The following is a 144,179-nucleotide window of genomic DNA, read 5'->3' as shown; positions in this document are numbered from 1 at the left end:
TAAATGTCCATAAAATTCATGTTTGCCATTTTTTTCCCCCGGAAATTGATAATTTTTTCCCCTGGAAAATATGCAGGATCTCTTGCCAGGTATGGAGAAGGTAAACACAGTTTCCCTGTTTCTTCCTTACTGATATTTCAGACTTGTGGACAGAGCAAGGGAAGGAGAAGCTGGGACGAATTGATAGAGTAGCATTGACATATGTCCACTGCTGCTGCTAAGTCGCTTCAGTCATGTCCAACTCTGTGCGACCCCATAGACGGCAGCCCACCAGGCTCGCCATCCCTGGGATTCTCCAGGCAAGAACACTGGAGTGGGTTGCCATTTCCTTCTCCAATGCATGAAAGTGAAAGGTGAAAGTGAAGTCGCTCAGTCGTTTGACTCTTAGCGACCCCATGGACTGCAGCCTACCTACCAGGCTCCTCCGTCCATGGGATTTTCCAGGCAAGAGTACTGGAGTGGGGTGCCATTGCCTTCTCGGGACATATATATACTACCATGTGTAAAATAGATAGCTAGTGGGAATTCGCTGTATGACAAAGGGAGCTCTAATCTGGTGCTCTGTGATAACCTAGAGGGGAGGGGTGGAGTGGGAGGCGGGACGGAGGTTCAAGAGGGAGGGAACAAATGTATACTTATGACTGATTCATATTGATGTATAGCAGAAACCAACACAATACTGTAAAGCAATTATCTTCCAAATTAAAAAAAAAGAAAACCAAGAAATGCAGAGCCCTATAAGTAGAGATGTCAGATTTAGCAATAATAGCAAAACCAAACAAACAAACAGGATATCTAGTTAAATTTAAATTTCAGATAAGAATGGATAACTCGTTTTGCTATAAGCATGTCCCATGCAGTATCTGAGACATCTTTTACACTAAAATTATTTGTTGTTTTTCTGAAATTCAAATTTAACTGGGCATCCTACAGTTTACCTGGCAAATCTATCTGACTGACAAAGATTTAAAGTAGAAAAAAAAAAATTACCTAATTGTGCCCAACTTTGTGAATTCAAATTAAGAGCAGAATCTGGCTCATAAACCATCTTCCACGTGAAGTCCCATGAAGAAAGTCATAACCGTAGGCTTGTCAGGGCTTCCTTAGGTGGTATCCTTCAGCTCAGCCTGTGTGAGAAGTGGACGGGAAGTCAGGGGCCTGGTCAGCAATGCATGAAAGAGTTCAGTGTGGGGATTATTGTAACAGACTTATGCTGCATGATACAGCAGATGGCAAAGGCTATCTCCTGATTGTTCTCTTGAAGCTAGAATATTCTAAGCCTATAGAAGTATTTCATACTTTTCATAATCTCTACCATCCTCATGCTACAAATACACACACAAACACCCCAAGCTCATTTAGTACGCACAAGAACTTTTTTTTCATATCTTCAATTAAAGTAAGAAAATACATATTGTCTTGCTAGGAACTGTCAATTTTTGTCTTTTCCTTACTTTTGCTTCATGAGTCACTCGACACCTTCAAAAGGTAAATTACACTATGTTTTTGCCTAGATACTTCCAGCTCTAAAGGACCTATTACAAACCCAGACTTCCAAATAAAATCAGTGTGCTATTGTTAAAAGAGCATTCTGAATTTTCAGTACAAAATGGCAAATGGATACCACACCCATAACTTCTGATTTAAACATCCACGAAGACAAAGAATAAAACATTCAGCACCACCAGCAGCCCAAGACCAAGAAACAAATGAACTTATATCTGGGGAATGAGACAAAAGAGCTAATTTTAAAAATTTTGCTCAACTTTTTGAGTCCGCTAGACATCTTCCGAGAAAAGCTATCTGTGTTTCTCTCTCTGTCTGCCACATTGATTGTCTGCTTTAACCAGGGACCAAGAAACTAGGCAGCTGTTCTCCATCTCATCTGTGTAAACCTGTGGAAAAGGAAGGACACTGCTCTTTTAAAATCTCAAGATCCCATGGACAGCTTTCTACACCCAGAGATCTAATCTCAGAAGGCAATGGGGTAGTGGGTACCACCAGTGCATTCTGAGACTTGACCTTGATCAGGCTGAGCTTGGCGTGGCATATTAGGGATGATTTTAAATAGAACTTAGAAAACAACCTAGTCAAAAGATGAGCGGAAGATCTAAACAGACATTTTTCCAAAGAAGACATACAGATGGTCAAGAGGCACATGAAAAGATGCTCAGCATTACCAATTGTTAGAGAAATGAAAAGCAAAACTACAGTAAGATATCATCTCACTCCAGTCTGAATGCCCATCAGCAAAAACAATTCTACAAACAGTAGGGAGCACCCTGGTGGCCCAGTGGTTAGGATTCTGGACTTTGACTGTCATGACCTGAGTTCAATCCCCGATCAAGGAACTGAGATCCCACAAGCCATGTGGTGCAGCCAAAAAAAAAAAAAAAAAAAAGTCTACAAACAATAAATGCTGGAGAGGGTATGGAGAGAGGGGAACCTTCCTACACCGTTGGTGGGAATGAAAATCAGTACAGTCACTATGGAGAACAGTATGGAGTTTTCTCAAAACACTAAGAACAGAGCTACCATATGATCCAGCAATCCCACTCCTGGGCATATATCTCAAGAAAACCATAATCTGAAAAGATGTATGTACCTCAATATTCATTGCAACACTATTCGTAATAGCCAAGACATGGAAGCAACCTAAAGTCCATCAGCAGATGGATGAAGATGTGGCACATATATATAATGGATTGTTACTCCACCACAAAACAAAAAACAACCCAAATAATACCATTTGCAGTAACATGGATGAACCTAGAGACTGTCATACCGAGTGAAGTAAGTCAGACAGAGAAAGAGGAATATTAAATGATACCACTTTTCTGTGGAATCTAAAACATTATACAGATGAACTTATTTACAAAACAGAAGTAGAGTCATGGATGTAGAAAATAAATTTATGGTCACCAAGGGGGAAATCAGGGGGAGGGATAAACTGGGAGATATTGGGACTGACATATACACACTACTATGTATAAAATAGATCACTAATAAAAACTACTGTACAGCCTGGGGAACTCTACTCAATACTCTGTAATGAACTCTATGGGAAAAGAATCTAAAAAAGAGTGGATCTATGTATATATGTAACTAATTCACTTTGCTGTACAGCAGAAACTAATGCAACATTGTAAATCAACTATATTCTGATAAAAATTAATTTTAAAAAACAACTTAGAAAGATTTCCAAACAAACATGCAAAAATACACAATGCAGACAAATCTGTGGTGCTGTCAAAATCCGAATTGTTAATCAGATTAATTCCAAATACTCTTTCGCATCTTCTGAGTCTGTTTCTTAGGAAACTCTGGCCTTATCTTGACTGTTTCCGACAAATGTTTTCATCTATAATCTTATCTTGTACTATTGGTGGATACAAAGGTGATTCTTGCAAATTTAGAGTTGATTTTTTCATTTCATTCATTTGGCCTCTAAGAGAAAGAGCTTCAGTGAAATGTGAGATTTCTCTCCTTTTGACAGAACTCTGCATGTCAAAGTGGAATCAAACTTTTGACCCCAGAATCAGAAAGCGAGGGCAGATGGTAACCAGCTCCGTCCCCGGCAGCTTATGAAAAACAGCTTCTTCTTTGCATTGCTTTTGGGAGGTAGGGCATCAAAGAGGAAGTTAAGTGGACTCCCGGACAAACGAGTGTGGTGGGATGGAGGCCTCGAGGGGCATTTGGTGTTCATTAGTGGGCATTCGGTAGCTGCTTTGTCATTTTTCTTGTTTGTCATAAAAAATAAATAGAGTTTAATAGATGATCTAACCTAACAGGTTTTGGCAACAAAGTGGACTGTGTCCCGTTATGAGCTTGATGTGTGTAATTTAAAGTAAGATGGAACATAAAACCATTTCCAGCATGCACGGGGTGGGTGAGTGACATAGATTTAAGTCCTGATTGTGCAGAAATGAAAACCAGCGCTGTCTTGGATGGGGTATTAAATCATGAATCCTCTTTTATGGAGTTTGTGCTGTAAACAGCATTTTTCAGAATAATTAACCCTGTCATTTTTGACTTAAAAGTTTGTTTTTAAAAATTGGAGTGTTTTATGTAGAAGGCAGAAGCTTAAGTGCCTTAATAGATTGCACGGAGGCCAGAAGAAATTCAAAGGGCAGTTCCTGTTAACTCATGGGTCAGAAGTACCATCTCTTAGCAGAAATGAAGACAGCTCAGCCCACCCAGGGGGAATCATGCGTTTGGTGAGAAAGAGCTGGGCCTGGGGACCTGGGCCTCTTGCCTGGCCAGGCGGTGAGGTGAGCGGCCAGGCCTGCAAGAGCCATGCCTTTAGCAGGACACATTGGATAATCGTCTCCTTTTCCACCGAACAGCATCAGGAACGGATTAACCTCTGTGGTGACTTGGGGGGGTCTTATCAGTGAGCTGCTCAGATTTTCCGCCTGGTGGGTGAAGCGACCCGATCATAGTCACCCCCGGGGGATTTTCCTTGAGATCTATTTCTTGATTTGTTCTCAGATTTGTGGCATACACTCGGTTTTCTTTGTTCTCAAAATACGGAAATTCTCTCCTGGCAAGCTAAAGAAGCCGGTGCTTAGCTGTGTCTCCGAAGCCCCTGAAATTCTCCCCAAGACCAGGACTCAGAAGAGCCTTCCGCTTCTGTCTCCCCAACTTCGTCCTCCGGTCACACATGGAGAGGCCCTTCCTCCTCCTCTGTCTTAAGAAAACCTCCAGGTGATAAATGCCTAGTCAATAATACATCTGGACAATGTTTATAAATGCGCCGTTTTTAAAAAATTTTTTTACCAAAGTGTAGTTGTTTTACAATGTTGTGTTCGTTTCTGCTGTACAATAAACTAAATCAGCTATAAGTATACATATATTCCCTCTTTTTTTGGATTCCCTTCCCATTTAGGTCACCACAGGTTTTCATTTGTTGTTGTTCAGTCACTAAATTGTGTCTGATTCTTTGCAACCCTATGGACTGCCCCATACCAGCCTCCCCTGTCCTCCACTATCTCTCAGAGTTTGCTCAAAATCATGTCCATTGAGGCCACGATGCTATCTAACCATCTCATTCTCTATCATCCTCTTCTTTTCCTGCCCTCAATCTTTCCCAGCATCAGGGTCTTTTCCAAAGAGTTGGCTCTTTGCATCAGGTGGCCAAAGTATTAGAGCTTCAGCTTCAGCATCAGTCCTTCCAATGAATATTCAGGGTTGATCTCCTTTAGGATTGACTGGTTTGATCTCCTTGCAGTCCAAGGAACTTTCAAGAGTCTTCTCCAGCTCCATAATTTAAAAGAATCAATTCTTCAGTGCTCAACCTTGTTCATGGTCCAACTCTCACATCCATACATGAGTACTGGAAAAACCACAGCTTTGACTAGGTTCTCATTAGTTATCTATTTTATACATAGTATCAATAGTGTATATATGTCAATCCCAATCTTCCAGTTCATTCCACCTCCTTCTTTCCCCCCTTGGTGTTCATATGTTTGTTCTTAAAAACAAGAAACAAACAAACAAAGTCAACTAGACCTTCAGAATTCATTCAAAATTCTTTTAAAACACACCTTACATAAAACTTTGTCTTAAAAAGAAATGCCTTGTGTTAGTGTTGATGCAAATATCCTCAAGGTCTTGCAAGAAGAGGTATAGCTAGCCAGGCTCATTTGTGCATCAGATCAAAAGGTTGGATGACAGGCTGAAGGGTCCCAAAGGGAGGGGCAATCTTGAAAAATGGGGCACCAACATCCCTCTCTTGAGGACTGTGTTTGGGAAACTTCTAATGGCATTTTTTCCCTTTCAGTTCCGTGATTCTGTCCTGCTTACCTTTCCACATCATATTACCCAGTCAAGCCCAAGCATTCACAAAATTTATTTCATTGGGTGTTTATGAATATGACCAGTATTTACTCTCTTACAAATGGTCTCTTATGGAATGGAGAGTTTTTCTTGGGAGTTCAGTGAGCCAGCAAGAAAAATCAATATTTGCGCAGAAAAAAAAAAAGGCATACATACAAACACTGACCAAACAGCAATATTCACTCTTCCAAAGAAAACTCAGAGGACAAAAATTAGGAAAGTTCGTCCAGGGCCATCCTCCCAAGCCACTCAGACAACCAGGGGTATCTCTTATCTGACCTGTTGATTGAGTATAAATAGATTTCACTCAAACCGGGGCTCTGTAACCCCTAGAAGGTTGGGAAAGGGCCGGAGGTGGGAGGGATGTTCAAGAGGGAGGGGACATATGTATACTTATGGCTGATTCATGCTGATGTTTGGCAGAAATCAAACCATTATTGTAAAGCAATTGTCCTTCAATTAAAAATAAATACTAAACATAAAAATAGGTTTTGTCCTTTCTATACAATCTTAACACATTCCTGTGACAGAGACAGTTGTTCTTATTTTATAGGTGAGGCAACCATGGTTTGAGAGGTAGTCATTCGTCCAAGGTCTCATGGCCAGTGAGGGGCAGGGCTGGGACTTCTGCTCAGACCCAGGGCAGCCCCTCACTTTCTACTGCAGTAGGGAAGAAGCTAAATGGTTATTGTTGGTTAGTTGCTAAGTCACATCAGACTCATTTGAGACCCACTGGACTGTAACCCTCCAGGCTCTTCTGTCCATAGGATTTTTTTCCGGGCAAGAATACTGAAGTGGATTGCCATTTCCTTCTTCAAAGAATCTTTCCGACCCAGAGATTGAGCCCGGTCTCCTGCACTGGCAGATGGGTTCTTTACCACTGAGCCACCTACCTGGGAAGCCCTTAATGCATATTAAATTACTCAACTCTGCCACTGTATCATGAGAGCAGCCATATGCAATGGCACACACATGATTGTGACTGTGTTCCAATAAAACTTTATTTACAAAATAAAAGGGCTGCTTATGTGTAGTTTAAAAGACAACTGTAAATATGTTTTAGGATCTAAAGGAGGAAGACCATCTGTCCTCTTTCCTTTTTCTATCAGAGTTGTAAGCTTTTTATTTCTGTTGGAAGAACAGAAAATCTGATGGGGAATAGAGAAAAAGCCAACAGCCCAGCCCTGGGTGGCCAGGACTCCACCATACAGGCAGAGGTACCAAGCACAGAGGCGGGTTCCCTTCTGCCCCTCTGTTCTCCCGTCACTGTGAAAGTCACTCAGCCATGTCTGACTCTTTGTGACCCCTTGGAAGAGTCCGTGGAATTCTCCAGGCCAGAATACTGGAGTGGGTAGCCTTTCCCTTCTCCAGGGGATCTTCCCAGCCCAGGTCTCCCACATTGCAAGCGGATTCTTTACCAGCTGAGCCACCACTAGAGGGACTGAATTACAGGCCTTTGGACAATGTTTTTGATGCTGAGCTGGTGCAGTGACTCCAGCACGATCCTAGCCTCACACCATCTCCCTGTCCCACCCTCTAGGTCATCACAGAGCACTGAGCTGTGATCCCTGTGCTATACAACAGGTTCCTGCTAGCGATCCACTTTACCCGTGGTAGTGTATATATGTCAGACCTACTCTCCCAATTCATTCCACCCTCCCCCTCCCCGAGGCTTCCAGGGTGGTTCAGACAATAAAGAATCTGCCTGCAATGTAGGAGACCTGGGGTTGATTCCTGGATTGAGGAGATCCCCTAGAGAAGTGAAAGGCAACCCACTCCAGTTTTCTTGCTTGGAGAATTCCATGAACAGAGGAGCCTGGTGGGCTACAGTCCATGGGGTTTGCAAAGAAACAGACACAACTTAGGGACTGTACAACAACAATAAGACATGGAGTGCATCGTTATGGCAGGGGATTGGCACTGGCCTGCTGAAGTGAAGCCTCGATTTGTTCCTCGTTTCCAGCTATGAGGGTCTCCAACACTCTTCCCAGAAAATCATTGACAAAAATTTCTCTTCATTTCTGTTTCATCTGTGATCCGCAGCATGCGAGCTGGAGTGATCAGTTACATGGGTGAGGCTCAAAAAGGCAATTGAGCCGACCGGGGTGTCTGAATTCCTCCGGGATTCCTTCAGGAGCTCAAAGGTTGCAGGCAGAAATAATAACTAAATGCTCTCTAGGCCCCTCAGCCCCGTGGCGTTTTTCCATCCTAGCTGGGTAATTTGCCAAAGTAAACTCTGGTGGATGAATGGGGCCTCTCCCCGTCACCCGTCACTTTCCCTGCAGCTTTAGCTCATAATGTAATTGTCAGACAGATCACAGAGATCCAGCTCCTCAAAAGAAGAAGTACTCCATAACTGAGTCCAGGATTGGCCTGTATTGTTCCAGTTGCACAGTATGTATTGTGTGTGTGCTCTGTCGCTCAGTAATGTCCGACTCTCTGCAAGAGAGTAATAGCCCAGTGGGCTCCTCTGTCTATGGAACTTTCCAGGCAAGGATACTGGAGTGGGTTGTCATTTCCTTCTCCAGGGGATCTTCCTGACTCAGGGATCGAACTGGTATCTCTTGTGTCCTGCATTGGCAGGCGGGTTCTTTATTACTACCACCACCTGGCTAATACAACCCAACACAGAGCAGTCTTCTCATTCCTATCATGGCATGGGCCTGATATTCCACATGGCTTCCAGTTTCCATGAAGCACTGACTGTGTTTTTTCAATCTTACTAAGGGTTGGAGGGTTGCACAGAAAGGAGTTTCTACCTTTGCTGACTTTTGCTTAATAAACTGATGTGATGCTGTGTAGAACTCTAAAGAGAAGAGAGCTGTCTCTTCTAAATCTTTCTGGAGGAAATTGTTCCCCAGATTCCAATGATACCCAAAAAAATTGCCTAATTAGACCCAAATGGAAATAGCCTCCTGAGCGTTTGCCATTTGATTTTGCTTCCAAAAATCAATGATGTTGCACATGGCATCTCCTGCCTCTGTGGTTATTATGGCTTCCAAGAAGTTCTTCAGTGTTTGGTTATGAGTTCCTTGATGTTTATAATAACCTGCTTCTTGAATGTTTTGTCAACAAAACATTGTCTGGGTTTTGAATCTAGAGAATGGGGGTTTTATCAGGCTGAAATCTCCCCAGACAGTCTAATGAAAAACCTTTCCCACCAAATCAAATTTGCCAGATGATTGACTCTATTATTTAAATTCCGTGTGGCTTTTGATACATGAGGAAGGGTGCTCCAAGAAACATAAACTTATGATTATTGTATCAGATTTGAATATCCTTGTGCTGAGCAGACGCTGGCTGTTTTCCATCTATTTCCATAACTGCATTTAAAAGGCATTAAGTGTTGTGATCGTGGGTGATTTTTGTTTGGCTCTCGTCATCAACTCGATATATAGTGTTATAAATTTCAAAAATACGTTTTATAGTGTTGCATTTGGGGACGAGAAAGTTATTGTTTGACGTGAGACTCACGGAAAGGATGATGTCGTGTTAATGATAACGACCTTTCGAAATGTTCCGCCTTCAAGAACATTCCCATCCAAAGCTGTATGTTTGTCATCTCTCTCTCTCGGCTTGCATCCTTGTTTTAGGAAAGCCATGCATTCGTCTCTGTGACTGTTACGGTCACTGGTCTCATTTTCTCTGAGACTGTCTCATACTCATTTAGAATTGACGAAGCCCAGGAGGTGGAATGACACAGTGTTCAGTCTCCCTTTCTTAGCCAGTTTGCTGGGGCTTCCATGACCTGCTAGGTGAAAACTCCTTTAATCTTGGGCTCTGAGTAGAAATTCCTGGGTTGGGCTATGAGACTCTGTATCTTCATTATACAGAAACACCAAATAGAGCTTGAAGTCTTCAAGCCTTTCCACTGTGGTGCCAATCAGTTCTGTGGAAAGGATAGGGGACCTAGGACAGTTGTGTTTTACTAAGGAAGCAACAGACACAGTGCAAAAAGCCCTAATTCCCCTCCACCCAAACCTCAAAAGACCCACAGAAATGGAAACATGCTTTTTTCCCTCTCAGCTCTATATCTAGAATCCACACTTAAAAAACTCACCAAGAATGATTCTTTTAATTTTTGGTGGGAATGTGAAATGGTGTAGCCACTTTGATAAACATATGGAGGTTCCTAAAAAGCTTAAACATAGAACTACCATATGATCCAGCCATCCCACCTCTGGGTGTTCATCCAGAGGAAACAAAAAGCAGTAACTAAAAAAGACATATGCTCCCCTATGTTCACTGCAAGGTTATTTTTGTTTTGTTTTAAAATTTGTTTATTTTAATTGGAGAATGATTACTTTACAATATTGTGGTGGTTTTTGTCATACATCAACATGAATCGGCCATGGCTGCACACACGTGTCCCCCCCATCCCTGCAATGGTATTTACACTAGCCAAGAGAGAGAAGCAACCTAAGTGCAAACCATCTTTTAAGAATTTCTTTTTTTTTCTGGAGTTTGGAAACAGAATTCAAAAAAATGTGTTTCCGTAAGTAAGCGATAAGTTCTTCAGAGAGTCCTGAGTTAAATTTGAGTCCACCCCACATCCAGAACCTCAATCTTTAGGATCAATAGAATCTGATTTCAGAGTGTGCTCAGTCACCCAGTCGTATGTGACTCTTTTGCGACCCCACAGACTGTAACCCACCAGGCTCCTCTTTCCATGGGATTCTCCAGGCAAGAATATTGGAGTGGGTTGCCATTTCCTCCCCCAAAGGATCTTCCTGACCCAGGGAACACATTCACATCTCCTGCATTGGCAGGTGGATTCTTTACTACTGAGCCACCTGGGACACCCCTTTGAATTCAGAAGGTAATATTTAATTGATGCTGAATCTCGGATTCTTATTCTGTGTATCTGTCATGTTTCTCCCTTGAATGTGGTAAAAACCTCTTAGGAGCTGGGATCAGGTCTTTTCTTTGGGTTCATACATCCCTGATACTCAGGGTGGTGGTGCCTGGTATGGGATTGACACTCGGTGAGTAACTGTTGGAGTGAATAAGCATGTAGCCTGGGGGACTGACTATTAATGGCTTAGCAGAGTCACAAATACTCAAGTTTAGGGGCTTGTGAGGAAGACAGAAATGTCAAGCCTAAGTGCATCAGGTCACCCCTGCTCTTTCTAGGTGTGTCAATACCAGGGTTTGGCAGCAGAGCATTGTCAGTCATTGAGGTCAGGGAGTCAGCAAGTGCACACTTGAAGGGCTGCTTGGTATTAATACAAAGGCAGCTACTTGTAATGAAGGAGCTGCAAGCAGCCAAACAGAACAAACTGAAAAATTTCACAAAACCAACAAACAAAACCATGTTCATCCAGCCATTCCCTCCAGGCAGATTCCAGTTTCAGCTCTGGTAAGACTCCTTATATTCTAGCTTGAATTCACTGCTCCCTGACCTCTCAAATGGATGATTAAAATTAGACAAATGTCTAATATTTCTTAATATGTGCACATTCTCCTGCCTGTTTAGTTGGATGCACGCATGCGAAGTTGTTTCAGTCGTGTCTGACTCTTTGCAACCCTATGGACTGTAGCCCTCCAGGCTCCTCTGTTCCTGGGATTCTCCAGGCAAGAATCCCGGAGTGGGTTGCCATGCCCTCCTCCAGGGATCTTCCTGACCCAGGTGGCAAAGAGTTGGACATAGCTTAGCAACTGAACAACAACAACACATATTATGTACTAGATTAATTACTTAAGAAAGAATCCCTCCCTATTCAGGAGTATATCAGAAGGATTATCCACCATCACCAAGTGGGACTTATTCCAGGAATGCAGTGCTTCTTGGTCCACATTGGTTCCCTCCCTCAGATCCAGTGGGCCCACCCCATGCTCTTCTCCCCTCAAGAATACCCAGCAGAAAGGACAACTTAGAACAGACATCCTTTGATTCAGCTATTTATATCACCTCATATGAGAGACTCCAGCCATTCCAAGGGCTTTTCGTCCTATTTCCAACATGCCCTTTCTCTTAGACCACAATAACCCCAGCTTGTTATTTGTCTTTCAAAGGCCTTGGGAGAACCTATTTGATAGCCTCAAGTTTCACAGAGAGTCTTATTTTATTTTTAATTGGAGGATAATTACTTTACAATAATGTAATGCTTTCTGCCATACATCAACATGAATCAGCCACAGGTATACATACGTTCCCTCCCTCTTAAACTTCCCTCCCACCTCCCTCTCCATCCCACCCCTCTAGGTTGTCACCAGGGGGTGTTTTAATTTCAGTCTCTGCATCTTAGGATGCATTGGCGAGGAAAAAATTTCATCACTTCCATTTTCTTCACTTTATCCAACTAGTAAGCTTCCCAGGTGCCGTTAGTGGTAAAGAACCCGCCTGCCAATGCAGGAGACATAAGAGACATGGCCCACAAAGCTAAAGCAAAGCAAAACTGTGCACTCAGCAATGAGCAGAACGCCTGGGAGGAAATGATGACCTTCTTGAGTCCTGCATTTGCAACCCACGTAATACAAAGTGAGAATTTCACAAAACAAGATGACTCCCAATACAGGTATATAAAACTCATCTCCCAGAAAACAATGTTCCACTTTTTTTGTCTGAAGTTTAAGAAAATGCCATAAAACATCATCTGATCAAGGCCCCCGCAGTACCTGTGGCTGACACATACTTGCTATTATCATTTGGTTGAACCATTTCTCCTATCCCACAGAGCAGAGAGCAAACAGCTGGTTAGCCCTTAAATGAACATGATGGTATAAGAATGATGTTTCGTGTGCACCCAAGGAGGTCTCACCGGATAAATAAAAGGTTGCTTATTTATTTATGATGCAAAAAATCCATTGTGCATTCAGCGAAAAGAAGCATCAATTATTTATTCAGAACTCCTGTCTCCAAGAACAACTTTTTGTGTTCATGAGGCATGACTGCTTTTATTCCTCTAAAACATGCAATTTTCTTTCTGACGGTGGTAGATGTTACTCTCAGAAAGCACGTGGCAATTTGGCAACTTGTGCATTTGATAAAGGATTTCTAGCTGGTCATACCCTTTCTATCCGATTCCCCCCATTGCCCTCAGACACCCCGAAGTCATGAACAGATGCATAGAGTTCATTCATTCATTCACTAGCAACCTTGTTTCTTCTCCCTCCCCCTGAGACAGACCTACCACATCACTAAATCATTAATTAAACTCTGGGGTCAAATATCTTCTCATGCATCTCTACTTACCCTAACCCTAGTGAGGGCATGATTAAAGTGACATCATTTCTCAAAGGCATTAAAAAAAATTCCTTGGAATTGTATTATTTGTTTTTGCGTGTGTGGCCAGTTGTGTCTGACTCTTTGCAACCCCAGAGACTGTAGCCCACCAGGCTCCTCTGCCCATGGAATTTTCCAGGCAAGAATACTGGAGTGAGCTGCCTTTTCCTACTCCAAGCTACACATATACATACACATATATCCTTGTTTTTGGATTTCCTTCCCATTCAGGTCACCGCAGAGCACTGAGTAGAGTTCCCTGTGCTATATAGTAGGTTCTCATTAGTTATCTCTTTTATACATAGTATCAACACTGTATATGCGTCAATTCCAGTCCCCCAGTTCACTCCACCACCACCCCTTCTCCCTTGGCATCTGCGTATTTGTTTTCTATGTCTTTATCTCTATTTCTTCTTTGCAAATAAGATCATGTTTACCATTTTCTAGATTCCACATAGATGTGTTATGAAACCTAATAAAGCAAACAGCAAAAATCAAGTTGAACTCTGTAAAAAATAGGTGAAACACTCATATTCCACTACACCTGAATTTTACTTGATGGTGTTTTGTTCATCTTTATATTCCTGTCACCTATGCCTAGAGCAGTGGTAACATAGTTGTAATAACTGTTGAATAAAAAACCCACAGAATTTATCTCTGCTATTTCCCCACTCATGCTCTAGCACCTCCTAGTAGCCAGGGACTTCAAGCTTCCTTCTGGTATTTTCTACAACCTTAACATTTACACCCAAATTAGGATTCTCACCACTCAAATTCATTCCTGGTTCTCATGTAAAAGCCACATTAAAATGCTTATTCTATTGGCACCCATTATTCCAGCTACCAGAAATCTGATTAAACTCATCAAAGGGGAAACTGAATCTCCACAGAAGTCATTCTGCTGTTTTTCCCTAGCAGAACATTTTAGATGAGTAATTCTCTTTTCCTCGGCTTCAGTTTTCTCACCCAGATTACCTGGTTTATAATGTCTACTTTACATTCAAGGTATTTTCAGAGAAATGAGTTCAGACAACCATCTCACGCTCATGTTTGGCTGTGTCTAACTCTGCGACCCCATGGACTGTAGCCCGCCAGGCTCCTCTGTCCATGGGGATTCTCCAGGCAAGAATCCTGGAGGGGTTGCCATTTCATTCTCCCATTAGAGGAGAGAAAGGAGGTTCGAGCCAGGTTAGGAGTGGCGCGGCTCCGCTCTCCCCACCTGGTCCTTGGGCAGGTCGGCAGGATGACAGCTGCAGGGGGGCTGGAGAAGTACAGCCGTGACATCTGTGTCTGTCTTCCCTGTGGAGCTTGGGGGGATTAAAACCCCTTTCTCTGATGCTCTAGGGGAGAAATGGCCGTGATGGGTGTCTCGAGGACTCAGAGTACTTAGGCTCAAGAAGGGCAACAGAGGGTGGGTGAATATTTGCCTTGCACACCACCCCCTGACCAGAGAAACACAGAAAAGGCTAACTGGGAGCTAAACAGGTGTGTATGAAGAGACCTTTGTCTGTGGCAGGAAGGATGAAGCAACAGACTGGATGGTCAAGTAACTGTAGAAAATGACGGGACAAGGAAGGAAAACCCAGTGAATGCTGGCTCTACTGAGGACCAGACACTCCATCCCCCAACACACACACACACACACACACACACACACACACACACACCCTGCCTGGGCACTTGGCAAGACACTGAAACACAGCACTATGGGAATTGAAAGATCCTAAAATTTACACACTCAAGAACTTATTTCTTGAGTTTCTATACATAGTTTTAAGTTCCTGGGGATAGAAAAAATAAAACAGTAGCATAGGATCTTAAAAGAGAAAAGAAGATTAGCTGGAGAAAACAAGATATCTGAAAAGGTGAGTTTGTGGCCTGAGATGAGTATCATTCCTCAGGGATCTCAAGGGTAGGGCAGGAGTCGGGAACCACAAAGAGAGAAACGTTGATGTTTTGCTGTGGTTTCTTAGCCCAATGGCCTGCCTTTGCCAGTGTGATGTACAGTACTGCTTCACCTCTCCTGGATGGGCATCCACAACCAAATTTCTGGTAGTTTAAACAGAGCAGAGGATGGATAGCATCACCGACTTGATGGTCATGAGTTTGAGCAACCTCCAGGAGTTGGTGATGGACAGGGAGGCCTGGAATGCTGCAGTCCATGGAGTCGCAAAGTTGGACACGACTGAGCTACTGAACTGAACTGAACCTCACAGCAAGGAAGAAGAAGCGTCTTGATAGGTGACTCAGGATGGAAGCAGAAGCCAGGGGACTAAATCAGCTTTCTCTCAGCCCTAGACTCTTCTTTTGGGGGATTAAAATAAATTATTGGAGTATAGTTGATTTGCAACATTGTGTTACTTTCAGGTTTATAGCAAAGTGAATCAGTTATCTATATACATATATCCTCTTTTTTCAGCTTCTTTTTCCATAGAGGCCATTACAGATCATTGAGTGCAGTGTCTTCTGCTATACAGTAGGTCCTTACTAGTTACCTATTTTATATATGGGGCTTCCCTGGAGGCTCAGTAAAGAATCTACCTGCAATGCAGGAGATGCAGGACACGCAGGTTCAATCCCTGGGTCAGGAAGATCCCCTTGAGAAGGAAATGACAACCCACTCCAGTATTCTTGCTTGGAGCATTCCATGGACAGGGGAGACTGGTGGGCTACAGACCATGGGGTCGCAAAGAGTCAGACACAACTGAGCAACTAACACACATACATCTTATATATAGTAGTATGTATATGTCAATCCAAATCTCCCAATTTATCCTTCCTCCTACCTTACCCCCAGTAACAATAAATTTGTTTTCTACATCTGTGACTCTCTGTTTTGTAAATCTGTTCATTTGTACCATTTTATTTTTAGATTCCACATATAAGTGACATCGTATTTTGTCTTTCTGTGTCTGACTTACTTTAGCCAGTATGACAGTCTCTAGGTCTGTCAGTGTTGCTACAAATGGCAGGATTTCATTCTTTTATATTCTCTTGATCTTGCCACTTTGGTACATGCTTACTCTCTTGGAGCTTGTGCATTGGTTCTTCCAAATAGACTCAACTCCTGGCCCTGATGTCCAGACACCTTCCAAGTGCCCAACCTCTCACTATGAGAAACCACATCGCCCCTAGTTTCTAAGTCCCTGGATCCCAGAGGCTGATGGAATAGAGCCAACTCTGTTTTGATGGAAACCATATGTTTGTAACTTCACGTCAGTGTCAGATGGCAAGACTCAGAGTAGAAGCTCTGGCTTCTTGTTCCAAGGGGTGGCTGCTTGCCTTAGGCTAGTAAAGATCCGTCTACAGTTTGCTGGAATAAGCCAGTGTCCCCAAACTCCACACAAAAAGCCCTTTGGCTGGACATGCATTCGCTCTTGGTTCTTCCAGACAAGGAGTCAAAATAGCCATCTCAGATTTGAAGCATCGTGTCGCCCACCCGACATGACTCCCTGCAGAGACGTGGTTCACCTAGGAGGCAGTGAGGACAAATCCCAGCTTTGTTCCACAGGGTGGTGGAAAGTACGAGTCACCGAACTCGAAAGTCACCCTAGTGCCTGCTGCTGATTATAAACAAAGAGGAGAGCCTGAGATGGGCAGAGTCCAGGGCCAGGACCACCCTCTTGGGACTAAGCTCAGGGCCGGGGGGGTGGGGCACAAAGACTCCTATTGTTTACACTGGGGTCGTGTGATGCCCTCTCAGGAAGCCCCCTTCACAAACTGAGTTGCCTCTGCCAGCCCTTAGAGACCTGGGGAATACACTTGCCCGGCCTTTGGTCTGCATGTTTAGACTCATGCCACACCAAATTTCATCTGGGAGGAAAAGCTGTTTCAGATGACCATGAATAGCAGCTTTCATCAGCTGTCACTCCCCATTAGGGCCGGCATGATGTGGAAATGTACAAGAGGCTGGGGTGGAAGCAGCTCCTTCTATCCTAAGCATTCATTGACTTCATTTGAACTGTGGTGCTGGAGAAGACTCTTGAGAGTCCCTTGGACAGCGAGGAGATCAAACCAGTCAATCCTAAAGGAAATCAACCCTGAATATTCATTGGAAGCTGAATATTGAGGCTGAAGCTGAAGCTCTAAAACACTGGCCACCTGATGTGAAGAGCCTACTCACTGGAAAAGACCCCAGTGCTGGGAAAAGATTGAAGGCAAAAGAAGGGGGCAGCTGAGTATAAGATGGTTAGAGAGCATCACGAATTCAATGGACATGAATCTGAACAAACTCCAGGAGACAGTAGAGGACGGAGGAGCCTGACGTGCTGCAATCCATGGGGTCAAAAAAAGTCAGACAGGACTTAGAAACAAAAAAACAACAAAATCATTTAAAAAGTTTAACAGTCCATTTGACTTTTCCCCCTCATCTTGCTTAGCTTCATCTGACTCTGGGGCAGAAAAAATGTGGTACCATAAGACCAGACCCGGGTGGAACTAAGATGCTGATCAAGATGATTTTGGGGCTCCATTCAGTGTTCTTTCCCTTGGAGAAGTCAGCTTCAAGCCTCAGCTTCCTCATATGGACTTGGCCTCGCAGAGATAGGATACAGTTTCTGTTTTAGGAGAAATGAGATAATACCCCTATGGGCAGGTATCCTGTCTTATATTTGTCTTTAGGAGTACAGATGGACTTGCTTCAGTGGAAATTGGTAAACTAGCTCTCTCAGGAAAAAAAGAAAAGAAATGCCATATATGTAGTGTTTGCTAATTTCCACAGTGTAAATACTCACATCATGGTTGAGTTCAAGATACCAACATTGTAACCGAAGGTGGGGTCTGACTGCTTGCCCCTCAAAAGCCAATAAAAAAGACCAGGTGGATGGAAAGGAGAATTTGCTTTATTTTGGATGCTGGCAACAGGAGGGGGTGAGGAGGGGAGGGTGGACTCCTGTGCAAAGATCATCTCCCCCATCCCTAACAATCAGAGGGCAAGATCAACATCAAAAGAATATATTAAAAAAGAGAGAGAGATTGTCAGGTGTCAGTCAGAAGAGGCTCACTGAAGGACTCAGAGAAGGGTAGTAGCTAAAGTCATGGAGTGATTGAAGAAAAGATTATGAAAAAAAGCATTTCAACAGGGTCATGAAAGGGTCAGAGTGTGATGACCTGCAGAGAAATTAGGAGGAAGGAGAACAAGAGTAGAATATTCCAAAAGGATGAGCCAGACACATGGATTGTCAGATGGGTAGCACGAAAGGAAGAAAGGAATCACAAAAAATAGCATCTGAAAAAAAATCCAGACCAATTATGGGAAGACAAATTGTGGATTAATAAAATTTTTTGAACAAGAAGTTTCTAGAACATTACTGTAGTGGTAGGGTGAAGTCAGGGACATAAAAGAAACAGGATCCTTTTCGTTGATCTGTCCCTGGACATCAAACCAGTCAATCCTAAAAGAAATAAACCCTGAATACTCACTGGAAGGACTGATGCTGAAGCTGAAGCTCCAATACTTTGGCCACCTGATGCCAACAGCCAACACATTATAAAAGACCTTGATGCTGGGAAAGACTGAGGGCAGGAGGAGAAGAGGGTGAAAGAGGATGAGATGGTTGGATGGCACCATTGACTCAATGGACATGAGCTTGAGCAAACTCCAGGAGATAGTAAAGGACAGGGAAGCCTGGAGTGCTACAGTCCATGGGGTCACAAAGAGTTGAACATGACTGAGCAACTGAACAACTCTCCAGAAACAATCTGACATTGAAACTTCTGACCAGGATGCTGTGTGCATTAAAAGATGACAGTGGATGTAACATCTGGCATGGATGAAAAGGATACAGGAGTTGTACAATGCTAGCCCTGGAGATCGGTTGACTTGGCCCAGACAGCCTGCCAGCACCCCGATACTTGCCACGGAGAAAGGTGGTCCCCACAGCTATGTGAATGAGGGATGAACAACCAGAGAAAGAGGAGACAATAGGATTCACTCATGAAACTTTCTTGGTGGTTTTCTTTACAAAAGTGTGGTCTCTAGGGGACTTCCCAGGTGGTCCAATGGTTAAGACTTCTAATGCAGGAAGTGTAGGTTCGATCCCTGGTCACGGAGCTAAGATCCTACATGCCTCTTGGACAAAAAACCAAAACATAAAACAGAAGCAGTGTTGTAAAAAATTCAATGAAGGCTTTTAAAATGGTCTACATTAAAAACATTTTTTTTTTAAGTTCTTTAAAAATGGTCCGTATCAAAGCATGCATGCTCAGTCATGTCCTACTCTTTATGACCCCATGGACGGTGGCCTGCCAAGCTCCTCTGTCCATGGGATTCTCCAGGCAAGAAGACTGGAGTGAGTTGCCATTTCCTCCTCCAGGGGATCTTCCCAGACCAGGGATAGAACCCTCATCTCCTGCATTGGCAGCTGGGTTCTTTACCACTGAGCCGCCAGGAAAGCTTGACTGTAGCCTACTACGCTCCTCTGAGAGACACAGACCAAAAGGCTCTGACAATGGCCTTCATTATCTTCATCCAGAAAATGTGATAGAAACCCCTGACCCTTTTTTTCTGCCTCAAGGCTACACCTTCGCCCACTAAAAGGGCATTTATGGCCAAGCCTGTGAGGAAAACATGGCTTTTCTTAGTCGCTCTTGAACATAATGAAGCAGAGGAGAAAAGGCAGGCCTTTGGATTACTAGCTTCACCGGTGGCTAATGAATCAAGCGCTGCATCCCAGGATACACGGGTATTAATGAGCAGTACGTGCAGGATTTATGGGGGCATATGGCGGTGAGAAGGGACTCGGCTATGAACTGTTCCACTGAAGTGGGGGTGCTGCGTGCCCAGTGGGGCAGTCGGGTGCCAAGGAACAGATGTCTTCCTGCCCTGGTTACTCACCTGGGTACTGTAATGAAGGAGGTCCTGGCTGACAAGTTCCTCCAACACTTTTAAAACCACATTTCCTGTGAAAGTCTCTTGGAGGAGAAGTAAAAGTTAACGGAAAGCACAGTAAGGGGCCAGGATCAGGTTGCCTGGGGGAAATATATTCGAATTCACTCAAGACTATAGACCCCACTGATGTAGCTATTCTGACATGTTGTGATAAACTTAGAGGGAGTTTTTCACTTCTTTCACATGCCTTGTCCCTATAGCAGGGGTGAGTTTCCCCCGAGCCCACACAAGAGAGGCCCCCCAGACCTCACTAGGAGGGGAACTGTTTGGTCCTGAGTGATGTGAATATCAGTGACAGTTGATATTTATCAAGTACCCATCACTCACCAAGCCCTGCTCTCAGAACCTGATGCACACAACTTTATAGAATCTTTACAACGATTCTCAGGATCTGATGTCATTGATACCTCCATTAACATAGGAAAGAGAAGCAAATTAAAAGCACCATCATCTGACTCTGCACTCTTTGGAAACCCAGATATCTCTGGGCTCTTGTATTCCAGATGCAGGTCTGGGGAGCTGAAATGTGATGAAGCTGAACATACTATCAAAGACGTCTCATACTATTTGAGACCCCAGGGATCTTGTCCATCTTTCTTTCTAAGCCTCAGTTTCCCATTTGATCCCTTGAGTTCATGCCCTGAGGTCTACAACAGGGATGCAGATAGAGTCATCATGTGCAGCAGCTTTGGCCACTTGGTAGTAGGTTCTCTAAGCATGTGCCTGGGGAGGATTTTCCAGGGATTCAGGGTTTGATACATCATTGCATTATGAATGGCGAATGGCATCTTCTGTGAGTGTGGGAGGCAGTGGACAACACAGGGGAGCCAGGTAACGTCCATCCCCTGCAGTGGTGCCATTGGACCTCCACTGACCCCTCAGTAGGGACCTGAAACGATAAACCGGCTCATTAACTTTGGTGCTCTGAGATGCTGCTCTGTGGCGGCACTGTGCTGTCTCACACCCTCACATCACCAGCAATAATCCCATCCATCCTGGGAGGCGTGGGTCAGACACTGCTGCCCTGAGAGATGGTCCACAGTGATGAGGCTGGAGACTCAGAGAAGAGTTTCGCCAAATACTGGCCCTCAGTCAGAATTAATTTACTTGAATCTCCATGTAAAATAAGACAGACTGTCCCATAAGTAAGCGCCAGTGAATGCCAGCAACAGACGCTGTATTGTATGAAATGGGTGCCATTTGTTACATACAATATAAAAAACAAACAAAATCTATTTTATTTTAAACAGAAATAACATGGAACAGAAAGTGGCCAACAAAGTACATAAAAACAGATGTTTTAAACTCTTTAAATCTTTATCACAGAAGACATACACATTTCATGTTACTAGAAAGAGAAAACCTGGTATAGTGATGCAACTTAATAAATATACTTAAAATGGAATTTTCCAGTTTTAAGCTTAATTTTTTTTTTTTTTTTTTTTTTTTTTTTTTTGCCATTTCCAGCAGCATTCAGGATCTTAGTTCCCTGGCCAGGGATCAAACTCGTGCCCCCTGTAGTGGAAAGGTAGACTCCTAACCACTGGACCATCAAGGAAGTCCCTTAAGCTTAAATTTTCAATTTATTATTATTGCCTATAATATTCTTTTTTGTAACTTTATCACATCAAATTTACACTTAATACATTAAATGTAATTAAGACATTCAACATTAGTGTCTAGTTTAAATTACTAGAGTAGATAAGTTAAAGAATTAAGAAAATTCTCAGAGAAACATTTTGAATAAAAGACCTCAGCAGCTTTGTAAGAACTAATCAAAAATTATGGACTGAAAACAGAAGAAAAACTATATTTGCTCAGAGGAAAAGAAAAGGTCAGTTGTCTCAGATGAGGCAAAATTTGCAATACTGAAAAGAAAATTCAAAGCACATAAAAGCTACCTTTTTGATGATTTAGTCATAGAAAAATATTTTTAAGGATCTTTGAAACGCTTTTTTTTCTTTGTTAATGGTCATCAAATACAACCAAACAACTTGGAACTTCAAATAGAGTGCCCTCTTAATATAGCATATATGTAAATATAATTTCTACTTCAACAAATATGAGAAAATAAATTACACCGAACCAACATCCACTACCAATGGTCTCCTTTCAGTTGCCCTTGCAATCCAGGGGGAAGAAAGTAAATAAACACGTGCCATCGGCTTTAATGAAACCCAACCATCAAGGCAAACGATGAATTTGCTTGTTTTTTTGAACCTTGATACATTTGCAAAAAGCCCTAGGAAGCCTAGACATACCCTTGAAAAATTACAACTTTTTATTTCAGAAAAGGCAGAGAAGCTAAAACTCTTTAACCAATTTGATAGATATATAAAATGCTAATAGTTCTAGTCTGTAAAGCTGGGAGCCTTGTAAAGTTTTATTTCATAGCACAGAAGTCCTATTTCATGGTAAATATCTTCATTTTATAGAAGTGCTACTAAAGAACATTTGTGTCATGTTGAGGTTTTGCAATTGTAATCATGAATTAATTCCATGACCTCAAAACAGTCTGATAAATACAACGTCTCAGTTTGATTAACCTAGTTTATATTTGGAGAGGTTGAACAATACCCTTGTCAGTATATGAGTTATCTTCTCTCATCAGGCTTTTTTCCCCTAAAGTTAAAAAATCAATATATTTTAAACTTGCAAACCATTGTCTTTCTTCCTCTCCTTTTTTTTTCCCCTTTTGACCACACTGTGCAGTAAGTAGGATCTTAGCTCCCTGACCAGGGATCAAACCAGAGATCCCTGCATTAAAAGTGCAAAGTCTTAACCACTGGACCCCCAGGTAAGTCCCTTCCTCTTCTAATAAAAACAGGAAATGTGAACTTATATTGTCTCCATACTTGATGATTACAGAAGTGGGGTGTGGTGTACACTGGTATTAACATTAAGTCTGCTCGATCCCTGTACCACTGACAAGAATTCTTAAAATAAAGACAATACTCTGCCACGTGGTTGCAAAGGTCTTAGAGAGGATGTGCCTTTGAACTCAGGGGCTCCGAGGAATAGTCTGTGATGAACATGGAAAGATCCACCTTCGGGAGTCCTGATGAAAAAAAAAGTTAATATTTGGCATCAAAAGGCTTGAACAAACTTTAACGTGGACACAATTAAAATAAAATGGTTCACCGAGCCATCCTATTTTCAAGTTTGACAAAAACAAGTGTTTATCTTTATTGAGAGCTTATGGGAACATTTAAGACCATCTCACCTACTCTCTGCGGAGAAGGCAATGGCACCCCACTCCAGTACTCTTGCCTGGAAAATCCCATGGATGGAGGAGCCTGGTAGGCTGCAGTCCATGGGGTCGCTAAGAGTCGGTCATGACTGAGTGACTTCACTTTCACTTTTCACTTTCATGCATGGAGAAGGAAATGGCAACCCACTCCAGTATTCTTGCCTGGAGAATCCCAGGGACAGAGGAGCTTGGTGGGCTGCCGTCTATGGGGTCGCACAGAGTCGGACACAACTGAAGCGACTTAGCAGCAGCAGCACCTACTCTTTGAGGAGCCAGGTGAGCCTCTAAGAACTTTAAGGATTTATGGAAAGTCACAAGAGAGAATGGGGCCATGAGGGCATAGGGGCTGCTCCTTGTGGCTTCTGACAGCCCTTCTCTGGCGAGACCCACGGGTCCCTCCACCATGTAACTCTGAGGGTTTGCTTCCTGTTGGATAATTTAGAGTCAGCAAGTCTAGGTAGACTCCCCGCTGCCCATGATTTGTTTCTGCAAAATAGGGGGTTGTGACTGTGGACTCTCAAACACGAACTCCATCAGTGGGTTTATGCTACTCCTCTCTCCTTCCATCTCTGCTTCAAGAACTTTAGGATTCAGAAGTTTCCAGTGTGTGTTTGAGCAGTCTTCTAATTTCAGGGTGAAATAATCTTAAAATGGAGAGCGGTTATCCCAAGTTGCATAATCTGTGCGGAGAGGCCAGGAAATGCATAGGAAGATAGGGATATACCTGTGTAAAATTATTCATACAAACGGTCATGTCCTAAAAGATAGAGAGGGAGTCTGTAAGGCTTCTAAACAATAGCTACTAGAAACGCTGAAACTTACATCGTATTTGCTATGTGCCAGGCACTGGGCTTCCCTGGTGGCTCAGATAGTAAAGAATCCACATGCAATGCGGGAGACCTGAGTTCAATCCCTGGTTTAGGAAGACCCCCTGGAGAAGGGAATGGCAACCCACTCCAGCATTCTTGCCTGAAGAATTCCATGGGCGAAAGAGCCTGGTGGGCTACAGTCCATGGGGTCGCAAAGAATCAGACACGACTGAGTGACTGGTCACACACGCACTATGAGGGGCCAGGAGGAGCCAAACTTACAGAGACAGAGAGTAGGACAGAGGCTACCTGGATGAGGGAGGGGAGGTGGGGAGTTATTGTTTAGAGTTTTAGGTTTAGAGTTTCTGTCTGGGAGGATGAATTTCTGGAGATGGATGGTGGTGATGGCTGCCCAACAGCATTATGAATATGTTTAATGACACCAGATTATACACTTCATGGTTTAAGACAGTAGATTTTAAGTGTATTGTTTCAAAGAATTTTTTTAAAGATCCTTTTTTAAAAAGAGAGTTCCAAAGATCCCTTGGAAACTAGGTAAATTCCCACAAATTCAAGCCAATTGGATTTAACTATTAAAACCTTAGATGTCAGGACATGAAATAATAGAAATTGTCTTTTCGGGTCACTCGATTGTGATCTTCGGGCAAGCACTGGACTCAGAAGGCATTTGTATGGCTACGCAAGAGGCAAAAAGCAGTGTCCTCATTTCTAAAAGGTTATCAATGGTGATTCTCTCAGTTGTAAAGGATTCACAGAGTGAGGTTCTGTTTCTTTCTTTCTCGAGCAGGCAATGGATGGTGCAGTTGGTAGAAAAAGTCAGAGTAAAAAAATCCACAGAAAATAGCATATGTCAGTGGAAAAACATGGTCTGTCTGGACCAGATCAAAGTGATGATGGAGGCAATGATTAACACAAGAATGAATAAGTTTCTTCATAGCTATATTTTACTGTTCAAGGTGGGAGGTAGTCTGTAAATTAAAGGCCAAAAATGGATGGATTAAGAGAGTCTCAGTTTAGAAACTGTTATTAAGGACTTTTTTTTAACAGAATTTTTTTTTCCAGAATCCAGAAAAGATATGGCCGTAGAGTCAAGGATTGAGAACACCAGGGCAGCAGAAAAAATAGGAAGCAACTCACAGTTCAAGGGTAGTCGTGGCTCCTCTGACATTGACACATGTGGCCAAGCAAGAGAGGAAGGGAATGTCTGGTGGCCCAGCTAGCACTGATTCTTATTAATAAAAGCAAATTTCAGTCACAATTTTTAAAAAATGTTTGGTGAGTTGGACAAATGATTGAACAGATATAGAAACTGTATTTTATTTTTATTATTTTTTGACAGTGCTGCGCAGCATGTGGGATCTAAGTTCCCTAGCCAGGGATTGAACCCATGCCCCTTGCAGTGGTAGCCCAGAGTTTTAACCCCTGGACTTCCAAGAAGTCCAATTGGTGACAGTTTTCAGTGGACTATGGCAAATAGTTAAAGTGATGGAAATGATAATCATTTTAAGAGACAGAAGAAAAATCGTTGTGACAGCCCCAGCCAGAAAACGCTTCCAGACATTTCAGTTGGAATGAACTTGACAGTACAGTTTATCCTGTGCATTTAAAAAGAAAATGAGAAAAATTGAGGTTTAGTGGTACTGAATGATTCATGCAAGGTTTCATCCTTTCTGGTCAAATCAAGACTATTCACAAAATTATCCACAAGACCTGGGGTTTCATCATGAAGGCACAGAAAGAGCTGATGAATTGGAACATCATTTTAAAAAGAAGAGAGAGAGAAAGAAGATAGGGTTAAGAAAATGGATAGATTGGACAAGCCATGGATTCCTTTCATGGTCTATTTAAGAAGGACGTGTTCCCTAGAGAAGGAAACGGCAACCCACTCCAGTATTCTTGCCTGGGAAACCCCGTGGACAGAGGAGCCTGGTGGGGTAAGTAAATCTAATGAATGTAATGAAGTGTTTGGTAAATCTAATGAATGTATAATCCTATTATTTATCAGCATGGCTATATCCCTGACCTGAAGCAATGAATGGGGAAAAATTTAAATAATGTAGGAAATGAGAAGGACTGGTTAGAAAGGTGACAAAGAGTCAGACAAAGGTGGGCAGCACAGTTTTAGACACATAGCAGACATCATGGTGACAATATTGGAAAAAAAGGTGGTGGTAGTGGTTTAGTCATGCGATCATGTCTGACTCTTTGCGACCCCATGGACTGTAGCCCACCAGGCTCCTCTTGCCATGGAATTTTCCAGGCAGGAATACTGAAGCGGGTTGCTATCTCCTTCTCCAGGGGATCTTCCTGACCTAGGAATTGAACCCTGAGTCTCCTGCATTGCAGACAGATTTGTTATTGATCCACCAGGGAAGCCCAGGGGACAATAAAAATGATGATGATAAAGCTGGAGAAACTAGAGCTAGAGTCAATTAAATAATGAAGCTGTCATTGGAACAAACTGGCCTGAAAAAGCAGGGAAGAGACTGATGAGAGAGCTAAGGACACATGCTGAAGGACTGATGAGGGAGACGGACTCTGGACATTTTGATCACGTGGGAGATTTCCAACTTGAGTTAGGAGACAGGATGAGGCTGGTCAAAAGAGATCTGCTTCCAATTTTTCTGTGTATTCATTATATATGGCTCAGGGTAGTCGAGTTTACCATTCTGTTGATACAGAACTTTTTATTAATGGCTTCATCAAATAGCAGGGGCCAAACAGTCTGAAGAGGAGCTCATTATTTATGGCTGGGTGGAAGAAGAGCTGGATGTGTTGAGTACAGAATCATTTTACAGTTGAAAGCCGAGGCTGCTTGCTGCTTTTGCATCTTTGTGGATAAGAAGGGATAAGAAAACTGCATCCTCAAGAAAGGTTTCAATGCCAGATGCTTGGATACTGGAGGGAAGGGTGTTTTTCTCTGAAGAGAAATTTTCCTAAAATGAAAAGTGTTACTCAGTCGTGTCTGACTCTTTGCACCCTGCCAGGCTCCTCAGTCCATGTGATTCTCCAGGCAAGAATACTGGAATGGGTTGCCATGCCTACCTCCAGGAGATCTTCCCGACCCAGGTATCGAACCCATGTCTCCTGCATTGCAAGCAGATTCTTTACTGTCTGAGCCACCATGGAAGCCCAAAATGAAAAGACACATCCTAATAAAAGGTGAAGAAGATCAAAGAAGGCAGAATCAAGGCCAAGTTTGGAAATAAAAAATAACATATGACTTTGGGGCCAGGTGGTTACCAAAAGCGAAAAGTAACAGTTAAGAGTCTCAGTGAAAAGAAAGGAATGAATCTAAAAAAAAATAAGGATGCAAGATGACTTTTGGTATAGGATTAAATACAATAAAATGTTGAGGGGTAAGAGGTCACCTAGAAGAGAAATGATATGGAAGCAAGAAGGGGGGGGGTGCAGAAAAGGGTGCAAAGATATTTGTAAGTTATTCAGTTGATGGGACATGTAGAGTTTGTTGGAAATGCTGAAGAACTACAACAGACCAAACTTTTTTTTTTTTTAATTTAGAAATGAAAGAAACTATTCAGGCCTAACTACAGTATAAACATGCTTTGAATCATTCTATATAAAGGTAAGTTATTATTATTCTAGAATATTTACTGGGACTCTTTGTGACAAAGAACAACTGATCTGAGCTTTAAAGGGTAAGATCAAGTGGTCTGAAATAAGAACTAGGTTTGGCTCTAGAGGTATCAGTTGATGGTAACTCATCAAGAACTCTTGTTCCCTCTGAAAAGCTGCAGTGAAATAACTGTCAAGTTTTCTCACTTCCTACTGTTCCCTGGTTGACCAGCTGTTGCAGGCTTGAAATAAAGAAATCCGAGCTTAGATAAGGATTTGTGGGAAAACAGGTGGGAGAAACATGCCTCTGCCCAGACCAGAGGCAGACGACCTTTCAGGAGTGGAATGCCAAGTCGCTGACCTTGGCCCTTCAGGTCAAGGATGAAGGGCGGGGCCCTGGAGGCCTGGGAAGTGTCCTTCGGAGAACACTTCCAGCTCCAGTCAAAGGCGTGCCCCCAACTTCCACCTCCGTTTCATCCATCTTCCTGTGGGCCCTGTTTTTCCTAATGTAAATACCATTGGGGAAATTGAAACCCATCTGACCTTCGTCTCTCCTGGTGTCTGTATCAGATAAACAGACTATTTTCCCTAGAGCTGAAGTTGAGAGCAGCTGCCTTACTTAGGTGGACTGCAAGTATCTGAAGTGTGGAGTGGACAGCATGTAGCGCAATGCCTGTGAAGAGCGGGGAGAACTTAGACCAGTAGGTGAAGCCCATGTGGACACCAGGGATCCGTGGACACAGGTAGGTGAAGGCGGAGAGATGGCACTTGGAAAGTGGAAGAGAGCAGGGGGCTTGGAGGTAGGTGGGGAAAATCTACATCACTTCTCTATGCAATGAAAAGAAGCCCCCAAGGATGATAAATACTCGGTTTATTATAAGAAACATGTGGACCATGGTTTAACAATGTGTGGACTAGACAGTAACCTTGACGCCTCTGAGGAATTAGAAAGCCAGAAATCTAGCTTCATTACATACCAGCCAGCCAGAGCTAGCAAAGGATGCCGTTTCATCCTGTCTGACCCTTCGTACCTAAGAGATCAGATCCAGGATGATGGGAATGAAAAGGGCTCAGAGCAGAACGCATGATCCTTCTTTCTTATTACCTTTTGACAGTGAAATTAGGAGAGTTAAGATATTGAGCATATAGCTATTAAAAGAACACAGCCAACAGTTGGCAATTTAACTGGAAAATTAGGGTTATAGCCTGAAACATACTCACTAAATATCTTAAATGTCCCACAATGGATTCCTATATTAGAAGTGATTTCTATTTTTAGCTGTATTTCCTCCTGACATAATAAAAATCCATTATTTTATTACTCTGTATTTGAGGTTGCACTGCTTTATAATTTTCCCAAATTCACTTTTTTTTAAGTTTTAAAGGTTCCAAAATTTCATGATGTGACAAACAGGTTTGTGCTTTTCCTATCCATGGTTCTCACCTGTGTAGCTGCGACTCTGAATGCAAATCTGTTTTCACATTGATGAAGATATTTCAAGGACCATAAACTCCACGTAACACTGATGCTTCTTGATGTTTGGGTTTTGAAAGTCCTATTATTCCTCAGCGATTATCGGCTGCAACATGAGCATAGATGGGGGTTTTATTTCTATGATAAGACATATATATTTTTTTTAAGATTTTTTTCTGATGTGGACCATTCTTTAAAGTCTTTATTGAATTTGCTACAATATTGCTTGTTTTATGTTTTGGCTTTTTGGCCACGAGGCATGTGGGATCTTAGCTCCCCGATTAGGGATTGAACCTGAATCCCCTACATTGGAAGATGAATTCTTTTTTAAAAAATTATTTTATTTTTTATTTATTTGGCTGCACTGTTTGCTAGCTGTGGTGCTCAGGCTTAGTTGCCCTGTGGTATGTGCAATCTTACTTCTCCCCACCAAGTATTGAATCATGTCCCCTGCATTGGAAGGTGGATTCTTAACTATTGGATCACCACGGAAGTCCCAGAAGGTGAATTCTTGACCAATGGACTGCCAGGGAAGTTCCTACACTAACTCTTTCAGTGGACTGAAAAACTCCATATTTTCCTAATTTGGGGAGCCATACCTTCTCTTTGATTCTATGGTGATCACATCAAAGACCTGGTAGAAAATGTAACAGTATGAACTCATCTTCCTTTGCTATTACTCATCCACTAGGGGTCAATTATAAACCACCGCAGGTCCATCTGAATTTAGCTGATTAACAGAACCTAGGCACTTACCTCTATCTCCTGACACTTGGTTGCATCAGATGACAAGAAATACTGTCAAGGCCCTCTCAAGGAGGAGGACTGAAGCTGTAAGACTTGAACTTGAGAAATACTCTAGAAATGTTTAATGATATTTTTTCATGTGAAGCTGTTTCCACTTCTCAGAAACGCAGCCATCCGTTTGTTACAAGCTGTTTCTGTGTCTCAGTTGTAAAAACTCAGCTCAGCAGTGTTTCTCTTTAGTACTTCTCTTAACAAAGCACACCCTTAAACTCTGATCTGCTTACTTTATGGAGTCATTTATAGAGTGAGAGAAAGAAATGTTTTCAAGAGAAAACCTAGAGTGCTGAGTGAAAGAATTACCAGTCAAGCATTAATTAGAATCTGTCTTTTTAGACCTGGTTTGGACACACACCAGCCGTAACTGGTTTACTTCTTCAGCTGGGAACCACAGCATCATTGGACATTTTGGGTGTGATGATTCATTTTGGGTGTGATGATTCTTTGTGATGAAGGCTCTCATGTACATTATTAGATATTCGGCAGCATCCCTGGCACTGATTCACTAGGAGTACCCTATACCCTACCATGCTTATTTAGAACCCCGAAATATCTCCAGACATCACTTGGGATGAAAAATTGCTGTTTTTTGAGAACCACTGTCTTCAAACTTAGTTTTCTCATCTGTACAGTGACTGAATGTGAGTGGAAATAGGTGTTGATTTAAGGAGAAAAGATGCCTTTAAGGGTAATCTGCTACATTCATATAAACTATTATATTATTGCTTTACAGGCAGATTTTATTTATTCACATATTAAATGCTGCTTATCTTCATAGGTATCAGATTTGACAGGTCTCAGCTGACAGGATGGAAGTGTTTGGAAGAAACGTATCCTCTTTACCAGCCAGCTTTCCTAGTGGTTCAGATGGTAAAGTATCTGCCTGCAATGCGGGAGACCTGGGTTCAATCCCTGGGTCGGGAAGATTCCCTGGAGAAGGAAATGGCAACCCACTCCAATACGCTCGCCTGGAAAATTCCATGGACGGAGGAGCCTGGTAGGCTGTAGTCCATGAGGTCGTTAAGAGTCAGACACGACTGAGCAACTTCACTTTCACTTATCCTCTTTACAACTGCAAAAATCAAGTTAATTGATAGACACATCAGTGTTTTAAACCCCTGCACAACCAGCAGAAGAAAGGATTCAAGTGCCAAATGGGGATTTAATCCTGATCACTGTCACGGTTTACTCTAACTTTGAGGATCTTTGAAAATAAGATAATTGGAGTGGGATTAATACTCCAGGAATAATAAATATCCATTCTCTAGAAGCTTATTGATCTCTAGTCAATAGACTAAAATTTATTTCTCTTAGAATTTCTTACTAATCAGAAGAATTTATACACTGTAGGCATGGCCTCAAAAGCAAATGATTCAGAATGACGCTACAGACCTCTGGTTGTTCTCTACATCTGAGAGGAGAGCAGGAGGTCAGTGGACATGATTGTGGAGCAGACAGCTTGGAGGAAGGGTGACTAAGAGGCTCAAATCAAGAGCACAGCCTATTTCTTATGTGATGTAGCCAAATGGACAAAAGAAATCTGAGTCCAAGTCCACACACAGCAAGGGGAAATATCACATAAAGGCAGAAATGGAAAATTCCTATTCTGGGGTACACTGACCTGAGATATTCATACACTTGGTTAGGATAAAGAACTTCTACCATTCTTATGAAATCTTAGAAGGTTTTCCTGGAATGCTCTGTAGTCATCCATTTAAAAAGTCACACGAGAAAACAAACAAAAAAAAATCTACATGCAAAAAGAAGTTCTTTGCACTCAATTCTGTTCTTTTATTATTTCTTAACACAAAAAGATGAAGGCTGCTGAATACAATTGTTAGATGTGCTTGTTTCCTTGTGCGAGCCACCTTTGGGTGAGGCCAAGCAAATGCTTATGAGAGAATCAGAAGCACAGACATAAGAGAAAAGATGAAAAGAGTGTAAAATGCATTTCTTGTTGCTGGTAGTGATGATTCAAGTAGGAAAAAAAACCAGGCTGTAGCGTCAGGAAGTTGAGGGTGCAGAAGGGAAGGAGATCAGCTGGGAAAGGGGACCTGGATTTGGGGTCTACTTAACCCCCATAAAAGAGAATTAATAAATAAATCCAGAGATTTAAAGCAAGAATAGGATACCTAGAAACTTGTTTTTTTTTTTCCTTCATTTTAATCCCGTGTTAGACTTCTCAAGAAATACATAATTCACTCAATAATAGCATCTCTGTCAAATGCACAATAAAACTTCATATTTTAAAACAACGTTACGTTCTTTTGATTGACAAAACTGAGAAGAAAAAAGAATACTGTTTTAGAATACTGGAGTGTCTGGTCCTTTATGTTTTAGCAGACATGGAAAACTTCCATGAGATTGGAGACATTTTCCTCTTGGGTTTAAACCTGTAATAAAATGTTGCTGACAGACTAATTATAAATGTTTTATATAGTTTGTGCATATGTGCTCTTCTCTAAACCAATTTAATTCCCATTAATGCTAATCTGGTTAATGCCCACTCAGAGAGGAAAGGAACACTCTTAATAAACTATTGATTTATTTGAGCTATTTAAATGGGGAACAGGCAGAAACAGATGGGAGAATAGAAAAAAAAAAATCACTGTTTTACCCATATCTGCAGTTCTTAGAGTATTTTCCAAATATTAATGAATATTATATTATAATTGGTATAAAGAGGAAATGGGAAAAAATAAAGTGGACAAAGTGACAGCCCTCCCTCCACCCATAAAAAACTGAGGGCCTTGTAAATAAGATGATTTTTTTTTTTTTTAGTACTAGCGCCAAGGTTAGAAATAAGATGTTATAAACAGAGGCAGACTTTGTTAAAAAAGAGATTAAAAACTGAGGTTGATATTTGCAAACTCTTACTGAAGTGGGTTTTTAAGAAAAAAAAAATAAGGTAATCAAAACAAGAATAGGTAAATTCTGCCCCTACCACAGCTTGTCCTGCTCCTAGTGTGAGTAGCCACCTTGTTCTCCATGCAACAATCCAGTAATTCCCCTCACTTCAATTCAGTCGGGATTTCCACCTCTTGGGGTGCTTTAGCAAGCCAAGACTGCCTCTTAAAAGTCATTGTGTCCAGGACAGAGTAGTTTCCTTGAGCACAACTGTGTAAGATGTTTGAGCGCCATAAGCCTTGCCTAGAACTCAAAAGCAACAGGAAACCCTCCCCAAACTAGCCAAACATTTCTAAAGGCTGTCTGTGCCTTTCCCATTCTCCCTGGGAAGAGTGGCACAAAGCAGGGAATAAGTGGAAGATGGAGTTTTGTCAAAGGTCCACCATCTGGCGGTAAGATACATCACTTAACCTCCCTGATACTCAATTTCTTTATCTGTAAAATGGGGATAATAGCCTTCCTGTTCTGTTGTTAAATCACAGCTGAGTATAAGGATCAAGAAAGATGTAGTTGAAAACACTGTGATATCCGAGAAGTGATGGGTAACCGTACAGAATTATTAATCGGGAAAAGGTTTAAGAAAAAGTGGCACAAGAACAAAAGTAAAGGGAGAAAAACATCAGGAGAGATATCAATTTTATCTGGGCTGTGTTAAAAAAGAGAGTGAGCTATACTCTCAGGGATTTCTTCAAAGTTTTAATGGTAACTGACACTCATACTTCATAACGGTGAACGCAAAACATAAAATAAAGATGGAAAATGGAGATTCGTGCAGATTTCTTTTTTTTTTTTTCTTGAAACCTTTGCGGTTGGTTGTTCATGCCAGTGAGGGTGGAGAGGAGAACAATCTCTTTAACATTCATGAAAAAAAAATACTGAAACAAATATCGGCAGCGCAAATATTAAACTGCTTCTTCTCTACCGATTGGTAAAAAAATATATTATCTTCTGATATTTTCTTTTTTCTTTTTAAATTATAAGTTCATCCGTCCCAGCCGAAGTCGTGGCCCGTCATCTGGTAGAACTTGCGGTTGAAGGGCCGGTAGAAATCCCGCAGCTGCCGCAGCACCTGCGCGTCGATCTCGGGGTGGGGTCTGCCCTTGGTCTTGCCCAGGCAGTGGGGGCGGCCGCTGCCCTCCGCCTTCTTGAGGCAGGGGAAGCCCTTGGTCTGGTTGAAGTAGAAGTGCTTGTCTGAGATGATGCGCTTGAGGCCCAGGAAGTCCTGCACGCGGCCCAGCTCGCCGGCCGGGTCGCGCACCAGGCGCTCGCCGCTCACGAAGAGCATCTGGCGGGCGGGGAAGTGGCGCAGCCAGCGCTCCAGGTGCTCGGCGTACAGGCCGATCTGGATGGCGCTCCATGAGCGGTCCACCAGGCCCGCCGAGCGGTTCCGGAAGGCCAGGCTCTCGAAGCTGGGGATGTCGGGCCGCTTGGAGAGCGTCTGCGTGTAGTCCGACACGGCCCGGGTCACCGGGTCCCGCACCACCACCAGGAGCTTGGTGTCCTTGGACATGGCCGAGATGCGCGCGGGCGCCTCGCGCGTCACGAAGTAGCTGGGAGTCTTCTCCATGGTGATCTGGCCGTCCAGGGTCCTCGGCATCAGGTCCCTGCGCAGAGCAAACAGACCAGGGCGGGTCAGAGGTCACAGCTCTTTGGCCACACGTCTCCAAGTCAACACTTTTAAAATATTGATTGTTAATGGGAGGTTAATTGCTATACAATGTTGTGTAAATTCCTAGTGTACAACAACGTGAATCAGCTATAGGTATACACATACCCCCTCCCTCCCACCCGCCCCTTCATCGCACCCGTCCCCCCATCCCACCCCTCTAGGTCATCACAGAGCATCAGGCTGCAATGTCAACACTTTTAATCCTGGCACCATCTAATTACAGTTGTAGAAACATGAAAAAATGCAAGCCGTATTTCAGAGCTGAGAGATACAGGAACGTCCCTCTGAAGCTTGGAGATGAGATATTCTCTATCCACCTAAGATGTGAAGGCACCTTAGTTTAGAGGAGAAGGAGTAGGATTCGGCATTCTCTGAGATCCTCTCCTGGTGTCACCTCTCCCTTATTTTCTGCCGTATCCAGCTTTTAGAGGGCCCTGAACATCTGACATGAGAATCTCAGGTCCCTGAGTGGAGCAGAAAGGCACATTAGAGCCAGGAGCCTGAGTGCCTTCCCCTAATGGACTCTGTGAGCTTCTTTCTAGGAGAGCAAAAGTCTTATGCACCCAGCCAGGTGGCCTGAGTTGAGGTACCAATCGCTCCCCTTACTAGGTATGTGACTGTGACCTCGGAGAAGCTGCACAGACACTCTGCACCCCTAGTTGCTCACGGATGTACTTTATGGGAAATAATAATACTATTTTGACCTCCTATGGTTGTTGTGATGTTGTATAATATTAAAGGTATTAATATACCTTGATAGCTTACAAAAGTGCCTGGCACAAAATAAGTGCAATGTAATTTTTTTATAATCATCAACCCACAAGGCGGTAAGAAAATAACCTTGATCAAATTCTTTTAGGTGAATTAGAATATTGTAATAAACACAATTATACAGCAGTGAGATGGTGTTAAAATACCCTGAGCCCTTTTTGTGGCTTTCTTGTAAACAAATAAATTATAATCAACATAATATCATTGTGTAGCACACAAAATATTTCTCTTTATAATTCCTGAACTTTCCTATAACAAACAAGACATCAAATAATTCATCTTTTATCATCTAATAATTTGAAATGCCACCATTACAATAGTTTAAATATTGTGGTCCCTCTCTCTGTTGGCCCAACTGTCATGTTAAGTTACTATCGTGTTATGGTAATATATTTTCATGTACATCAAAGTAAATTCTGACTCTGTTGTTCAAAATATTCTTGATGATTCTTGTCTGTTTATTCTTCCTGACAAATGTTAGAATCACTTGTCATGTGGGGGGAAAAAAAAATTCCTGTTGGAGTCCTGTTGGAGAGATTGCTACCTAGTTCAAGCATGAGAAAGGATGGCTTTCAGAGCCAGTCCAAAAGTACAAGCAGGTGAAATAAAACCTATGTATTTTTCCAAAAGTGTACTGCCATTAAAGCCACTATTTATCATAGATTTGAAATATGTATCTGTATGTAGTTGTTTAGTGACTAAGTCATGTCCAGCTCTTTTGTGACCCCATGGACTGTAGCCCACCAGGCTCCTCTGTCCAGGGGATTTTCCAGGCAAGAATCCTGGATCCCTGGGATCTTCCTAACCCAGGGATTGAACCCAAGTCTTGTGTCTCATGCACTGGCAGGCAGGTTCTTTTCCACTAGCGCCACCTGGGAAGCCCCAAGTCATCTAATACTGGTGCTTTTAGGGGTTGAGGATAAGAAAGGGACTAGAATCTTCAAATACATTTACAGTTTCTCCTGTGGTTATTGTTTTTTTTATAATGATCTGCTTCATCTTCAGTGAATTTTGTCAGTTAATATTTTTCTAAAAATCACCCAGTTGAGTAGTTGAAGTTTTATGCCCTATCTCAACTATAATTTTGTGGAGTTTTTTTCCTGCCTTTCTTTCTAGTTTGGTAGATGACTTTTCAAATTTACTTATTTGCATTTTACTTTTTTAATAACATTTATTCTTTTTCTATTCATGCTTTGCTCTTCCAATTTAATTAACTGAATGTTTAGTTCATTTATTATAATTTCTCTCATCTCAAGTAATAAAAACATTTTGAAGTTATTGTTTTCCCTTTAAGTACAGACTTGGTCAAATTCCCCAAACTTCAACAGGTACTGTTGGTCATTTGCATAATTTCACAAATATTTAGTAATTGCACTTGATACTTTTTCTTTTTGGTCCAGGCATTAGGATTGATTTTACTTTTATTAAATTCTGATGGTTAAAAAAAAAAAAATTCTGATGGTTGACTTGCTGGTTTCATTCATAATTATTAATTTCTATTTCACCTTTGTAGTAAAAAATGCACTGTGTGTTACATGTGTCTGCTTTTGTTTGATTTCCTATAATTTTATTCCTCCTGTGTATTTGCTAATTGTATATTATGAAAAATTTCAAATATACCCCAAAGTAGAGAGTACCATAACATACATCTCACGTAACTTACATCCAACTTCAAAAAGCAACTGACTGCCAATTTCATTTCCTTCCTAACCCTCTATGTCAACTCCCCCATCACCCTAAATGAATTACTTTGATGTTTGTCTCAGACATCATGTCAATTGCTTCACAAACAATCTGTTGCCATGTGCATTTATACCTGGCACAAATTCTTCAACATTCGTGGCAATAAGCCACTGATGCTGGCTTAGTTTAATGATACAGATCTCCTCACAATTTGCTTTCTTTGATATTTTAGTCAGCTTATCTTTAATTTTCTTTTGGAGGAGAAATGATAGATATCTGATTCCTCTTGCTTTTTTCCTTGTTGATTTAAGAAATCTGCAATTCCTTTTTCAGAACTTTTAACTGTGCCCCCATCCCCCATTTCTTAGACATAGCTGAAGGTCTGGGTAAGAAAAAGCAAAGACCAGGGAGGTCTGTGTTGACACAAGGGAGACACAGACAGTCGACTGCCTGTGTAATGCTGAGGCCACACAAAATCCAGATTTTGTCACTGTATACGTGTGTATGCATACATATTCACAGTGACAAAATCTGTGGATTCGTTACATATATACACACATGTATGGGCTTCCCTCAAGAGTCAGCAGTAAAGAATCTGCCTGTAATGCAGGAGACTTGGGTTCAACCCCTGGGTCAGGAAGATCCCCTGGAGAGGGGAAGGGCAACCCACTCCAGTATTCTCGCCTGGGAAAGCCCATGGACAGAAGAGAATGGAGGGGTACAGTCCATAGGGTCACAAAAGAGTTGGACAGGACTTAACAACTAAACAACAACAACAACAGCACACACACACACACACACACACACATATATATATATCCCCTTCATGGAACTGAGAAGTCGGCTAGACCAAACTACTTTGGAAGCTAAGTTACACTTTTATAAGATGAGCCAGGAGATCTATACAGAAACTGTTGGACTATCTCAGGGAAGAAAATTGGATCAAATGTGTGAAAAAGTTCTGGACTGTAAAAAAGCACACATCAGACACCACTGAAATGATGAGGAGTATTCCAAGATTTTTTTTAAAGAGTCAGCATTCTTGCCTCCTTTCCTATCATCTCTGACTTTTAACCACTCGACCTCGTATTTTGCCAGTAGGATAGAGATAACACCCTTCAGATGGGAGCTGCTGGTGGGCAATCTCAGTCTTCCTGCCCTCCGGCCCTGGGGAGAAGTAGACTCCCCAGCGGCCTGTCAGCAGAGATTAAAGTCATAGATTGTGCCAGCCCAGAGGTAATATTACCCATATCCCTGAAAAAAAGAAATGCTATTTTAAATTATCTTGATAGGGTAGGAAAAAGAGCTATCCAAAGTAGGAGGAGTTTGAAGAGGAAACAGTTAAAATAGGATTTCAGAGGAAAAACACATTAATTACTGTCATCTTCAGGATGAGGAAAGTGGATGGGATGGGGAGTCCAAGTGAACTAGGGGCTGACTGCTACCTACTTTCTTCATAAAGGAAGAAATGCAAGTGCAAGTAAATCCTTGATGAGGCTTATATTGCAGAGAATTGTTGCTTTGTAAAAGGACTCATCTCAGTTCAGTTCAGTCGCTCAGTTGTGTCCGACTCTTTGCGACCCCATGAATCACAGCACGCCAGGCCTCCCTGTCCATCACCAACTCCCGGAGTTCACTCAGACTCACATCCATCGAGTCAGTGATGCCATCCAGCCATTTCATCCTCTGTCGTCCCCTTCTCCTCCTGCCCCCAATCCCTCCCAGCATCAGAGTCTTTTCCAGTGAGTCAACTCTTCGCATGAGGTGGCCAAAGTACTGGAGTTTTAGCCTTAGCATCATTCCTTCTGAAGAAATCCCAGGGCTGATCTCCTTCAGAATGGACTGGTTGGATCTCCTTGCGGTCCAAGGGACTCTCAAGAGTCTTCTCCAACACCACAGTTCAAAAGCATCAATTCTTCCGCGCTCAGCTTTCCTCACAGTCCAACTCTCACATCTATACATGACCACTGGAAAAACCATAGTCTTGACTAGATGGACCTTTGTTGGCAAAGTAATGTCTCTGCTTTTCAATATGCTATCTAGGTTGGTCATAACTTTTCTTCCAAGGAGTAAGCGTCTTTTAATTTCATGGCTGCAGTCACGACTCATCTCAGACTTCTTTAAATAGCCATCTCCCTTTTAAATTCTTAGATTCGTTTTCTTATTCCAACTTGAATTTTAATGCTCAGAAAAGAGCTCCTTTATCACACAAAACAAAGTGCACATATATGTTGGAATATAGTATTTCAAAGTGTTTAGGCGAATTTAGACATCTCCCTTCCTTACCCGAGTGAAGCATGTACTATGACTGTTCTGTATAAGGGCTCAGCCTGGGACACACATTGGAAGGGCCACCCGAGCACGATGAGAGCTTCTTGGAAACACTGGGCAAGTGAGGGGAGCAGAGAGGTGAGTGCAATGAGAAGACTTGTGGGGTTGTCTAAGGACCAGACAAGCTGGGGTGCAGGGTGAGAAATTCCAGTGAACAATGAACAGGGTGGGTCCTAGGACGCCTTAGTTTCCAGGCAAACAGGATTGGCTGTTCCACTCACTTTGCAGGAGTGAAAATAATTTGGAGACATTTTATAGTAGACATGGGTAGGATAAAAGGGTAGAAACTAGAATTATAAAGAAAAATTAGAGATGCTTATTTGTTTTCTCCTGAAGATGTCAAGGAGAAGAAGGAGTTTCACAAGAAGAAGGAGTTTCACAAGAAGAAGGAGTTTCACAAGAAGAAGGAGTTTCACAAGCAAATGAAGGATTATTACCAGGTGTGTGGCACATTTTTGGTCTTTGTCCCCAGAGAAAAAAAGAATTCACCATAGCCAAAGAGTAGACGCAACGCAAGTGTCCACAGAAGGCTGAGTGGGCAGACAAAACATGATCTAGCCATACTGTGGAGTATTACACAGCCTTTAAAAGGGAACAGAATACTGTATTGGTGTTTTTCTTTCTGGCTTACTTCACTCTGTATAATAGGCTCCAGTTTCATCCACCTCATTAGAACTGATTCAAATGTATTCTTTTTAACGGCTGAGTAATACTCCATTGTGTATATTTACCACAGCTTTCTTATCCATTCATCTGCTGATGGACATCTAGGTTGCTTCCATGTCCTGGCTATTATAAACAGTGCTGCGATGCACATTGGGGTACACGTGTCTCTTTCCCTTCTGGTTTCCTCAGGAAACATGTAAAATATCATGTATGAAACGAGTTGCCAGTCCAGGTTCGATGCACAATACTGGATCCTTGGGGCTGGTGCACTGGGACGACCCAGAGGGATGGTGTGGGGAGGGAGGCGGGAGGAGGGTTCAGGATGGGGAACACATGTATACCTGTGGCGGATTCATTTTGATATTTGGCAAAACTAATACAATTATGTAAAGTTTAAAAAATAAAATAAAATTTAAAAAATAAATAAATAAAAATAAATAAAATAAAAAAAATAAATAAAAGGGAACAGAATTCTGACACCCGCTGCAGCATGGATGGGCCCTGAGGCCTGTATGCTGAGTGAAATAAGCCAGGCTCAGAAGGATACAGACTGTGATCCCACTTGTATGAGGTCCCTAGAGGAGCTGAATTCACAGAGACAAAGTAGAATAGTGATTGCCAGGGCTGGGGGCTGGGGAGGGGGAGTTTGTATTTGATGGCGATTTTAGTTTTGCAAGATGAAAATAGTTTAGGAGAGTGATCACTTAGCAATGTAAATGTACTTACTGCTACTGACCTGGGAAATGGTCAGTTAAAATGGTCAGTTAAAAATGGCTAAGATGGCAAATGTTAAGTCTATTTTATCCTGATTTCTTTAGAAAAAGAACTCACCCAGAAGACAAAGACATCAAATTGTATCAACAGAAATGAATTAGCCAGCCAGTTACAAAAACGTATACACTAGATGATTTCTCCTATAAAAAGCTCAAAAACTGGCAAAACCCACCTCTAGTGTTAGATGTCAGCTCAGCTGTTGCCTTTGGTGGGGGCAGGATTAGTGACTGAAAGAGGCCACAGGGGCTTCTGGAACGTCAGGAATATCCCAGTGCAGGATCTGGGTGCTGGTGACATGAGTGTATCCACCCTGTGAAACCTCACTGAGTCAGATCCTAGGATCTGAGTCCTTTCCTGAACGGTGTTATACTTCAATAAAAACTTATAGCACATATAAAAATAAATGGACCAATTTTCTACAATTCTCCAAGGAACACATGGATATCAAGAAGGGCATGTGCGAGACTTCCTTGGTGGCTCAGTGGTAAAGAATCTGCCTGCAAATGCAGATGACAAGGGTTCAGTCCCTGGCCCGGGAAGATCCCTCATGCCACAGAGAAGCGAAGCTCGTTGCACCACAACTACTGCGGCCTGTTCCCTGGAGCCGGTGCTCCACAATAAGAGAAGCCACTGCAATGAGAAGTCCACGCATTGCAACTAGAGAGTAGCCCCTGCTCGCTGCAACTAGAGAAAAGCCCGTGCAGCAGTGAAGGCCCAGCACAGCCAAAAATAGGTAAATAACTTATAAAAAAGGGCATTTGCTAAAGCAACTACATCTCCAATTTGTGGAAGTTTAGTAAATAAAGGGACAAGGTTTGAGCTCCCATCTCTAGGAACCAGTGGTCCTCCCAGGGACCCCTTGCCCCTCACCCCGGGTAAGTTATCACAACAGGAGCTGCCTGGCCTCTGTCCCAAATGAGATTCTCCCAGCACTTATAAGCGCCTCTCGGAGTTCACAGTGTCATGGAGGATGTGTCTCTACTGTGTGGACACAAGCACAGAGATAGCTGAAGAATGTGGTATGCTTGCAAAACATTTATCAATGGTTTTCTCCTGTAAGATAAGCTAGACATTATGCTCCCAGCTTTTCAGAGGAAGAAGCTGAGATTTAGGCAGGAAAAGCAGCAGGTCCAAGCTACCATGGTTGTCTATGGGAGGTGATGGATGGTCCTCCCAGTGCCTGTGGCCAGGTTATCCCTGTCGCACAGGATGAGAGAAAAGTCAGCAGACAAGAGCGATGGGAAAAGGACATGCAGAAGATGGCTTGGATGGAGCCAGTTTGATGGATGCAGACCCCGATAACGTGAGAAAGTTACCCCATAGGGTGGCTGTGAAGAGGCTGAAAGGCCCAAATTGAAGACAGATGAAGGAATTTGTCTGTTTGAAACAGAGGAGCTGCGTGAAATTAGACTGAAAAGGGGAGGGTGTGATTAACGTCAGTAAGAGATTAAATCTGAGTCAGCATACAAGTCAGGATGGATCAGAAAAGCCCTGCAGATAGTTAGATATATCTGGGGAGGCTCTTCCAGTGTGATCCCAGCTTGAGGAGCTGAAGACCTGGGTTAGGGGCTGATAGTGAGGAAGAAAAAGGTGGTGAGAAAGGGAGGAATACTGATGGGAGGCGGACACAGGGGGCCACACAACTGATTTATGGAGTGAACAGAGGAAACGTTTTCAAAGAAGATCCCAAAGTTTTACAGGTGGAAAATGATAAAAACTTTACTTTAAAAAAGCCCCCCAAACAGATTGCAAAACAAAAATGCAGTTGTACTGCATAGCAAAAGAAACTCTGCTCAATGTTATGTGGCCTCCTGGATGGGAGGGATTGGGGGAGAATGCATGTGTATGGATGGCTGAGTCCCTTTGAGGGTCACTTGAAACTGTCACAATATTGTTTGTTAATTGGCTATACCAAAAAAAAGTTAAAAAAAATAAGACCATTGCTACACTCCTTATTTTTCTTTAAAAAATAACTAATGGAAGAAATACATCACTTAATTTATATGATGAATAAATAGAAGATACTAAAGAATCTTTCACATGAGGAGAAAAAAAAGATTTCTGCCTAAGAATGCTAATGGAGACAAAAGACAACACATGATTGCTTTTATCCTAAAACATGGCTCAGATGGATCATACCTCTCCATGAAGAAAATGGAGTTTCATAGGAAACTCAAAACTGGGAATAGAAGTGTGGATTCAGCTTGGATTCTGATGTTAAAAGCTATGTGACCTTAAGTGGGTCACTTAAGTTCTCTCAGCCTTGGTTTCTTCATCAGCAAAATACGACCACTGTCTCCCATGTCTCAGAGGCCACCCCAGCTCTAAGGTTCCATATATGTTCAGGGCTTTAACTCATTAGTAACCTGTTAGGTTGAAAGTTCCGCCTAGCCTCACACTTGCTGATCTCTTCTGATGTGTGACTACCAATCAAATAAAAAGATTTTTGCAGATTATTAAGCAGGGCAACTTGGCACCAACAGAATTGATTTAAGAATCAATGAGGTTGAAAAGAATGCAGCTCCAGTAACAGACACCAAGGCAAAGTGTTGAGGCTGGTTCAGATGAAGGCTGTCTTGGCATCTCCCTGGTGCCTGGAGGCAGCAGAAAGACCAACTAGTCCATCCACCAGCTGAGTAATCTTGCTGCCTTCAGGAAGGCAGGGACAAAGGAGACCCAACTCTGTATCTGCTTTTTCCTTTTTTTTTTTTTTTAAGGCCGTACCATGCAGCATGTGGAATCTTAGTTCCCTGACCAGGGACCAAACCCTGGGAACCAGGGAAGTCCCGAAGGAGACCCATCTCTGCACCACTCATCCTCTGTGGCCAAAACATCAAAACAAGATGTCACTGCTAGAAAGTGAAATCTACAGAAAAGGACAGTCAGGAATTACCAATAACAGACCAATAACAGGCACAGGACAGTCACGAATTCAATTCCAAGTGTCTTAGGAAGAACATGATGAAGACAGAAGCAAAGGAACCCATACTTAGCATTTACCATAGACCGAGATCTGATACATTCTTTCCTACATCTCACAACAGTGAAAAGCTAGAATTACTGGCGTAATTTCTCAGAGGAGGAAATGGGCTCAGAGAGGTAACACGAGTTGTCCAAAGACAGACAGTAATGAGTGAAAGGGACAGAATGAAAATCTAGGTCCATTCTGCCCCAAAGCACACGCTCCTTCCACCTTCCTGGACCTGGGCAGGGGTCTGTTGGCAGATGGCAGATCCATCGCTGACCTTCTGTCACAATGAGGGAATATTATAGGCGCTGCTTCCCTGTCCACCTCAAGAGCGTGAATCATTCTGTCTGGAATCTTGCAAACAGGTCGCAGACACTGCCTGTTTTTCAAAGGCTTTCTTCTGTAGGGGAAGGACCTGAGTTGTAAGGCAAAGGTAATTTACCTTGAGAAATAAATAAATCTGGCCCATGTACACATACATTTTTTTTTTCTCTTTTAGTCTCTGCAGCCAAACAGAACTGTGTGTCTGTTTCTGGAAACCTCCGGCAGCAGGAAATTCTAGGGAAAACATGCTCTTTTCATGGCCATGGAATGAAGGTGGTTCCCAGGGGGGGCCCCGATGGCGTGAGCCGGGAGCAGAGGAAGCAGGGTAACCCCCGTGCCGCCGGGCCTGCGTCCCCTGGGCCAAGGGCAGCTATGGCAATATTTCTTTTCCCGCTGGCGTTATGTGGGACCTCCACTCCAAACGTGCCTTCTGAAGCTGGAAAGAAAACTCCCTTTTGCTGATTTTTTTGAGTTGGCTTCTGTAGGAAAGGAAGATGTATGGTTTTGGAACCGGCTCCCACACTGACCGAATCTCGATGTGCAAATCTGATAAGCAAACTGTCGTCAAGATAGCCAAGCATCAGACTTAAAGGCAGATACATTTCCCAGTGCCCTGAAAGCCAGTATTCCTTCTAAACATCTGAACAGTCAAGTAAAGAGACAGAAAGAGATAGTTCTCATTCTCCACGGGCTTATGGACAAAGGAAACTAGCTTATTTCAAGAAAGCAACACAATGTTCCTTGGCACTGCAGGGGAGGAGAACGAAGTCAAGGATTCTTGGTTGATAATGTGGGGGAGCCTCATGAAAGGGCAGAAAATACATCTGGATCCAGGTCATGGAGAAGGGCAGTCCTGAAGGGGAAGAGGCAAGGGTTATCTGGGATCATAAATTCAGTCCATAATCCTTGATGTCTGTGTGGGATCTCAGAGTTTCCCAAGCAATTCTATAATTTTTCTCATCTATGGACTCTTAGGAAATACAAAAATAGACCAGTATCTTACAAGGCTCATTGCTCCACCCCCTTATTTTCTCCTTCTAAGTTTACTTCATTGGGAAACTCACGTGTTCATAAGATTGAAAATATCCTTTCTAACCTCGTTTACAGCATCCCAAACTCTGTTTTATTTTTATTTCTTTTTAAAGGTTTTTTTTTTTAATGTGATCCATTTTTAATGTCTTTATTGAATGTTACAACATTGCTCCTGTTTTACGTTTTGGTTTTTTGGCCGCGAGGCATGTGGGACCTCAGCTAGCAGACCAGGGATCGAACTCACACTCCTGCATTGGAAGATGAAGTCTTAACCACTGGACAACAGGGAAGTCCCCCAAACTGTTTTAAAACGGTGTCTGGCTCTTGGGAACTGAGGTACCTCTCCCAAAGTCCTCTCAAAATATCAAAGAATACCCAGAAAGAAAGCCCTAACCCCATTAAAAGCTAGACTTAACAGACCACCTAATAATAGTGGTAGAATCTATAAAGACAACCAGAGTCTAAGAGAGGACCTGGGAAAAGATAGGGACTTTCCATCTGTCCACAGTGGATCTATCTCTGGACATCTGGTGTTTCTTTATGCATCAAGCTAGGGAGAGATGATCATTATTCTGTCCAGGTCACAGGTTTCAACACTAAGGGAGACAGTGAAGGAAGGGAAGCCTGGCATGCTGTAGTCCATGGGGTCACAAGGAGTTGGACACGATTTAGTGACTGAAAAACAGAAATGTCTTCATGTTTCTAAATCTAGTTATAAAAAATAACACTAGAAAACAGTATTGGAGTTGGAGTTATTGAAAAGAACTGACTCACTGGAAAAGACCCTGATGCTGGGAAAGATTGAAGGTGGGAGGAGAAAGAGTGACAGAGGATGAGATGGTTGGATGGCATCACTGACTCGATGGACATGAGTTTGAGCAAGCTCTGGGAGTTGGTGATGGACAGGGAAGCCTGGTGTGCTGCAGTCCATGGGGTCACAAAGAGTTGGACACGACTGAGCAACTGAACTGAACTGAGCTGATAGAAAACAGAGATAAACTGAAATTAAATTAGGATCTAGAGCCTAAATAATATTTATAGACTCTTAGAAGTTTGTGTGTGTGAGAGAAAGACAGATTACAGAAAGACAGAGAGATCAAGAATAAGCTGAAGAAAGTCAGATAAAGACAAATACAATTTGATATCACTTATACGTGGACTCTAAAAAAATGATGAACTTATTTATAAACAGAAGCATACTCACAGACATAGAAAACAAACTTATGGCTGCTAAAGGGGAAAGGTTGGGGGAAGAGGGATAAATTAGGTGTTTGGGAGTAACATACAACGCCTACTATATATAAAATAGATAATCAGCAAGGACCTACTGTCGCGCACAGGGAACTATACTCAATATTCTGTAATAACCTACATGGGAAAAGAATTTGAAAATGAATAGATATATGTATATGAGTCATTTTGTTGTACACCTGAAATGAACACAATATTGTAAATCAGCTATACTCAGAGTGCGTGCTCAGTTGCATCAGTCATGTCCAACTCTTTGCAACCCTTTGGACTATAACCCAGGGGGAACATGCCTGCAAGAAGAGAGTCAAAATACAATTTCTCCAAATGGATGGACAGCAAGGTCCTGCTGTACAGCACAGGGACTGTATTCAGTGCCCCATGATAAACCATAATGGAAAAGAATACATGTATGTATAACTGAGTCACTCTGCTGGATAGCAGAAATTAGTACAACATTGTGAATCAACTATACATCAATACAGACTTTTAGATATATACACATGCATTTGTCTATCTTAGCCCTGAAGCATACTAACTTGCTTCAGTTGTGTCCGACTCTTTGGGACCCTCTGGACTGTAGCCCACCAGGCTCCTCTGTCCATGGGATTCTCCAGGCAAGAATACTAGAGTGGGCTGCCATGCCCTCCTCCAGGGGATCTTCCTCATCCAGGGATTGAACCCGGGTCTCCTGCGTCTCCTGCATTGTAGGCGGATTCTTTACCTCTTGAATCACCAGGGAAGCCCCCAACCATATTCCAATATACAGTAAAAACAAACAAACAAAAAAAGAGCTGGAGAAAAGGAAGTAGGTAGACTGCACTCTTGTGGGGGCAGCATCACTGAGGGATAACTGGAGGGAGTCTCAAAGCAACCCCCGACCCAGCCTCGAGATTTCACAGAGGCAGGAACCTTTGAAAAAACTCAAAGCTAGATGGACCCAAGGCTTGGCTTAGACCCTGCTCACCTGAGCCCTGGTTCACTGTTGTCTCCATGATTCAAAATTCTTCTCAAATTCTAGAAAGACAGCGAGCTCTGGGTTTGACCATGCTGAGGTTTCAACTCCCTAAACAATAAAGTTCATCCCTGCAGAGGAAATTCCCTTGTGGTCCTTTTGAGGCAGGAATGATGCATTAAACACGAGCCTCGATGAAAGGAAGGGCTGTTCTTCATCCTATCTGGTACTTTTAACCATGAACCATGTTCCAAGATCAACCATCCAGAGGAGACATGGAATTCCTCATGGGGCGGGCAGGGCCGGGGCTGAGGGTGGGGGCAGCTCTCCTAGCTCTGCAGCCACAGCCAGGGCCCAGCCATGGCCAGAGCCATGCACACCCCCAGTTCAGCTCATTTTGGCTCCAGACAGGCTTTTATAAATGACTGGTCTGAGGGCTGTCAGCTTCTGTGCGGCTGCAGACAGATCCTCTCATCAGCCTGGAATTATCAGCCCTTCGCATACGTGCCACTACAGATAACACAAGAAATGTGCTTTCGTGGCTTGAAATTGACGATCTAAGGACAGTAGAGCAGCCGAGACACGTGGGGGCAGGATAAGAAAAACCTTGACATTTTAGAAAGCCTCTTTGTTACATTTGGATAAGGATGCATTTTTTTGTTGTTGTTGGTTTTGGTTTCCTTGATTTCTGTTTGTTAGGTTCTGGGCACAGAGTGGGTGCTCAGCAATATGCCTACAAAGTTTATTTATTTATTTGTATGTATTTTTGGCTGCTCTGGGTCTTCATTGCTGTGCGTGGGCTTTTTCTCTAGTTGTGGTGAGCAGGCTTCTCACTGCAACGACGTCTCTTGTTGCGGAGCACTAGGGCGCTCGGACTTCAGTAGTCACAGCACATGGGCTCAGTAGTTGTGGCGTGTGGGCTCTCGAGCACAGGTTCAGTAGTCACGGCACATGGGCTTAGTTACTCCTTGGCATGTGGGCTCTTTCCAGACCAGGGATTGAACCTGTGTTTCCTCCATTGGCAGGCAGATTCTTTACCACTGAGCCACACCATAGAAAGCTCTGCCTTTAAAGTTCAAAGCAGGAAAAATCAACGTGAAGCTGTGATTTTTCAGGGTCTGGGGCCCTGGCCTCCCTGGATGTTCTTTCTAAAATGTGCCATCAGGACCTGCCATCAGCTTCCCTGGGTTTGAGCTACAAAAAATGACCTATGTTCTGTCTCACCAAGAGAACTTCCAAAATAATCTCACTCTGGTGAGATGAGATCAATCTCCAAAATCATGGTATCATTGTGAAGTGAGGCAAATGGACAAAACTAAGTTCGGGAGAGCGATCAGTGAGGGTCCACAGATCCACTCCATTGACAAGGTTGCCACCTGTGCAGCCCCGGAGGAGAAAATCATGGCTGCAACAGGGACCAGGCAGCCTGAGGGTCAAATCCAGCTATTTGTCTCAGTAGTGTATAGTGAACACAGAGCCAGGTCCTTTGCTTACGGAGAGTCTGTGGCTGATTCTGAACTTGGACGGCAGGTCGAATACTTGTGACAGAGACCAGATGGCCTGCAGAGTCTAAACTATTTATGATCTTGACCTTTTCAGAAAATGTCTGCCGACCCCTGCTTTAGGTCATTATTGCCACCAGAACAAAATTATCATAAAAATCTTGACGGTAATGTAATTAGTATTTTGCTGAAATGAAGCATGAGAAATGAATTGTACTGCGGAAGATGTAATTGCTCGTGATGTGTGTGTGTTTCCATTCATTACTCACCCACACATCGCTGGTCCATCCATAGATCTAACTGAGGAATAACAATTAAATCGAGTTACCTCTGGTATTTTGCCTAAACTTTCAGACACATAAAAACAATAGATTTAAGCATCATTGTTTTTTGTTTTGTTGTTATTAAGCAGTATTTCAAATTCAAATATTTCTTCTATCAAAATAGAAGAACAGAATATATTTTGTTTAACCGTTTATTAGCTTGGTTTATCACTTTGGAAATGTTTAGACACATGGGATGTTTAGATGCGTGAATAGTTCTGTCCAGGGACCTGTTAAGCACACCAAGAGGATGTACCAGGCCTCAGAGAGGTCAGCACAGAGAAAAGAGGCAGACAGACAAAGCTTTGACTCCGAACAAGCCTGAGGGTCCCCAAGAACTGGACTTTCGAAATGAAGCGACTCACAGGGAGGCTCTCCATGGCAGAGATGCTGCAGGTGTGCTGGCACCACCTTTGTGTGATGGAGCAGGAAGGAATCTCTCTCCTATCAGTTCAGGGAAACAAACCACCGCAGGTTGCAGGGTGTGATCCCAGAGAAAAACAGCAGCTTTTCAAAAGACTTTTTTTTTTTTTTGGACTGCACTGGGTCTTAGTTGCAGCATTCAGGTTCTTTAGTTTGGGGATGTGGGAGCTACTTCCCTGACCAGGGATCAAATCTGGGCCTCCTGCCGTGGGAGCACGGAGTCTCAGCCACTGGACTGTCAGGGAAGTCCCCAAGGCCTTTTTTAAAAACTAAATTAAAAAAAAAAATTTAATGTACACATTGAAAAGGTTCATTGTAGAAAACTTGGTTTAGAGAAGCCCCAAATTCTTCTACATTCAGATGTAGTATCTTGAAGTCTATCCATCCAAGGCTATTTTATGCAATTCTTTGTAACACTTGTGAAATGAGATCATTATGTATGTAAACCATTCTGAACTGCTTTTGTGCACTTAGAAATAGCAAATTCCTGACCTTAAATACACACTGACTTAATTTAAATGACCGTGTAGTATGCTATGATATGAACCGCCACGAAGCGTTCAGCCAAGTCCTTACTGTTGGCTACTTAGGTTGTTTCCAAAGTTAAACATTTCATTCATGTTTGATTATTTCCTTTAAGTAGAAGGGAAGGTGTGTATATTTTAAAGGTTTTTGAATCATATGGCAAACTGGTCTTCTATGAAAATATTTAAACTTTATCTCTGAATTTTAATATATTATTTCAGATATCTCAGTTCTACTTCAATATATGAAAGTATGTCTTCTAATGCATTCATTTATACTGTGTATTATGAATATTGCATAATTAATGCCAATAAATTTATGGAAATAATTTTTAAATGTTTAATACTTATGTTTTAAGCCAGTAAACATTTTCCCAGACATTTATTAGGAATGCTATTTCTAAAGACATTTCCTGGTTATGTATTTTGGTCTATTATTTTCTACTGAGATGCCTTTTTCTTAGATTTTATTTCCTTTATATTGACATAAGGAGTCTTTCAAAACACCATCTGATGTCAGGAAATCACACTGACATTCTTGCCATCTTCCCATTTCAAACACATGCAATTCACTGCACATGTTCAATAACTATTTGTTAAGTGAATGAACAAGTAAGGATCTGTTGAATTATTATTGTACGGTTACCTTTAGTTTTGACCCCAAGTGTAAGATTTTTATTTTTCAAACCTTTGTCAAGTGTCCACTTGGGTCAAGCACCCCACCAGAAAACGGAACAATGAGAATCAGAAAGACAGCAGCCCTGTTCTCAAAGAGCTTACCCTCTTGACAGAAAGACAGAAGAGCAAAGGGGTTTGGGACAATGACTGTAATAGGAGTGCTTAGATGTTCAGCGAAGGACCGGATCTGCCTAAGGGACTTAGAGAAGGCTTCACAAACACAGTGGTGCCTCCGTGCAGACTGGAATAACAGTACAGTTGCACACACTATGAACCTGAGACCCTGCAGGGTGGGGGTGAAGGCGATCATCAGTGATGTTACATGCAGATTCACTTTTTCATGGGTTTCACTAGAGCTTATCGGTCAAGGGGACCGAGAAGCAGGATTTTAGAAGAAACAGGGTTTGAAGCATGGAGGCGCAGAAGGTGGTGACACGTTCAGGGAATTACAAGTGGCTCAGTCTTGCTGGAGGATAAAACAGGAGGGATTCCATAGGTTCAGTGTACTGAAACATCAGTGTCAGTACAGAAAACTTTATGCAAATGTGTGTCTATGGCAGCATCATCCCCAAATTCCCAAAACAGGAAACAGTTTATATGCCCATCATTAGGGGACTGGGTAAAAACTGCATATGCTATCCAAAAAACACTGTGCAAGGGTAAAAAGATGTAACTGTATCTGTTTCAAATGAAGAAAGATCTTCAGTGTCCTATAAGCCATAAAATGATAGGATATTTTCTCATATGTGTAAAAACAGATGATAAAAAAACACTCGTGTGTTAAAGGATGTTTCAGTCATTATTGGTCTGAGTGTGTTGATGGCCCCAATTCTTGGTCCCTGTCATTCTCCTCGCCAATTGCCATGACTTTTACAGCTTTTTCATCATGAACATGGAATCTATTTTCCCATGACTGGATACTGAGTTCAGCCATGTGGCTTGCTTTGGTCAATGAGCATTAACATTGTATAGTTACAACATTATACAATGTATAATGTTGTATAGTTATTTCAAGAAGAGGTTTGAAAAACCTCCTGCATATTCCACTCATTTGTCTGGCCACCACTGTGAGGTCATATCTGGACGAGCCTTCTGGAGGGTGGACAATAAACGGAACAAAGTTCAGTCACCCAATTATCCCAGCTAAGCCTACCCGAGACCAGCCTTCAGCCAGCTGATTCCCCAGTCATGTGGGTAGACCCTGGCAAGATCAAGACAGCCATCTGGTCTACTCACAGCTGACCACAGACACGTGGACATGTGAGCAAGGCCAGCTGCAATCTCAGGCCAGCCCAGATCAGAAGAACCCTGCAGCCTTGTCAAATAAGCATCCATATGTCTCTGAGGTCTTGTGGTAATGTTATGAAACATGATTTTAGCCATAATAACTGACATGATGTACTGGTATATAATATGGGCTTACCAAAAATCTGGACAGCTCACCAAACTATTAACAGGTTAGTGAGTGGAATTACTGATCAACTTCCATGTCCCAACACTGAAAGTATTGCTGTACCCTCTAAGAAATAGAATTGCTCCTTGTGTTTTGACTCATCTTCTTTAACTTATTCATTCTTAAAATAATTTTATTTATTTATGGCTGTGCTGTGTCTTCATTGCTACAAGGGCTCTTCTCCAGACTAGGGGCCACACTCTAGTTCCAGGGCAAGGGCTTCTCATTGTGGTGACTTCTCTTGTTGTGAAGCACAAGCTCTAAGGCGTGCAGGCTTCAGTAGCTGTGGCTCCCGGACTCTAGAGCGCAGACTCAGTAGTTATGACGCATGGGCATGGTTGCTCCGCAGCATGTGGGATCTTTCCAGCCCAAGGATAGAACCCATGTCTCCTGCATTAGCAGATGGATTCTTTATCACCGAGCCACCAGAGAAGCCCTAACTCAGTCCTAAAATGCCAAAAGCAGAGTAAATAAGAAAAGAGATCCTAATCCCAGATGTCTTAAAATGAAGTCTACACAGTTACAACACTGGTTTGGTTTGCAAAATGTTCTGAATGACCAGCATCGGTGCCTGTCTGCAACACTGATGGTCTGGACACGAGTGAAGGAGCCACTTAACCTTTATTTTAGCCTATTTTTTGGTAAAGATGTGTGTGGCTCCTGTTGGGGTTGGGTAAGGCCATCAAGAGAATGCTTGTGTCTCCTAGGAATGGGAAAAGCCATGATGAGAAACTGTTAGAGCTACCCAAGATGCTGCACACATGAGCAAACAAGCTGAAGGCGCTCGGTATGATGAAGCTGATGATGTGATGGTGATGCGATGAGTTTATTTTTAGCCACAGAAATGGCCAACAGCTATATGATCTCGCAGTCAATCCTAAAGGAAATCAATCCTGAATATTCATTGGAAGGACTGATGCTAAAGCTGAAGCTCCAATACTCTGGCCACCAGATGTGAAGACCAGACTCATTGGAAAAAGACCCTGATGCTGGGAAAGACTGAAGCAAAAGGAGAAGGGGACGACAGAGGATGAGATGGTTAGATAGCATCATCAACTCAACGGACAGGAATCTGAGCAAACTCCAGGATGTAGTGAAGGACAGAGGAGCGTGGCGTGCTGCAGTCCATGGGGTCACAAAGAGTCAGATATGACTTAGCGATTGAACAACAATAATATGATATCTCAAACTCCTTGAGCTTTCAGATGATGAAAATAAGAGATCTTTTGTAAACACCTAGATACTGATGTATATAGTTATTTCATTCCCTTCATGCTGACTGTCTGGGAGAAGATATTGTTATTGTTTAATCTTCATCAAGTCTAGAAAAAGAGCAAGTCACTAGAAATTCATTGATTGGGCTGGACTGTTCTTCCTATTAAGCTTCAACAAATACTGTTAACTGCCTTCAAGGCATTTACAATAACCATAAAATCCAAAGTGTCAGAAGACCATCCCCTGGTATGAGGCACAGAACTTAGAGGTGGTTGGATGGAAAAATACTGTGGAAATGGGTCAAGTTTGGGACTAGAAACATCTGGTTCCATTTCCTAATAATTATGTGACCCATAAGTGTCTTAATTTCTTGGTGTCTCAGCTTCCTCTTTCATTTAATGGGAATAATGAAATAACCCCATTATAAAAATCAAATTCAGTCACTTACTGTCATCTCCCTACTTCTGCCTTCAAAATGCTAAGAAGCCTGCAAAGGATCTATGAAGAACTGCCTAGCATACCATTGTTGTTGGCACTCTCCATAGTTCTTCTTTTTTTTTTCTTTTTTTTAAATTTATTTATTTTAATTAGAGGCTAATTACTTTACAATATTGTATTGGTTTTGCCATACATCAACAAAAATCCGCCACGGGTGTACACATGTTCCCAATCCTGAACCCCCCTCCCACCTCCCTCCCCATACCATCCCTCTGGGTCATCCCAGTGCACTAGCCCCAAGCATCCTGTATCCTGCATCAAACCTGGACTGGCAATTCATTTCTTATATGATATTATCAAAAGTTCTGACTTGTTATTAAGTCCCCTTTCCCTGGTATGCTTTTAATTTCTAATTCAGCTTGGGTGAAGATGTAAAGAAATTATTCTAACAGGACAGTTCTGTTATCAACCAATTCTCTTCAATCCATAGTAAGTTCAAGGAGAAACAAAGCTTTACATAAGACACCAGTCCAACCATGCATTTAAATATTACAAAAGCCTGGCTGGGAGACACAAAATAATTTGCCCAACACTGGTGGCATTAGTGGTAAAGAACATACTTGCCAACGCAGGAGACATAAGAGATGTAGGTTCGACCCCTGGGTTGGGAAGATCCTCCAGAGGAGGGCATGGCAATCCACTCCTGTATTCTTGCCTAGAGAATCCCCATGGATGGAGGAGCCTGGAGGGCTATGTCCATATGGCCGCAAAAAGTCTGACACAACTGAAGTGACTGAGCACTACTAATTAAACAGGATAAAACAATCCAGGATCCTACGCTCTGAGCCAGAGCAACCTCTAAAATACTTCCTAACCAGTGCACATCTATAGAACCAACCCATAGTGATTACAGCTAACAATGCTGGGGACTTCCCTGGTAGTTCAGTGGCTAAGACTCCAAGCTCCCAAGGCAGGGGGCCTGGGTTTGATCCCTGGGTCAGGGAACTAGATCCCACATGCCACAATGAAGATCTAAAATCCCAAGTGCCACCACTGAGGCCTGGAGCAGCCAAAATAAACAAACATGAATGCTCAAGAATAGGCAACATATTTCCATTTAGATAAATAAAATGCATCACTTATTCATAGGAAAACTAGAACCACATTCCTCTAGGCTGAGTTTGCTGACAGCTTGGTGAGGCCATCTCACACTTGCCACCCAAAAGCAACATCATATGCTCCCTTCCAAATTCTCCATCACTTTCATGCACTCTGCTCAACTCTTCCAGTCCCACTGGCATCTTTTCTTCCTACTCAGGAGCAGAGGGCACACCTCCCAGGCCTGGGCTTTGGCATTTCCAGTCACAACCACCTCCTTTTTGGCCGAGTGGGTCTGCAGACTCTATTCTAAGTCTCTCCACTTCGTGTTCTGCTTTCAGAGTCTTTGCTAATCGCTCTTCTCTTTTGAGGGGCACACAACAGCCCTTGCTTCCTTGCCCCAGTAGGCAGGATATTCTCTGCTTTCAGATGTCTCAGCCCTTCAAATACAGTCTTGATCTTGGGAAAAGAAGTAATTAGCCTGATGGGGAGGAAACTACCATTTCAGCAGTTTTCTCCCTCCTGGGTTTTCAAGTAATAGAAGTCCAAGCCGGTCAGAATGAAGTCGAGGGCTTTTGGGTCTCAAAGCCCCACTAAGCTCCAATGGCCACAACTGGCACTCAGAGCTCATTAGTTCCAACCCGACCCTGCTAATCGCCCCGCATGCTGAATCAGCCTCTGTGGACACTGGGAGGAGTGTTCATTAGAGCTGTAACCTCCAACTGGCCTTGGAGACCTAAGTCTTACTAGTTGACACACACTTGAAGAAAGAGGATGCCACGCACTAAAGGAAGGAAAAATGAGACTAGCCAGAAAGACAAAACTTGTCCTTATTATTCCTCTTGGAAGAAACTTGGTGTGTTATTAGCAGCAGTGTTCCCCCTTCTTGGTAACCCTGGCAGAGAAGTGCTTTTAGATCTGTGGACACACCCCTTCAGAGAGGGGTTCCTCAACCTTGGCACTATGGGTATTTCAGGACGGATTATCCTTTGTAGTGGGCGACCCTGTGTTTTGTAGGATGTGAGCAGGTGACTTGAAGTCCCCAAACAATTGCAGCCAATAAGCCTCTACCCACTAGATGCCAGAACCATCTCACCAGGCCCCTGGGGCATGACAACAACCAAACATGTCTCCAGACAAGTGTCCTCTGGGAAGCAAACTCATCCCTGGTTGGGAAGCACTGCTTTAGAAAACTGCCACCTGCACCTAAAAGAATAGACTACGATAAAACACAAGATAAGAATTTATTAGACAGCTTCACATAAGAGAAAGCATTCTTTTTTTTTTTTGAAAAGCACTTATTTTACTTTTTATTTATTTATTTTTTGGCCATGCTGCACGGCACGGGCGGTCTTAGCTCCCGTGCTCAGATGCTAAGTCATGTGCAGCTCTTAGCGACCCCATGGACTGTAGCCCTCCAGGCTCCTCTGTCCATGGAATTCTCCAGGCAAGACTACTGGAGTGGGTTGCCATTTCCTTCTCCAGGGGATCTTCCTGACCCAGGGATCAAACCCATGTCTCCTGCATTGGCAGACAGATTCTTTACCACTGAGCCACCAGGAAAGCCCAAACTGAAATAGACATCTGAAATGAGCTAGAAATGCTGAATGTTTGAAAATGGATGAGAGGTAGGTCAAGACAGGAACTGGAGTCAAGAGGTAAAGTCAAAAGTGAGCTGTTACACAAGTGAGGAGGTTCATAGGGAGAAAGGAGGAACTAGGTCTCAAGGGTTCAGCACTGAAGACTCTAGAATAAGGCAAAAGATCAAGAGAAGTTTTATCCATTTTCCTCCAATACTTGTTCCTTTCTAGGAAAAAAGTGATGTTAAGATCTGGCCGTGTAGTTGTGCAGAAAATGGGTGGAATAAAGAAAAGACAAAGAACCTGGTTAGTTTCTTGAGAAGGAAACAGGATCAGGTGGTTGAGTCTAGGATGCTAACAATTGATGGAACAAAGCAGGGAAGGAGAAGGCTGGTGTTGATGAACAACAAAACAGGGGATGGAAAAAACTACCTTTTAAAAAGTGGTCCTGACCAACAATGTCAAAAATCAAATGCTGCAAAGATGTGAGTGAGGATGGTGAAGGTTGGTGATTCTGACAACACGGTGGGCCCTTGCTGCCCAAGTAGAGAATGCCCGCCCCCCCTGCCAATTTCCCAAGGTGAGGCGGGCTTTTTCAGTGCCTTGGATAATGATTACAAAGGACTGTGCTTTTCAGGAAAGGTCTGGACACCTTTCCCCACCTCTTGTGATGCTGGGCAAGATGAAAACAGTTGCCTGACAGCCCCACAATCACAAGGGTGAACAATCCATACACTTACAGCCATCCTGGAGCCAGACAACCTTCCTGATTTCCACTTTCTTTGTATGTTTTCTTATTTCGCTGATATATTTTACCGTATTTATTCTCATTGTTTTATTTGCATTTTGCTCATTTTCTGATTTTTGAATCTGAATATTGATTTCATTCTTTGCTAATTGATATGAAAACACGTGAGGACTTGGATTCACCCTTTGTGTATCACTGACTGAACAAGTACGACAGGTATTAAGTTTACACTGTTTGTCCCTTTTCTAAATGGCCTTTTCCTGCTGATTTGACTTCCTCTTTCATTCAGGGATTCAGGAAAATGGTTTTTGAATCTTGTAGTGGTTTCATTCATTTTATTTGCCCTTTTACTATTACTTTCTCCTTGTGATCAAACTGTGAGTTTAACCTTAAATGTTTCAGGAAAATTATTATCCTTCTGTGGCCAAGCAGATAAACATTTATCAATGTTTCGCAGCCTTTTGAAAAGATGGCCTATTTTCTGTTTGTGCGATATGTAGCCTTCTAACGCCTAACACACTCTGCTTCTGGCTGAAAGCTTCACTGTTCTGGGGACTGGGGCCCCCTCCCCATGGACTTCCTTCCCCACGTCCCCAAAACAACCTGCCCCAGTTCCACTCCTCAAGCCCCAAGAGCTGTAAGGAGAGAGTGCAGACTGGACAGCCTGGGTCTGCACTCACCTACCACTGCTCACGTCCATCCTTTCCAACTGCTTCCCCCCCCCCCTTTTCTGCCTGGGCTTTATAAAAACACAAAACAGAGACTTTGTGTGTCCACAAAACAATACTTCAGGGGAAGGGGAGGGAGGGAACGGGGCATGAAAAATAGAATGCTCGAGGGGCACAGAGTTGATTTTGCCTGATTATACTTGGTAAATTCCCCCTAATTGATCTGTTTAATTATTGATGTGGAAAGTGTTTGCTTTGAGAGAATTGAGTCATCAAGGGCCCTCAGGACCAAGGAGACAGACATCACCTGCTATGGGGTTGGCAGTCAGGGCAAGACCGTCACCCCAGAGCACAGCGGATCTCGCAGGAGGGGAGGAAGGGCTGGTGCCCACGGCCAGCGTGTAGAGCTCTCCGCAAGTGCGTCTAAGACCCCAGAGCCCAGCAGCTCCCAGGAAGAGTAAGTGATACCCAGGACAGCTAGCAGACATTCCTGTGATGAACTCCCATTCTGCCACCGATCTTCCTTCTTTAAGAAACAAAACTTTGTGCTCAGACTCCCAACTCTTGCCGCAACTCATCTGCCTTTGTGGATTCACCTCCCCTTATTGTCTGCAATTGTTTGGGGACTTCAAGTCACAAAAGCCTAATATTTAAAGTGTCAATGCATTTTTCTGTAAAGGTGTCATTGAACCACTGGGCCAAGTGCTGATATCACAAATAATTCCCTCATTTTCTTCCCTGACATCCATCAGCATTCATTCTCTTGGCTCCTGGGGAAAGGTAGTGCCTCCTGGCGGGGTGGGAGGGGTGGTGAGATGGCTGGAAAAATGGATACTTGAATGTTATTGAAATGGAACAAGAATGGGAATGGTTGGATTGATCCAGCAGATTCTGATTTGAGAGTCAATTCAGAATGGATCCTAGAATGAAGGAAATCATAAAATAGTTTCTCTGCCTCCTTGTCTGTAAAATGTAGAGGCTCAAATTCCTTCTAGTTTTAACATGCTGGGTAGTCAGGTCAAAGAATAAAAAAACTGACTAGGGCTGCCCTGGGGATCAGTGGTGAAGAATCCGCCTGCCAGATTTGATCACTGATCCAGGAAGATCCCACATGCTGTGAAGCAAGTACATCTGTGTGCTACGATTACTGCGCCTGTGCCCTAGAGCCAGGGAGCCGCAACTACTGAAGCCCAGGCACCCTAGAGCCTGGTACTGCCCAACAAGAGAAGCCACTGCAGTGAGGAGCCTGTGTACCGCACCTAGAGCGTAGCCCTCACTCACTGCAACTAGAGAAAAGACCACGCAGCAGTGAAGACCCAGCACAGCCACAAACAAAGGAATAAAATTATATTAAAAAAAAACTCTGATCAGCAGCAAAAAGCATGGAAGGCTCAGAGATGAGTTAATACTGATCCCCCTTCATGAAAGGACCTGCAGCCTGGCTGTGTGACCAGCAGAAAGGTCCCAGCTGTTGGAGCCCACAGGGTTCATCCCAGTGGGAAGCACAGACTTTGCTCCGGGCAGCTCTTGGTCAGTGACTGGACAAAGTAGTGACACAGAAGCTTAGCCCAAATTGGTAAGCCTCTGATGAGCGATCTTGGCTATGGGTTGACCACTGAGGCTGGCAGAGACTGTCTGGTCTACACTGGGTCTGCCCAATCCAGGTTCTTTCCCTCTTCTTCCACAGGCAGCCTCTTTCCAAGTCATCTTTTATACATCTAACTCCTCTTCAGGATCCACCTACGGGAAAACCCCAAGAATAATGGGGGATGAGATGTAACAATATGGCATAAAACTCAGGAAAGGATGTGGTGAATCCAACCATGTGGGGAAACATGGTCATGAAGGAAGTGGCATCTGAGGTTTCCTCTGAAGAATGGGCTTTCCAGGTGGCGCTGGAAGCGTCTTCCCAGGCGCTTCCCATCTGCCAATGCAAGAGACTTAAGAGACGAGGGTTCAATCCCTGAGTTGGGAAGATCCCCTGGAGGAGGGTATGACAACCCACTTCTGTATTCTTGCCAGGAAAATCCCATAGACAGAGGACCCTGGCGGGCTACGGTCCATAGGGTCGTAAAGAGTCGGACATGACTGAAGTGACTTAGCACATCTGAAGAATGAGTGGGGGGTTTAGTGGGTAGAAAAAGAAGAAACTCAGCATTTCCAGCAGAGAAATGGGTGAAAAGGCACGTGATATAAAAATGCAGATGTGGGACCAAGGGCGGTGTGTGTGAACGGAGTATTCCACAACTGCAGCGGTGGAGGCAGGACGGGGCACTGGAAACATAAAGCTGGAAAATACAGGATCCCAGATATACCACCGTCACAGAAACCCTGTAGGTACAGTCCTGTTAAAATGAAGCAGGACTCTATGATCCTTGCCCCCAGTGTCCTCAGCCTGCCTTTAGTCTGTGAAAATACTTTAGCCAAAGAATAAGTTTAATCAGCGGTGAGAACATACAGAAACAAAGGAAAACAGTCAAAGGAGACCAAATAATAATAGTTTGTCATTAAACAAAGCCAGGGACATTTAGTTCCCCCTCAAGGGTTGTAGACAGTGTTCTGAGCCATATCCTGTGAGCTGTCTTATAGACACTGAAGACTCCACCAGGTAGGAGAAGTCACCTACATGATGACCAGACTGTAGCCACGACATAGGCTAGGCTAAGTCACTTCAGTCGTGTCCGACTCTGTGTGACCCCATAGACAGCAGCCCACCAAGCTCCCCCATCCCTGGGATTCTCCAGGCAAGAACACTGGAGTGGGTTGCCATTTCCTTCTCCAATGCATGAAAGTGAAAAGTGAAAGTGAAGTCGCTCAGTCATGTCCGACCCCCAGCGACCCCATGGACTGCAGCCCTCCAGGCTCCTCCATCCATGGGATTCTCCAGGCAAGAGTACTGGAGTGGGGTGCCATTGCCTTAAGCTGCCACAATTCCAAGAACTGACCTCAAAGAAATGGAAACAAACCGATCCTGCAACTGAAGACTAACTGTATTTAAAACAATCAAGATGACACTGGTCAGACCACTGACCAATTTCAAGATGACTGTCAGAGCTGACTGTGCTGTTTCTGCATGTAGCCCCTCCCTCAGCCTATAAAAGCTCTTGCCCACCAGTTGGGGGTGGGGTGGGGAATTGGCCTTTGGACCGGTGTATGCCCTTCCCCACAGGTTGCCAGCATCCAAAATAAAGCAAACTTTCCTTTCCACCAGGGGCTTCCCAGGTGGCACTAGTGATAAAGAATTCACCTGCCAATTCAGGAGACACAAGAAATGTGGGTTTGATCCCTGGATCGGGAAGATCCCCCAGAGAAGGTAATGGCAACCCACTCCAGTATTCCTGCCTGGAGAATCCCATGGGCAGAGGAGCTTGAGGGGCTACAATCCATGGGGTCACAAAGAATCGGGCACAACTGAGCATGCACACACACACTCCTTCCCACCAGCCTGGCCTCTTTATTTGTTTTCAGTGGTGAGCAGCTGGCCCCCACTTTCAGTAACACTATTGGTTTGTAGGCTATGGAAATGGTAACTCTGGGAGAATAAGCTACCCAAAGCAATAAAATATAGAAAGTTCCATAGCACAGTACTCCTGACAGCCCTAAAAAAAAAGGCATTTTACTTCTATGTAGGTGGTTTCCTTGGACGAATACCACCTGCTATTTGTCAGGGAGAAAATGAATTACTTGTCCCACGTTACTGCAAAATCAATCATATCATAACACCAATCTATCATGTAAAATTCAGCCTCCAGGCTCATGTTTTCAGGAAAGAAACTGGCAGTTAATACTCCCATCCCCATTTACTTATTCAGAAGAAAAAAAAAAAAAAGATCTGCCCATTGAGATCCAAAATAACTTCCTTAAGACTGCTATCAAATTCTAACAATGAAGTTCATCCATCCTGACAAAGTTTTCATTTTATAAATTACAATTTGTTTCAATAAAAAACAAAGCAGCAGACGTCCCTGGTGGCACAGTGGATAAGAACCCACCTGCCAATGCAGGGGACACAGGAAGATCCCACATGCCATGGGCAACTAAAGCCCATGAGCTACAACTACTGAGCCCCTGTGAGCTGCAGCTACTGAAGCCCACATGCCCTGAGCCTGTGCTCTGCAACAAGAGAAGCCACAACGACGAGAAGGCCAAGCTCTACAACAAAGAGTAGCCCCCACTCGCCGCAACTAGACAAAGCCCATGCAGCAACGAAGACCCGGTGCAACCAAAAATAAATAATTTAAAAAAAAACCACGAAACAGCACTTCCCAAACTTCATTTGCGAAAACCCAAGAAACACACAGTCCTTTGGGTTTTCGTTGTCGCAAGGGAAACACTGTGCATGACAAATTTCACTTACTTTTCACAGCAAATCCTAGAAACGTAACCCTTAAAAGTCCACCACGAAAGTCCATTTAAGTTGGTTGAATCCATTTCCCACTCATATTTGACCACAAGATCCTCCTGCCCTCATAACACCCACAAACACTAGAGAAGTACCATTACAGGGAATATATTTGGCTGGCAGACTTCAAGGGTTTCAAAAGCCTTTCCTATCGGAATGTGATGGTAGCAAACCAAACCATTGCTTTCACAAAATTCCATCTTTCATTTTTGAATTTGGTGCCTTTGGACTCAAGGATAAAGTTAAATAGGCTTCATTCTCAGCTAGGTATGTGGAGGGTCCTTCCAACTGGTCATGGTGTGGAAAGTCCAGGGAATGGTGGAGCCAGGAAATATTATATTTAGTATTTGTAGGGTCGAAAGAAAAGCTCCAAGCTGGAAGCACACATTGAAGGTATAATAAATTTCAGGCCTATGGTTTGTTGAGTTGCCAAGCAATCATCTATTGAATGAACTTTCTATTTTGCAAAACTAAGGAATGTTTGTATAGAGCTGTCTTGGTGTCTGTGACCCCATGGCAGTATTCCTGTGTCCATCTGAAGTTTTAGGGATGTGATCAAAATGGCACATTACTAAAAAAAAATGATGCAAATCCATCCCACACAGCTAGAGAAAATGTAAGCCAGTTCATTCTCAGCTAGGTATGTGGAGGGTCCTTCCAACTGGTCATGGTGTGGAAAGTCCAGGGAATGGTGGAGCCAGGAAATATTATATTTAGTATTTGTAGGGTCGAAAGAAAAGCTCCAAGCTGGAAGCACACATTGAAGGTATAATAAATTTCAGGCCTATGGTTTGTTGAGTTGCCAAGCAATCATCAATTGAATGAACTTTCTATTTTGCAAAACTAAGGAATGTTTGTATAGAGCTGTCTTGGTGTCTGTGACCCCATGGCAGTATTCCTGTGTCCATCTGAAGTTTTAGGGATGTGATCAAAATGGCACATTACTAAAAAAAAATGATGCAAATCCATCCCACACAGCTAGAGAAAATGTAAGCCAGTGAGTCATGCATTCAAATTTGGCTGAATACAGCGCTAAAAGCTCTTTGGAAATGTGTTAGGGATGCCCTACTAAGTGATATGCTTACTAATTTGATGCTTTCAAATTGTGGTGTTGGAGAAGCCTCTTGAGAGTCCCCTGGACTGCAAGGAGGTCAAACCAGTTAATCCTAAAGGCAATAAACACTGGATATTCACTGGAAAGACTGACATTGAAGCTGAAGCTCCAACACTTTGGTCACCTGATTCGAAGAGCTGACTCCTTGGAAGAGACTGATGCTGGGAAAGATTGAAAGCAGGAGGAGAGGGGGATAAAAGAGGATGAGATGGTTAGATAGCATCACTGACATGAATCTGAGCAAACTCCAGGAGATGGTGAAGGACAGGGGAGCCTGGCATGCTGAAGTCCATGGGGTCACAAAGACTGAGCAACCGAACAACAGCAGCTAAGTGAGAGAGAAGGTTAAGCAGGTGGGTTCTGGACATCCACCCTCCCTCATTCAGTCAGCACAGGTTTGATCACAGAGTAAGAGCTGCCATAGTTTTGTACAAACATCTGAAAACAGAGCTGTAATCTATCTGTCATTAGGAAAAGGGACATGACCAGGGGAAGAAATATCCTCCTTCTCATTGCTCTAAATAGATGCAACATGAAGTTCCCAGGGGATTCTCCTGGTTAGGTCCGATGTCTCTGGTCATTTTAAATGTAAAGGATGTTTACCAATGAGTGGGCCAAAAACGATGGCTTTATGAGGTCACGGGTCAAATGACAAAAATCACAATAATAATAAAATAATTCACATACACTATCTCTAAGGCTTCCACCTTTCTGGAGGGTAAAACTGAAGTGCAGAGAGACTCAACAACTTGTCCCAAGTTACCCAAAGGGTAAGAGGGAGTGTTGGGACTTAAAGCCAAGAAGGGAATTGCTATTACAAAGTCATACTAAGTAATTCTAAAAACCCTAAGTACAGCAACTTCCATTAGCAATCTATGTTACATATGGTAATATATACGTTTCAATGCTACTCTCTCAATTCGTCCCACCCTCTTCTTCACTCTCGGGGTCCACAAGCCTGTTCTCTACATCTGCGTCTCTATTTTGCCCCACAAATAGGTTCATCAATACAATTTTTCTAGATTCCATGTATGTGTGTTAATATTCGATATTTGTTTTTCTCTTTCTGACTTACTTCACTTTGTATAAAAGGCCCCATGTTCATCCACCTCACTAGAACTGACTCAAATTCACTCCTTTTTGTGGCTGAGTAATATTCCATTGTGTATATGTACCACAACTTCTTTATCCATTCATCTGTTGACAGACTTCTAGCAATTATCCTCCAACTGAAAATAAATTGAAAAAACAGAAAAAAAAAACAACCCAAAAACCTAGGTAACACGTGTTCAGATACAGGACAAAGCAGATCAATTCCAATAAAACTCAAGGTGAGTTTGCTTTGCAAAACTTGGAGGAAACTGCTACCAACCAAAATTTAAACAGTGCTTCAAAAAGCTTATATCCTCGAATGGCTTTCTCTACATAATCTTCCCAATGGCTACAGTCAGCATCATGCATAGTTACTGCATGTGGAAACATGTTTAAAATTTTGTAAATGTGACTTTTCATTTTGTTGGCGTCACACGCAAGAATGAGGTGGGCATGACCTCTCTTCTATCTGGTGATTTTACAGCATTGAGTCAAGTCCTTCTCTCCCACCCCAAACCTCTTTGAAGAAGGGTGGCGAGTGCATGCTCACTCTAGTCTGCCCAGAAATGACCTCACTGACTTCATAGTTTGATAAACATAATCAAGACCCATTTCCATTTGATCTGCTCAAGCATCTATTCCCAAGGTCACCTTAGTGATATCCAGAATTCAAGAGACTCCATCTACTTCCCTGGATGTCTTGGTCCATTCAAACACTTAAAGAGAAAAGCATAAAAAGGTATCTGTGTACTTTTTACCATGGCTTCTCTCCAGAGTACATTCAAGGTGAAGACCCATGGATTGAGTTTGTTCAAAGAACAGTCAATTCCTTAGACATGCTTATTAGTAAATGCTCACCTTCAACATCTAGAACCCTTTTCAATGTTCAACCAATTTTTGTCATTGGTGCAATTCCTGGGTGACCAGCTGCTCCTAAACATGATATAACCTCTCATCAGAACAAGGAATTTGCAAATGGCAGCTGCGTACATGGGAGGTGGCTCAGAGGTGCTGATCTTACCACATCCCAATATCTGAGACAGAAAAAATTAAAAAGGTTTGATTCCCTTAAAATGTTTCAGGCAGGAAAGACTGCCTTGAATGTTATAAACTTGAATAGAAAAAAAAATGTTCATTTCTTCTGTCCCACCCACCCCCCTACTCTGTTCCCAGCATCTTTGTCTGAATGAGTCTCAAAAAAAGTGTAAATCTTGGCCCAGACTAAGCAAATCACCTTAAAAAGGAAGGTTGGAGAACTGTTTATTATTTGAAATGTCTCTCCCTAGACCTTATTTTTGATAAATTGGCTTCAGCTCCATTACTTCATGATATATCTCCCTTGACATTTAATTATACTTACTCCAAACACATTAAGCGAATCAGTCTGAACAGCTTCTTATTAATATGCAAATTTCTCCTTTGAAAACCCATGAATCTGTGAAAAATCTCTTTAGGCTTCCATTAAACCCACTCAGGAAGTTGTATACCTCACACAGACACTCGCTTCATTCACTGACTCAATGATTCAGCATTTACTAATTGTCTGAGTTAACCATTCTGGCCACATCAAGGGGAGGGGGTGGGGAAAGGACAGGGAACCAAATGGGATTCAGAAGCTGAACACTTAAAAGATGAATGATCAGAAGGCCAGGCCTGAATTAGTGGCTGTAATTAGAGTTGAAACTCAAGCTTCTTTGCAAACACAATCGGCCAGATGAGTTGAGATGGCCACTCTGTGCCAGAGTATCCCAGTCCACCAGTTAGCGACTTCTCTGGCCATTGCTCTCAAGACTGGAGTGGGGCAGCTGAAGGTGGGCTCCTGCACGCAGAGGGAATCTTCTTGCCCACACAAGTATTCTCTGTACACGTGTTCACTTACAATCGCATTTGCAAAAGACCTGGCTGTCCTGTAACAGGGGGCAGGGACCCAGATGGACTCTCCTAGCTCCCAGAGGAGCAAGATGAAGACTGAGAGGGACCACATGGAAGTTCGGACTTCAAATTGGCAAATATGTGGTCCTGAGGCTGTTGGGGGTCAGAGGTAAGTTCCAGAAGAAGCTACTATTCTCAAAATCAGGACAAGAAGGCTACACTTCAGGAGCAAGCAGAAATCCTGGTGGGAGGGAGCTTCCAGGAGGATCCAGAACCCGAGGGCTCAGAATGGAAGACTAACAGAGTGGAGATCAAGGCAGAAAAGGAACCTGGAGACGCAGAGTTTGGGAGAGAATTCAGGAATTTTCTCTGCTTACAGGACACTTAAGATGGGGAAAGGCCACCACCCTCCATTGTCCTCAGACGAAAGCGTGGGATTTGGGACGTCTAGGCAGAAGATGATAAGAACATCAAAAAGCGGCATGCTGGAATCAGTTTCTGGTGGTTTTACAATCTTGGTGGCTTCGACTATTTCTAAGAAATATTTGCAATGAGTAAACAATACAGTGACATCCTGGTTTTGACTCAGGATGAAAAGGGAGAAAACATAACCCGCTATTTTCATGACATCTGCAAGGGCCACTTTGTAACTATGTCAACACGCGTCTTCGTTCCTGTAAACGCCTGATTTTCAGAATTCAAAGATGATGTATTTAAGATACTTGGAATGAGCAGGAGTCATGAATGATCAGTTCTGTCATAAGACACTCCTTAAAGATGGGATGCATTCCATTGCCCTTCTGACCCTTCACCTGAACAGGTGGACTCTCAACCATGCAGTCTATTTTTGTTATTCCAGGCACTTTACAGCCTCCTTTGACACCTGAATTAGTGAATACTGAACCATGCTGTTATACTGGGTTCCCATGAGTCTCTGATCACAAAATTCCCTTCAGTTGATCAGTATATCATCTTGTCTTATGTGTGTTTCTGTTTAAATACATCTCATTTAATATATCCTGTTGATTCATTAACACTGAACTTGCAGCTAATCACACCCTAACTCAGTCCTGAACAAAGCTTATCTAACACACTGATTTTCTCCATAGAGCATATCACAGGCTTCCCATGCTCAGGAACACCAAATAGCACTTCAGTCCCTTCCCCACCGCCCCCTCCCCAGCTATGGCTAAAGCTGCCAAACATATCAGTTGGTTAAACCATATCATTAAACCAATCAGTTGGTTTAAGGCATGAAAACAGAACCCTCCATATGAGAAGAAGCTTCTTGCCTAAAAGTCACAGAGTCAGGATGGGCTTTGTGGACATCAGTTCCGCAGTCTCTCAGGGTCCATGTTCAGAAGGGCTCCACCCTCCTTTCAGTGCTCTGCTGTTACAACCAAAATTTCATAATAATTTGTTAACAAGGATTCCTCCATTTTCACTCTGTGTCATGCCCCATAAAGGACACACCTGGTCCTGCATGGAGATAATTAATGACTGAGGGAGGACCCACCCCAGATCCCTGGTCCAGTGCTTCTCACATCTGCATGTAGTGACCCCACCTGTGAGGGACAGCTCACCTATGCAGACCTGTGGCACATCAACTTTGTGCCCCAAGAACCCATCCACCCATCCACCCACACATCCATCCATCCATCCACCCACCCACCCATCCATTCACCTATCCATACAACCATCCACCCACACATCCATCCATCCACCCACCCACCTACCCATCCATCCATCCACCCACCCACCCATCCATCCATCCATCCACCCACCCATCCATCCATCCACTCATCCACCCATCCATCCATCCACCCCTCCATCCATTTATCCACCCTTCCATCCATCCACTCATCCACCCATCCATCCATTCACCCCTCCATCCATTTATCCACCCTTCCATCCATGCATTCACCCTTCCATCCATCCACCCTTCCATCCATGCATCCACCCTTCCATCCATGCATCCACCCATCCATCCACCCATCCATCATCCACTCATCCACCCATCTACCATCCATCCATCCATCCACCCACCCATCCATCCATGCATCTAATCATTCATCTGCCTATCCACCCAACTATCCATCCACCCATTCATGCATCTGCCTCTCTTCTCACCCATCCATCCATTTATCTACCCATCCACACATCCATCCACAGAGGGTGGGTGGGCTGTGAGTCGATCTCTCTGCACTGCTCGATTTGAACACACTGGAATCACAGGCTCTGCTCTGCACAGATCTGGTTTAACTTTATGACAGGAATGAGCTAACAGACAGGCAGGTTAGGGACACAATCATTTCCTGGATAAACAGCATGGCCTTGGCCCATACGGCTGCATCAGTGGCATATTTTATGCATATGTATTTTTATAAAGTAGCTAGAGAAATAAAGCGACCCTATATCATCTAAGAACAACAATCTGACTTTCTGTTTGGCCGGCTGCCCTGTAGTCCTTCCCTCCACAGCTCCTGAAGCAGTCCCCCGCCTGTCCCTGCTACTTTGCACAAAGGTGAATAAATCAACGTAAAACTCTTACTATCTTATTTTCTCTCTACTCCCCCCAGTTGTGTCCTCCCCGTCTTGAATGCTTTGAGAAAATTAATGCCCATGTCTCTGGCAAATGTATTGCACCTATAATTCAGCTTTAAAACCAGCACACCAGCAGTGGCCAAACCTTGGGGAGAAGGTTCATTTTTCACACGAGTAATTGAATCCTTCCCTTCAATTTCCTTTCAAGTATTAAAGACAACCGATGCCTCGCTGAAAAAACCTTATAAAATTTCCACCAGATACTTGTCAACTGAGGGTAGAGATGCCTCTTTTACAGGACAGGGATGAGGGGAGTGGGGAGAAGAGACTGGGAAAGCACGCCCTGGGGTTCACAGGTAGAAGGTTATTCCAAGGTAGTGAAAATAATAAGGATCTTTTATTTCATCAGCCTCCACTTTATGCCGTCAATATTTCAATAACATGAAAATCCGGACATCAGTGTTTTCTTAGGCAACAATCTCACTGAATTTAACTGAGTTTTCAATGAATGCAATAAACATTCTTTAGCAGATTGCTTTGCCCTAACACTTTTTAAAAAAGTGTTTTCTATCAAGAAATATCTATTTTTTTGTTAAGTGCCATATTTGTGTATTTTAAGTGACACATCAATTTTACAGTATTTTTCTACCCAACAGAAATGACATGTCTTATCCCTTAATTGTCAGACATCCAGCAGCTCACTGTGGTACTGCACAGCTCAGTTACCCTTGTGTTTACAAGGGCAATCCCACCATTTTTTCCAAAAATGTTTTACCATTCCCTGAAATGGCTCAGTGGTTCACTCCCAGTCATTCAGATTACCCAGAGTAGCCCAGGTCCTCCAGCCCCCAATCCGGCCCCATTCTGGGGGAAGGGAAGTCCTGCAGGGTCCACCACTGAGAGGTCCCTGATGTTTTGTTTTGTTTTTTTTCACTTTTCTTCACCAAGAAGTCTGGGCAGCATCCAAAGATACAAAAGCAGAAGAGCCTCTCAGGAGGAAGGAAAAGTGCCAGGGAAAATTCTACCAAACCAAATCCATCAGAAACCTCTAGGCCTATTGTCTCAGTTATCTACTGCTATTTAATGAAGTGCTCATGATGTAATGCTGAAAGCAATACAAAGCATTTTGTATTTTAGGAAGAGCTTGTCTAAGCGGTTCTTCTGCTCCATGTGATGTCAGTTGGACTCATGTAGCTTTATTCCAGAGAAAACAATGGCACCCCACTCCAGTACTCTTGCCTGGAAAATCCCATGGACGGAGGAGCCTGGTAGGCTGCAGTCCAAGGGGTCGCTGGGAGTCAGACACAACTGAGCGACTTCACTTTCACTTTTCACTTTCATGCATTGGAGAAGGAAATGGCAACCCACTCCACTGTTCTTGCCTGGAGAATCCCAGGGACGGGGGAGCCTGGTGGGCTGCCGTCTATGTGATGGCACAGAGTCAGACACGACTGAAGTGACTTAGCACTTAGCTTTATTCATCTTGGATCTCAGCTGGGGCTAGAGTAACAACATAGCTTCCCGTACAACATCATAAGTACGGGTCCTCAGCTGAGGGGGCTAAAGAGCTGGACCGGCTGACCTCCTTCTCCAGAGGGTGGGCCTTCTTGCACTGTGGGTCAGAGTGCCAAGGGAGCAAAAGCAGAAGCTGTCAGGTCTCCACATGGATAACTAAGTCTGGAACTGGCACCTCTGCCTTGTGTGACCTGCAAGTCACACAACCAGCTCAGATCCAAGGGAGAAGAACTTATAGGATTATCAGATTCCACCTTTCAGTGGGAGAAAGGGATGCTCATATATGGATGGGAGGAACTGTTGGTGGCCATTGTTGGACACAATCCCAGATTATCACCCAGTGTTCCTCTAAACTGAGGTCCTAGCTCAGAGGAAGGTACTAAAGATCAGTGGGGAGATTTGTGGTCAGTCATTCTCAATCATTTCACTTCACAGGTTAGACCTGTTGCTGAAGAGCATCTTTTTCCTTAAACAACACTGCAGATTTGCTATTACTGAGTCATTTCAAATTTGTTTGGGTTACAGATCAGTCCTATCACCAGAAGTCAAGTTGTGGATAAAGCAGGAAATTTGTACAGTGGAATCAGATCATGGGCAATTCTCAACTACTCAATAATCACGCTCAAAGAGAATGAAACATATAATGTTTTTATGCTGCCCTGTTTGGTTCAAAAGAAACCTTGGCTTCCAACAACGCAGAAAAAGGAATCTCTTTTTAGTTTTTTTACCATACCCCAATACAAAATATTTTTGGTGTTAAAAAAGTTAAAATTAAAACAAACAAACAAACAAAGAATCTCTTGGCAAAATTTCCAGGAACAAAAATAATATATGGGCTTCCATGGGTCTAAAAGATTCTTAGAGATCATTTGGGCTGTAGTTTAGTGATATTAAAAGCTCACCATGAACCATGGAAGATGAGATACCATCTTATACGTTTCAAAACAAAGTCACCACAGAACTACAAAGAAAGGGTACCTGCCCTGCCACCCAGGCTTAGATGAGTAAGCCCTAATTCCCTCCATGGAAACATTTTAGACTTGCAAGTCCAGGTTGATAGACTTTTGAGTTCCAGCAAAAATCAGTTCCTTGAGATACATCTCTAGTATAGATGACATGCAGTTTTATACAAAGAAAGAAAATGTTCTCTTTTTCATTTCTGATGGACTCTGATTACAAAGCTTTTCTAATTGATCAAAATATTCTCAAGCAACAATCTATACTGTGCTAGTGTTATTGGTGTCTCTAGCTTCTTGACACTGGGCAAGATGCTTTTCCATTCTCTGAGCTCCAATGAATGGATTCAGCAGTGCTCATCAAAGGAATGTTTTATGTCCAGTTAAAAGAAGTGAACATCATTGTCATCAACGCTTATTCTTATAAAAGGCCTTACAGGTTACAAAGCACTTTTATGCAACAATCTCATTTGATTTCAATTTCTAGGGTCCTTTCCATCTTCGACACTGTAGATGTGATGGATTAAAAAACGCATGGTCAATTGATAAAATATACCTTGTTTCAGCAGTTTGCTTTAAACAGCCAAAGAGTTTTAAAAGCTCCTGCAGTGGGGAAAATCTGATTCCTTTCATCTCTACATTTGTGTTGGACGACCACATATCATTTTCAAAATATTTTTCAAAACTTAAGGAGAGGTGTGATTTACTATTTAATGATCAGCTTCCACTCACACATGCTCTGTGGTTCATCAGGAGAAAATCACTGTAGAATAAGAACCTCCTAGAGAAAATGCATTCAATTTATCTTCTTAGAAGATCTTGGCATTTATTTCCATTGGGGGCTACCCAAAAGAGGGAAATGGAAAGGGGGGAGGGTCTCTGAGACTCACATCCTTCTTTAAGCACAGCAACTTTCCTTTCACCAGCTTTGCTCCATTTTGCCTCAGTGTAAAATTTCAGTTGAACCGAGAGTTCTAAGGTCACCAAATATTTGAAATCTACTGCTTAAAGAAACACATGTGGATTTGTAAATCTTGCTAAATCTACTTGTATATTGTGATACAATTCTCCTTACTGATGGTGTAAAAGTTCGCTTTGTTTTTTTTTTTTTTTACTGAAATCTATGATATGAACTATTCAGACTGACCCTGAATATCCCCGAAGGCCTCCTTTATACTTCTACCCTGTGGTTTGAATGAGTGTTGAATGGATGCCAGACATTTCCTATCTCTGTGCTAAAGAGCCCAAGACTACAAAAGAAGTCAAGCCAGGGAAAAAAAGAAAAAAAGACCCAGCCATAAAGTTTGAAAGAATCCTCAGATGTTAATTCTGGCCCAAGTGCCAGAGTGATTCACTGGTGAGAGCTGCTGAGTAATCGTACTTTAGACTTCTTAATCCGTGTTCTATTAATGGATTTTAGCCACAGCTCAAAAGGTTAGGAATTAAAGACCAGATTTCCACCTCTTCTTACTAAATTATTCTAACCTCATCCTTGGTAATTCATCACTGTCTCAACTCACTCTTGGTATACATGTTGGGAATGGAAGAGCTAGTTTGTATAATTACCCTCTCCACCTTCCCAAACATATTATAAGAAATTCAGGCCTGAGTCCAGTTTCTTCGAGACTGGAGGGGCCAACTCTTCCAATTTTACATCCTGTGCTACAGAACAGCACCAGTTCCAAGAGACTCATGCTCCTTGAGAACTCTCCTCCTTTAGTGGAATCATAAGCTTGATTAGTTTCACCATTGATTTAGGTTGAGTCTTCAAGCATCATGGTGGGGTGGCCCTCTGTTGGCTGTTGACATAGTTCTCATTGGGTAGACACAAGTTCTGAAGGTTATTCCAATAAGGAAGATGCATGTCAGGTCTTTTTGCATCTGTGCAAAGTGCTGGTTTTCTCTAGTTTTTTGTATGTATAATAAAGCATGGCTGAAGAAATGAAAGCCTTGATCTAACGGTATCTGTTACGGGATCAATGTCTCTTTAAAATCCATGTGTTGAAGCTTTAAACCCCAAAGTGTCTGTATTCAGAGAAGGTTAAATGAAGTCACAAGAGTGAGCCTTAATCTAATAGGACTCATGTCCTTATAAGACAAAACCGAGACACCTGGGATGCTCCTGCACAGAGGAGAGGTCATGTGAGGACACAGTCAGATGGTGGCCGTCTGTAAGCCAGGCAGCGAGGTCCTGCTGCTATCTTGATGTTGGACTTGCAGCCTTCAGGACTGTGAGAAAATAAACTCCTTCCTGCTGTTTAAGCCACCCAGTCTGTGATCTTCTACTACAGCAGCCCTAGCAAACAAACTGTTTGTTGTTGTCATTTAGTTGATAAATCGTGCCCGACTCTTTGTAACCCCATGGACTCTAGCACACCAGGGATTTCCCAGGCAGGAATACTGGAGTGGGTTGCCATTTCCTCCTCCAGGGGATCTTCCTGACCCAGGGATCGAACCCATGTCTGATGCATAGGCATGTGGATTCTTTACCGCTGAGCCATCTGGCTGGGGGGCAGCAAGGCGGGAGGGTTCCCAGAGGCGTGGGTTCAATCTCTGGGTTGGGAAGATCCCCTGGAGGAGGGCACAGCAACCCACTCCAGTATTCTTGCCTAGAGAATCTCCATGGACAGAGGAGCCTGGCGGGCTACAGTCCACGGCGTCGTAGAGTCGGACATGACTGAAGCACACACAGAGCCACCTGAGAAGCCCTAGCAAACTGATACAGAACCATCAAACCTTAAGATCTGGAATCATCAGAAAGAAGATTATTTCCAGGAGACATTAGGTCTTGATCTGAGGGGCTAGGACACGGAAAATCTAATTTTTTTTTTCATTTTTTTTTCTCTGCGTTCCTAGGAGGAAATCTAGAATCTGCTAGAACTATAAAGATAAAGATTTGGGTTCAATTACTAAAAAGATGTTTTAATGGTTAAAGTTACTCAAAAGAAGAATGAGCTCTACACAAAGGGAAATGAGATCCCTTCACAAAAATAACCATTTGTCAGGATTTTGAAGCATCATGTAGAATGTTGGACTGCTATGAGTCTAAGATGACTTTAAGTGATAAGAATAGGACTCAGAAGACCTCTCATCAAAGATGACTGTTAACCAGATCATGATCTTGGCAAGTTGCATGGCATCTCTTAATCTCAGCTTCCAAAAAAATTTTACATGTAGTCTTTCTTTTTAAAAAATGTTTATTTATTTGGCTGCAACAGGTCTTAGTTGTGGCATGTGGATCTAGTTCCCTGACCAGGGATTGAACACAGGCCCCCTGCATCGGCACCACGGTGCCTTAGTCACTGGAAAACCAGGGAAGTCCCCCAAAATCTTTTTTTAAAGCAGGTATAATTCTTGTGAAAATCAAGACTATTATTGAAGCATTATATGAATGAAAACTAATCATCACCATCAACATGTTGTTTATGTCATCAAATGAAATGCCATCCTAACCCTAAACCCTAAACCCTAACCCTAACTCTAACCCATATATAAACATAGGCATACCTCATCATAGGGGATACAAGAAACATGGGTTCGATCCCTGAGTCAGGAAAATCCCCTGGAGTAGGAAATAGTAACTTACTCTAGTATCATTGCCTGGAAAATTCCACGGAGAGAGGAGCCTGGTGGGCTATACAGTCCATGGGATCATAGAGTTGGACATGACTGAATATGCATGCATTTTATTACACCTGGGAGGCTTCATCGCCCTTGCATTTTTTACAAATTGAAGGTTTGCGGCCACTCTTCCTTGAGCAAACCTAGTGGCATCCTTTTTCCAACAGCATTTGCTCGCTTCATGTTTCTGTGTTACATTTTGGTAATCTCCATGCTATTTCCAACATTTTGATTATTATTATATTTTTAGGGTGATCTGTGACCAGTGATCTTTGATGTTAGAATTACAAAAAGATGATCATTTGCTGAAGGCTCGGAGAATGATGAGCACTTTTAGCAACAAAGTATTTTTTAATTAAAGCATGCACACTAATTTTTAGACATAATGTTATTGGGCACTTAATAGACCACAGTGTAAACATCATTTTTATATACCAAAAAACCCACATGACTTGCTTTATTGCAATATTCTTTATCTTGGTGATCTGGAACCAAACCTGCAGTATCTCTGAAGTATGCTTATGTCAGCATCACCCAGAACATCCAGCACAAAAAGTATCAGATGAATCTTAAAGAGTGTCTTTAAGATGATACTCATCTCTTAAAGATGAGTATCTCTTTAAGAAGATATTCATCTCTTAAAGATAAATCCTAAAGAGTATCAGATGAATCTTCATGTCCTGCCTGCGTGTTTATACAGCTGACCCTGAACGACATGGGCTTCAATTGTGTGGATTCGCAGGGAGTTTTTTTCAATTAATATTATGCAATACTCAGCTGGTTGAATCCATGGATGTGGAGACAAGGATACGGAAGGCTGAGATGGGACTTGAGCGTCTTCAGATTTGGTACCCACAGAGGGTCCTGGAATTAATCCCCCCTGGATACCAATGGATGAATGTTTTTATTCCTTGTTCTAGGTTTGCTTTAAAAACATAAACAAGTGTTTATTGAAAAGGCAGTCATCTAAACTCCTTGACAAACCAAACCCTGAAACCTTGCATGACACGAGAAGAAAAAGCAGAGGGGAAGTAGGACAGAGGGTTCTATTTCCCCTAGGTGTAACGGGATCTGTCTAAGCTGTAGGCACACAGAAACAAACATCAGTCCTTCGTGATTAGGTCTGGGACGACCTTTGTAACTGCGGCAAAACTGCCTTTGCCATGAGTCACCCTTTGGAGGAAAGGGCTGTCTGCCCGGAAGCAGAGCTGCTGTCTCCCCTGCTTCCATCCATCATTTCTCTGGCACAGCCCCAGCCTCTTCACTGGCTCCGCTTGGCTCATGTTGCCGTGGAGAAGAGATGTCAGGAGACTCTGACTCAGGTGAGCGATAAGGAGCAGATGGTGCCTCCATCACTCCAGCCCTTCAGCACACCCTGCTCCTCAGAACACGAGTAATTATTATAAATGGGTGGATGATCGGAGAGCAAAGATGCGGGTTTTCCAAGGGGACCTGCAAAGCCTCATCTTCTGAAAGGAAATGCAGCCGCAGAGGCGGGCAACACAAAGGAACCCTGATTGGATATTGTTGTTTAACAAGAAGCTCCCTCTGCGGGTTGTTGTCTTAATCTGATTAATGAAATGAGGATGCTAGCAAGGGGGTCAGCTTGCTACATCTTGTGGCAGACCAGGTTGGGCAATTCCACCCTGAGCACCAATTCTCGGCACTCTTGTCAGATAATTGTTTATGATGAGATGAATGCATGTGGCCATGTCGGGCGAAGGAGACTGATGGATGGGTTGTTAATGATGGAAATAATCAGTTTGGTAATAGCCGGCTCCCGTGTTTGTCAAGTGCCAGTGGGAGGATTAACATCCCTGAGACCCGGCGTCTTTATCTCCAGGCTGGAGTCTGACAACTGCCCAAGATCACCCATGAATAAACACCGTGCCTTCCCCAGACATCATTAAACTGCCCATGCAGATATGCCTACATCACGCTGATATCTTAATGACACCAGAGAGTGTCCAGGTAATGAGACCAGGGGACAATGAATGAATGGAGACATGGACCCTGTGCTGGCTCCAGGGAGCACTTTCCCCAGTAACCCACCCCATGGCTTGCTTATCATCACGGCGGAGCTTTCATTTCTGGATTTTTCTCTCCCCTTGGTTTGCCGTCATGACCTGAGAAAGCTTTTCTTCCTCCTCTCGACTTGAGGGCTAAGCATCTCTCTTAACAGAAAAGGTTTTCATGTTTTCTGTCCCACTCCACTGGCCCCATTTCCGTGGCTGAGTGGTCTCTGAAATATGCCAACCTGTGCTCAGGAGACGGAAGAATGTGGATCCTGGATCTGGGGTGGCATCACCTTGTCCGTGAGGTCATGGAAGAGACCTCCGTACTGGAAGGGACTGCCTCCAGCTTGGTCTGCATCACCCAGGGCATCCAGCCCAGTAACTTAAAAAGTATCAGATGGATTGTTATTTCCAGCCTCTTATCGATTTTAGGGGGTGCTTTTGTATGGGATCCCCTGTGTGTACTTCTCTGCTTTGTTTCCACCAGTCCTTCCACTCACTCTTGTGTCATAAAATTAGATGATTAGATGGCATCACTAACTCAATGGGCATGAATCTGAGCAAACTCTGGGAGGTGGTGGAGGACAGAGAAGCCTGGTGTGCTGCAGTCCATGGGTTTGCAAAGAGTTGGACACAACTTTGCAATTGAACAACAGCTATACAGACTCTCTCCTTGAAGCTGGGATATAGGTTTTTCCATCTTGTCTCATTCCTTTATCATCACCGGGGGGGAAAAAATGGATCTGCCTCCCTACTTTCTTCCTGCCAGCTCCATGTCACTCTTCTCAGCTTTCATCATTCTGCAGACAATTTCCCCACTGACTTCCCTATGGAAACTGGACCTCCTCTTCAGTTCCTCTCTTTAAGTCCTCCCTTTACTGACCATTCATGGGCTTACGTTCCTCATCCGAAAAATAAAGAGTTTGCATGAGATCATCATTTTCAAACTGCATTCTCTGAACAATTAACCTTTCTAGCACAGGGCCATGTAAGGATGTGCAATAAATAAGTGTTGAATAAATGAAAATACATGTGTATGAAAACATGGATTTCATAGACAGATAAGTTCAGAGAGAGTTGAGATACATGTGTTTAATGTTAAGGACTTTTAGACCCTGTGATGTTCTAAAAAGTACTATGAAGCTCCAAGACCCCATGGTATGCAACTTTTAGTGAACACCCCGCTGTGGAACTCGTGTTTTCCAGGTTGCCTAGGAACCTCACGGAACATACACCAGACTCTGAGATGACCAAACACTGTTATTCTCTGACCTAGTAAATCATACGACCTTGTCTTTTACACAGAAACCTGCCCTCCACTCCCATCCATGTCAGGGGAAGAGAAGAAGCCTTCATCTCAAGCCCTTTCCTCAGCATCTCAAGCCCTTTCCTCAAGCCCTATGCCTCACCTTTTAACATCTCGCTATTTAATAATACTAACAAGTCCAAGTCTCACTGTCTTCAATGACCCTGTCCCTGTATTGCTCTTATATACTGTCACAATCGGTTCAGGCTCCTGTAACTCAATAACATAGATGGAGTGGCTTGAACAACAAACGTTCTTTTCTCACAGTCTGGAGGCCGTGAGGTCTAAAATCAAGGCGGTAGGGGAGAAGAAAAGCTCGCCCATGAAACCCCCCTCCCTGCATTACACCAGGGGATACAAGATCTCAGGGGCTTCCCTAGTGGCCCAGACCGTAAAGAATCTGCCTGCAGTGTGGTAGACTCGGGTTCGATCCCTGGGTTGGGAAGATCCCCTGGAGAAGGGCACGCAACCCACTCCAGTATTCTTGCCTGGAGAATCTCATGGACAGAGGAGCCTGGCAGGCTACAGTACATAGGGTTGCAAAAGAGTCAGACGTGACTTAGCAACTAAAACAACAAACAACAAATATTATACATGAAAGCTGTTAAGAGAGTCAATCCTAAGTGAAAGGTTGGTTTCGGTTTAGGGAGAAATTCAAACTGAGGGATTTATTCACGACCCGGGAAAGATGACTGAGATACTTTCCTCCGGTGTAAAATTTCAAGGGCACCAAAAATTCAGTCATCAGAATAAATAAGATGTTTATGCAGTATTTTCAGAAATAAGAATTGATGCAAAAATATCGATCACAAACAAAGGAGCAATCTTTTAAATAAAGGCAAGGTCACCATTTATTTGCTCCGGCAGCATGCTCAGGTTCCCCTGACAGGCTTCCAGCTTCTACCGAGCACACAGCACTGCTGCTGCTGCTGCTCAATCGCTCAGTCGTGTCCGACTCTGTGCGACCCCACAGACGGCAGCCCACCAGGCTCCCCCGTCCCTGGGATTCTCCAGGCAAGAACACTGCAGTGGGGTTGCCGTTTCCTTCTCCACTGAACGGTCCTAAAGCCCAGCTTGGATCTCACCTCTGCACTGTTCTAAGGACCACATGCCTGTGCGTTCAGTCTCTTCAGCTGTGTCCAACTCTTTGTGACCCTGTGGACTGTAGCTCCCCCAGGCTCCTCTGTCCATGGAATTCTCTAGCAAGAATACTGGAGTGGGAAGCCATTCCCTTCTCCAGGGGATCATCCATCTCATCCTCTTTTTGTCCAGCTGACAGACACTTACTGTCTTGATTTAGACCTGAGTTGATGGCTACCTGGCTGGCAATTGCTGATTTTAGTTTCAAACACTGTAATTTTCCCTTGGCTGACCATGGTACTTATCATCTAAGTGCCAAGGTATGTCAGGGCAAAATATGGTTGTGACGCTGATCAATACAACCTCCCTGTGAAGGTGTGAATCCTCAAGGCATGGGAAAAGTAGACGTGGGGAGCGCGGAAGGGGGTTCTTTCTACCTCTTCTTAGGTGGCTAGCTTTAGCTCTGTCAACTCATTTGTAAATGTATTTATAAAAAAGAGTCCCCATCTGTACTGAAATGTGTTTGTCTCCAAAACTCTGCCTACTGGCTGGGGAGAGAGTGATCCACCCAACTCCAGGATCAGGACCATTCGGTACTGCATTCATTACTAACTTTTCATGGTGGTCTGGGGGCGGGTGGGGTGGGGGCTGGGTGGGGGGAACTTCTCAAATGCAAATTAAAGCAAAGAAAAAAGTGAAAGTGTTAGTTGCTCAGTCCTACCCAACTCTTTGCAACCGCATTAACTGTAACCCGTAAGGCTTGTCTGTCCGTGGGATTCCCTAGGCAACAGTGGGTAGCCATTGCCTTCTCCAGGGGATCTTCCTGATCCGGTGATTGAACTCGCCTTTCCTGCAGTGAAGGCTGCTTCTTTACCATTTGAACCATCAGATAAAGAAAAGTATGGCTAAAACCTTCTCTCTTCCAGCCATATCTGAGCCCTTGAACTTGAGAAGGGGAAATGCTGCTGATTGGGCTAAACAGCTTCCTGCACCTAATCTTTCTGAAACAAGCTAAAAATCAGAAACTTGAGTAACATGTGAAGGCCTGAGCCTCGGTCCTGCCCGGAGCAGATTTGCCACTCAACAGAAAGTCTTAGAAACAAAGCAAAGCAAAATAAACAACAAGAAAACACCAAAGAATAAGCCTATGATCTGTCAAATGGATGAGATGTCTCATCTATGAGACAGAAAGACCCCCAACTCTCGTTACTTTATGGAGAAGGTTCTTTTTCCTTTGAATCTCTGATTTTCCTTGGGGTCTCCAGCTCCCATATTTCTGTACCCTTGTCTTGTGTCTAATTTTCCTGTGGAATTCTGTCAGGAATTTTTATAGGGAAATTATTAAATCATCCCTTGCTCTGAAGTTCCTATCTGTAAGGGTTTCCAAAGGAATAAGATTCCTCCTGGGTATCATTTTAAGGAAAATCTGATAACAATGTGGGTGGTTAGGCCAAGACGGTGACAACTTTAAAAGGAAGTACCTGAAAGCGTGCATATTAAAAAGCAGAGACACCACTTTGGTGACAAAGGTCCATCTAGCCAAAGCTATGGTTTTTCCAGTAGTCATGTATGGACGTGAGAGTTGGACCATAAAGAAGGCTGAGCATTGAAGAATTGATGCTTTTGAACTGTGGTGCTGGAAAAGACTCTTGAGAGTCCCTTGAATGGCAAAGAGATCAAACCAGTCAATCCTAAAGGAAATCAATCCTGAATATTCATTGGAAGGACTGACGCTGAAGCTGAAGCTCCAATACTTTGGCCACCTGATGCAAAAAGCTGACTCATTAGAAAAGACCCTGATCTGGGAAATACTGAAGGCAAAGGGAAAAGAGGGAAGACGGAGGATGAGATAGTTGGATGTCATCACTAACTCAGTGGACAGGAGTTTGAGCAAACTCCCGGAGATGGTGAAGGACAGGGAAGCCTGGCGTGCTGCAGTCCTTGGGGCGGCAAAAAATCACACACGACTTAGCAACTGAGCAACAATAACAACTTGAAAGGGTAAGGGAACGAGGTTAGGAATGATGAACGTAAAAAGAGATATTTTTTTGAGAAATCAACACTATTTCATATTGTGCCTGGGAAAAAAACGCTAAAGCATTCAGAAAAGACAAAAGATACTCTGACCAGAGTATCAGTATCAGCTGACCAGAGGCACCTCAGATAAGAAAAATCTTCTTTTCTGAAGCAAGGAGTACTTCTTGATTGCCTTGAGAAGTGGCCTTTGGTTCCCCTGGGACTTCTGCTTCCTGGTTTTTCACGATCAAGTAAATTTAAAATCCTTTTTTTTCCCCTTCCCATGGGGCAGAGTCAACTCATGAGCAAGCATCACTGTGGCCCAAAGGCCAGCCCTGTGAACAAGAGGTCCATGTGTTGTCTACTGAGTGGCCAGTCTGTACACCAGGCAGGACAGAGGCTTGGAGTTTCACAGGTCCAGCTGCAAAGGCCACAGCCTGAGTCCAGCAGTCTGAGCAGCCTGGAGCCTTCGCTGACTACAGGCAAGTAGCAGGGAAATTCACAGTACTCAAAGAGGTAATTGCCAGTTATTGCTCTACTGATTCCAATTTTAGTAGTAAATGAGCAATGTATAATGTATCAGGCTTATTAAAAAATAAAAATGAGAAATAAAAGTGCTCCAAGGGGAACGGCAAACCCGCCAAGTTTTCCCAGACTCAGCCATGACCAGAGCGGCCGTCTGAGCACTCAAGGTTCATGTGTGTGTCCAGGGCTGCGGTCACCCGCCGGGCACTCGGGTCACTGCACGGCCCTGACCAGTGCATGGCCTTCTTTACCCAGTGCTGGTGACTCAGAAATTGTCATGTCCAAGCCCTCATTAGAAGCAAATTCGTGAGAAGCATGCTTAGCCTTCCTCCAAAAGAGAGAGAAGGCAAAGGTTTCGTTTCTTAAGCAGGAAGATAAGAAGTTCATCGAGGTTTCCCTCATCTGCCGGGGTAGGTGGCGGGAAAGACACTATCCCTGGAACAGATGTCACCTCCTGCCAGCATCTGTCCACCCTCAGCTCCTCTCTGCCTTCTTATTTGGATTAAACTACGTGATCTGTTTGTAAGTGAACTCCTTGTAGGCAAACCGCCATCATTCTAACCTATCCTGCACCCTCACCTTGCTGAATCGTTCTTCCTGAATTCCCCTTAAGACCATTCCAGGTACCTGGCTTCTTAGCAAATAATAAACCAACCCTTCAGCCCAGAAGTGACAGCTGTCCCCCTACCTCTCCTGGGCTGTCACCCACTCCTCCCCAGCTTGCCACCCACATTCCTGCTGATCCGAAACACCTGGCACCCTGAGGGCTCCACTTCTCTGTGTAGAGCCCGCTGTCTGCATGCAGTTCTCCCCTCCCCAGCCACTCTGCTCCAGGGGCCTTCCCCAAACCCCTGCTCTTGTAAACCGACCCCAGGGTTCCTACAGTGTTAGACTAAGAATTGCCAATGGAGATGGACGATCCACCCTTGTTCAGAGGGCTGTCATATTAAACATTAAATATCCATTTCACATACACAGATTCAGGTTGGCAACAGAGAGAGAGGATGCCCTGAAATACTACAGGGAATTTGTCCTGATATTCTGGAGGGGGGCTTCCTGAGAAAGTAAGGAGGGATGCTGTGCCTCTGCAGTCTCCTCAGGGGTCCCCCTCCCCTGGGGGACCCTCGGGGTGGAAGCTCGTCACCCTGCAGCAATCCAGACCCAATCAAAGGGTTTCCCAGGGGAGTATTTGAGTCTCTAAGAACTTGCCTTACATGTGGAGTTCAAGACCTCATATTCAGGGGGCTTCTTGGTAGTCCAGGGGTTGAGAATCTGCCTTGCAATGCAGGGGACACAGTTTTGCTCCCTGGTCCCAGAAGATCCCATATGCTTTGGGGCAACTAAGCCCAAGCACCACGACTACCGAGCCAGTGTGTCACATCAACTAATACTCGATGCAGCCAAATAAATAAATGAATACATTTGTAAAAAATGGATCTCACATTCAAACAAGACACAATCCATCTATGATATAAAGGTGGCCCTTTTGAGTGAAATCATGAAAATTAGAAAGATTATACTCAGCAGAAAGTGCCAGGACAATCTTAACTATGTGAAATAAAGCGCCTTCTGTACCTTAAACCACACACGAAAGGAAATTCCAGATGGGAAAAGACCTAAGTGTGCACAGGAAGATACTCTATTTTCTATAAGAACCTGGAAACAGAGCTGCACCTGCAGTAACTCCTGGAGCAGGATTTTCTAAGTATAAAAGCAAAGGAGCCCATCATGAAGGTAAAAAATAGCTCTGACGTCGTTAAAATCGCTCCCTCTCACATCCTTCATCCAGGCTTAGACAAAATGACAGAAGGAGGATAAAGATCTGGAAACCTTGCTCAGCACTGAAAAACAGTGAAGGGTGGCCTCGGCCTTCAGCTCCAGGGTACTTCTGCAGCCAGGGCGCAAGTGGAATCACGTGAAGGGTGGGTACCGAAGGCCGTGACACTTGGGCACTTTCCTAAGTGAAGTGCAGGTATGAGCAGTGAGTAGTGGCTTCCTTGGAGGAAATCCTCAACTCTCCCTAGAAGGAGAGAGGGTGAGACAGCAAGGAGAAATCACAGAATAAGCACAGACTTGCTCAGAAACTCAATGGCAACAGGGCTTACACTCCGCAGAACCCTCAGGACAGCGGAAATTTCCCTGAAAGAGCATGTAGAGGCAGAGGAAGTAGGTCAGACAGAGTCACGTCACCTACTTTAGAGACGACTAGGCCAAACTGAATGAAAACAGACAAAATCAGCAAACTCCCAAGAAGCTAAAGCCCGTGCAGAAAGCAGCCATGGAGACCAGCAGGTTCACAGAAACAAACGGGTCAGAGGACAGGCTGGAAATGTTTTTCTGGTGGGTCCTGTGAGATGCCACCTCTTCCCTCCACCTCCCAGCTGCGGAATAACTTAATTAGACTGGATTTTTCATTAACTGGACCTCCTGTTTATGTGGGGTGAATCACACACCCTATTTTTCGAGCAAATTAAAGGCCTGAATAAAACCTTGAATGTTCAAGTATGAGTCAACAGATAACAACAGACATCAGTTCTAGAAAGAGAAGCCACAAAATTAAAGGAACAAAGCCTTAAATAGAAAGGAACAGCCGAGGTACATTTTGAAGAGGAAAAAAAAAGATTTAAAGTAAACAAACAAAACTTGAAGAAAGTTTTAAGTGCTATCTGCCCCCTATGCTCACCAAACTTAAATGTAGACTTTACAGAAATGGATAAATTGTGAAATACTAAGGATAAAGACAGGCTAAGAAAGAGCAAGTTGATAAAAGAGTTGCCGTATGATTCAACAATCCCATTCCTGGGCATATATATCCAGACTAAACCCTAATTCAATAAGATACACACACCCCAGTGTTCACAGCATCACTATTCACAATAGCCAAGACATGGAAGCAACCTAAGTGTCCACTGACGGGTGGATAAAGAAGATGTGATACATATATACAATGGAATATTCAGTTCAGTTCAGTTGCTCAGTTGTGTCCGACTCTTTGTGACCCCATGGACTGCAGCACGCCAGGCTTCCCTGTCCATCACCAACTCCTGGAGCTTGCTCAAACTCATGTCCATTGAGTCAGTGATGCCATCCAACCATCTCATCCTCTGTCGTCCCCTTCTCATCCTGCCTTCAATCTTTCCCAGCATCTGGGTCTTTTCCAATGAGTCAGTTCTACACATCAGGTGGCCAAAGTATTGCAGTTTCAGCTTCAGCAACAGTCCGTCCAATGAATATTCAGGACTTATTTCCTTTAGGACTGACTAGTTTGATCTTCTTGCAGTCCAAGGGACTCTCAAGAGTCTGCTCCAACATCACAGTTCAAAAGCATCAATTCTTCGGCACTCAGCTTTCTTCCTAGTCCAAATCTCACATCCATACATGACTACTGGAAAAACCATAGCTTTGACTAGAAGGACCTTTGTCAGCCAAGTAATGTCTCTGCTTTTTAATATGCTGTCTAGGTTTGTCATAGCTTTTCTTCCAAGGAGTAAATGAATAATGGAATATTACTAAGCCATAAAAAGAATAAAATAATGCCATTTGCAGCAACATGGATCTACCTAGAGATTATCATACTAAATGAAGTAGATCAAAGACAAATCTTCTCATTTAAGAGAAGGTTTTTAAAAAATTGGAAAGACTCAAAATGCTGAAAATATTAAAGGACTACAGTGACTATACGGATAAATGGGAATAACATGTTCAAATATCCTATAGAAATTTTAAAAAAACTGGGCAGTTATTTATAGTATAAAGAGGTAATAAAAATAAAAATATGCAAGTGAATGATTTAAAAAAACAATTCAGGATGGTGGTTGCCTCAAGGGAGAGCGGGAGAGGCTGGAATCCAACAGGGACTCAGGGAGACTTGCGTTAACTTATATGACCAGCTTATGTCTTTGAAAACATCTATATCCTTCTGTACCTATGTCTGCCGCAAATATGGCAAAATGTCAGGTCTGGTACATGAGAAATTATCTGTATTATTTTTATGCTTGATGTATTGTATCTTTTAAAAATAGCTGGATAAAGGAGACACCAGAGAATAAAAGTCTTCAACATCAGACAAGCTAAATACTGAAGTCTAGTAACTGTCACAAAAATATTTACACAATGCCAAGATCAAAAATAGCACTTGAAAAAAATGACAAGGTTACTGCAAAGTAATTAGGGCTTTCCCAATGCCTCAGCAGGTAAAGAATCCAGCTGCAATGCAGGAGACACAGGAGATGGGGGTTCAATCCCTGGTCCGCGAAGATCCCCTGGAGGAGGAAATGGTAACCCATTCCAGTATTCTTGCTTAGAGAATTCCATGAACAGATGGGCCTGGCGGGCTACAGTCCGTAGGATCACAAAGGGGTAGGACACGACTGAGTGACTAAACAACAATAAAACAACTGCAGGAAAACTCTTTCCAATGTTTTCTCCTTTTAACTGAAAGAGACACCAAAGTTAGGGGAATTAAAGTGGCATTCCTCATGTTTGTGGGCTGAGAACAGGTTGGTAAAATTCGAACAAATTCCAGCAGATCATGCAAGAAATCACAAAACCTTAAATGCTTATAGCCCAAGAGGATGTGGGTGTAGAAGAGGCACAAAAGACCAGAAACAAATGTCTCCATCACCCTCATTTCTGGTCCTAACACATCTAAGCAGGGCTGGCCCCCACCCTGCATGCACATGGTCCCAGAAGCTTTGGCCTCCACCTGGGACCACTCAGACAGGAGTCTCTGCAGGAGACCCAGAGCATCAGTATTACCAGCTCCCCATGTGGCTCCAGAAAGCAGCCAGCATGGGGACCCAGTGCCCTGGGTGGAAGGCAGCCCAGACTCAGGCTGCAGCTGAGTATTCTGGTCTACTGCCGAGAGTCAGGGAGTTTCTTGTCTCAGGAGGTGATGCTGGTCTGCACTTCTCTCTCCCTGCTGCTGATGTTCTCCCAAGCCTTCTTCACAAGGAGTTGCCAGACCAGGAGCATCCCTAAAGGCACTGGCCACAGACCCCCCCAGGGCTGGAGGCACCGGGGAATTCTAGCGGGAGATGGGCCCAACCGCAAACAGCAGCCCTTTTGTGCACTGAAGCACCCACAATGTTGTGTATTTTGCCAGCACAGAGATCCCGATCAGGAGTGACCAGGAGAGGCTCTGGTGCTGCTCTCAGCCACCAGCAGCTTCTTTGGAGGGTAAGCTCTTTGCGTTGACAGGGTTCACACTGCACCAGGAGCCGGCAGGAGAAACACACCCACAGCTTCCAAAGCCTGCTGCAAATTCAACCCTACGGACAGCTAACTCCTCCAGCAAAGCCCAGCCTGTCAAAAAAAAAAAACAACGGGGACCAGTGATGGGACTGGCCCCTGCCCCGTCTCCTCCACCAGGGCCTTCCTGCGCAGTCCTGTGTGGACCGGACCAGCAGTGTCTTTGGCTCTGTGTCCAGGGGAGGGGGAGCTGCAGCCTGCAGCCTCACATGTGCCAGAAGATGAGTCAGACACAGATTTGGCCCAGAGGAGTCCAGGGTGACTCGCTCCGACAGATTCATCTGCCTCCGACAGACAGATGGACAGGCCCCAGCCCCTTCTGTGAGCACTGTTACATCCTGTCACCAGCGCAGCGGCCGGGCACTCACGGACAAACAGCGGGCGAGGCCAGTAACCCTATCCTATTCCTGACATTGCCGCCCCCTCCCACCCACTCTGATCTCCTTACATCCTGGGATTGAATGGCCCTATAAAAATGTCCAGCGTGAAAGACAGATTCAAAAACTGGAGAAACACTATCCGGATGGAGGTCCTTTAACACCCTCCCCCCAGGCCCCTCCGTACCTAACCCCAGCCCCCACCCCCAGCCGGGCAGAGAATTTATGGGCTGTAAGTCCTGTTTTTCTACGTTGATGGAAATCGCTGGCAAACATTTCCACCAGGGCCCAGCTCCATCCGTAGAGTCAAATATCAAGGCACCCAGCTGAGCTCCAGGAGGCAGGGTTTATGAAGCCAGCCGACGTGCCCTGTGACCGTAAACCATCTTATATTTACTATGACAGGACCGTATTCGAGTTCATAAAAAAGATGAGTTTTCTCTAACTTCGGGTGCCTGGAAGGCCCGAGCTTCTTTTACAAGGGGATTGTGTATCAGGAGTGGATACAGAGCCTGAGGAGCTGAATCGGCCAGCTGTTGTTTGCTCACTTTGCTGGGATAACGGAATCGAGTCAACCCAACAGGGGCTCTCAACCAGGTTCCTCAGGTTCTCAGGGCTGCATTGAAGGTGGGAAAAATACCTATGCCTGGGATGCACACTGCAGACGGAAGGCAGCGGGGAGGGAACCCATTGTCCCCAAACTAGTTCCAACACGCCTCCCTCTGGGGATACTGCTGTCATTGTTGTTCAGTCACTAAGCCGAGTCCGCCTCTTTGCAACCCCATGGACTGCAGCATGCCAGGCTTCCCTGTCCTTTACCATCTCCTGGAGTTTGCTTAAACTCATGTCCATTGAGTTGGTGATGCCATCCAACCATCACATCCTCTGTCACTCCTTTCTCCTCCTGCCCTCAATCTTTCCCAGCATCAGAGTCTTTTCTGGGGATGGATGGACCCCACTTGGAAAGCAAATGATGAGCCCTTCAGACACGCCACCCAAAACTTGAGGACGGTTAGATCACAGGTCATCTGTTCAGGGGGACAACCATTTTGAAAGACACAAAAGTTGGAGCCCAGGGAAGTGGAGGGCTTAGAAGGGCCGTATGCTACAGAAGAGGACGGCGAATTCTCCGCTCTTGGAGGCACCTGAGGGGTCCGCGTGCTGGCCGGTACCCACATCCTGTTAAGACTGAGATGCACAAGGACGTTACGTCAGCTGGAATCAGGGCAACTGGAGGAGGATCTGTGTGGGTAATCTAGGAGTCGGAATCTGGACAAACTAAGTAAAGGTCACAGATGTCCAGCCATTCTGCTGCTCCAGTACAGGCTGGCTAGGGGAGGGATGCTGGGGGCATTTGGCTTCAGCAGTTAGACAATCTAGGGGATGGTATAATTGGACAGCAAGAAGATCAAACCAGTCCATCCTAAAGGAAATCATCCCTGAATATTCATTGGAAGGACTGATGCTGAAGCTGAAGCTCCAATACCTTGGCCACCTGATGCGAAGAGCCGACTCATTGGAAAAGACACGGGTCCCCCACGTTCAAGTGAGGGCTCAGTTCTCTTTCTGGCTGTGGAAATGTGACCTCAAAGAGCATGGCTGGAGCGCCTTTGTGTCTTGACTATATGTTTCTGAGCTCTTTAGATGCTTTTCATCAACTATGAGAGGGCAATTTAAAAATCACAAAACTCCCTGTTTGGGAAAATGAATTCTGAGGGACTTCTCGGGAAATAAGCAATTTTTAGAAGATGTCTGCTCTCTTGGACCTCGGCTGCAACATTTCAGCCTCCAGCTAACCCTGCTGGCTTTGGACCGGGCCCCACAATCTGAACTGGCTCTGGCCAATATATCCTGTTACTGTTTGTTCTGAATTCAGAGTTTCTGTGTACCGACAGACTCCCTCAGTTTGTCTCAAGTCTGAAGTCAAGGGGAGATTGTGTCCGCAGCCAAGGACCTCTGTGTAGTCCTAAATGGTGGGTTTTTTCCCTCCAATTTCAGAGCTTTTTGCTGTACTTGTGGTGTATAGTTACTTGTTGTTGTTTAGTCACTAGGTCGTGTCTGACTCTTTGCGACCCCATAGACTGCAGCACGCCAGGCTTCCCTGTCCTTCACCACCTCCCAGAGCTTGCTCAAACTCACGTCCATTGAGTCAGTGATGCCATCCAACCATCTCAACCTGTTGTCCCCTTCTCCTCCTGCCTTCAATCTTTCCCAGCATCAGGGTCTTTTCCAATGAGTCGGCTCTTCACATCAGGTGGCCAAAGTATTGGAGCTTCAGCTTCAGCATCAGTCCTTCCAATGAATATTCAGGGATGATTTCCTTTAGGATGGACTGGTTTGATCTTCTTGCTGTCCAATTATACCATCCCCTAGATTGTCTAACTGCTGAATATATTGTGCAATGACAAATACATTGCACCCTTAAAGCTGTCCATTTTATCTTCCTTTTAAAAATGTGAACGTGTAGCAGGCAGATACTTCAGCTCCTTCTTAGTGAAGATGAAATGTTAATAAAACAGTAAACCCATTTTAAAAAGTCACAAAATCGTAATTATTAGCACTGATGCTGGGCACAGAGTTTTTGTTAATTAATTATTAATGAATGGCCCAAGATACTCTTATACAATGAAACATTTGGTCCCCCTGACCAAAATCAGCATCACCACTGCTCTGTAGGAAACTAAAAAGTTCAGCATTGATTTTAGGAAACTTTTCATGTTAATCCAAGAAAAGCCATTCTTCCATCAGCAGCACCTCAGGACATGTGTTAATGATAATTTTTCTACACTCTGATCTTTATTCAGTCTGTGCACAGCAACATGTATTTTTAATGCCTTGGTGTAGAAAACAGAAGTATGGAGGACGTTTGAAAGGAGTAGAAATTTTCTCCAAAGATCCAGGTTCTTTGTGATGGAGGCTTCCCTTTCTGAGAAACTTATCCAATCTGAGAATCTTTTAATGTCTGAGTTTAATCCATTTCCATTTAGCTTGATAAATTATACATTAGGACTTGTTTTATCCCATCTTATCTGCTGCTTTCTAGATTCTATGTCTATTTGTATGTTTTACTGTTCCTATTCTTTGGGGTGGGGCGGGGTTGGCTCATTTTTTTTTTTTTTTTTACTTCCTTTAGGTTGATTGAGTTTATTACGTATTTTATTTTACTTTCCTCCAGTTTGAAGTTATTCTTTCAGTGGTTACATGTAAATGGTTTGCCTGATGAGTAATTTAAGAAAATCAAAAGTGAACATTACTGTCAACACTGCCCCCACTTCACCTCTTAGTCTCATTAATAATCCAACCCATTTATTACTTTTATTGTTTCATTTAAATGCATTAGCATGTTTACCCAATTCTTGGCTCCACAGGGCTTTTATTTTTACTACATCATGCTTTCCTTAAGGATTCAGTCTTTCTTGATAAAATATGTCATTTATTAGTTGTTTCAGCAAAAATCTGTGTGTAGTTAACTCTATCTGAAAGTTCTTCATGTTCTGTTCTTTAGACATCTTATTAAATGTACCTTGGACCTAGCAAGTCTATTCTCTGTGGCTATAAACCATCCTCTTCCAGTCCCCCATCCTGTTATCTCTTCGGTAATTTCATCAAATCTCTAAGTTATCTATATGTTCTGGCTGTTTGGCTCTTGTGTTTGGTAAACCTATCAGATTGATCCTTTGGTTATTACTGTTTGTTTCCTCTGTTTTAATCTGCAGCTTAGCCTAGCCACTGAGTCTTTTTCAACTCCAGTGTTCCTCCCACATTCCCTTTGGTCCTTTCCCAAATCTTTTTCTGCTGTCACACTTTTTCATTGTAATGTTTACATATTTTAAAACTTCTTTAATAATTTAAAACAAGCTGTAAGCACCTTTCAGAGTGTTATATCTATGAGGTCTGCCTGGGGTTTGCCAGATTTCCTGTCTTTCATTCATGGTTGACTTCTTTTCTCAAGTGGCTGAAATTGCTAATGGTGTCCACACCCTCTCCTGTGGTCGGCCTCTTGGGAACCAAGTTGTAGAAAATCCAGAGCAGTTTTTTTTCCCCCTGCTCAAGACACCAGGGGTCTCAACAGTCCTAGGACCAGGTCTCGTGTCGGCTTCTCAGTGTATACTTCTCAAATTCACAGGAAGTATAAGCTCAGACCACATGCCAACATACAGACCTGCGGTTTGCATTTTTTTGTGGGTGATTTTTTTTTCTTTTCCCCAAACCCCTTTTGAGAAGGCAAGGTTCTCTGCCACATTTTTCTGAGCCTGGGAGGTGAGCCATGAGGTCAAAGAGCAGGAGGTTTGTCAAGGCATTGGGCAGAAGTAGGGGTCACTACATTGTCTCTCCTGGCAAATGCAGGCCGCATCCCAGAACCCCCACCTTCTGGCTGCAGGTCCCCGTCCCGGGCAATCGCCCTGGGCACCACAGCCTCAGTCTGCACTGCCCGGCAGGCGGGAATTCCCAGTCTCTGGACTCAGGCTGGGTGCACGTGTTTTTGTTGTGTGCTTAGTCGCTCAGTCGTGTCTGATGCTTTTCGACCCCATGGACTGCAGCCTGCCAGGCTCCTCGATCCACGGGGACTCTCCAGGCAAGAATTCTGGAGTGGGTTGCCATGCTCTCCTCCAGGGGATCTTCCCAACCCAGGGATCAAACCCAGGTCTCCCACACTGTAGGCAGATTCTTTACTGTCTGAGCCATTGTGGTGGTTGTTATATTTTCGGCAACATTCCTGTGTGTTTATTGTTAAAGGGCAGAGGGTAGGCCGAAAGGAAAGCATGTCTTTTCCCATCTTGGCTCGTCCCCTGCAAGTGTTTCTGAAATAATTACAGGCTGTTTTTATGAGACTATATTGGTCCCACATCTCATGAGTGAAGTCAAGCGTATGTCAGCACACAGCACAGAAGTCCCCCAAAGCAGACTCCTTGAAATGCCATCATGTACACAAAGCCTGATGATCGCTTTGACTCTAGACTGAATCTGATGAGTCACCACTCCTGTTCCTGCCAGCTCATCCCATTCTCCTCTTTCTGTACAACCAGCCATGATCTATACTTTATATTCCAGCTCAAATTTTTTAAACTTTTGATTTTATATGGGAGTATAACTGATTAACAATGTTGCGATAGTTGCAAGTAGACAGCAAAGGAACTCAGCCATTAGATATACATGTACCCATTCTCTCCCAAACTACCCTCCCATCCAGGCTGCCACCTAACACTGAGCAGAGTTCCCTGTGCAATACAGCAGGTCCTTGCTGCTTATCCATTTTAAATACAGCAGTGTGTACATGTGCATCACAAACTCCCTAACTATCCCTTCCCCCCAGCAACCATAAGTTCATTCTCTAAGTCTGTGAGCTTATTTCTGCTTTATAAGTAAGTTTATTTGTATCATTCCTTTTTAGATTGCACATATAAGGGATGTCGTGCGATATTTCTCCTTCTCCATCTGACTTACTTGACCAGTCAAGATTTTTAAGATGTTCATTTCATACAACTAGCAACTTCTGAAATTTTAATGCAGGAAACTAGACTGGAAGTAAAATTCTGATGTACATCCAATCCCCTGGGGTAAAAAAGGCAAAACAGAACTTCCAAAGAGCATACTCAAGACTCTCAAGGATGCCTGCCCTTGCCACCTGGCTGGTATCCACATTCTCTGCTCTAAAATCCTAAATCGGGTCTTGGCCATCTCCCACTCCTCCCACCTTCCTGCTCACAGAAGCTGGGACCTGGGAATTCTATTCCGGGCACTGCTAATCCCTCCTTGAAAGTGGCACAGCACAGAAGACAGGAGCTAGTGGGTTAACCTAACGGTTAATCTAACCTCTCTAAGTCTCTCAACAGCTCCAACGTGATAAAACCTTCCAGAATTATTGACAGTCAAATATTCTCAACACATTTGCGAGACTCCAGCTGTTAGCCAGGGATGCAAAGTAAACAAGTGCTCGTAGGCTGCAGAAGGTATAAATCAGCAGTCAGGGCTACTAGCAGGCAAAGGAGGTTCATTTCTGGGATGTTCCAGTCTCTCCCCAAGAAGACTGATGGCTTCCCTCTTCCACTGGCTACTACAAAAGTCACTTCTTGCATTTTGTCCTAAGATGATGAGAACAACAGATGCATAGTCCTAATACACTTTTTCACGATAAAGGTAGGAAGTCCCCTACATGTATGAATGAGTTCCATTCTGAGGGTATGTTTTGAAGTCCAATTTGTTTGTAAGTCCAAACAAGTCAGCCTAGGTACCAAACTAACACAATTGGCTATATAATACTGTACTCTATTAGGTTTACGACATGTGTGTGTGTTAATCACCCAGCTGTGTCCAACTCTTTGTGGCTCCATGGACTATAGCCTACCAGGCTCCTCTGTCCATGGAATTCTCCAGGCAAGAACACTGGTGTGGGTTGCCATTTCCTCCTTCAGGGGATTTTCCTGACCCAGGTATTGAACCCAAGTCTCCTGCATTGCAGGCACATTCTTTACTGTCTGGTCACCAGGGAAGCTCTGGTTTATAATACTTCTCACACAAATAATACATTAAAAATGAACAAAATCTAAAACATTTTTACCGTACTTTGAAAAGGACAGCAGCAGCAGCTACATCACTGCTGCTTTTATGCTTGCTTCTGTTTGGGGAGATTTCTTGGGAAGTTCGCTTCTGTTGGGAAGTCTGGGACAGCCTGGGCTTGAAGTGAAGATCCCGCACTGCTGTACTCCACACAGCGCAGCACAGCAGAGGACGCACAAGCACACCACTTGTAGAGGGCGCATGCACGTGACAACGTGCTCCAGACACATCAGCAAACTGATACGACTGGACATGGAGACGCACCTCCCCGTCTTTAAAAGCCCACAACTTGAAGCTTCCCCTGCAGGGGACTTACTGTCTAAACAATTTTGGAAACAGGAAGAGAAATCATCACTGGTACCTAATTTCAGCATGCTAGCATTTGGAGAAGGCAGTGGCACCCCACTCCAGTACTATTGCCCGGAAAATCTCATGGATGGAGGAACCTGGTAGGCTGCAGTCCATGGGGTCGCTAAGAGTCAGACACAACTGAGTGACTTCACTTTCTCTTTCCACTTTCATGCATTGGAGAAGGAAATGGCAACCCACTCCAGTGTTCTTGCCTGGAGAATCCCATGGACGGAGAAGCCTGGTAGGCTGCAGTCCACGGGGTCGCACAGAGTCAGACACGACTGAAGCGACTTAGCAGCAGCAGCATTTAATGCATCTTCTTTCAATCTTTTTTTTTTTTTTTTGCCCTACTTTTATTTCAGTATCATGTGTGCTGTGCTAAGTTGCTTCAGGCACGTCTGACTCTTTGTGATCCGGTGGGCCGTAGCCCTCCAGGCTTCTTTGTCCATGGGATTCTCCAGGCCAAGAATACTGGAGTGGGTTGCCAAGCCCTCCTCCGTCAGTATTGCAAACTGTTATTTAAAATCATTTTACCCCATGTACTTTTCATGTATTTACAGGAGTTTGGGATTCCCAAGTATCTCATTTTTAAAAAAAAAAATCACAACAACCCTCTAACTCGAGCCAGGTAAAAATTCTTGGCCCTGTTTTACAGAGAAGGAAAGGATGACACAGGCATTTGATGGTGAGTTGCTCAGCAGCACAAAGAGGCAAGAGAAGCTCATTGTCATCCAAAGTCTCTCCTCAGATGTCTGCAAACCCAGGGAGCTCAGGGTCCGTGACTTCAGCCCACACAAGCTCACGGGTCTTGAGAACAAGAGCCACAGCTGGAGTTAACGGGAGAAGGCGGGGGCTGGGGGTGGCCTGGAGGACCAGCGTCAGTAGTCTAACTAGCGTGTGCCTCCCAGAGCAATAAAGCCAGTGTTCTGGTGAGTTGTATGGTCCTCAGGGGAATTCCAAAAGAAAAAAATCCCGCCCGCATACTCTGTGTGGTGGCAACCTTGGAATGTCTATAGTGAGATGGCTTTGATGACCTTGGCTCACGTGGATCTACAGATCCTGTGCCGTTTCTAATCCAGTCTCCTTAGTTTTATCTTTTACACTCTGCAACTGATGCATTATTTTAGTATAAGCACTTCTCTATGAAACTGCAGGGAGAAAACCTCCCTCAGAGGGCATCCAAGATGGTGCTGGGTACCATCCAAGATGGTGCTGGGTACCAATATGCCAACTCCAATGGTTTCAGTGACTAACTGCCAAAACTACCCCAACTTTCCCAGAGCCCCGTGGAGTCTGAGGAGAGTCGCTGTGCCCTGAGGGATTGTGAAAACAAAAGAGAATCCACAGTTGTCAGAAAAAAATGTGATAAAACAAGCAGTGGGAACTTCCTGGCAGCCCAGTGGTTAAGACTTTGCCTTCTAATGCAGGGGGCACACGTTAGATCCTTGGTTGGGGAACTAAGACCCAGCATGCCACATGGTGTGGTCAAAAATTTTTTTTAATTACTAGAAATATAAAAAAATGTTAAAAATAGACTCTAGGTAGTGAGTGGAGAAGGCAATGGCACCCCACTCCAGTACTCTTGCCTGGAAAATCCCATGGACGGAAGAGCCTGGTAGGCTGCAGTCCATGGGGTCGCTAAGAGTCAGGCACGACTGAGCGACTTCACTTTCACTTTTCACTTTCATGCATTGGAGAAGGAAATGGCAACCCACTCCAGTGTTCTTGCCTGGAGAATCCCAGGGACGGGGGAGCCTGGTGGGCTACCGTCTACTGGTCGCACAGGGTCGGACACGACTGAAATGACTTAGCAGGTAGTGAGTAGATGTACACTTACTATAAAATCCTTTTAACTTTATACTGAAATGTTTCATAACAAAATGCTATTCTGAAAATCAGTCTTCTCCTAAGTCATAGAGGGATAGATGTTTTTCATCTGCCTTCATCTCCCTTCTCCTCAACCTTTACCATTTCTTTCTTACCTCTATGAATTCCTTGAGAACATGTCTCTAAAGATGTCTCCAAATATGTTCAGAAAACACTGAGTCGAACCCAGTTTTTAAGAAAACAAAACTGAGGTCCTAACAAGGGGAATGGACTTGTCCCAGGTCATCACCTGAAGGGTTCAGGAGCAGGTCTCCCAGGGGATGGACAGCTGGACCTCTGTCTCGAGGGTGTAACTTGAAAGGACCAGACAACACTCCTGGACACTTTAGAAGGAGATTTAAAAGAAGCCAGGATGCTAAGAACAAGGTAGGAGCCAGCAGAGGCAACGAGAGAGCAGTTTTGAGCATCTGATCCTGCAGATGCAGGGCTCATGTCTTCTTGTTCAGATGGAATTTTCTCTCTGTGTTTGAGAATCCTGGAAACAGAGAAACTTGATCACATTTCTACCTGTACAACACTGCCAGGAGTATAAATTCACACCATCATTTTGGAAATCAATTTAGCAATATGTATCAAATATTCACAGCCTTTGACCTTATGATTCTACTTCTCAGAGTTCATGCCAAACAAGTTGGATTCAATATAACAAAAAGCTCTACAAAGATATCCATCAAAGTACTGTGTAAAATAGCCCTCAAATTAAAAAGTGATTAACTGGGCTTTCCCAATGACTCAGTGGGTAAAGAACCCACTTGCAACACAGGAGACATGAGTTTGACCCCTGGGCTGGGAAGATTCCCTGGAAGAGGAAATGGCAACTCACTCCAGTATTCTTGCCTGGGAAATCCCATGGACAGAAGAGCCTGACAGGCTACAGTCCAGGGGGTCGCAAAAAAGTTGGATACGACAGAGCAGCAGAACAGAAGCAAAAAGTGATTAAAGGCTAAGTGATTAAATGATAAGTAAATTATGACATATTCTTAAAAGAGGACTTAGAAGTCATTACAACATTTATCAAAGGTCTAACAATGTAGCTAGAAAATGTTTATATTAAATTTCTAAATGATAAAACTCCTAACAAATTGTACATATGCCCTGAATCTAATTAGACCAACAAAATTTTAAAAATATGTGATACACAGTAAGATGCCTGAGAAAAAAATACATCAGATTGGTACAAAGCTTGTCTGTGCCGCATTTGCTACATTTTCTGTGATGCTATATAATCAGCTGTGCTGTAACTCACGGTACACATTCCCAAATCCCTCACTATAGACAATCATAACATAAAAAGCACAGAGCTTATGTGGAAAATGGAATAAGGGTACAACACTCTCGAACTTTATCAGGAGCACACTTTTTTGAAAGGTAGGAACCTAACAATAAGGGTAGCACAGTTTTCACACCTGAACTGGTTAAGAAATTCATAGATACAACAATAAATATGACACTTGACCTTGAAAAAGCCCTGATGTTTTCCATGGAAGTAGGCATTGGGAAGATTGCAGCTTGGGAGTTATTGTAAAGTGTTGAAGGAAGGTTGTCAAAAATGCGACAGAAAGTTGTTGACCAGACATGGATGAATGTGAGTCAAAACTGGAGCTGAGATGAGGTGGCTGGTGGACAGGTAAGGCATGTATCTGCATGTGTGTGTAGACTCATGTAGACTTACACGACTCAGTTCAGCTGAGTGCAGTTTTCTGCGTTCCTCTAGTGTTTCTTTCAGGCTTCCACAGTGGCTCAGTGGAAAAGAACCCACCCACAATGCAGGAGATGGGGGTTTGATCCCTGGTCTGGGAAGATCCCCTGGAGAAGGAAAGGGCAACCTATGTGGCTCGGTGGTAAAGAACTTGCCTGCCAATGCAAGAGACACAGGTTCGATCCCTGAGTCAGGACGATCCACTGGAGTTGGAACTGGCAACCCACTCCAGTATTCTTGCCTAGAAAACACGGACAGAGGAGCCCACGGGCTACAGTTCATGGGGTCGCAGAGTCGGACACGACTAAGAGACTGAGCACACACAAACGTTATCAGTTTTTTAAGATATATCAGGAGATGATTTGTTGACCAGAGTAGCTATGGAGCCGTTTTAATATTAATAAACTTTGGTCTATCAGATAAGTATTGGGCCAAATGACTCGGAAGGTCATTTCCAATGCTAATATGAGATTTTACGATCATGTACGTATTTCTTAATAATTGATTTTGGGATAAGTACAAACAAGTTCAGTTTCTAGGGAGAGCTTGAGTACAAACTCTGTGAAATTCAAACAGGAATTAAATACAATAAAAGTAAATTCAGTCACACTATTCTGAGCCTAAATTTTTCAAGTTTTCAAAAAAAATATTTACAACATATTTTTTATTTAGTTGCAGCTGTGTCTAATAAAGCTGCAACTGTGCCTTATTTTCATCCTTTTTACATGATCAGGTGCTGTTAAACAGTCTGCATTATTTTTCTGTGATTATAGATTCCTCTTTAATTAATGTCTCAGCATTTCGGTGCCGACAGAATACACCCACAGACTCAGATCTGCGAACGATACGGAAACCAACTTGAAATTTTCCCCTGATTTTCAACTTACCTTGACTTAAGAAAACAGACACATACACACGAAAAGGCCTTTCCTGGGAAACAGTCTGTCCTGAGGGACACTTCCCCTTCTGATGGATGTGGTAAACGGGGAAATGACTTGTTTGGCAAAGTATAGGACATCATTACTCAAGTCTGAGTTCAACAGTTCAGATCTGTAAGGCCTTAGGGAGGAACGAAAAGTACTTTCTTTACGGAAAATGATTTTGCCCACGCTTTCAAAAACTGAGCTAGCATATTCTACTAAGTTCTGATAAGAGGCAATCAGAAGTCAGACGCCCACATCACTGTGTTGAAATTGTTTACATATCTAGTGAGAATGCAATTTTTAAGAACTTCCTGTTTTGAACCTTTTCACTCAAACCTTTAAAACTGTGCTAAGCCTGTAAGACTAGCTGCATGGAAGTCCCATGTTCAAGTCTATGTACTAACAGAGCTGTTTAAATGAACTACTATTTATTTGCCTTTTTTTTTTTTTTTTTTTTTTTTTTGGTATAAACGAAGGGGAAACATGCCTCCAAGAAGAAAGTCAAAATACAATTTCTCCAAATGGATGGACAGCAAGGTCCTGCTGTACAGCACAGGGACTGTATTCAGTGCCCCATGATAAACCATAATGGAAAAGAATACATGTATGTATAACTGAGTCACTCTGCTGGATAGCAGAAATTAGTACAACATTGTGAATCAACTATACATCAATACAGACTTTTAGATATATACATATACATCTACATATCTTAGCCCTGAAGCATACTAACTTGCTTCAGTTGTGTCCAACTCTTTGGGACCCTCTGGACTGTCGAATCCCAGGCTCCTCTGTCCATGGGATTCTCCAGGCAAGAATACTAGAGTGGGTTGCCATGGCCTCCTCCAGGGGATCTTTCCAACACAGAGATCAAACCCACATCTCTTATGTCTCCTGCATTAGCAGGCAGGTTCTTCACCACTAGTGCCAACTGGAAAGCCCTATATATATATTATAGGGGCTGGTACAAACATCTCTACGTCTGGGAATTTCAGGATGCACAAATATATATATATATATATATATATCTCCATTGATGTAGTTTGATAACAATCAGGGGATTGGTCATGGCATGATTCATGTCCAACAGATTTGTAAGTGAAGTCAAAGTCACCCAGTTGTGTCCAACTCTTTGTGACCCCATAGACTATACAGTCCATGGGATTCTCTAGGCCAGAATACTGGAGTGGGTAGCCTTTCCCTTCTCCAGGGGATCTTCCCAACCCGGGGATGGAACCCAGGTCTCCCACATTGCAGGTGGATTCTTTACCAGCTGAGCCACAAGGGAAACCCAAGAATACTGGAGTGGGTAGCTTATCCCTTCTCCAGTGGATCTTCCTGACCTAGCAATCAAACCAGGGTCTCCTGCATTGATGGTGGATTCTTTACCAACTGAGCTACCAGGATTTGTAAGGACTTCATAATAATCACCTATTACATCTGTATATCTCTGTTCACACATCATATCATGCCACTCATGATTTTCCTGTTCTCTCTCCCCAAGAAATCAATAATCTGTTATAAGAAATCACATTTGACATTTTGTCATATTTTCCCCAAACCCTCTTTTTTAGCTATGTTGTCTTGGACAGTCATCCCAGCAGGCACGCTGACAGAGTGCCTTCTTCACTTCACTTACAAATCTGTTGGACATGAATCATGCCATGACACACAAAAATCCCCAGAGGAATCTACCGAGAACAAGGGCGCCCACCAGCCAGACCTGAACCACCTTTCCCACCTCACACCCCTCCACGTGGGTCTCTAGGCCCCTTTATCGGTGGCCTCCGAGGCATTTGTTCCAAAGTGTTTCTCTTTCTCTTCCCCTTCAAGTGTTCTACTTTCTCCACTGCTGCAATTACGTAGTAATCTGGCCATACAATGAAACGCTCTCCAGTTCTGTCGCACAAGTGCAGATGGCTATGGGGTGACTGGTTTCATTTTCATCAGGATATTAGCTGAGCGAAGATTCCATGCAGTTATTTGTATACCCCAGATAATCACGATGGTGTGATCACTGACCTAGAGCCAGACATCCTGGAATCTGAAGTCAAGTGGGCCTTAGAAAGCATCACTACAAACAAAGCTAGTGGAGGTGATGGAATTCCAGTTGAGCTATTTCAAATCCTGAAAGATGATGCTGTGAAAGTGCTGCACTCAATATGCCAGCAAATTTGGAAAACTCAGCAGTGGCCACAGGACTGGAAAAGGTCAGTTTTCATTCCAATCCCAAAGAAAGGTAATGCCAAAGAATGCTCAAACTACCACACAGTTGCACTCATCTCACATGCTAGTAAAGTAATGCTCAAAATTCTCTAAGCCAGGCTTCAGCAATATGTGAACCGTGAACTTCCTGATGTTCAAGCTGGTTTTAGAAAAGGCAGAGGAACCAGAGATCAAATTGCCAACATTCACTGGATCATGGGAAAAGCAAGAGAGTTCCAGAAAAACATCTATTTCTGCTTTATTGACTATGCCAAAGCCTTTGACTGTGTGGATCACAATAGACTGTGGAAAATTCTGAAAGAGATGGGAATACCAGACCACCTGACTTGCCTCTTGAGAAATCTGTATGCAGGTCAGGAAGCAACAGTTAGAACTGGACATGGAACAACAGACTGGTTCCAAATAGGGAAAGGAGTACGTCAAGGCTGTATATTGTCACCCTGCTTATTTAACTTATATGCAGAGTACATCATAAGAAACGCTGGGCTGGAAGAAGCACAAGCTGGAATCAAGATTGCCAGGAGAAATATCAATAACCTCAGATATGCAGATGACACCACCCTTATGGTAGAAAGTGAAGAGGAACTCAAAAGCCTCTTGATGAAAGTGAAAGTGGTGAGTGGAGAGTGAAAAAGGTGACTTAAAGCTCAACATTCAGAAAACGAAGATCATGGCATCTGGTCCCATCACTTCATGGGAAATAGATGGGAAAACAGTGGAAACAGTGTCAGACTTTATTTTTTGGGGCTCCAAAATCACTGCAGATGGATGAAATTAAAAAACACTTACTCCTTGGAAGGAAAGTTATGACCAACCTAGATAGCATATTCAAAAGCAGAGACATTACTTTGCCAACAAAGGTCCGTCTAGTCAAGGCTATGGTTTTTCCAGTGGTCATGTATGGATGTGAGAGTTGGACTGTGAAGAAGGCTGAGCGCCAAAGAATTGGTGCTTTTGAACTGTGGTGTTGGAGAAGACTCTTGAGAGTCCCTTGGACTGCAAGGAGATTCAACCAGTCCATTCTGAAGGAGATCAGCCCTGGGATTTCTTTGGAAGGAATGATGGTAAAGCTAAAACTGCAGTACTTTGGCCACCTCATGTGAAGAGTTGACTCATTGGAAAAGACTCTGATGCTGGGAGGGATTTGGGGCAGGAGGAGAAGGGGATGACAGAGGATGAGATGGCTGGATAGCATCACCTACTCGATGGACGTGAGTCTGAGTGAACTCCGGGAGTTGGTGATGGACAGGGAGGCCTAGCGTGCTGCGATTCATGGGGTCGCAAAGAGTCGGATACGACTGAGCGACTGAACTGAACTGAACTAAAGCCCTCAAGGGCACTGTAGGCTCAGAATGGTGTGACTGGATTTAGTTTTGTGATATTCAGTTCCTGTTTGAGTTTCACAGACTTTGTACTAAATCTCAACTCTCTAGGAACTGAACTTGTTTGTTCTTGTTGTTGTTTTTTAGTTGCTAAGTTGTGTCTGACTCTTTTGGACCCCAGGGACTGTAGCCCACCAGACTTCTCTGTCCATAGGATTTCCCAGGTGAGAACACTGCAGGGGGCTGCCACGCTTCTGTGCAAATCTCACACACTCCCCTTCCCTCCTCTTCTCCAAATTGATCCCCTTGATCCATCACCATGCTGTTTAAAGGCCCCCACCTCAGTTTCTGAGTGACCTAGAAAGGACCACCACAGTGAAATAGATTAATTAGTTACAACATTCCAAGACTAAACCTAGAGAGATGCCATGAAAATAGCTTCTGAACTTTAGATACTCGAGTATCCTTATTTTAAGGCATTTTCAACTTGCAATGTCCTCCAAGTCCTTTCTCCATGAGCCTCTGTGAATCAGACAGAAATGACTGCCATCAACTTACACTGAACACTATAGAAGCAATTTTTTCCCACAAGCAATAAATTTGTGAGTCAAACAGTAGGAATACATTGGTTTGCTTTTCTCAGTTTTTTCTCCCCCTCCCTTTTTTCAATGCTTTCTTGTCATCACCAAAATTCCCAGCGAAAAGGAAAATATCAGAAGCATTACAATGTCTGCTATTAGGCATTCATCGAGAAGAAATAAGATGTCACCAATGAAAGAATATCCATGGTTGAAACTTTGAATTTCAGTGTTGGTAAGAGAAAACACAAAGTATTCAAGTATCTTCATTCTTTCAGGGAATTTTTGAGTGAGTTTTCAAAAAGATAGGGATCTTAAAGCAAGTTTATTTTGCTTTCTACCCTTGTGATGGAGTTTAGAATAGGCTCATGCAGCACTGCCTTGGAAATTAGCCACTGCACTTTTCCCAGAATGTTCAAGAAAATTAAATAGGAATATCAATCAGATGCTACTTGTGTGTAAAAACTAATGCAGGAAGCCATAAGTATCCATCCAAAGAGCACAATCTGCAATTAAAAGAAAAAAAGGGATTTCCCTGGCAGTGCAGTGGTTAGAAATTTGCCTTCCAATGCAGGGGGCACGGGTTCAATCCGTGGTCAGAGAACTAAAATCCATGTGCCATGTGGCACAACTAAAAAATTTTAAACTTAAAATTACAAAATAAAAGTGTTAAAAAATAAAAGGCACCTGAGAGTTGGAAGATTTTGTATGAAAAACACAAAATATCTCATTGATAATGGTTTACTGTTGATTATGCATTGAAATTGTAATATTTCAGGCATATTGGCTTCTATCAAAATATTATTAGTCTCCCTACACATGCCATGAAATAGCCTCAAAAATCCTTCCCGACACTTTGATCCCAGTTTGCCGTCTCACTCCTCACCTGCAAACTCAGACTGTTGGCTGGAACCACAGGGTGGGACTGCATTTCAGGACAGAGGTCAAGTGACCCCATCGCAGGATGCCGGGGCATCCAAAAGACTGAAGGAAAAATGGAGACCCAGAGGAAGATGTATGTAAATTAAGCACATACTCAACTACGAAGTCAAGGAAACAGCAAACTGCATTATTAAACTGTTTTTATATATTAAAAAAAGACCAAAGACCTCTTGGATCTGCTTATATGATGGCTTTTCTAAAGTAAAATGTTTGTCATTGAGCACACGAATCACTTTTACATGAAATGCCATCGTCCTGCACAAGTCTGCATATTTCAAAAAGTTCCCACAGGTCACTCCCAGGATGGACTCTTCTAGCCTCATCTGGCCAAGAGGAGCTGTAATTTCTGAGTGATACCTTGTGGGGAGTCCATCAGCTACATCATGCATCCTCAACACCTCCCATGATGGATACTCACCTGAGAGTTACATGATCAGTAAAGTAAGGGAAGGTCCAGGGACATACATGAAGCTTTTAGCCTGTCCTAGAAGTCTGAAAAGCATGTCCAGTGAGCCAAAGGCTTGTGTTGGTCAATAAAGTTTTACTGGGACATAGCCAAGCCCATTCATTTACATATTAGGAGGTAGCCACATCCATCATTTATATAAGGAAGCTCCAATACTTTGGGCACCTGATGCAAAGAGCCCACTCATTGGAAAAGACCATGATGCTGAGAAAGACTGAAGGCAAAAGGAGGGCGGCAGAGGATAAGATGGCTAGCATCACCAACTCAATGGACATGAATTTGAGCAAAGTCCAGGAGACAGTGGAGGACAGGGAAGCCTGGCGTGCTGCAGTCCATGGGGTTGCAGAGAGTCAGACAGACTGACTGACTGAAAAACAACAAGGCTGCTCTCCTGCTAAGAAACAGAGTTGAATACTTGTGATGGAGGCTGTCTGACTAACAAAATCTAAAACATTTACTATTGGCCCTTTCCAGAAAAAAACTGCTGACCCATGACCTAAGGAATCATTTTTGTTTCACTAAACAAACAGCGAATCTCTCCTGTGGTAGGTAAAGTTCCAGGGCCCGGAGACAGAAGGTGGACAAAGACTGAGGTAAGTTCCTGGAGGGCCATGTTCATTGCAGTCTTTTCACACAGGACCTCTGCTCACAGTGGCCGGTGTTTTTCAAAGTTTTTTCTAATGAGATCCACTACTGACAAGTACATTTTATCTCCACCCTTCCTGCACACACCTGATCTACTTATCTGTGTTCGTACCTGAAGCAAGTTTGTCAAGGTAGTATTTGCCTGGGTTACTACCTGGGATTCACTCTCCTATTTTATGCTATTATAACCCCTTCCATTAAAAAATAGTAATTGGCTTTATTATACACCAATGTCTTGCAATTCAGAGTTTGAAAAACTCTTAGTACGCGCCAGATTTTTGTTGCTGACGCGGATCTTCACTGCAAGCCAAAGGCTAAAAACTAGCAGCCGCTCTGGGTCAGATGAGGTTGATTTACTCCATTCTTTGCAGAATTTTGGGTTTTCTGAGTTTTTGTTTTGAATATGTTAATTATTTCTCACTATGGTTTCTAAAAAATCAATATCTCAAGATTCTTTAGAGAAATCAGAGGGTATGGCAATTAGAAGTCTGCTGCTTCTGCTGCTAAGTCGCTTCAGTCATGTCCGACTTTGTGCGACCCCATAGACGGCAGCCCACCAGGCTCGCCAGTCCCTGGGATTCTCCAGGCAAGAACACTGGAGTGAGTTGCCATTTCCTTCTCCAATGTGTGAAAGTGAAAAGTGAAAGTGAAGTCGCTCAGTCGTGCCCAACTCTTAGCGACCCCATGGACTGCAGCCTACCAGGCTCCTCCGTCCATGGGATTTTCCAGGCAAGAGTACTGGAGTGGGGTGCCATTGCCTTCTTCGAATTAGAAGTCTACCTTCCTGTTAACTGTCAACTGGAGCCGAGAAGTGGTTTCTCCAATATTTGCTTCCAACTTGCCACCCTTTGCTACAGAGCAAGTGCACCTGAAAACCCCAAGAATTTTCATCACAAGCATTAGCTCCCCATGACCTCCCCCCATATAAATATGAAACAGATTAAATGTATTTTCTTTCCATCATTAAACCTTAGCAGGCCATTTTAGCAGACCCTCTGGCTTTGGGGAAAGCCTTTTTAACAGATACTGTTGTAATCTCAAGTCCTCCTACAGCAAGAAGAAAGAGAAAGACCTCATTGGAAAGAAAAACAAGCAGCCTTTATTTCTTAAAAAAGAAAAAAAATCCCACAACATTTGATGAAAGAAAACTACAAGAATAATTAAAGTCCAGCAGAAAATTAAGAAAAAGAACCAGATGCCAGATTTGTTTACTCGACAGCTTTGTTTGTAAAACGAAATCGCTTCATCACTGCAGCCTGTTTGTAGGGCCAGAAATTTTCAAAGCATCCACTGGGAACAAACATGGCTTCAGTTAAGAAAGGTGACGAGGGGAGGGGAGCAGTCAGCCCTGGGAATGTAACTTTCACTGGAGCTTAATCCAGTTCCCTTTTTAAAACACCTCAGCGTAATGAGTATCTGCAAAGATTTATGACCATAACAAACCTACCATTTTTGACTTTGTCACTCAAACCAGCCTGGCAACTTTGATAGTTCCTATTGAAAGGAGAGCTCTAATCCAAATGAGAACTCTGAAAAAGGGAAAGGAATTTTATTCCTATAATTTGATTGATTACTTCCTACTCCAAATGCTCAAGAGAAAAAAAGAAAACGTTCTCCTGTCTGTACTTGGATTTCTCCCACTAATCTTTTACAAACAGGTAATGACCATGAAACAAATTACTTACAAGGATCCATAGGCCAATGGTGCTAGCGGGGTTCCAAAATCTATAAGCATCAAAATATTGGTGAAAACATCTGAGATGAAAGCCAGAAATGCAAAGATGAACTGATCACTGACTCAACTTGATTCACTGTTTTAATCACCAGTCTTGGAAGGAGAGAAAATAATGCTATCAATTGGTCCATTCTCCAGAACATTTTTGCCATTGATATAAATCCTCCAAAATAAAATTTACATAATTCAGAGCAAGCAATGGTTTCCCAGTTGTAGTCTCCAGAATTTTACCATGAAAAATAGAAGTTCTGAGCACTTGTCTTTGGTTTAATCTTAGGCAAGGCACCCTGTTTTTTCATAGGCAGAAGACAATCTCTAAGATACCTTCTAATTCCAATTTTCTTTACAGTTTCTGATTGTAAGAACCAAAGAAATGCAAATCGACAGTCATGTCTTGCTTGGCAATGACCTGACCACTAATAGTATAGAGCCTGGCACTACTAATGACCAATTGGCAGAATAATTAGATAAAGGTTATTAATAACAATAATAATGAAGATCAACAGAAGAGTGCTGGTGGGTAAAAACTGGGCTATAGCCTGACTGGGAGTATTAACATTTCTAAAGAATAAAAGTGTCGATCTGAAATACTTCAGAAAAGAGTAAGAAAGATGGACTTTGGTGATGACTCAGCCATGTTCAGGGCGGTCTGGTTGGGGGTTTCCCACAGTCAAAAGAGAGCACAGGGTTGGAGATCCTAAGGAATGAGTACAACCACCAACTCACCCTGCCCCCCACCTCCAGAAGCAGCCAGCCGCCTTCTCATTATATTCCTGACAATATTTTGGCATCCCCATGCAGCCATTTAGAAGGAGGAAACTTGCTCATCAGGACCACTAAATAAAGAGGACTTTTTCCCCCATGCTGATTGTTATTTTTTAATGGATGGGTGATAAATCAATTGGATGGCTCAGGATTTCTGATATGCCTACAGATGAACTCTGTGAACATCACAGAACATTCTCCCAGGTGGGTCATAGGCTGGACCACAGATCTAGTCTTAACACATTTAAGAAGCTTGAGATCATGGTATGTGTCTTTTCGGACCACAATGGTATGAAGCTAGAAATCAGTGACAAGAAGAAAAATAGAAAATTCACAAATATGTAGAGTCTGAACAACACGATGAGTCAGAGAGCAACCAATGAGTCAGAGAACACATCAAAAAGTAAATTTTAAAAATAACTTGAGACAAATAAAAATGGAAAGGAAACACACCAAAACCTTAGGGGATGCAGTAAAAGCAGTTCTAAGAGGGAGGTTCATAGTGATAAATGCCTGCATTCAAGAAAGTCAAATGAACAACCCAATTTTACCCCCCAAGGAATCAGAAAAAGAAGAACCACCCACAGTTATTAGAAGGAAGAAAATAACACAAATCAGAGTGAAAATAAATGATGAAATAGAAACTAAAATGACATTTCATCAAACGTACATTGCAGGTTCAAATATTTTGGTATATTTATAAAGTTCCAAACTGCATGAAGAAAAGTGTATGCCAGCTAAGGTGGAAAAATGCCAAACAAGCCCAGAATAGCATTAAATCATAGAAATTATTTTTATCTACACAAGCATTTAATAGCTTGTCCTTGGCACAACACAGGTTCATAAAACAGATTCAATCAAGGTAAGTGAGTCAAGGATTAAGAGGAAATACTGTTATCTTCTTTGAGTCTCGAGATGTAGCCAGAGTTGTTTTCTTGTTTTACTTTAGTAAAAATGTAATTTTTATTTTGACAGTTGTTAAAAATATCAAAGGAGATGTTCTGAGGCAGATTTTCATAATTCTATTAAGTCAGAGCCTCCGATGCACCACTGTGTGCTTAAAAACAGAAGCAGAAAACGCCAGTATGCTGCCCAGACGGGAACTTGGAGTCTGATAACACTGGCATCCCAGGCTTAGCCGTTCCAGCAGGAAGAGCCACCCAGATCACCCAAGTCCAGCCCTCCAGCACTATGGAAGCTGGACTTTCTCCTCTCCTGCCTCTCCTGCACACCTGCAGCTGTTCCAGATCTGCATCACTGCTGCAGCGGGTCTCACAAGCCAGGGTCTAAACCAAAGGTTAAAGCACAGGTCAAGTAAAGAGATAGACTATTTAAACTGAGGGGACTTCCCTGGTGGTCCAGTGGCTAAGACGACATGCTCCCAATGCAGGGGGCCGGGGTTGATCCCTGGTCAGGGAACTAGATCCCACATGCTGCAATTAAAGAGCCCGTTTGCCCCAAGACCTGGTGCAGCCAAATAAATAAATATTTTTTTAAAAAAAGAATATTTAAGCTCACCCCTAAAATCTAGACTGTGTTGTCATCCCAGCTTAAGGCGCATCCACAGGCATGGGTCCACCCATCCCTCTAACCTACATCGCCAGCTTCCCCACCCCTGACAACTCCTCCTCCTTGATTGGAAGCAACAACATACAAAGCCAGATGCCCACGTCAGATTTTCCTCTGACTCCAACTTCAGCGCTTTGTGTCCTCAAAAACCCATCACCGACATCAAAGCTTTTGCTCTCCAGCCTGAGAGGGCTTCAGTCAGGGCTGGTGACTTTATACCCTCGTGATGTGACACTTGCCAGCCACAAAGAACAGAAAAGGAACACAAAACTGTCTCTGCCCATGTTTCAGAGACAAGAGAGCAGGAAGGGGAGCCCTGAGCCAACTTTATTATGAAATAAGCTGAGGGAAAGATCAGCATGTCTAGAGCAACAGGTGCTGGCGTGGAGGGGAGCTCGCTAGCCCATGCTGGGGGGCATGATGGGGGGTGGGGGCAGCTGGGAGGAGAGGAGCAAAGGGGCTCGCTTGGTAGAGGGTTTCAGAATGAGCCTTCATGCCCTCTGCCTTCTTTGTTTTTGTTTTTCTGTTCTTTTTTTTTAAAATTGGAGTATAACTGCTTTACAATGTTGGGTTAGTTTCTGCTGTAGAACACCGTGAATCAGCTGTAAGTACATATATAAGCCCTCCCTCTCGAGCCCTTCTTGAACCCTCATCCCACCCCTCTGCCTTCTTTGTTAATGATGTTCTTTTCCTCTTGGTTTTGAGATCATTCTAGACAAGAAAATTGTAAACAAAACAGTACAGAAAATTCTCAGAAACCCCTTCACCCAGACAGCTTCCCCCGAGGTTATCATCTTCCCTGGTAAAGGATCAAACCAAGAAACTAACCTTGCTATGACACCATGAACTCAACCACACACGCCAGTCATATACCCTCAAGGTTTTCATCAACGCCCTTTTTCTATTCCTGGGACCCAGTGGACGGTACCAGATTCTATGTACTCGTTAGTAATTAGTCTCTTTCGTCCACTCCCAGTGGTGACAAGTGTCTTAGCCTCACTTTGCTAGTCTCAATCTCGACATTTGTGAAGAATGCTGCTCAGGTATTTTGTGGCTGCCCCCTCCCGTCATGTTTTCTCATGACCAGACGGGGGTTGAGCATTTGGTGGGGCCAGAAACTCCCACACATGAAGCCTTCCTTCCTGTACTACACCAGGGGATACAAGATCTCAGGGGCTTCCTTGGTGGTTCAGATGGTAAAGAATCTGCCTGCAGTGTGGGAGGATCAGGTTCGATCCCTGGGTTGGGAAGATTCCCTGGAGAAGAAAATGGCAACCCACTCCAGTATTTTTGCCTGGAGAATCCCATGGACAGAGGAGCCTGGTGGGCTACAGTCTATGGGGTCGCAAAGAGTTGGACATGACTGACTGACTCAAACACACACACACACACAGAATCTCCATAGGAAAACAAAGGGATGTCACCCACATCACCTGGATTGGGCAGGGTCTGCCAGGTTCCTCCACTGTAACATTCCTATAAGCCCCTTACTACCCATGCTTACTTAAAGAAAAAAAAAAACAAAAAAACTGGAGTTGAGTTGACTTACAATGTTGCATTAATTTCACGTCTAGAACAAAGTGATTCAGATACACTTACTTATCTATTTTTTCAGATATTTTTCCCATATAGGTTATTACAAAATACTGAGTAGAGTTCTCTGTGCTATACAGTAGGTCCACCGCTGGTTATCTATTTTATATATAGTATTGTGTACCTGCCCACCCTGCTCCCTAGGCCCTGGACGGCTTCACAGGAAGCCGTCTCCTGCTGGAAACTCTGAAAAGACCTTCCTATAAGACTGTCCCACACAGACAGATCTTCCAAAGTGTATCTCAGGCATGTCAAGGGTTAAACAGGCTTCCGGGTGCCACCCCCTAAGAATCCTGGGACCCTCCTCAAGAGCCTGTCCCACAGGGTGGAAGAAATAAGACTGCATGACTGATGTTGAAATAAAAATCATCTGGAAGTATTTTCATGTGAAGCTGGTTTTCAGAAACAGAGGCAAAACACACTAACAAAACTAATCTGGGGCATATGGTATTTCTTTCAGGCATGCACATTTCTAATACAAATCTCCTAATCACTTCTACCTTGCTTTTCAGGTTTATTGTCAAGGCAGGTCTTTTTTATTTCTCTCTAAAGGATAACCTCCCTGCCTGAAAGAGCGGGCTCAGGCAGAGAGGCCGTAAGTGCTACCCAACATGATTTTCCCTCCTTGTTTTTTGTTTTTAAAAAATGGGGAGACCAAATATACTCTGATCATGATGAAGTTTTCCAAGTTCAGCTCTTTGGGTTCCTTGCTGACTCTCCCTCCCACTAGGTGGCGCTAAATGTCACATTCAAAGTGGGCTGCTCTCAAGAGTCCCTGAACAGGATTTTTTTTCTTTTTTAAAAGTTTGCAAGAATATCACAAGCCTAACGTCAAGTACTAAGTTTCCTTCTTACTAAATATTTCCTCTTTTCTTTTTTTAAACATTTACCGCTTGTGTGCGTGTTCAGTCACTAAGCCACGTCCCACTCTTTAGGACTTCATTGACTGTAAACAGCCAGGCTCCTCTGTCCATGGGATTTTTCAGGCAACAATACTGGAGTGGGTTCCCATTCCCTCTCCAGGGGATCTTCCCAACCCAGGGATGGAACCTGAGTCTCCTGCATTGGCATGTGGATTCTTTACCACTGAGCCACCTGGGAAGTCCACATTTATAGCCATCTGACAGCAAATCTGAACTTCTGGAATACAGCTTTCAATTTAATACAGATTAAATGTAACAGTCATGACCACATGAGTGATATAAAAAAATCAGAAGTTGTATCACTGGAGGCAAGCAGCTGGGAATATGCTTCAGATCTCTGAACTCGGCATTTCCTCAATTTCTAGGTTCTGGTTTCACATAAGTTTATTTCATATAGGCTAATTTATTAACTGTATCAATATCCCTATGCCTGTAGAGACTTTTTAACTGTATCAAATTAGCAAAGATTTTAAAGTGCTGGCAAACATTTTAAAGACATTCTTACAAACGCAAAGACTAGGCAGCCAAAATATTACTGAAGTGCAATTTCCTCTGGTTATAATATTAAAGGCATATGCCTTAATAAGAAACCTCATTTCCACAATAAGGATTCATCACTTAAGGAGAAACAAACTTTCTCAAAGCTTGAAGTCCAGTATCACTAGGAAGCACACGGAAGAATGATGCTCTTTATCAGCTAAGTTCCTGTTCCTTGGTGGAGAAAGGGAAAGCTTTTCCCTAAGGAAAAGCGCTACATCTATGAAGCTTCCGACCCAGCAACCTGAGTGATGGTAAGTGTGATGTGCAGTTGTTCAAACGCATCCTGTAGAGACAGGCAAGCCTTAGTTGTTTATATCAAGTGGGTTTGTTTGCTCTGTGACACTCTCCTCCTAAGACGGGAGCTTCTGGCATATGTAAGGTCACTCCCTCTTGTCATTAACTGCAAAAGCTTACTTTGTTCTCATGGCCCCTCCAGAACGCAGATTTGGCATGTCCTCTTTCTGGGCCCATCCACAGACATTTCCATGAGACAAATATTTGGGCCAGACCGTTTTTAGGTTTTTGTTTTTTTTTTATTTTAAGGGAAGGTAGGAGATGACAAAAGGATTTTCGCTCCTAGATGGCCGTGCGCTTCACATACGCTCTATCAGCAAGTGATGAAGCTCATCGCTCTAAGCGAATAATCACTCACACCAGGCATTCCCACTCTGGACTGTACCAAGCATGGCTTTGCTGTTGTTCTTGTTTTAATGGCTGGACTCAATATCCTAGACCCTGTTTCACTTGAGTCTGATACTGCTCAGAAGTTCCCGAACCACTAAGTAACATTCCTGTTATCAGTTCTATCATTTGTCCACCTACTGGCTGCCTGCTCTTGAATGTGGGTTCATGCACAAACCTGAGTGCATGCGCACACACACACACACACACACAGAGACGAGACTGTTGTCTTGCCGGGGAGGTCTACCAGGGGATGAACCCAGGGCCAACAAAATGGCAGCATGAGGCATCTCGAAGGCACCGTCTGCAACCTCCCACTCGATGGAACGCGTCCAGTCACTAAGGACTCCTGGGAGCAAATGAATGAAAGACATGATGCCCTTTCCCCCTCCAAAGACACAGGACTCGGGGCCCAAAGCTGCTTCTCCCCACTTCCCTCCTCAACCTTTCAGCCCTTCCAAGGTCCTTCACTCCCCTCTGAGGACACAGGGCCTCTTTGGACGGCAGTCCCCAGGACCTTGCATGGGTGGCCAGACTCCTGTGGCTCAAATTTCATCCCCCACCCTTCCTGCAGAAGGGCTGGTGGCTCACAAGGGTGGGAAAGCCAACACGGGGTGCTCTGCAGCTGCTCCCAGCTGCTCTGAGACGCCCATCACCCCCGATACTAACTGAAAGGGCCTCTGCTCAGCCTGCCTGTCCCCGGGATGATAAACAAGGCCGTGATCGGGAAGGGCCAGAGAGCTTCACATTCTGAAGCCATGGAAAGAACCATCTCCTGAACTCCAAGCTGAGTCACCTCTGATCTTCCTGGATACTACACGGGGATCCCCAAACTCCGGGACCTAAAGCCTGATGATCAGAGGTGGAGCTCATGTAACCATAACAGAAATAAAGTGCATGATAAATGTAATATGTTTGGATAATTCTGAAACCATCCCCCACCCCAAGTCCGTGGAAAAATTGTCTTCTACCAAGCCGTGCCTGGTGCTAAAAGGCTGGGGACCACTGCCACAGAGTATAATAATATTGGCAACATTTTTCTCTGTGGAAATCATCCGGTCTCACTAAAAAAACTGAATCAAAATATAGGAATGAGACATGCTAGCATAAGAGATTAGACAAGGAACACTTAACTATCTTGTCCCAAAATAAAAGACCGAAGTGCTACAGAATGCAAACATATACATACATATATAAATACATAGTATGTATAAGCGCACACACGTATCTTTAAATACTTTATAAATAGGTATTTTTTATCTTAGGAGGTAAGATAAAAGCTAAGGTATCTTTTTAGGAGAAAAATAACCATACATTATAATTGGTACAAATATACAAGCAGAGTGGCGGAGGGGGGTTCTTATTGAATTCCAAGTTCACCTGGTCTTGAACTACAGCAGAGGTATCTAGTCTTAACTTTCAGAAGAAATCTTAAAGTTTTGAAATTAATGCAACAATTCCCCACTTTTCTCGAGGAACCCGCCACACATCCGATGGACGCGGAGACAGAGCATGGCGAAGGACTGCTTTCCAGTGATGCGTGAGCCAGACATTTGTCGTCGTCCTTGATAGCATGTCGGCTAAATTAAGTCATGAGGAATGTTTTCTAAACCCCATCAGGGCAGAGTTTCATATCCAGAAAACTCCATTGAAGCTCCCTAAATTATCATTAACAAATTCCCTGGCATAGTAAAATGTCCCTATGTTTCACTGATTTGACAGTACTATCCGGACAGTTTAAATCAATATGAATAATTTCCTTTTTAGAGATTTTGAATAAACTTGTTTTCTTAAGCTTTGCTACACACTTGTCCAAACAAAGAAACGATTGATTTCACTATTTCTGGGATGTAGTTTAAAAAGTACCATTAATTTTCTTCCCCAGAGAGAGAAATGTATTGACACGTCCTAGCAACAAGCGTTTTAAACGATCAAACTCAATTTCCAAGACATTTTCCTCCAAACTTCCCATCAGCAACAGATTTGTGCCATCATCAGGACGGTAGGGGGCGCTGCCACAACAAACTATTCTGGCAAATGGAGAGAAACTTCACGGGGTGAAAAAACAAGGCTAGATTTGCATGATTCTCCCATGTCAAAGAGCATCTAAAACATATTGTACAGAATTTTTTTTTTTTGCTTGGAATAACTCACATAAGGGCTCAAATACTAGGGTTTTCTTTCTGTTCCTGTGGGGGGGGGGGGCGCGGGTGGGAGAGGGTGGAGGTGGCATTTCATAAGTGTGTGTTAGAAATCCTATATTACAATTCTGGGACTGAATGAGGAAGGTCTAAAAGGAATCCCTTTACCTAAAATACTGCCTAAACACAAGAGCTAAAACGTGCCTAATAGATGGTGCTGTGTGTGATTTTCTTTTTCATGTTTAAGTCTTCAGTCTTTTCCACAAATATCTAACTCCAAGTTCAGAACCAAGATGAAAGAGAACTGTGGCAAAATTTCATTAAATAATCGCATAATCCAGCCTCCATAGGTTGGACTTTTTTAATAAGAGTTTTCCATGTAATTGAGTTAAACTTAAATTTATGCATCCAATAAAAGCCCATTGCAAATGGTAAAACAAAGACATTGCTCCAACACTCAGAAAATTAAATCCACCAAACCATGAAGTCTACTGTGCAGTTATTTTTGTAACCACCATAAATTGCTTTATAAAACTCCTCTACCCAAGTAAACAATCCAAGGAGATATTTACTTTACAGCATGCATCCAGTTTCCAAGCAAGAGAGCAGCCTAAAAGTTTATGACTTTTTCTTCTTTTTCTAAATTGCCTCTCCCTTCTAAAAAAAAAAAAAAAAAAAAAAAAAAAACAACTTGTGTTTCTAGTTACCTTGAAACCTTCCTTCTCTTACACAAGCTCAGAAAGGTCCACGGGAAATAAGATCCAGCTCTCTGAATATACTGTACCCTCAGCTACTCATCTCTGAAACGGGAAGAAACAATCCTACTTTGTGGAAATAAAGTCTATGTGGCGAAATGAAAATACAGGGGGTTAGTACTAAATATTTCACCACATAACAGCACCTCAGAGTCCAACATTGTCTTAGATGTTTTGGGGCAGTCGGCTTGAAATGTGTTCACTTACAGCCATGTACCGGGCCGCATTCAATGCAAACTGCTTTAGATAAGAGTTTTAGGGGGTCTTTAATCACGTCTTTCTTGTGTCCTTGATGGAAAAAACAGAGCTGCCTTTGTGCTAAGAAGAAGGACCTGTTGTTTCCAGATTCAACAGGTCATTTTTATAAGAACTTCCCAGAGGATACAACAGAAATGACAGAAACACAGGGGGATTTTTTTAAGTGGCTGATGATTTTAAATGATATATATCCCATAGCACGGGAAGGCTGTTTGTTTTTCTTTCCAACAAATGGAAAGTTACTGTTTGAAACATGTTTAATGTTCAAGTTTGACTTTTAGGACGAAACCGTTTTCTCCTGAGTTGGGTTACTGTAAATTTGCTCCCTGTGCTTGACTCTCAAGTAAATAAACTTGTCAAATCACGTCCATTTCTCTTTGGGGGATGAATGGCTAATTGAGTGGGCTTTTGAAATATACTTAAATGGTGCTGTAACTTTTGTAATATCATTTCAGTTAAAATAATAAGGAGAAGGCACATTTAATGTACAAGATAAAACTTTAGAAAATGGAAAATTCCAGCGTATTTTTCCTTATGCTCCGAGGAGAGAAAAAAGCACCAATATTTTATGGCAAACAAAACCCAGGTGACACTAAGATTTATTAGAGTTTGGCTTATTCTGTTATTAAAGGTGGTCTGAATTTGAGAAGACTGGCAAATTTAAGATTAAGATCTAAATCAGCCTTGTTTCCTACACTGCATTAGGAGGGTTTTTTCACAGTGTTACCAAGATTCCTATTTTTCCCCCACTTTTCTTCCTTTAACAAAAATTTCGGCTACCTCATTTATAAAGGGAATTGTTTGAAGATCTTTAGAAAAGTTTCTGCCAGTCCAGAGACAAAAGGTACTCTTTCCCACAAATACAGAAGGCATTTTGTGCAATTTCCTTGCCCTAAACAAAAGTTATTGCCAACAAAGCCTTTTTTAAAACACACTCACATACATACCGCCAAACCTAGAGTCTAGTTCTAGACACTTTAAGTGTCTGTATTACTTACCACTCAGAACAATTATCTATATTACTTACCACCCAGGACAATTCTCTGGCAAACAGTTAAGATAAGTAAATAAATAGGCGATGGCAAAGACTGCATTAACCCCAGGGAACCGCCCAGAAGATAAGAAGAAATAGAAACAGGTTTCCTTGGGGAAAGGATCCACTAGGTTACTTATCTAGTAATTGGTGAGCAGGTTTCTAACTTGGCAGGGACATTTTCTCTCTCTGCTTCCACTGAGTAGGAGAAAATGAAGAGATGGGCTATCTGGGGGGAAAGGAATCCGAAAAACTAAAGAAAAATATCTCCAAGGCCAAAATATCCACCCCCCACCCTCATCCATTTTATTGTGGAAATAATGTCTTTATGGCAAATCGAAAATACAGGAGTTTAGTACTAAATATTTCGCCATATTTAGACAGAGGCAGAGTGGGGGAAAGACCCCTCATCTTAAGGACAGCTACTGGTGACCCTCTGCCCTCTGATGAAATCGGGGAGGGAGATGCACTGGGTGAGGGTCGCCAAGGGCTCCTGGGCCCCCACCGCGAGCTCCGGCCGCCCCCTCCCTGCCCCACGTCCGCTCACCGGTACCAGGCGAGGCCCTTGTCGTAGCTACGGTCGAAGAAGTGGGGCTCTGCGCCCACGGCGCGCACGTCGGGGTGCACGCGCAGGAACTCCAGCAGCGCCCGCGTGCCGCCCTTCTTCACGCCGATGATGATGGCCTGCGGCAGCTGCTTGCTCCCCTCGTCCAGCAGCAGGGCCAAGGTCCCCGGCGGAGTCTCGGCCACGCTGCTCCCGGCCCCGGAGCCGCCGAGACTCCCCGCCAGCCCGGGGGGCTCCTCTTCCCCGGCCGCCTCCTCGCGGTCGGCTCGCGGGACGGGCGGCCGGCGCTTCGGCCGCGGCCGCACTTGCAGGAGGCGCTTCCTTCGCGCGGCCACCGGCCACGCGGCCAGCTCCCCCGGGCCTCCGGCCGGGACGCCGCGGCCCGGGGTCCCCGCCTCCTCGCCGCCGCCCGACCGCCCCACGACGGGGCCCGATAGGGTCTGGCAGCGCTCGGCCAGGCAGTAGAAGACGTAGAGGGACGTGAGCAGAGAGCAGAGCATCAGCAAGAACTTGCGGAAGACGCTGCGGGACAGCGGCTCGGCCGAGGTGGGGTGGGCGCCGGCCGGGCCCGGAGGGGCCATCCTAGCCGGAGGCAACGTCGGGCAGCGCGCTGGCCATGCTAGGCCGGGACTCCGCCAAGTGCCGGGACATCCTCCGGGGGCTCCTGCGCGCTGGACCGAGGCCACATCGCCCTGCGCCCCCGCGGCCGTGCGAGCTGCCCGGGCGGCAGCAGCCGGGGCTCCTCCGGGAGATGGAGGCCCCAGAGCCGCGCGCGGGATCCCAGCCTCCGGTCGGTCGAGGGGGCGGGAAGGGGGACGTGATGCCGTGCTTAAGAAACCATCGTCTTAGACTCGTCCAAGTCCTCAGCCCGGGGCCGCGCTCGGCGCCCCAAGTCCCCGAGAATTGCCGGAACGGGGATCTCGGCGGCGGGTGGCGAAGGAGTGCGTCTCAGCCCCGGGCAGGAGCAGCCTCTCAGCGCGCGTCCCAGCTCAGCGATTGTGCATCCCTCGCTTGGTACCGGAGAGCGGACGCCCGGCTCCCAGGCCGCTGGGCTCCGCGCGCTCCAGACCGCGGCGGGGACAGCGCCTCCAAGTCGCCGCCTGCTCGGTCCCCGGCCCGCCTGGGTGCGCGCTCCCGGCCCTGAGGCGAGGTCCCCCGAGTCCCTCTGCCGAAGCAGGAACCAGAGGGGCCGCGCCCAGTCGTCCGCCCCTCTCCGTGCGCGCCCGGCCGCTCCGGCTGCTCTTGGCCCCACCTGGGAGCGGCGCGGCTGAACCGGACTGCGCGGGACCCGTCTGCAGCCGCGGCCACTGCGCTCCCCGCCTCCCCGCCGCCTCCCGGGCAGTCGCCGCCGCCACACGTGGAGCTCCGAGGGCAGCAAACTTGTCGGTGACGTCAGCGGCCGGGGCCGGACCAGCCCCCGGAGGAGCGCAGGGGGAGCGGACGGGTGCGCCGGGGAGAAGGTGGCGCGGACCCCGCGGCGGCCGCCCAATGACCGCGGAGAGGGCGGGGGCGACCGAGGCGACGCCCCTTCCCTACTCCGCCCACCCCGCCCCCTCCACCCCAGCGGGCTGCCTCGCCCCCTCGGAGCCGGGAGGGGTCTGCGGCGGTTCCTGGGACCTCTGACCGGCAGGCGCGGGGGCCGGATCCCCGGGACCTGACTTCCACCCCGCGAGGCACGCGCTCCATCAGGGGCTCCCAAACCACTCCGACGCCACTCAGCCCAGCGCAGCCCCGACCCCTCCGATGCCTGTGCTCGGGGTCCCTCCCTCCAGGGTCGCTTCGTTCTGACCCCGGAGCCGCCAGCTCCCCACCTCCGCGAACCTTCGGAAGTTTCGCTGTTGGCGGTTCCCGGGACCGCGCCGGGCGCCGCGCCCCCGGCTGTCCGGGGCGAACTGGATTCCTTCGCTGCGGCTTCGCCTCCCACCTACCCTGCTGTCCACTGCGGACTCCCGGGCCAAGCCTTCTGCCCGCAGCAGCTTTTGGTGCTTTGTTGTTTTTTTCATTTCATTGTTTCCCGAATGCTAGTTTAGGATGATCAAAGTTTCCCTGGACCTGGAAAGGACCAATCTTTTAGGAAACGAGCCAAAAACTGAATCAAATGGAGAAATTCAGAATTTTTTTTTAAAAGAAATCAACTCCGATTCCAAATCCATAGGCGCAGTTTTTGATGAAGGAATTCTTTTAGTGTTGTTGTGCGTGTGTGCGTGTGTGTGTGTGTGTGTGTGTGCTTTCGTGCGCGAGCGTGCGCGCGCCCCAGTGCGGAGTTAAATGTCTTCTGAGCAGCGGTTTCCTGGTTCGCTTGCCCCCCCTGACCCTACATCCTCTCCGCGCGCTCCTCAGAGAGCGGGTCAGAAAGGCCTACAAATCGCCTTGCTGTTTAATGGAGGGAGGTGGCCCGTGGAACCTGCATGAGGTGGTTTTTAATTCCAATCCGATTTGTTCCTGATTTCTTGGTTTCCTGGTCTCAGCAGGATGCCCCGCAATGTGGGCGGTAGCCTGGCCGCCTCACCCTCACCCTTGCAGGCCATGCCGGCGGCTTTCGGGGCGCCCGGTGGGTTCTGCCCAGGGCTGGCCGCGGCCGCGGGGCCGGGGTGCGGGGGGCTCCTGCTGCCCAGTGTGGGAACTTGGCCCGCCTGCCTTCCCGCGCTCCATCTGACGTGGAAGTGAAGTCTTTATAACCTTTCCAGGGCGATCTGGGTGCCTGGGTGGAATTGCTGTATGTGTGCCAGCTGGATAAATACTGAAGGCTGGACGTGGTTTTCTGTTTATGAAGTGCCAATCCCAGCCTTTTCTGTTCACTGATGAAGAGTTTGTTAGGTTCTGCTGCCATAAAGCAATGAACTTTTACAAGGATGAGCAATAAGTCCTGCCAAGCTTTAATGCCTCATTGTGTCCTAATACTGGATGTCAACAGTCTAGTTGAGCTTTAATATATTTTAGTTTATCTCTAGGTGTTTCAGTCTGACTTGCAGAAGTAAGACCAGAAAAAAAAAAAAAGAAGATAATTTTAAAGTTATTCTGAAAACATGTGCAATCCCATAAATGTTTACAAACATGGTTGGATTTTCCCATCTGGAAATGGTGGTGGCCAAGTTCCCTTCGAGCTTCAGCTCCAACATGGCTTTCACATTCCAAGTACAGGTATTTCCTTTACGTGGGTATTAAACACCCACACTGTGTAGGAGACTGGGGTTCTCAGAACCACTCACACCCTATCTAGCCCTAGGGCAGCCCTGTACCTTAGAAATAAAACATAAGCCGTGAATACAAGCCCCATAGGTCATTTTAAATGTCTAGTAGCCACCTAAACACGGTAAAAAGAAACAGGTGAAGTTGATTTTAGTAATATATTCTACATACCTAGAAATGCGATTTTAACATGTCAATATAAAAATGACTGAGGTCATTTATGTTCTTTCTTTTCATACAAAGTCTTTAAAATCTAGCGTGTGTTTGGCACCGCAGTGGCCAAACCATCATGGAAGCCAGAGAGCTTGGGAGCCTGTTGATGTCAGCTCTCCAGGTGAGCCTCCTGGAGCAGAAGCAGGGGGTGACATGGATCTGGATGAGCAAGCAGCCAATGTCCTGCATGTGGGGAAACACAGGTCTTAGGGGCTTGTAATCTCAATGAGACAAAACATGCACACACTCTTTAGAATGCAACAGTGCGCTGTATTCCAGTGAGTGACTGACAGTGCTGCCCACTCACCAGATTCATATCCAGCTCCTGGATATGCCCTGAAAGATGGCCAAGATTTCCCAAAGTAAGTGGAATTGAAAAAGGACCTTGTTGAAGATCGAGTAAGATTGTTGCAGGTGGAGATGAGCATAGTGGTATTTCCAGACTGAGAAACGAGCAAAATTATTATAAGACCATATTAAGAAGTGTTTTTACCACTGTTTTTGTTGTTGCTTAGTCACTAAGTCCTGCCTGACTTGTTCGCGACCCTGTGGTCTGTAGACTACCCTGCTTTTCTATCCATGGGATTTCCCAGGCAAGAATACTGGAGTGGATTGCTGTTTCCTTCTCCAGGGGATCTTCCTGACCCATGAACTGAACCTGTGTCTCCTGCATTGGCAGGTGAATTCTTCACTGCTGAGCCACCAGGGAAGCTGTCTTACTGCTGTTAGTGGCCAGTATTAGTCTCTGAAGTTTGGAAAAGAAAGGATGATGAGGGAGAGAGACTAATGATATTTACTAAAGGCCAGGTAAGGAGCTGGGGCTTGCTCCTAGCAGGTCTTCCTCTAAGTGGATGCTCAAGCCTTTTCTTGCCATTTCCAGTGTTGAAAGAGGCCAGAGTTTCCCCAGCTACATCCTAAATCCTGGCGGGTGTTCCATAGCAAAGTATTCTGCAATAGAATAAATTCGAAAGACTGTACCCTCTTGAGTATTCCCAATAGACATTAGCATGTTACAGTCTCTGAGATGACGTTTTAGTAAAGATACCAGTTAAATTTGCTTCGTCCAATGTTTTCCAAGCCTCTTGGACCATGGACTCCTCTTACCCACGTTCTATCCCATAACATTCATTGTTCTCAGAACATGCTTCAAGAAATGTAATCCTAAACTTTATAAAGGCTCGCTGTTGTCAGGAACTTCAGAGGACAAATGTTTTCTGAACAGACAGGGGCCTCAGCTGCAGATAGTGAGGGCTGGCTTTACTTTGAGACCAGGTGGGGGACATTCCACCCATGTATCTGGAATTTTCTTTGTTCTATTTCTCCAGGGACCCACCTCCCCTGAGGGATAGGACTTTAAGGTCTTGACAAATGGTCACTTTCATGAATTATTGATTTGGCAAAAAAAATAATTGGAAAGGTTGATAATTACTCACATATCTTGCTTCTGTCCTGAGTCAATTCTTTCCGATTTTGTGACATATGAAAGAAATGGGTGCAGGTTTGGAAATACACCTTATCAAGAGGTGAATTAACATGCAAAAGGATCAAGGGACATTTTCAGTAGACTAATCACTGAAGTTCTCAAAATCGCCTGGGTACAATAAAAGCTAAGCATCAGAACAATTAAGAACAGTTAATTTAAAAATGGTACCTATTTACATAAATTACAGGGGGCTAAAAGTTGATTTAAGGTGGGTTATGTGAGTTTTTTTTTTAATTTCTTCTCTGTTTCTTTTCTGAAAGTAGAGGATGCTCAGTTCAGTTCAGTCGCTCAGTCGTGTCCGACTCTTTGCAGCCCCATGAACCGCAGCACACCAGGCCTCCCTGTCCATGTCCAACTCCCATAGTCCACCCAAATCCATGTCCATTGAGTCGGTGATGCCATCCAACCATCTTATCCTCTGTCGTCCCCTTCTCCTCCTGCCCTCAATCTTTCCCAGCATCAGGGTCTTTTCCAATGAGTCAGCATTCGCATGAGGTGGCCAAAGTATTGGAGTTTCAGCTTCAACATCAGTCCTTCCAATGAACACCCAGGACTGATCTCCTTTAGGCTTGGTCCATAATTTTTTCTGTTTCACTATAATATTGGTGTTTTTTTTATTTAAAATATATCATAGGGACTTCCCTGGTGGTCCAGTGGTTAAAACTTTTCTTTCCACTGCAGGGAGTGTGTGTTCGATCCCTGATGGGGGAGCTAGGTTCCTCAGCCAAAAAAACCAAAACATAAAACAACCAAAGCAATTCTGTAACAATCTCAATAAAGATTTTAAAATTGGTCCACCTAAAAAAACAAACAAACAAACAAAAAAACAACAACAACATAGTTTTTATGGTAGAAGATCCAAACCGAGCTAATCTTTTAGGTGAACTTTAGAAGGATGTGAGGCATAAACAATAGACGTGAATGATAAGGTGATTCTGAGTGAGTTTCCTTAGTTCTCCACTTCTGCTGCTGCTGCTAAGTTGCTTCAGTCGTGTCCGACTCTGTGTGACCCCATAGATGGAAGCCCACCAGGCTCCCCCGTCACTGGGATTCTCCAAGCAAGAACACTGGAGTGGGTTGCCATTTCCTTCTCCAATGCATGAAAGTGAAAAGTGAAAGTGAAGTCGCTCAGTCATGTCCAACCCTCAGTGACCCCATGGACTGCAGCCCACCAGGCTCCTCCATACATGGGATTCTCCAGGCAAGAGTACTGGAGTGGGGTGCCAAAGATTTTTAACCTTTCCTGTGTTGCAGGAGAAGGAGATATGAGTCAGAAAAAAAGTAGGAGAGGAACAGGCTGATGCTTCCTGTCCGCCCTCCTCCAGAGATTATGTCTGGCAGGAGCTAGACTCTCTAGATGAGCCGAGGGAATCTGAGAGCGAAGGAGACTTGTGCAACGGCCTCCAGGGAAAGCCAGAGAAAGGGCAAGCCTCAACGATATCCCCCACCTCAGAGCAAAGGAGAAGGGCTGTGGGATTCCTTAGCAGGAAGCACCAGCAACAACTCCCCCCTCCAAATGCCAGAGTCGTGGAAGAAGCAACAACCAGGAGGCAATGAGGTCCAGATAAGGATGCAGGGTCTGGAGAAGCCTGGTGGTCAGGAACAAGGCATGATGCAACTGTGATAGGCATGCGCTGTGACCAAGGACAGGGAAGACAAAGTACAGCTCGACAGATGCCCAATGGACGGTAACAATGGCCCAAGCTCAGACTGTCTGTGATGTCTTAGCATCTCTAAGACCAAACAAGTGATAACAGAGTGGGAGCAGAGGGATTGATGAGGGGATGGGAGCAGGGGAGACAGAAGGAGACCCCAAGGGTACCCAGAATGGACTATGATTACATTTTTGCCACTTGTTAAAGTGAAGTTGCTCAGTTGTGTCTGACTCTTTGCAACCCCATGGACAGTAGCCAACCAGGCTCCTCTGTCCATGGGATTTTCCAGGCAAAAATACTGGAGTGGGTTGCCATTTCCTTCTCCATGGGATCTTCTCCATGGGTCTCCCACATTGTAGGCAGACTTTACAGGCTGCCTCAGGCTTTACAGTCTGAGCCAATTTTTTTTTTTAATACTTTTGAAAGCTGAACTGAATTTCCATTTTTAGTGCCTATTTTAACAAATGGCAAAAATGTAATCATAGTCCAAGGGTACCTAGAATGGACTATGATTACATTTTTGCCACTTGTTAAAATAGGCACTAAAAATGGAAATTCAGTTCAGCTTTCAAAAGTATTAAAAATTTACTTTGTGAATACTTGATTTCCAACTTGAGATTTTTTTGTGCCCACTATATTCTCTTAACTACTACAAACCATTCAATCCTAAAGGAAATCAGCCCTGAATATTCATTGGAAGGACTGATGCTGAAGCCAAAGCTCCAATACTTTGGCCACCTGATGTAAAGAACTGACTCATTGGAAAAGACTCTGATGCTGGGAAAGGTTGAAGGTAGGAGGGGAAGGGGACGACAGAGGATGGGATGGCTGGATGGCATCACTGACTCAGTGATGGACATGAGTTTGAGCAAGCTCCAGGAGTTGGTGATGGAGATGGAAGCCTGGCATGTTGCAGTCCATGGGGTCGCAAAGAGTCGGACAAAACTGAGTGACTGAACTGAACTGAACTGAACACTGAGGGCTTCCCCGGTGGCGCAGTGGTAAAGAATCCACCCGCCAACGCAGGAGTTTCAGCTTCAATCCCTGGGTCTGGAAGAGCCCTTGGAAGAGAAAATGGCAAACCACTCCAGTATTCTTGCCTGGGAAATCCCATGGACAGAGGAGCTTGGTGGGCTATGGTCCATGGGGTCGCAAAGAGTTGGACACGACTGAGTGACTGAACAACACACTCTCTGAAGTAGGTATGGACCACTAGGCTTAGCTCATTAGAACGTGCCTTGATGTACAGAGGCAAAGTACTTTCAACAAATGGCTTTTATTTTAAATCTTAGTTCCACTTGTTGTTTCTACACAATAGTATACCTTTTCCAGACATATTATTAAGCAACTGAGTGCAAGATTCATTCCTGCTGATAGTTTCTGCACATGGACTTGGTCATTTTATCCATCTGATCACACCCCATCTCTCTAGCATTCTGCCTTTCAACTTCTGGCATAATATTAGCTGGGGCTGCACAGATAAAGCTTATCTTTACTAATTAAACACTAAAAGCCCAAGCTCATGTCTGAGCTTTTTACAGCTTAGCCTCTGACACAGCTCTCACCCTTTTAAAGAATGTGGGATAATTCAAATCCCGGACTGTATAAGAATGTGGTTTTTATAGACCCATTTGCCCAGAAAAAAAATAACATTTCTAGAATGGCTCTATAGTGATTTTAAAAAGTAGTTTTTTCTTTGTATATCATTAGATCTCTTTTTTCCCTTTATAAACAGGGAAATTCAATCTAGTATACTAAATATCCTAAGAGATCATGAGCAAGACCAGGGAAAATTACCAGGAAAGGGGTGTTCTGCGTATGTTTCTTACCTAAGCAATTTCTCTACTTATTGCAAGTTAATCTTCAAACTTCTTAAATGATGAACTAGTTTTCCTAATAACTATTCTTTCCTTGCTGACTTGAAATGACATGTTTCTCCTACATTCAACTTGAACAGTGTTAGTCTCTCAGTCCTGTCCAACTCTTCGTGACCCCATGGACTATAGCCCGCCAGGCTCCTCTGTCTATGGAATTCTCCAGGCAAGAATAATGGAGTGGATTGCCATTTCCTTCTTCAGGGGATCTTCCCAACCCTGGGATCGAACCCAGGTCTCCTGCATTGCAGGCAGATTCTTTATCATCTGAGCCACCTGGAAAGCCCACATTTAACTTGATCCATATTCATATCTGTCCTGGAACATTTTACTTTGTTCTATGATGGCTCAGTGGGCAAAGAATCCATTTGCAATGCAGGCAACACAGGAGATGCTGGTTCAATTCCTGGATTGGAAAGATCCCCTGGAGGAAGTCATGGCACCCTACTTCAGCATTCTTGCCTAGAGAATCCCATGGACAGAGGAGCCTGGGCTACCGACAGGGCTAAAGGTGGGCTACAGTCCAAAGGGTTGCAAAGAGTCAAACACAGCTATGTCACACACACACACACACACACACACACACTCTCAACTGTTATTCCCATGAGGATCACTTGCTATCATTGCAGTATTACTTGTGTACTATCACTTTGAGACTCTAAACCCTGAACTAGCATTTCAAAATGTGTTGACTAGTCTCACATCTTGATTTTCCTAGAAATTTGAAGTTTGTTATATCAATTACCACCCCCCGCCCCATATGCTGTTTACATTTTTACTGGACTTTAATTCAATTTACTGAACTTGAGAGGAAATTCACACACACAAACACGCATATATATGTATATACATACATATAAATGTAATCCCTTCCAAGAACACTGTATGCCGTATTCTAGAGCGCCACAATTACTCTGTTCTATTGAATTATATTGCCTGGCCACAGGATGAATTTTTCATTGTCTTCGTAACATTCCTGCATCTTTTGTTATGGTTATTTCTATGTGAGTTAAATGTGTGATCATTTTGTAAATAAATCTTTCTTCAAGATATTTTCAGGATTTTCCCCTAATATATAAGCAAGCTATTGCCTTTTCCACGTGTGTTCAGTAACCAGCACCCGTAGTGGACACTCTTACTAGTTTCATTGTTTTTCAGTTGACAACCATTTAATCTCTGGTAGACAAAAATTTTAAATCTGCTTTCCAAATTGTCTACCGCATTCATTTTTCTTGCCACATTGAATTGGTTAGAACTATAAAAAAATGCAAAATAATAATAAAATATCAAATGTCCTTCTGTTTATGTTATTTATGGAATACATCTGTATTTTGACGGTTAAAATGTAATGTTTGTTCTTTTTCCATTATGGATTTTTTAAAATCTTATTAAAGAGCTAGATAACTTCATTTCAAATGTAGAAGTACATATTAACTGGGATTTTGTTTAATATATTTTACAGATACTGAGATACCTGTTCTTTTTTCTTTCTTTTCTGTAATATTTCATGTTACATCAATGTGTGTCAATGCCGAAGTGTATGCACATTCACCTTCTTGGTAATGTAGTGCTGTTATTATTATTATTTTATTTTGCTATTATATGTGTTTTGCTAAAATTTTATTTGGGATGCTTATATCAATATTCATTCCAAAGGCTAAACTTTTATTGTTTTCAATTTTGTCATTTTTTTATTATGACTAATCTGGATTTCTAAAATGATCCCAAATAATTTATATGAGAGTAATATAAAAATTATTCATAAAGCAATTTGGATCTGGAGCCCTAATGGGGAAGGGTATGCATTGACAATTTTAAAAAATCATGGTTGCTATATTCAGATTTTCCACCATTTCTTGAATCAGTAATTATTCCTTAAAATTATTCATGAAAATTTAGATCAATGTGGTAATCTGAGCACTCATTACCTTTGAGGGGAAAGGAAAAAGTGTAATGAGTAGGCCAGAAATGTTGCTGAGTGTGTGAAAGCAAGCCAGGAGAATGGAGTAGACACAGGGATCCAAGTGCTACCCAACGTGCTGTAAGATGAGTGTGCTGCGGTGTGGTCCCAAGGCCACAGTCACAGGTGGGTTTAAAGTGAAGGAGTAATTCTTCAGGGTGACGAGACGGGAGAGATGCTCAACCTTCTTCCTCTGCCCCTCCCACCCACACTGCGTGCAGTCTGGTCCAGCAAGGGGAAGCTCTCAGAGGCTCTGGGTCTCAAGGGGCCAGCCCACCTCACCTGGTAACCCTATCAGTGCCCAAACTACATAGAAAAGCATAGGCAGAGAAACAGAGGATCTCACAAGACTTGAAAGATATGAATTCACTGGTTTCATAGGTTACAAAATAGCCAAACATCAGTGATGACATTTGGTTAACCTTTGAACCACCAGGAAAGATCGATACTCAATTGCCTTAAAAGAAGAAACAATATCTGTAGGTAAATTGTAGAAAAGAAAAAAACAAAAACACTTTTCAGTTACAAAATTATTACCATCAGTGAGGATCAAGAGAATATTGTATTCATACAAAAGATTCAACTCCATCTATCCCTTGAGATGGAAAATTCTTCACAGAAAATCTCTTTCCCAGAAAATCTTCACAGTAATTTCTTTTACTCATTACCTAAAGAAATGAGTAAAAATTGAGAAACAAGCTACTTTTATCCCATTACAAAATTTACCAGAAGGAAAGAAAGGAAAGAAAAAGAGGAAAACTAATTGGAATAGAGCTGGGCAGTAATGTTTGATTCTGCACCTATGTTCGTTTCAATCCTTAGAGACCATTCTGGTGAATGGACATAAGCCTGAGAAATTTTACTAATATTCCCAAGTCTGGAGAGATGAAAACTTAGGAAGCAGCTTTATCTTTTAACTCTTCTGATCAATATGTAATAGAAATTACTGCTGGGGAGCAGTGAAAGCCTGAGATAAATTACTGGGTGTCCTCATCCCATTGGCAGAGTAAAAAACGTTGATGACAGAGAATATTTTCAAGAATAAACAAAATGAAAAATCAAAAAGAGTTAGTTGTTGACCTTTAGGAAGACAAGTTGCCACCCTCCATCAAAATAAATATCTTCCAGGAATTTATTCCAAAGAAATACTTGCTCTTGAGCCCAAAGATGCAGAGATGCTCATTTTTCATGTTTATAAGAGGAAAGTTGCTAACACCCTAAATGTCCATCAACAGAGAACTAGTTTAAGTCATATAAAAGGCTATCTTCCTAAGGAACATGCTGAAGCTGTAAAATCAGATAAGATAGATCTACATGTCAACACTAGATTTATCATCAACTCATTTGCTTAAGTGAAAAAGTAAGTCCCAGAGCAGTGTGGATAATATTATCTCACAGGTAGATTTTCCCATATGACACTGAAGACATAAATGCACACATATGTAAATGCATCAGTGGAAGAAAAAATGAACTCTCGACTCTTGACGGTAGTTATTTTTAAGAAGAGTGCTAGAGAGACAGAAAAGGGAGCGTTCTTGGTTTTTGCTGTACGTAATTGATTTCTTTCTATGACAATATGCTTATGTTTCCTTTGTATAATATTTGCTCAATGAACTTTAAAAACATGCTAAAATCATTCTTTTCATCAAAGTGTTCATATGGCGGATAGTATTCAATAATAGTTTTTAAAATATTGTACCTGTTTATTTCATGATTCTAATTCTTATTTGGTACACTTGTGTTTAGCCTCCCTTCAGGTGGCTCATTGGTAAAGAATCTCCTACCAGTGTGGGAGGTGCAGGTGATGCCGGCTGGATCCCTGGGTTTGATGTCTGGGTGAGGAAGATCCCCTGGAGTAGCAAACGCCAACCCACTCCAGTATTCCTGCCTGGAAAGTTCCATGGACAGAGGAGTCTGGTGGCTACAGTCCAGGGGATCCCAAAGAGCTGGACATGACTCAACACACACATCACTTTTAACTAAGCTTGCCAGAGTTATATACGTTTATTTATTTTATATAAAAAAAAGAGAAAACAACTGAGGAGTAAAACTACCGTTTTCTATTTTCTGATTCATTGATTTTTGCTTGTAACTCTATTGTTTCCTTTTTTCTTCTTTCCTTAGATGTATTTTGTTGTCTGTTCTAGAATCTTGAGCAAGAATAGAGATCATATTTTATTTATTTTCATTTTTTTATTGTTCAGTGATGCAAGTTTTTAGGGTTTAGCTTTTTATCTAGGTAGAACTTTGTCTACATCCCAAAGCTTTTCTATGTGCTGTTTGCATCGGGCTAATGTTTCTTTGCTGCGTGCTGGGCATTGTGTTATGAACCTCATATGCAAAGCAAGAACAGTCTGTCTCATTTTACATTGTAGGTACCCCAAATATCTCTTTGGGAAATGAGCACCCCCTCATTCTTGGTCCTCGTGGCCTGGAAAGCCTGGATCCAGCTTGATTTACAGGGGTGGGCACAAAAGCCAGAACTTGGCCATAGCAATTGGCTCATGAACAGGCAAAGGACCCAAATCCAGTTAATTAAAGTCTTTCATGAGACCTTTACTAAGTGTCAGAAAATATACAGTTTGTCATGGAGTCTTTAGCTATATAACAAAACGAAGACAGGCACCTTAGCCTCCTTGTGGATAGAATTTGCCTGAGATTGAAAACAAACACAAAGGTGTGAAACTGTGTCTAAGAGCAGGAGAGTGAGTTTATCAGGAAATACGGCAAGCACAGAAGCCCACTTGGCACTTGTCATGAACAACAAATCAGCACAGTTGTGTTTTCTTGAGTTGTGTTCAGTCAGTTGCCTGGGTACAGCTGAAATGCATCAAGATTAGGGACTCCGAAATGGAGGTTGTCAAATACTCTGAAGTCAAAGAAGAAAAGGGAGTGAAGGGAGGGATTGTAGGAAAACCATTCCATGCAAAACTGTAGAATCTAAGCTGAGTGGGAGCAAAGGGAAGGTATGAGTGGGTGTCAAACAGTGAGAAATGGTAAAAACCAATGGTTTTGAGGGGAGTGACTAGAAAAATAACATGTGCTGATACAGGGCTTTTGGAGATGGTGCAATTGTTGGTTACGAGAAGACCTAAGGGAGTACTTTTAAAACTGGTTTTGACCTTGGCCTAGAGTAAAAAATACATTTTAAAAAGTCACAACCCCATACACATATGCATATATGCATCTTTACATCCATTTTTGTCTCCATATGTTTTATTTATTCATTTATTTAAAGGCATTGGCTTTTATGAGTATAGAGGCTGCTTTTTTTGTACTGTTTGTGTTAGTCACTCAGTCGAGTCTGACTCTTTGTGACTCCATGGTCTATAGCCCACCAGGCTCCTCTATTAGTAGGATTCTCCAGGCAGGAATACTGGAGTGGGTTGCCATTTCCTTCTCCAGGAGATCTTCTTGACCCAGGGATTGAACCTGGGTCTCCTGCATTGCAGGCAGACTCTTTACTAATTGGCAAGTCTAAAATACTAGCTATATGAGACTTCCCTGGTGGTCCAGTGGCTAAGACTCCACCCTCCCAGTGCGGGGGGCCCAGGACAGATCCCTGGTCAGGGAGTTAGATCCTACATTCTGCAACTAAGAGCTCACATGCCACAACTAAAGACCCCACGTGCCACAGCTGAGACCCGGTGCAGCCTAGTAAATACATAGATAACTTAAAAACAAACAAGCAACCCCCCACCAAATACTAGCAAGATGCTTTATCTGTATCCACTCCAAGCCTTACAGGTCTCCTACCTAGCATCTTCGATGCTGGACCACACTTTGAATGCTGAGCAGGTATCAGTAAGGATGCACTGCTGATCAGCCTGGCTTGCACTCCTCTACCCCACTGCTCTTGTGTGACCTGGGGGCCAAGTGTGTCCCAGAGGCTTGTTACCAAACGTTCTCTATCACTTGAGCCAACACATGTGACCTCACAGGGCAGCAAGTATTCGCCACCAGTCTCACTGGTTCTTTTGCAGAATTAACCTTGCCAGGTATACCTTTAGCATCCTTGGATTGAGAGCCAATTATAACTGAAGTGCGATGTCGTTAGTCACACAATTTTGAACTGCTGAACTTTCACTTCATTAAATTGATGTCACCAAACTGACATAATGAAGGATTGCTGACAGAAAGAAAATAGGTATAAATTATACCCCCTGTACATTTGAATCATGGTGGAGTCACATCTAAAAATCACTAAATGTAGACATGCTTCATTCAATAAAAGTTATTCTTAAATCCTTGGAATTTATACACAGATGAATTTCTGATCATATACCCATTATAGAAATAAACTTGGTTACATCAGATCAAATCTAACACTCCCATTTTACAGATGAGGAACTGAGGGATTATATGAAAGGATAACTGACGTGTATATTATGCTGAGTTCTGGAGTTGAACTACCTGGGTTTAACCCTGAGTCCACCTCCTGTCAGCTGGCTGATCTTGGGCAAGTTACCTAATTTCTTCTGGCTTCAGTTTCCTTATCTATGTCAGGAGGATAACAGTAATATGATATCTATGATGACTGAGTTGACATGAGCAGTAAATGAGTTAATACATATGAAAGGTTTTATACAGTGACTGACTCAAAGAAAATGCTCTTGTGTTCACAGTCATATCCAGCTCTTTGCGACCCCATGGAGTATACCTGCCAGGCTCCTCAGTCCATGGGATTCTCCAGGCAAGAATACGGAGTGGGTTGCCATTTCCTTCCCCAGGGCATCTTCCCGACCCAGGGGTCAAAACTGCGCCACCTGTGTCTCCTGCCTTGGCAAGCGGATTCTTTACCACTGCATCGCCTAAAGGGAGGCTAAACACAAGTGTACTAAAGAAGAATTAGATCATGAGAGAAACAGGGGCGCTATTGTAAAAATTACAATTAAATACTATACGCTTACTGTCTGTGTGTGTGTTAGTCACTCAGTTGTATCCGACTCTTTGTGACTCCATGGACTGTAACCCACCAGGCTCCTCTGTCCATGGGATTTCCCAGGCAAGAATGCTGGAGTGGTTACCCTTCCCTTCTCCAGGGGATCTTCCCGACCCAAGGATTGAACCTGGGTCTCCTGCACTGGGGGCAAATTCTTTACTGTCCGAGCCACCAGGGAAGCCCATACACTTACTGTACTCTATATTTCATCACCAAATGTCCCTGTGCCCATCGTTCTACAAGACAGAGACCTGAGGACCAGGTACCAGGAGACAAAAGCTCCAGGTAATGGCGGTACAGTGAAAACAGGCGTGCCAGGTATCAGAAGTCACAGGTGGCTAAACACAAGTGTACTACAGAAGAATTAGATCACGAAAGAAACAGGTGTGCTATTTTAAAAATTACAACTAAATACTATACACCCAAACACCTGCCCAACAAAAGAGGACAGCATTAGCAGAGAAGGGGCAGAGGGCATGCAGCTCAGGTTACATGCGAGACCCCTGCTCACCCCACGACTGTCACAAGCATGCTCTTTTGGACAATGTGATCCAGAGACTTCTGCTGATCAGAGTCACCTGGGACTCTTGGCAGGTGTGCTAGGACCCCTGCCTGCTCTCATCTACTGAATAAGGGTCTGTAGTGGAGGGCCCTCTAGAGAGGTCTTTGTGTAACAAGCATTCCAGGTTCTTCTCACCCCTAGGGAAGCCTAGACAACTCTGACTTCAGAGACTTCTTGAAAGATTCAAGAGCGGAAGGTGGCGGTCTGGTCACTGAGCACGAAGAGGCTATTGACATGGCAGAGCTGTTAAAGTGAATGATGCTAGCTGGTGGCCTGGCGAGGACATCTGGGTGAGAGTTGTAAACAATTTTGAGTTGGCATGCTTTGCAGACATCAGCCTGTGTCCATGGCGTGCATTAAATAGGTCACAAATTCTGGGCAAGAGGAACAGTCCACCATCAGCAAATGCATCATAAGTCTTTCTCCTTAAGAATTTTCCTGATGACAGTGTAGGAAACAAATCTAGATATTCCACAGAATCGATGTTGTCATTAACAGATTTACAATGTAATCAATAATATAGGCACTTTAGTCAAATGAACCACACAGGAATAACAGTATTAAATGCCTGACAGCTTTGAAAGTTATTTATCTGTCCTTCTCTCTATAAATTTATACATATCTTTTTATCGATAGAAAAAAGGAAATGCATATAAAAATAGAGACATAGTCCTTTGAACAACTACTAGCTTCCCCTTTAACTTATCTCAATTTTCAAATGGCATTCTAACTATAAAACGAAGGGTGCCATAAGTCTGTCAAGCAATCTGTGTGTGTGTGTGTGTGTGTGTGGTGTGGTGTGTGTGCATGCGCTCAGTCATGTCTGACTCTTTTGTGACCCTATGGACTGTAGCCCACCAGGCTTCTCTGTCCATGGTATTTCCCAGGCAAGAATACCGGAGTGGGTTGCCATGCCCTCCTCCAGGGGATTTTCCTGTGTTGGCAGGCATTGGCTGGTGGATTCTTTACCACTGTGCCACCTGTAATCTTTAGTGGTTGGAATAAAGTTTCCATGCCCCAGAAGTTTTTGCACAAGACAGAGAGAAAAAGACTCATGAGAGCTTATTGGGAGAGAAACTTCTATGTCTTTCTGCCTTTGCATTCTATGAATATTGTCCACTTTGCGAGTTGGAGGTGTCCCACAGCTTTAATATTAATTCACATTTCCTGTCTTATACTTCTTTGGCTGGAGTTTGCATGAACTGCACGCACTGCTTTGCCCACCAAGAGAGAAAGTCGTTCAAGTAAACTCTTCTTTTTGGAATTCACCCCTGTCCCCTCCTTTTCCCTCTCCCCCTTCACCTTCACCCTTCTCTCAGCCCAACCCTGCCCTTCCCTTTTCAAAAAGTTGCATTAGTTCTTTACAAGTGCTCAAGAACAGAACCAAGCGCCTCGCATCTGCTCTGAGTTCACGGATTAGCATGAGAATAAGTAGCCAGTGTTTCAATGATGCACAGTCCACTGGCTGAGAATGGGGGCTCAAGCCCGCTATCAGAGGACTCGCTGGCTCCTGCCAGATGTCCAAGGCCCAGGACACAAAGGCGGTGAACCCCGGGCTTTAACAAATCACCTTTCTCTGGGGCTAATCACTCAAGAAAAGGTTTTGTTGTGGGTTTGGAGAGGGTCAGGTTGGTCTTTCTCCAGTGATCTGCAGCCTCGCCCGGCCCCTCCAGCCTTCACCCTCTGGCCTTTCTAAAGAGACCTCTCATTTCTTTCCCCCTCGAACACAGGGCTCTGAGGGCAAAAGCCGCATGCCAGGGTCTCCCGAAGATGCAAGGGCTGCAGGAGGCTCATTAATCAGTGGTGGCCACGTCACTGGCCTGGCACTCACTCGCTCTATTTGAACAATAAAGACTTTAGCAAGAATAAAATGGCTCAGTGGGCACATACAAGGTCAGACCTAGTGGCAAGATGGTTCCGGTGTAATCACAGTCGGAGGAATCCTGTACTTTCTGGAGGGGAGATCTGTAAACTGGAGAGCGGTGGTTCTCAAAGTGGGGTCCCTGGACCAGGAGCAGCAGCATCACATGGGACCTTGCCAGGAATGCAGATTCTCTACTCTACCCTGACATCCGCAGCAGAAACTGGGGTGGGCGTGGTTGTTGTTCAGTCACTAACTCCTGTCCAACTCTTTGCAACCCCATGGACTGCAGCATGCCAGGCTTCCCTGTCCTTCAACATCTCTCCAAGCTTGCTCAAACTCATGTCCATGGAGTCAGTGATGCCATCCAACCATCTTATCCTCTGTCATCCCCTTCTCCTCCTGCCCTCAATCTTTCCCAGCATCCAGTGAATCAGCTCTTCGCATCAGGGGGCCAAAGCCTTGGTTTTAGCATCAGTCCTTTCAAAGAATATTCTAAACTTTTCCTAGAGTTTCTTTTCTTTGGAACTAAGGAGACTTTCTAGAGATGGCAATCCCCTGGAAGATGTGCTAAAAACACAGATTGATGCTTTCAAATTGTGGTGTTGGAGAAGACTCTTGAGAGTCCACTGTACTGCAAGGAGATCAAACCAGTCAATCCAGTGGACTCTCAAGAGTCTTCTCCAACACCACAATTTGAAAGCATCAATCTGTGTTTTTAGCACATCTTCCAGGGGATTGCCATCTCTAGAAAGTCTCCTTAGTTCCAAAGAAAAGAAACTCTAGGAAAAGTTTAGCTTTTTCACACTAATTTTACATCTTTACCCCTCTCTATTCCCATCTTAGAAAGACAGAGTGACTGACCCTCCTGATTTGTCCATGTCTGTGGGGTTTCTCATTATGTAGGACTTCCAGTTCCAAGGCTGAGAAAGTCCCCAGGCAAACTGGAACAGTCTGTCTCCCCACCTGAGGAGCAGAGTCTGGCTGACGATTCCTGGACTGACCTGCCTTCCTTTCCACCTGCCTGCTGCTGCACTGCTGTTCCATCACCTTTTGGGTTGGGTAAGAAAGATACTAGAGTGAGAACCATCAAAGGAGAGAGTTTTAATAATGCAAATACAACAGAGGGCCACAACTCGAGAAAAGCCTACACACAGCAGTGAAGATTCAGCATAGCCAAAAATAAACGTATAAATAAAATTATACACACACACACATGAACACGATAATGATGCAGAGGCTGTGGATTTTGTATCAAAAAAAAAAAAAGTCTTCTTTGACAAATAAGGTTTTACTGCCTTTACAGAGAAAAGGCTCAGAAGTTTCTTCCTGGACTCAGAATGAGAAGGGATATTTTTGTCACCTTTCCATAATCTCGGCAGAAAATCATTAAATCAGTTGGTTCTCTATATTTCCTATTCTGCTGCTGCTGCTAAGTCACGTCAGTCATGTCCGACTCTGTGCAACCCCATAGACAGAAGCCCACCAGGCTCCTCTGTCCCTGGGATTCTCCAGGCAAGAACACTGGAGTGGGTTGCCATTTTCTTCTCCAATACATGAAAGTGAAAAGTGAAAGTGACGTCGCTCAGTCGTGTCCGACTCTTAGCGACCCCATGGACTGCAGCCTATCAGGCTCCTCCGCCCATGGGATTTTCCAGGCAAGAGTACTGGAGTGGGGTGCCATTGCCTTCTCCGATTCCCCATTCTACATACTATCTATTTCAGTTAGGATGCTGTGCTAGTTTGTCCTGATATCTCCTATGCTGCTCTTCAGGAAGTTATGTATCCTGGCACCCAAGGTCAATGGAGAGATTTGAAAGAGAGATATAGTTTGAGGGGTTCCCTGAATTTGAGAAAGTCTGTGGAAAGGTGGAGCCTGGCTTTGAACATCAGGGATCTGATAACTGATGGGATGCGAGACACAGGTAGAAGGAAGGGTTACAGGTGGTCACTTTGGATTGGGGGCGGTGGGCGGCATGCTTATGGGTTAAGTACAAAAAGGTCACAACACCAACCTGCTGCTTGACCTAGAAGTCTTCCATCACAGGAAGTGATTGGACCTGGAAGGTATGTAGGGCTCGAGAAGTAATATTTGGTCCCTGAAATAAGGAGAGAAGGTCTGGTAGGGATGGTGAGGATTATGCTCATTTGCAGCAATGGCAGCCTATTGTCAAACTCCTGATGGAATTTGGGAATGTTTTGTTTAAAACTTATAGGAAAAAAAGAGAGAGAGAGAGAGAAAGGGGAAAATGAGGGTGTAGTTGAAGGAGCATAGTTTTCGAGCTCCACAAATCTTGTTCAAATCTTGCTCTTTGTCTTGCTGATGTGACCATGGGCAAGTTATTAAAGCTTCCTTTTGCTAGAAATTGGGACTAATATTATCTGTCTCCCAAGGGTTCTGTGAGGATTAAATAAGCTAATATGTGCAACATGTTTTGCAGAATACTTGGTACACAGTAGATAGTCCATAAATGCTGAGAAATAATGTGAGATAGTAGCAAGGACTTGGATTTTTGCTTCAATAGTTAGATCCCAACATCTAACTCTGACCTTTTGAGTACGTGACTTTTGTCATTGAAGCTCCCTCTGCAAAATTAACTAAGTTCATCTCTGAGAATGCTTTCAGGATGAAACACATTTACATACACAAAGCGCTCAACATTTCACTTTCCCAAACCGCATTAACCACATCCTTCTTAGAATTCCCATGTCGTGTGCACCCCCAGCCATGCATGATAGCCAGGTACTTTCCAGGTTTCCCATTTCTAAGTTCCCCGTGTACTTCTTTCTGTGTATCTCCAGCAGGGCACCTGGCAATGAACTCTGAAATGAACTGAGCCTTAGAGAATGGACATCTAGTAACTAGGAAGAGGACCAATTTAACCTGAGCCCTGGGTCTGGGAAGGGGAGGTCAGGCCATGCCTAGAGGATCACTGGCTCCTCTGGCACAGAGCCAGGCCAATGGGTGAGGGGCGGGGCTTGGACTCAGGGCTCCTCGCCCTGTCAATGCTCCTCCTATAGGCAAGGCCCTCTTGTTTCTTTTTTTAATTGAAGTATAGTTGATTTATAATGCTGTGATAATTTCAAAGTGATTCAGTTATACATATATGTGTGTGTGTGTGTGTGTATTCATTCCATATTCCTTTTCTTTCTGATTTATCACGGGACATTGAAAACAGTTCCTTGTGCTATACAGTATGACCTTATTGTTTACCCATCCTATATATGCTAGTTAGCATCTGCTAATCCCAAACTCCCTGTCACCCTTCTCCACCCCCTTCCCCTTGGCAACCACAAGCCTGATCTCTATGTCTGTGAGTCCATTTCTGTTCCATGCGTACATATGCTAAGTTGTCTCAGTCATGTCCAACTCTGTGTGACCCCATGGACTACCTAGCTCCTCTGACTGTGAGATTTCTCAGGTAAGAATACTGGACGGGGTTGCCATTTCCTCAGGTCCATCTAGCCACAGAAAAGTGATATTATATGGTATTTCTCTTTCTCTGTCTGACTTACTTCACTTAGTATTATAATCTTTAGTTGCAACCATGTTGCTGAAAATGGCATTATTTTGTTCTTTTTTATGGCTGAATAGTATTCAGTTGTATACACGTACCACATCTTTGTCTATTCCTCTGTCAACAGACATGTAGATTGCTTCCATGTCTTGGCTATTGTGAATAGTATTGCTATGAACATTGGGGTTCATGGACCTTTTGAATTACAGTTTCGTCTGGATACATACCCAGAAGTGGGATTGCTGGGTCATATGATAGTTCTATTTTTAGAAACTTTAATGCTGTTTACCAGAGTGGCAGCCACAAGTTACACTGGCAGCCCCTTTTCTTGTTGCCCCAATTGCTGTGACTCACCCTGGCTCTGAGGGTTTGGAAACCGTGTTGGGTGAAATCCAGGCAGGGGGCTTCACTAGACCTCTGGCTTTGTTTTTCATTTCTGTTCTCCAGACAGCAGACAGCAGGGGAAGGCCTCCTGGAGTTGGAGTCAGTCTTCAGGTCAGACTTCTGGACTCCACCGCTTCAACTGCATGAAACTGGGTAAGAACAGCTGCCCCACCTCCTCCCAGGTAGCACTCACCATGCCCAGCACGTCACCCAGGGGGTCTTCCCTGCACCTTGTGAGGCAGGCAGGAGGCAGGACCCTAAGTGTGAGAATCTAAACCCAGGGGTGATTTAGTGATTAGTGAGCCCTCTGAAGTCAGGGGCTGTTTTGCGGCACAATTAGAACTCTCAGCAACCTCTCTGATTCAGGCTGCCCTACTACATGGCATCGTCCAAAACTGACTCTTCACCCCCAGTTCCTGCCTCTGCAAAACGAAGGAGTTCAATGCAACTAGGCTGTAGAAGGTTGAGCCCAGCTCAGACCGTCTGGCCCCAGGACTGTCCACCTCCATGACTCTGAGTGGTGGAGGGTGGTGTGATTGAGATCACGCACTGGAAGCCAGTCGGGCAGCCATAGGATCCGAGGTAGCCTGAGGAGTTTCCTTAATGTCCACAAGACATCAACCTCCTCATTAAAGAAATGAGGAAAATGATACAAATAGTTACAACCTCTCAGGGCTGTGGTGAAATTGGCAAGCAGGTAATACATGTGAGCTGCATGGAGCCGCGCCAGGAACTGAGGGCCACCATGTGTTAGCCCGGGCCCCCTTGTCAGGGCGGGGGTCCACCTCGCACTGATTTCAGTGGGGGCTGGAACACAAGCACTGGCTTTAAGCCCACCCCTGGGACTTTGTGCCCTGGATTTGCTTGACCCCCCTGTTCCAATCTGGCTCGCTCACTGTGGTCAGAGTGGAACCCCACCTGGGGCTGATAACTAACATCTCCTGCTTCTGCTACGTGTGCACCGTTTAATGCAGTCCATCATTCTGGGCACAACAACCACAACAGGTACAGCAGAAAGACGAGAAACAGAGGCACAGGATGCTGAGTGAGGAGTCCGAGGCGACGAGGAGCGGCCGAGTCTGACGTGAGACCCTAGAGGCAGGGCAAGTGAGGGGTTACCCAGTGGCTTTTCTAAAAGGCATTGATGGGAGGGGAGGCCGCTTGACTTGAGCTGTTTTCCTAGCAGACTCTCTGCCCCCCAGGGCTGCTAGCAGCACCTTTGTCCTGGAAGAGAAAGAAGGAAAGAGGTGGGCTGATGGCTCCTCTCTCAGCAGAGGTTGCTTTATGACTATTTCCGCTTGTTCATAAATCATGAACGGAAGTTGATGCCTTTGTATTCCCAGTAGTGATATCTTCGGGCTGGCCTCTAGCTCTGCCTGGGTCCAGGATAATGCTGGCCAGCTGGTGTGAAGCCTCTCTGGCTTGCTGGGTGCATCTCCAGGGCAGAGTGGACCCAGCAGCCTCACTGAGGGAAACAAAATGTTGTGTTTTTGTTGCAGTGTTGCAAGCAGATGGCAGCATGTGTCCTGATGTGGATGGGTCCTGTGGAGTGATCTTTAGCACCAGCTCACCTGGGGCTCCCTCCCCACTGCAAACCAGGGCAGAAAGAAGCCCGGGGCCCCATCACCCATCTAACTGCCCCAAGCACAGGACCAAGAGGAAGTGGAACAAAAGGCAGGCTCCTTGCAGAACGAGCCCAAAAGAGGAGCAGCTCAGGCAGACTTCCACTGGCCTCTAAATCTTGAATCGCGTTTCACATGCTATTTAGCATCAGTGAATTGGGACTTGAAGCAGAATTAATTGCCTCCAAATTGTGTCTTTCCTCCCAGCCATCCATTAGTTGCTCTGACAGAAGGATAATGACACTTCATGAAATACAGCCGCGGAATCGAGCCGTGTTCATCGCATCCTTGGAATGAGCTCAAAAAAGTAAAAACTTTCCAAGAATATATTTTTCCCCAGGGTGAGAATGAATATAAAACACTTAGGTCACTGCTGCCTTCTCTTAAAAGAAAAACATGTTTGTCTGTTTTCAAATGATGAAACTTCGGGACCTTTCAGATTTTACGGTAGAGGAATGTTTTAGTTTCAGATCGTAGGAAAAGAGTCCGATCTGTATTTCTGTGGCAGTTTGCTTTGACCCAAGGTGCATCTCATTCTTGGTGACTCTCACTGAACAGAGAGAGAACTGGGGACAACTGAGGTCAACATGTGCTTCCAGAGTCTTTTCAGTCGTTTTTGGAAATTGGTGTTGATGGCAGAGCTGAAAGCTGGGTCCAGTAGAGGCTGAGAGCTACACTCACGAAGCCACTGGCTCTGTTAGGGAAAGGGTGATGCCCACAGAATTTTAAATCCCCTTGAAGGTATTTAGTGTTCAGAATGAGTAGCAGGAAGATGTCAGTGAGGTATTTAACGCCTATATTCCAACTGGCAATGGACTAAAAGCTGAAATACTTTAGAATCAGTGATGCTCAAGTGCAGAAAAGAAGGGCTGAAAAGATCTAACCACTGGTGCCTGTGTGAGGGTGTGTGTATGTGTGTATGTATGTATATGAGTTCTACTCTGACCAGGTCCAGTGGAGCAAATACTAGCATAAACTGGCAATAAAGAAATCTAATTTTAAAGTTTTGTGTTTTTTAAATTTCAGAGCATGCTGTAGTTGTAAGCAGAAAATAATATTATGTAATTCATGTCATTTTTTAAAGCAAGGGCCACCAGGTCAATTGTCCACCGAGGAGACAAGTAATGTGAGTGAAGTGAAGTGAGGCAGTGGAGGAGAGAAACTGAGTTAATTCAGCTGTCACCAAGTCACAATGCAAAGCCTATATCGCTGTGAATATTCATTTCTCAGAAAAACCTGGATGCTCTTTTCTTTCTCCAATGTGAAACTTTTTTTCTGTAATTGGTTAAACTGTTAAACACATATACCTACCATCCCATCTATCGGCCTCAAAGTGAAGTTGCTCAGTCATGTACGACTCTTTGCGATCCCAGTACATACAGTTAACTGTAGCCTGCCAGGCTCCTCCGTCCATGGCATTTTCCAGGCAAGAGTACTGGAGTGGGTGGCCATTTCCTTCTCATAGAGGATCTTCTTGACCCGAGGATCGAACCCAGATCTCCTGCATTGCAGGCAGATGCTTTACTCTCTGAGCCACCAGGGAAGGCCTCATCCCATTTACAATTTGACCTCTCATCTGAAACAATGCTTCTGCCTGAAGAAGTGATAAAGCAAGGGTTTTGCTGATATTCATGGAGTCTTCTTACTTATGCCTGGAGGCAAAGGGAGCAGTGGGCACACGGATGAGCTAACATTGTTGTTGTTTTCGGTCACTTAGTCGTGTCTGACTCTTTGCGACCCCATGGACTACAACATGCCAGGGTTCCCTGTCCTTCACCACCTCCTGGAGCTTGTTCAAACTCACGTCCATCGAGTCAGTGATGCCATGCAACCATCTCATCCTCTGTCATCCCCTTCTCCTCCTGCCTTCAGTCTTTCCCAGCATCAGGGTAATGAGTCGGCTCTTTGCATCAGGTGGCCAAAGTATTGGAGCTTCAGCTTCAGCATCTTCTCCAAGACTCTCAAGAGCTAACACGGAAGGAATCAAAAGCCCTTTCCAAAATTGGTCCTACGCCGGCAAGCCCTGAAGCCAAGGCAGTGTTGCCTAAAGTCAGTGATTTTTCTCTTCCTCTCTGTTCTCTGCACCTCCCCCACCCACTCTGACACCAAGTTTACATTGTTTCAACGTCATGCTGGTCAGCTCTTGGTGTTAATAATTCAACAGAGGAAAAGAAGAACCACATAACTTTTCTGCTTACATGCTGAGTCCAACAGTAAAAGAGTCTCATGGCTGAAACTCAGGTGGAGTCTTTAAAACCCTCCTCTGCATTTTCCAGGAGGCTGTGAGATGTGGGAAGCATCTGTAAATAGGAGGGTAGGAGTCCTGAGAGTCCCTTGGACAACAAGGAGATCAAACCAGTCAAGTTTCATTGGAATGACTGATGCTGAAGCTGAAGCTCCAATCCTTTAGCTACCTGATGCAAAGAGCCAACTCATTGGAAAAGACCCTGATGCTGGGAAAGACTGAGGGCAGGAGAAGGGGATGACAGAGGATGAGATGATTGGATGGCATCACCAACTCAATGGACATGAGTTTGAGCAAACTCTGGGAAATAATGATGGATGGGAAGCCTGGCAAGGTGCAGTCCATGAGGTTGCAAAGAGTCAGACACCACCGAGCAACCAAACAACAAGAAGAAGAAGTCCTGGGGTCCAATTCTGGCCCTGCCACTAACTGGATGTGTGACCCAGCTGAGTCTCAACTTGATTACAGCCTCCATATCTCCCCTGATTTCCAAAGGGCAGGTCCAAACAGTAGCAACTGTTCAGCAAATCAGGGAAGGGGGGGGAAGTGGAGACAAGGGAGGACTGGTCAAGAAACAATACTGAAGCCTTGAGGCAGGTCCTGGTTCCACCTCAAGATATGCACAGAGCCCCTTTGCAGATAAACCCTCTCCAGAAGGGAGAAGTTAACTGTGTGCAGCCCACAAACACATAGACATCAGACTGACTGGAACAAGAAGGTTGATGATGCTGACCTCACATCAACCAATCAGAAGAATGTCCACGAGCTGATCACGCGCTCCTCTTTGAGCCATTTCTATTGATATAAATCTCCTCAGTACCCTCTCCAGGTTGGGACGCGCAATTTTGAGGACATTAAGCCACTATGGATAAAGCTATTCTTTTCTACTTCACCCAAAACTCTGTCTCTGAGATTCCTCTGGGTACGCGTGTATAGAGGCTGAATTTTGGCTACAGCTCTGCAGCTC

At 43.8% G+C, this 144,179-nt stretch overlaps 1 protein-coding gene across 1 annotated transcript; it reads right to left on the bottom strand.

Moving 5' to 3' along the window:
- Positions 1-31,653: 31,653 nt before the first annotated feature.
- On the bottom strand, positions 31,654-118,297 carry HS3ST3A1 (heparan sulfate-glucosamine 3-sulfotransferase 3A1). Its single transcript, XM_006043356.4, has 2 exons — positions 117,687-118,297; positions 31,654-34,397 (listed from the first exon to the last, which is right to left on the bottom strand). Exons 1-2 carry the CDS (start codon positions 118,283-118,285, stop codon positions 33,776-33,778), a joined length of 1,221 nt encoding a protein of 406 aa, XP_006043418.2. The 5' UTR covers positions 118,286-118,297; the 3' UTR covers positions 31,654-33,775.
- Positions 118,298-144,179: the final 25,882 nt, after the last annotated feature.

Source organism: Bubalus bubalis, chromosome 3 (genome assembly GCF_019923935.1).
Source record: "Bubalus bubalis isolate 160015118507 breed Murrah chromosome 3, NDDB_SH_1, whole genome shotgun sequence".
NCBI lineage: Eukaryota > Metazoa > Chordata > Mammalia > Artiodactyla > Bovidae > Bubalus > Bubalus bubalis.
Note: the sequence above shows the minus strand (reverse complement) of the source record. Positions and strands in the feature narration are given on the sequence as shown.

Excerpts from the sequence above, each read along its gene's own strand:
- HS3ST3A1 (XM_006043356.4), bottom strand. The coding sequence starts at position 118,285 with ATGGCCCCTCCGGGCCCGGCCGGCGCCCACCCCACCTCGGCCGAGCCG. Across the intron at positions 34,398-117,686 it reads AAGGGCCTCGCCTGGTACCG|GGACCTGATGCCGAGGACCC; the intron begins GTGAGCGGACGT and ends TGCTCTGCGCAG.